Here is a 144,179-nt window from a genome sequence, read left to right on the forward strand (position 1 = left end):
ATTTTAATAATATTAACAATAGACTTAAATTTTTAAATAAATTTTTTAAAATAAATTTAAATTTAAATTTAAATTTAAAAATTATAAACAGCATAAAAAAACATATTTTAATTTTCAAAATTTTACTTTATAATAATCTAAAAATTAATTGATTCAGCACGAAGCTTAATAGAATTCATACTTGTAACCATATAAAAGAGTGTCCACGGGTGGCGGCATAATGACACCTGCACAAGGGGAAAATGGTGGGGGATTTGGGGAAATGGATAATGGGTTAATTTCAGATTCGGTCCCTCATATTTTGTTGCTTATGCAATTAGGTCACTATTTGAAGCATTAGAATGTTCAATTAAGCCCATCCCTTTAATTAATTAATTTATTTTGTTACTAAACTTAGACCAAAATAAGTTATATTTGCTCAGAATAATAAAAGATTATGTCTGAATAAAATTATTAATTATTTATAAGAATTATATTTGGTGTAGAATTTTAGACTTTACAAGAAAAAGAGATACATGACAATTTTTAAAGCCATTTGTGAAATAAAAGAACACACTATTAATATACCAAATATTAACCCTTATTTATAATGATAATAATTGAAAAATAATTTAAAATTATATTATAATAACTTGAAAATATTTTTAAATATTTTTAAGGAAACTCAATATTTCTATTTTTGTATAATTTTGAAATTATTATCATTTATAGAAGTAAAAAATAAATTTTGTAATAAATTTCGGGCAGGGCAAATTATAGTAGTTAAGTTCAGTATTAAATTAACATTGTCAACACTCTCACTAAAAAGACAAAATAAATATAAAAAACAAAAATAATTTAAAATATCAAAATTGTTATGGTCCCTTTTATTGGCTGGAAAAGAAGGCAACCGAAGGTTTCCTCTTTTTAAGCCATGGATTGCCTTTTCGAAGTAATGACCTTTGGAACCCTCTAAAAGTCCATGTCTGACCGCCCTTTCTCAATGGTCAGCTGTCTTTTATATCTCTCCCTTACATTATAAGACATCACATATATTCTTTTATTTTTCCCTTTTTAAAATCAACCACATAACATATATATGATATGATATATCCAATTGCTGTTGCTGTCTCATTCAGGAGACGGTAGTGGTGGGTTTTAAGACATTAAGGAATAATAATGGCTGCCCAACTCATGAGCACAAGTTTTAGTTACTATTATCATCATCAAACCAATCCCATCATAGCTGCAGCAAGAACGTTCAAACCATCACCTTCCTCGACATGTTTGAATTCACTGTTGTCTTTGCAGAGATTTGGTGTTTTTCAAAGGACAAGACAAGAGAAAAGAAGGGGATATGGTGTTGTGGTTGCATCAAGCAGTAGCAATGCGGCGGCACCTCTTTGGGATTCTTGGAAACCAGAGAAAAGCTCTGCTGCTTCTCCTTCTCTCAGTGACATCATTTGGCCTTCTGCAGGTTAGTAATATTATACAAAAATGTGCAGATGTTTTTTAAGTACATTTAATTTCCAGCTTCTTAATTTTGAAGTTTTGAGCAGGAGCATTTGCTGCAATGGCGATATTGGGAAAGATGGATCAAATATTAGCACCAAAAGGGGTTTCAATGACAATTGCACCTTTAGGAGCTGTTTGTGCGGTCCTGTTTGCAACTCCATCCTCTCCTGCTGCTCGGGTATTTCACTTGTGCTCCCCATTTTAGACCTTTTCTTAGCACCAGAGTTCATGACTAATTATTGTACCTACAATTGGGTTCAATTGGCTGTTAGACTGAGTTGGGATTTCTAAAGAAATTTCTCATTTATAGTTCTATAAGTTTCAATGGTTATTGTTGATACCAAATAAAAGAGGAAGAAACGGTGGAGGTAGGAGGTCAATTCATCCAATAAGGGCTGTGAGTCGTCGAGAGGAAGAGAAGAGGAATTTAGGGTTTTTATACAGAGAGTTTAAGAGGTCACGTGATGGACTTCCATAGGTGGACAGGTCTCCTTATTGTACTGCAATGAGGGTAGTAGGCTAGAAAAATTTGGAAGGGTTGGAAATAAGTTATAAATTTTATAAGAGTAATAATATAATTTTACAATTGTAATATTTAATATTTTTATAATTTTTAAAGGATTAAACTAAAATTAATTATTTTTGAGGAATTAAAGTATAAATTTATAAATTTATACATTTTAAAGGGTAAAAAAAGCAATTTTCTAATTTTTTTTAGGGGCAGTCAAGGCCGCTCCTAAGGGTGGTTATGTTATATTGTCAGGTGATGATGTGAAGTTATAGGGTTTACAGAAAATGAATGATTGTTGTCATGCCAATATGATAGTCGTTCTAATAGTGGCAGCTTGGATGTTCCCCAAGTTCAGAGCGAACAGTACTGATGATAGAGATATGTTGGCGAGTTTGATCATGACCAATGGAAGTAGTCGGCCGTTGAGAGTACTGTGTCGATAAAGGTATCTATGGAGGTACCCTGTAGGACAACTACTTGGTAGTTATGTTGCTTCAACTCTTTATTCTTCTTAAAATATCCATGCTGATCCCAAATTCGGATAGCATAGATTACTTGAGGAATTAAGGATCTTTCTTAGGTTAACTTTCACAGAGACAGAGCATATGCATATTTTCTATATATGTTGGCCTGTCAACTATAAGTTGTATATATAGAGATGAAAAGTATAGGCAAGTGATGAAAAGCTGAATGATGTTGCAGAAGTACAATATGTTCATGGCTCAGATTGGTTGTGCAGCAATCGGTGTTGCGGCATTCTCAGTATTTGGGCCTGGCTGGCTTGCTAGAAGCGCCGCCCTTGCCGCTTCCATAGCTTTCATGATCCTTACACGTTCCAATCATCCACCAGGTATACTTCTTCTACCCGTTGCTTTATATATATATCCATTCCCACATCTGATGGTCTAATTTTGAGAACAGCTGCCAGTTTGCCAATTCTATTCATTGATGGAGTTAAGTTACACCACTTAAATTTTTGGTTTGCTTTATTTCCTGGCGCTGCTGCATGTATCATCCTCTGTTTGATGGTAAGTTCCTCTTCCTTTCGCTACCTTGGACTCCATTACATCATAATACAAGCTCTTGAATTTTTTTTTTTTTTTCAAACATAGTAAAAGTATCATAAAGGCTATTGTACTAAGAATTAGATTACGTTTGCCCCTTTAGTTAAAAAATTAGTAGATTAATCTTTATACGTTAAATAAAAAAAAAACAAATTGGTTATTCTGTTAAACATTTCATTTTTAACTGGTCTCTATATGTCATCTATCAATTTTAATAGTAGAAAGAGATAAAAAATTTTAATAAAACGGACCAGTTTACTTTTTTATCTAACATGTAAGAACTAAGAGCAAAATGCAATCTGACTTTTAATAAATTAACCTCTATTCAAATATCTAATATGACCCGTAACAAGCGCAAATTTGTTATTTAGTAGCAAAGGTGATAGCATCTTATAAAAACTTCTAAACTACCCCATATTCCATATGAGTGTCAGATAAAAACAAGAGTGTTATTATAGATGTATTTAATTTCTGTTTTTTCATATGGATGATTCATACCCTATACTCGCATATAAATATTTAGTGAGCACAAATATTTTAAAAAATTAAAAGTTGAAATAACATAGAAATGTAAGAATCCTATGTGTTGAGAGAGCCTATAGTGATGTTGTGTTTGTTTGACCTGTTGCAGCAAGAAGTGGTTTGTTTCTTGAAGAACAATTTCAAATTTTGATGAGCTAATTGCACATAAAACCCTTCGTTACATAAAGGACCTTTGCGCTGCCATTGGAACCTACTGTCATATATAATATACATTTCCATATTTTTTATAATTTATATTTATTTAGTTTAACTTCTATATTTTGTATCCTGTTTACATGCATTGTTGACAAATTTAAAATGTCTAGTAATGTATTTGATGTAAAAATAATTATAAAATAGAATAAAAAGGCATATTCATGATTGATGTGATAACAATGTGAGATTCATTTTAAATTTTATATGCACAATGATACAATTGTATTGTTAAAATTAAGGCCTTGGTAGGGTAGAAAAAATTGAAGGATGGAAAATTACAAGGATAAAAATTATTTATTTTCGTGTGTTTGTTAAGAAAAATAAAAAAAATTAATTTTGTTTAAATCTATTGCTTGGTAGAGTTAAAAAATAAAATAGAAGAAAATAAAACATTTGAAAATGCATAATTTTGAATTATTTTATTTTTTCTCAAGATGAAAAATAATTATTCTTCTTTTTTTTTTCCTTTCATTTTTGTTCCCAATTAAGCATATTTAAAATTCATTTTCTTTCCACTTTTCTATTCCTCCTCATATCCCTTTGCTTTCCTATCCAACCAAACACACCTTAAGAGTCAATTTATTATATAATACCAGTTATATGTGTGACATGTGATTTTACGTGTTTATTTTTAATCCATTAAATAATATATTTTATAATTTAAAAAAATGTATGTATTAATTAAATGAGAATTGGTTTAATTGGTTAAGGGTGTTCACCGCTCCAAATGTAATCTGAGTTCTAGTTGTGTTTGTTGTTCAAGCTTTGTTGATCTTCTTCTTGATGAGATCCCGCATAAAGTGAAATTTTACATCTCCCATGCGATGCTAGATTCTTCAAAAGTTTAATTGCTGAATTATTATCACAGTAAATTGTAGTTGGTTTTTGCTAGCGAAAATGAATCTCTGGAAGTATGTTCTTCAACCAAATGGCTTGAGTAGAACAAATAGTTGCATCCACAGATTTTGCTTCTGTGGTAGACAACGTAACAATTTGTTGTGTCTTGGAACACCATGAAACAACTCATGAACCCAGCATAAACACATAAGCCAAAGTACTTTTTCTATCATCTTGATCACTGGTAAAATCACTATTTGCAAACCCAATCAGATCTTACTTTTCTCCTTTCTTGTACAAAATACCATATTCACTTGCAAATACCTAAGAACACTTTTAGTCGTCAGCAAATGAGTTTCTTTTAGATTCTCCATGTACCTGCTAATAAGACTTACAAAGTACATTATTTCAAGTCTAGTAATTGTTAAATACATTAGACTTCCTAGGATTTGTTTGTAAAGAGTACTGTCAATCTTTTTCTTTGAATAGTTTTCTCTAACTTCAGCCCTATATCTATAGATGAGGTGATAGAATTGCAATTTTGCATCCCAAACCTTTCTAAGGATTTTTACCCGTTTGACCTAAAAAAATAATATTTATAAAAAATGATTTTGGTTCAAAAACATTCACCCAAATGACTTGCATTGAACAGTAAATAATTTTTGAGGTTTTCGACACTAGATAGCTAGCACCTATGTATTTAAAAAAAAAAAATTTAGGTGCCAGCACACTAATGGCCGGGCACCCATTTATTTGATTAAAAAAATATTTTTTTTTGGAATGTGGTGTCGGCCAACAAATGGCCAAAATCATCCAACAAAACAGATTGAAAATATTGCAACACAATCCGTCCTTGTTTTCCCATCTTTTTATTTCTCAAATTTAATTACATATTTTATATTTTAAAACAATTTTGAATTACTATCATGCTTTTTAATTATTATTGCATTACTCACATTATTATTAAATTTAAAAATTAATTTAAAATATATTGAACTACATATTTTATATATTACTTGTTATTTTAAAAATAAAAAATAATTTAGCAATGTTTATTTGAATTATTATAAAAGAGGAAAATCATTAAAGCATATCCTAATTTTATAAAAAGAACATATAATTTAATTGTGCATATTAATTTTAAATTAACTACTTTTAATTTGAAAATTAACTAATTTAGTATCAATTACTGTCATTTTGGATCTGTATTTAGCATTTTAATATATTTTCACATTTATAAAATTTAATATTAAAATTAATAAATAGTTTTAAAATACTTTCGTTTGAAGTTCTTAAATAATATATTAAAATAAGATAACTTTAACAACTTTTTATCAAAACCACCACCAAAAATTATCATTACATTTAAAAATAAATATAATTTTTAGGCTTAATTTATTATTTATACTTGAGTTTAACAACAATCAAGTTACATTTAACGAAATAAAACAATTTTTTAAAAAATTATGAAAATTCAAATATGAAAATATTAACACGTCATTTCAAATTAATTTTTAAATTTAATAATAATGTGAGTGATGCAATAATAATTAAAAACATGATAAGTATTTCAATATTATTTTAAATTATAAAATATGTAATTAAACTTGGGAAATGAAAAGATAAGAAAACAACGAGGGGTTATGTTACAATATTCCCAATCTCTTTTGTTAGATGATTTTGGCTATTTATTGGCCGACATCACACCCCCCAAAAAATTATTTTTTTAATCAGATAAAAGGGTGCCAACCATTAGTGTACCAGCATCCCAAAAATTTTTTTTGAAAAAATATACATGGGTGCCGGCCGTCTAGTTTTCAAAACCCCAAAAATTATTTTTTAATAGAAAAAAATAGTGGTGCGAGCCATCTAGTTCCCATAACCTAATTTTACTGTTTATCTCAAGTTATTTGGGTGAATATTTTTGAACCAGAGTTATTTTTATAAATATTAATTTTTTATTAGACGAGTAAAATAACCCCTTTCTAAAATAGACCTAACATATTTCTTTTGTGAAATAAAAGTTCCACCAATAAATTACTTCACTTCAATTCCCCCCAAAAAACAATGCATCAAACTAAGATCAAACATATCAAACTCGGTCATCATTGAATGCTTAAAATTTTTAAGTCATGCAATATCATTCCCAGTATAAATCAAATCATCAACATATAAGCATATAATAACAAGCTTCCCATCGATGCTTATATTGGCATTTTTGAAAACCTTTCATATTGAAATAAGCATCCATAAAACTGTATCAAGCTCTTGGAGCTTGTTTTAACCCATATAACGCCTTTTTCAACCTATAAACGTTCACTTCCATGCTTTACATAACTAGGGGATTGATCAATAAATACCTGCTCTTACAACTCTCCATGTAAAAAGGTTGATTTCACATTTAACTGATAAATTGACCAATTGTTTTGAGCTGCGAGTGCCACCACTAATCTGATGGTATCAAGTCTAACTACTGGACCAAATACTTCTTTATAATAAACACCAAACCCTTGCTCACGGACACTGTAACACCCCAAAACCCGGCCTAGAAGTTTAGACCAAATCCTAGAGGTTACATTACCTACCAAAAGTGGCGGAAACAAAAACTTTACTTCAAACCAAGAAAACATTTTTGTTCATTATGTTTGAAAAAATATTAAACCAACGTCAAATATTCAGAAATAAAACCCATAGTTTCTAAAGTTCAGTCCAAATAACACCTTACGAAAGCCCACCATAAAAACTTGTACCACAATTTATATAATCATTTTACAAACCTACTTAAAGTTAACCGTATAAAACTTATGAGATTTTACTTAAACCAAATCAAACCATATCTTTCTAAGACCTCTGGTATGTCAAGTCTAGCTCCAAAACACGAAATGTACCTGAAAGGAAAAAACACTACAGAAATGAGCTACGCGAGCTCAGTGTGAGTCCGAAACATTAATAGATGGCAAAAGATGGAGTGACACAATAAATACTTTAGACAAGCATATGTATAAAAATATCATTTACGAAAGTCTCAATCGGTATGTCAAATACAATATCAAACCACAGAAATGATGATCCAATCATACACAATAATCAGAACACATTACATGACATTAACTATATTGTCAATAACCAAAAGTTCACACAAACAGACAAAATGTTCTGACAAACAGACTTGTATTCAGATGCGAACGGATGTACAAGTCAAAATCCCACCCCACCAACCAAACACCACTTCGTCCATCCAACACCACATAAAGGCTATGATAGGCCCGCCCACCATGCACACCATATAAAACCATAATAGGTTCATCCACCCTACACACCACAACATGGAACTATGCCACTTGAGTAACTATATACAGCTGAGCTGATATACTTATAAGATAGTACGGTGAATCGCTGTACAAAAGTATTCTAGTTAAAATTGCTAAGTCTGTCTTCATTCTCTTTATAACCAAATCCCAAAATTTTCATGCTATGCAACAATGCATACATTACGCCAACAATATACAGAAATAGACATTAACATTTCCAGTTTGAACAGATTCAGGTTTGATTACACTTGTATTCTAATATTCAATTACAACAATAATAATAAACTCATACTTATTCATCACATAAATGAACAATAAAATTAAAGCCCATAAACGCATATATACACACAAACCAAACTAAATAGAGTCCCAAACATACTTACTAAGGCTTGAACGAGGGTCGGATTACACAGAAATACAAAACAGACAGTTTATGACTCAAAACAAAAATTCTGCGAAATAGGGCCACATGGCCGTGTGCCTCGACCATGTGAAAGTGTCTACGCCGTGTGGAGGCCTACATGTTTGCTGAGAAAACTGATTGTAATCAGTTCTGGCAATGAAAGGGGGAAGGTGATTGTCTCCAACTCGGTTCTGGCAAATCGGATAGCCTCTTCGTTTGTTGCGGAAGTTTTTGCATGCTCCGAAGCAGTAAGGTTAGGGATAGGGATAGGTGTGGATGCAGTCGAAATCAAAGGGGATACATTGACAGTTATCAAAAAGTGTCAGTCAAATGTTGAAGATAAGTCAAAAATAGGAGCTTATATTAGAGATATTTACCAAAACAAGAATCATTTCCACAGATTTATTTTAGGTGCATATCAAGATGTGCAAACCAAACGACACATATAATCGCCACATAAAGCCTTATGCCATGCCTTTGTTGGGATCGGGATGGAAACAGGAACGAGAACTAGATTGAAGAGACGGTGTGATTTTTTCACAAACGGAGAAGATGCTCAATGTTTTTTTTTTTTCTCTGAACAGCGTCAAAAGTCACTAGATGATTGAAACCGACAACAAAAAGTATATTTTGGGAAGTGGGGGTGGCAGTCTATTAATTCGACTGGACAGGGGGACATTTTAGTTTCCCTTTTTTCTTTTATTTTCTTTTGTTTCATTTTTACCTAATGGGTCTCGCTGTTGGTTTCTTTTTAACTTGCTTTTGTTTTGGATGAGTTATCTTTTCTTTTATTTTTCCTTTTTTTTAAATATTATCTAGATCTTTTATTCATAAAGGTAAACCCAAAACAAGCCCAAAATTAGGCAGAAAATCACAGAACAAACATTAATAGTCGATCAACCTGACAGGCCCAAAACTAAATAGGAAAGCAAAATAAATAATAAAACAGCCCAAACACAAAGATTTAGCTTGCAGGACGGGGGAGATCTAGAGACTTCATTAGCCAGCTGTTATCCAATAACTAAACCCATTCCCTCAAAAGCAACAAAAACACATGGGAAACCGCTTATCTTCATAATTACTTTCCATTAATTTTCAACAGTACCTATCACTTCCCACAGAAAAAAATTCTTTGAAAACACCACACCTCCTAACTTTTCAAAACCCTTTTCCAATACTTTCCTTCAACAATCCAGACGTTTCATTCCCTTGTGGAATCCGTCCATCTTCGATCGGTGACCACCGCTTCCTCCGTACCAAAAGTAACCATATTCAACAGATAAGTTGCCTCTCTTTTTTGGAGTCCTTCTTTAGCTATGAGATGAGCAACCTTGTTAAATTCTCTATGAATAAACTGAAAAACGCAGAACTCAAAACCTAAACTCAGTTGCTTTGAATCTTTTATAAAAACTTCAATTTATGATCTATCTTCTTTCTCCTCTTGCAGTTTATGGATTACCAAACGGGAATCTATTTCGATCTCAACCTCCCTCAGCCCGAGAAATAACCCAAGATTAAGTTCCTGAAAACATGCCATCGCTTCTACTGCAAAAGCAAATGGTATATTCACGTGCATAACTGTTGTTGCACAAATCACCTCTGCTCTTTCATTCCGTACCACTAACCTGGAGCATGACTTATTTCTTTGCTTGTTGAATGCAGCATCAAAATTGATTTTTATCCTCAGACCATTCGGAGCGACCCATCTACTCGTATGAAACCATCTCGCTGGTAAGTTCGTATTCAACCCATCAAGTTCTTTAAGGTAGTTACTCACAAAATCTGCAATTTGAGAACCCTATTTTATTTCTCATTCATGAATGAATCTGTTTTTTGAAGTCCAAATCGCCCACAAAGCACATGCTATCATCCTGTACTTAGCCAAAGAGTTTGACTCAAAAATGTTTTTAAGCCATTATTTGAAATCTGAATTTTCCTCTGAAATATGCCAGATAACACCTAACCTCTCACATGTCTCCTTTGCTATAGGGCACTCCCTGAACAAATGCTCCCTCGTTTCCACTCCATTCTGACACCTTCGACAAGTTGCGGGTTCCAACAGTCTTCTATAATGTAGATTATAGAAAGTAGGCAAATGGTTACAAGAAAACCTTCAGTTTGTAATTTTAATTTTTGGAGGTAGATCTAAGCTCCACAATCTCTTGTGAAATTGCCTGTAGTTAGATTGTATTTTATTTTGTCTGTCATGTAAAAGAAATTTGTGCCCGCTGCGAACAGTATACTCCCTCGTCGGCTCACCTCTCTAGATTGTATGGTCGTCATGCTGATTCGAAGAGGAATACATAAGATCCGCTCCACATCCTTCTCCAAAAAGGTATTATAAATCAGCTCGGTTTTCCATTTTCTTATTTGAGCTAACTTTATTCTTAATAAAGTCTAGTCTTATTATCAAAAAATAAAATAAAATCTTTTGATTAAAAAATACTTCAATGTTGCTTCAAACAAGGTTCAAACCAATACCACTTATACATAAAAATAATGTTTTAAACATCAAATACTTCTCTTGCACTTTAATTATAATCTTTAAAATGAAAAATAACGTATAAAAATATTTTCAAAAATAAATATAATAATTAATAATAATATTAAAGTAATTATTTTAAGTATATTTAAATTTTTATTAGAAAAATATCTTCTTTAACATCTTTTCTTAAATCTTATTCTTTTGCATCCGTAAACACTATAAGACCTGTTAGAAATCATAAAATATTTATTTGATCCTTGAAGCTATTTGTTGTGTTATCCGTTGCAAACCTCCCCAGAGAATGCATCCTTTGACTATCATCGACAATAGGGAGTGTTTTGAGATATAAACTAATGTTTGAAAATGAATTGAGAAAGAAAGTGATGACTGAAACTATCTTTATATAAAATTGTAAACATTTTTTTATAATTTTATATTTTGTAGTTTTATATAATTTTTGTAATTTTATATAATTTTTGGATTATTTTGTAACAATATTTTTTCACTCTTTCATTTTTTCAACAATTTTTTGCAGTTTTCTATTTTTAATATTTTAAATAAATTTTCTATATTTTAAACATTTTTCATAATTTTTATATTTTTATAATATATATATTTTTCATAACATATATAATTTTTTTAAAAAGTTCGTGCAAATTTTTGAAAATTTATATATTTTTTCATTTAAAATAATTTATGATTTTCTATATTCTATAATTTTTTCGCACTTTAATAATTTTTATAATTTTTCAAATTTATATATTTTTATGATTTTATATATAAAATATCAAAAAATAAAGAGTAATTGATTATAATTTTAACATTCAATGTATTAATTGAGTGAGAAAAAAGTTGAATGACTTAATTATTTTTTATTTTTTTAAAAGATTCAGGGTTTTAAGATTCTTTAACTTTAGTTTAATTATTTTTTAGTTATGGTTTCGAAGATTCAGGGCTTTAGCTTTGACAAATTAAACTTTTAATTTACAAGAACCTTGATTTTAGTGTTACTTGAAAACTCGGTCATATGTTGCACCAAAGTATCATGTAGGTTTGGTCACCTCGCTCGTGACACTGAAACAGTTAATATCAATAGAGGTGTTAATTAAATTAATTTGTAATTTTTTTAATTGAATTGATATTACTTAATTTGTAATACCAAATTTAATAAAATATTTAATTTTAATAAATATATTTATAATTAGTGGAGATAATAATAAATGTACAATAAAATTAAAATATAAATAATATATTAAAATAAAGTTTTGATTTAATGGTAAATTAATATTTCATTTATGTAATTAACATGAGTTGAAACCCAAACTCAAGCAAAGTAAACTGTAAACGATCCTACAAAAGCCGTCCTGCATAAGTTAATAGTGGGACCCATTAATGTCTTGACCCTTCATCATTGGCAATAAAAATCAGGGATCAGGTGCCACGTATGAGGACCAATTTCCACATATGGATGGGCCCCAGGAACAGTGGAGGAGATTCTTCACTGTCTATGATGTGATCGGCGATGCTATTTGCTTTTTTCTGTTTGAAGGTAAACCTTTAATCGACCCTACACGTGGATGGCATACGTTGAAGCCCTACCCATGTGGGTTTTAGATAGTCAGTACGAAATCCTGGAACCACCGTACTTCCGCCAACAATGCCACTCGGAGCTCAATTATTGGTTCTTTATGTTATATCTAGCGAAAACTACTTCTATAATCATCCAAAATTTAGTGAATTCCTGTTTTGGATCTTGCATTTTTTTATTAATTTAATCACCCTCGTCAAAGTCAATCTCATATTTTAGTCATTTCATCGTTAAAATATGTTTGGTCACCAAATGAAATGTTAACATGATCTAATATAATAATAATTAATTTGACCTTAAATATTTACTCATTTTGTTATTTTAGTTTTAATTTTGAAATTTTTAATAATTTTAACTTTTAATATTTATATATTTTATCAATTTAATTTTAGTTTTAAAATTAAAAATTTAAGAAAAATTAAAAATATAAACAATAAATTTAGAATCAAGATCAAATTGATAGAATGTGTAAATATTAATAGTTAAATTTGTTAAATTTTTTAAAATTAGGACTAAATCAACAAAATAGATAAATATTAAGGGTTAAATTTATTATCATACTGAGCCAAGTCAGCATTCTAATAAGTGACCAAACACATTTAATAGTAGAGTGACTAAAATGCGAAATTGACTTAACGGAGTAACTAAATTAATAAAAACATTTTGATGACCAAAATAAAAATATGCTAAAACTTAGGTAACTACATGAGGAATTTACCCAAGACGTTATAATAATAATTATAGATCATGATAATTTAAAACAAGAGAAGAAGTGCATGATAAGTTATAAATAAAATGCTGACTCCATAGCTTTGAAGCCCTATCCACTTGTCATTATTATGAGCCACGTCATGAGTATATGTTTGCACACAAACTAATGCTTTAAGAACAAGTCATTAACACACACATAGATTTTTTAATAAATATAAATATATATAGCAATTTTATTAAATTATAATTATTTATTAGTTATTTATTGAAATTGTAGTATATATTTATTAAAGTAATTATGATTGAAATTATTTTTATAATTAAAAATATTATTTTAAAAGAGATAAATATCAAATTTATATATGAACTCGGTATAATATGTAATCGATACATGAACTTTGATTTGATACAATTATACTCATGAAACTTAAATTGTAGTTCATATGTATACATGAAACCTTGATTTTAATTTAATTCTACATATTTAAAGAAATGAATTCATACATTTATTTTTATATCAAATTAATATAATTGTTTGTGTTTGCAACATTTCAACATAAAATGGTGCTAATTCAATAATGTTATTAGTGATTTGTGAAAATTGAATCAAATTAAAATTTCATGTATAAAATTAGACACTAAATTAAAATTCATGTATAGTTTGAGATTTATCCTTCTAAAAACTCTTTTTTATTAAATCAAATGACAAATGATTGTCTTAGCTATATATATTTATGTTAAATTATGATTATAATCTCTCTACTATATTTAAATTTAGAATTTAATATTTATACTTTAGTTTAACATTGTCGAAACCATTTTTTTAAAAAACAGAAATCGACTTAGATTTTGAAAAATGAAAACGAATAGAGGGAGTCGCCACCAATCCTTTTTATTGAGGTGTGATCAGGTCACCTCGAAGAGTGATTGTTTTTAATAATCAGTTTGATTTATCAAAACAACGATTTTGGTCTACGAAAATCAGAAATACGGGTTCGGGAGTCGGTTACGCACAAGGAAAGATTAGCACCCTTGATACGCCCAAAGACTGGTACCTAGTTGATTAATTAATGTCTTAGTGTCAAAGATTTGAAAACTTAAAGGAATTTAAAATACGATCCCTCTTTGTATTAATGCTAATTTAAAAATGATCGAATAAATTGAAACAGATGTTAAAGACCTTCTTTTCCCGAAGTAATAAAATGTCACATCCAGTACGTTAGGACACAACAACTTAAACCCCGAAAATAAGCTTGCCTTTTGATTTAAAAACGTTCTTAAATTTTAAAAGGATATTAGGTTATTTAGATGAAACGAGAAAAATCGAAACCCAGTGAATTAGGGTACGTTTTCTCGAATTTTCAAAAAGAACGAAATATTGCCTTATTTTGAATAAGAACGAACGCAACATTTAGCAATGTGCGCTTATTTTGTTTGGAATAAAATGGTCTATATTAAAAACATGCATTTGAACTTTTAATACACGACGTGACTTAAATGGAACGAGAAAAATGATGATATCGAACATGGTATAATGATTTGCGAGTAAAGTGTTACAATGATAAATCACAAAGACATGAAAATACGAATAAATAAAATTTGGTAATAATCGCAGGATACACATTACTTTGATATCAATATTAACACTCAAGAAATGGAATAAAATAATATGTAAAACAATTTGAAGTAAATAGCATAAAACAATTTACAAATAAGTAGTATGTAAAATAATTTAGAACAAATAATATACAAAGCAATTCAAAGTAAATAATTTACGAGACAATTTAAAGTAACATATAAAATAACAAATAAAAAGGAATTTCAAATGCATGATATACAAAACAGTTTGAAAACAATATATATAGAACAATTTAAGCTTTAGTAATAAGACTAGTTTAGAATAAATAATACATAAAAACAGTTTTGGAATAAATAACTTATATGAGGGTATACCACAGCTTAATATAAATAATATATAAAAATAATTTAATCAAATAATATAGAAAACAATTTAAAATGAATAATTTCTAAAATAATTTGGAATAAACAATATAAAATAGGTTACTATAAATAATATAAATAAAATAAATAGAATAGTTTAAAATGAATAAGATGTAAAGCTATTAAAATGACAAATAAATGCAAGGACAAATAAATGAAATAAAATAATACGCATATAAAATAAAACCATGAAAATGGTTAAGCAAAGGATTAATTAATAATAAAATAATAAGTAAATAAATTCAAAAAGAAATAATAATAGCCATAATAATAATAATAGAAATAATAGCAATAATAAAATAATAATGGATGAGAATGTTTAATATATATATATATATATATATACATGCAGTGAAATAAAATCTTAAAAAGAAATACATTATATAAAAACAAATTTAAAAGTAAATATAAATATAAATGTATGTTCAAGAATAAATCATAATAATGATTCCAACAATATATATTGAAACGAATAATAAATTTATAAAAGATTAATTAAAATGAATAAAAAACAAACTTAAAAAGGACCCGATTAAAATGAAGGTAAAATGAAAAGGGGAATTTACAAGCAAATAAAAAATACAAAACATCATTAGGGACCTTAATACAATGCGCGCAAGCATACGGGGATTAAAACCGTAAATATTCCAAAATATAAAACACGGCGTTTAGGCGTGGATCAAGTTGAGTTTAGGCGCAAAATGCAGGGATAATTTAGAAAAAAAGAAAATGTATACAGGGCCCCAATTGAATGTCGGCGTAAAAGGGAAGGACCCACTTAACAAATAACCCATTTAAGGTGCAAAGGCACGGGTTCGGGTCTAGGAACGGTTTTACACGCGGATCCCTTCCCCTGGAACGGTGCCGTTTCATTAGCTGAACAAAATCAAGCCTAAAACCCTAAAATACATTCAGCCACTTAAGAACAAATCAAAGGAAAAAAAAACCTCAAGTCCTTCTCCTGCTTCATTCGGCTGAACCAAAAATAGAACCCTAACCTCCCCATTTCATTTCCCTCAGCCGAACCCTATGCTTCCCTCTTAAGTGCCGATCTGCCACCGTGAACGGCGACCAACATGCTTAAGCCTCGGGGTTCTTCTCTTTTAACCTTGAGATCCTCTTTATACTTCGATCTCGGCGAAGCAGAAGAGGTTTCACGGCATATTTACAAGGTAAAACTTCGTTCTCCTTGCCTTTTCTACTTTTAAATGCGAAAACGAAAGTCCAAAAGGAAAATAAAACTCAAGAAAACTCAAAACTACAGAAAATTTAAGTCGGAAATCACCTTTTTGAAACTGATTTTCTTTTTTTGATTTCTTTTTCGTGTTCAATACAATTTTTGTTAGAAAAATCCCCCCTAAAATACAATCGATTCTCCCCCCCCGATACAATCGGTTGTTCTCGGCTTTATAGCTGATTACACTGATTCATTTACTGTTTTTGCGTATTTGCTTCTTGTGTTTATCTCTGCTCTTCTTTGGTCTGTTTTGCAGGGACGGCAGAGAGTGGTTGAAGGCAGAAGGCATGGGGCGATGAGACTTAGCTAGGGTTTTTTTTATTATTTTTCTTTTGTTTTATTTTTTTCTGAAAATGTTGTGGCTGTTGGGCTTCGGGAAAATTTGGGCATTTACAAACATAATCTTTTTTTTTAGTTACTCCAAATAGTTGACACTCTTAATTATTTTGGGTAAAAATACTATTTCAAACTTATGTGTATCGAAATATTTTTGTGTGTGTTAGAAAAGTGTACTTATTTATTGAAATCGATTTGTTTTGTGTTAAAAATGTTTCTTTTTAAATCACGACATCATTTTAACCGTAATAATTAAGGATGTTGACTATTTGGACCAACTAATGTCATTGATAAAGTAGATAACTAAATTATGTTTAAAATATCAAGACTAAATGCTAAGCATTAACATAGCAGAGGGATCATTGATAAAAGATACATTAGTTGTGTTGGTAAGATTAATATCCTATCTTCTTAAGCATTCACAATGAATAATTACTATGTGTAGATTTAAATTCAAATCTATTTCAAATTTCAATCTGAATATATTTTATATTTATTTTATTCTAATTATAATTTATATTGGTTGAATCTAATGTGTGATTGTACTACACTTACACAAAAATATATTATTGTGCTAAACATGGTAATTGTTTTTAAATGTATTATGCTTATTACATGAACCACACTCTTTTCCCTTTTAAAGAAAGGTCCAACTATCCCTTTTAATTTTTAGTATATTATTAATATAATTTTAATCATCTTTGTTATTATATTTTTTTAATTTATCAATAGATTTTACATATATAATAACAATACATATTTATATATAATCAATAAAAAAATAGACAAATCACGATTATGAATTATCAACTTATAATGATGCTTGATTGAGTGGAAAAGGAAAAAAATGATAGAAAACACGACCTTACATGTCTTGTTTCATAACTTCCATCTCATATTCAAACACTCCCTTAGACTACTTTATGTTTTTGCCCGTGTTTGGGCAACCTATTTGGACAACCCTTTGAACAGTAGCCTAAACATGCCTTCAAGATAGCTCGAGATCAATTTAAAATTTGACTTTTTTTACTGAGGTCCTTTTGATGTATTACATTGTCAGCAAATGATCCTAAGGTTGTGGTTTGGTCCTTTCCAAATTATGTTGATCGTATTTTGGTGTGAAAGAGGAGGAAGGATCGACTTGCCTTATCTCTAGAGTTTATCTTTATCCTTTGAGCTTTTTCTTAGTGGTTAAGTTGATCAACTTACTTGGCCTAGAAGTGATAAAGATTGGAGGAATTATTCTTGGATATATTGTAACGCAAATGATGATTTTTATCCTCAAAAAGTTGATTGAAGGAACTGCCACATTTTGCCTTTAAATAGGCGACACGTATGCTTGGATCAATACACCTTTTAGGAGAATGTTTGTGCTACATTTCTTTAAGTATTTGTTGTTATCTCATGTTTGTATTTTGCACCCAATTTATAGGCATTATTCGAGAGTTAATATTTGTTGCAAGTGAGGTTTTTTAGGTGAGTGATTGTAACAAATTGAGTTTATCTATTGAGGCTACTATTACTTCTTATGTAAAGGTAGATTGGGCTTTAGCCAATAGGTTACTAGATTGATTGTTGAATAAATTATTCATTAAGTAAAGCTCCGCAAAGTAGGACTATTTTTCGAACTGCATTAACAAAACTTATGTGCCTATTTCTCTCATTCTCTCATTGCATTTGGTAAATTACCTTGTTCAAACATTTTCTCGGATAATGTGTTTGGCCATAAGGCAAACAAGTTTCTTTTTCATAATGCATAAAAACAAGTCACACCAAATTGAAATGATAAGAGTAGAGAAAATGAGAAAAATGTAAGTATTTTTTGGGCAATGTCATTCTTTCATTCAAAAGAAAAACAACATTACATGAATGCCTTATCATCTGCCACAAAAGGACAAAGACTATCCAAAATCTCCTTTATGCACACATTGTTTGTTTGAGTTTCTTTCCATGACCTTGCTAGCTCATGAGCTACCTGATTAGCACATTTATGCCTAAAATCACATTTACTAAAAGTTGCCAATAGCCTTTTATCGTCTTCCATTAAACATACAATGGGAGAATTATCAAAGGCCATTTGTTAAAGCTTCTTAATTGAATTTTATTCAAATATGGTTTTTTTGGATACCCAACTCTTTGGCTAGTTACACTACTCAAAATTCAATAGTAGTTTCTGTTGTGAATAAGTTTGCTACTGAATTAGCCTTTCCAATCAGTGATGTTAGTACTTCATTGCTTTCATCTTTGGTCACTATCCTAATTCTAGATTCATCGATTCTACTCTCGTAAGATATGTCAAAATTCTTTTTAACCTCTTTATTTTTCTTTCAATCCTTTCTATCTTTGCCTCTTCATATTTTTGTAGATTAGTTTCAATAAACTTTCATTATTCCTCCACTTGGTTATTTTTCACCTTTATACTTTTCTCTGTTTTTCTCATTTAAATGCTCTAGATGGTCATAATAATTTATTCCATTGCAATTATACAAATTAAAAGCAACAATTTGTAGCACATTTAATAATCATTCACCTGTTCCATGCTTTCCCAATCAAAACCCATTTCAACCCAAAGTTCTTTTGCAACTAAAACACAACCTCAAAGCATGTACTATGTTTTCTTCAACATCCCCACATCTTGGGCATACGCTCTCTTTTAGTAAATTTTATAACAACCTAGTTTCCAATAGTATCGAAAAATACGATTTTGGGATCACGTTTCCGTAAACCGAGTTTGTAAATATTAAATAAGGATATTTATGGAGTTAATATTTAGATGAATTGAAATTTGGATAGTTAATTTAACCGAAATTGTGTTTAATTAAGGCCTAGTGACTAAATTGTAAAATTCAATCGCTATGAATTTTTAATTGGTAAATGAATTGGGGACTTAAATTACAATTATCCAAATGACCAAAATGGTTAATTGACCATTACTAATCATGTGCTAGTGGATGGTAATGCTGATTGTGGATTAATGAAGTAAATTAAGATTAAAACATAATCAATTAAACTAATTAAAATTTAATCTATATATATGTAAATTAGTGATAGAAGAGATGAAGTATCATCTTCTCCAATCGTCCAAACTTGAAACAAAGGCGAGGAAGCCATTCTTTTTTTCTTTAAACTTTTTTTTCCTTAATTTCAAGTAAGTCCCTAGCCATTTTTCTTTTATTTTTATAGATTTTTTATCTTGGAAACTTGATTAAGCTAACCCAAGATAACAAAACATTTTGAAACCTCCAAAACTCTGTCATCGAGATGTAAGCTCGACCAGGAGCTTATGGTATTAACAACCGAACTACCAATAAGGAAAGGCGGAAAATGTATGAAAGCCTGCCAGTTCAAGCACAACGCGGAAGTTTGGGTACAACAGGGAGTTAAAGTATTTTATTTTCTTTTAAGTTAATACCCTAGCTAAGAAGGAACGAGCTATGCATGGTAGTAGTGAAGAAACTCACTAAGTTCATTTGAACGTAAAAATGTTTTGGCCTATGATTGCAAGGCTCATTAGATAAGGAACTTGAAGAGGGACAATGCAAATAGTGATAGAGTAAGAATCAATGTCAGTAAGGTGTCATGCACATAGGAAGGGGGTACCTTCAAAGGTTTTGACTTGGGGTCAAATATATTGTAGTAGTTTACTAAGAAGTTCGAAATTTTGAGATAATAATCTTTTATTTGAATTTAAGGATTTTGTTGTAATATATAAATATATTATTTAATAAAGTCTGTCTTAAAATTTTTTAAGTTTATAAATTGGTCCTTAGTTCAAATTGGGTCCATTTGTGACACTCCATACCCGGATTCGATGATCAAGTCAAGTGAGGGTCTTTCAGATACGATAAATAATCATTTCCAAGACTTATACGAGCTTACGAAATCTCTAATGCTAACCCAAGATCAATTTAGGACTAAATTATAAAAAATTAAAATTATAGGGTTGATGTCGCAATATAGGGGAGTTCTTCATCGCGTCGTGACATACGTTTGACTTCATAAAGTCACATACTGTTTCTACAATTCCTAATTGAACTTCAACTTGCAAATTTCCAAATTAACTTATGTGCATAAACATACCATACTTCCTGCCAAATAATACAATTTACCTAAATCATGACACCTTAATCAACTATGCACTAATGCCAAATTACATATAAGTTCATTGATTAGCCTAATTCATTTTTCAAAGATACTTTCTATCCAAGAGTATCATATGGAAATACATCTTTTATACAATACTAAACCACATAATAAACTTTATACAATTTTTACTTCCATGTAATTAAGTCTATTATACTGAACTTGCAAATTTAGTATGCCCAAAACATAGCAAAATATCTAAATCGACTCAACCTAAGTACATGTCATATAACTATAAAAAAGAATCTATACAAACATTGTTGAGTCTGGCATCTTGACTAGATGTTGAAGTCGATGCTTGGGATCTTGATTGGGACCTAACTTGCGCATGGACAAACAAACTGTATGTTGAGCGATAAAGCTCAACGGTATTTCTATAATTCAAGTCAATATAACATAAATGTTACTCAAATGCAAATAATCAATTCAAGTCTATTGTTTAACTAATTTGTATACCAAATTGTAATATAAACCTAATGATCAATTCATTTGGTTATTTCATATCTTACTTCCTAACCCCTATCTAACCATTTTCCACATATTGCACTTCACACATATTTGATCTTATACTCGTATAAATATACACATTCATCAATTTACATATTCAATTTCATCTCATCAATTCAATCATTTTCGAGTCTATTAGCTCGTAAATACTTAATTGACCTTCAGGGCTCATTTCTAGCCAATTTGCATAGCCTTTCATATGTTATCAAATATTACAATTCACATGTGAGCAATTATATCAAATCAATTCACATTTCATTTCAATCTACCATATAGCCTAGCCAAACCATGTTTATATAATCCTATTAATCTGACTCGGATTTCAAGATTAATATACGAATTAATCAATTTGCATCTCAATCTGGCACCATAGTGCATCATTGGATAATTGAAGGAAAGACACTAGCACACATAGTGCGTCATTGGTTAAACCGAAGCAATCATACTGGTACATAAGTGCATCATCAGATGTAACAAAGAAAATATTCTGACATGTAAGTGAATCATCAGATATACTGAAGCAATCATATTGGCATGTAAGTGTATCATCGAATGTACTGAAGAAAATATACTGGAACGTAAGTGCATCATCAGTTAAATCAAAGTATATCCCTGTATAGTTAATAGGATAACTAGTTTTCCATTTCATCACATAGTTCAATTCACATCCCATCAGTCTCAATTCAACATCAAATCATCATTTCAGATTATAATACAACATAATTCAACTCAATTTCATACAAATTTCCTATATCAATTAAGTTATACAACTTTCTCTCGATATTCAATTTAAACATAGCATTTCAATTCAATAACCATTAATAAATCACCTCAACATTATATAATGTAAAATGTTATAAATATACAATAATTAGATTAGTCTCAAGTTATAAAAATATAAACCAAAAGCTCGCGCCACTCGTTATTAGCTCTCGATTTTCCTCTTCCTTTCAATGATCCTGCGTCATTAACAATAATATAATATCAAATTCCATCAAAATCACATTCAATTTACAAATTCATACATATTTTACGATTTATTCAATTTAGTCCCTAAAATCGAGACTAACATAATTTTCAATTTAAAGATTTGGATTGAAATCCAATTTCACAATTACTCATTAGGAACCTACTATTTTTTATTTATACTGTCAATTTTATAGATTATTCAATTTAATCCCTAATATACAAAACTATAAATTTAGCTTTATAATCTAGTCATTTTCTTAAACTAAGCTTAATTTCTACCGATTTAACACCAAATTCATCCATTTTTCAACAATGACAACTTTCTAAAACTTTAAGAATTTTGAAAATTGGTATATGGGCTAGCTAAATCAAGCTTCCATGACTTCAAAAAAAAAAAAAAATACAAGAAAAAAACTTAATTGAACTTACTAGATTGATGTCCAAAGCTTACGGTTTTTGAGGCTTTCTTTTTGAGTTTTTCTTTCTAATATTTCGGTGGTTTTGGGGGAGGAAGATGAAAACCTCCACTAGTGTTTTCTTTATATAATAAGCTTAATTTTTAACTAAGCTTACTTAGCTATTATTCATTCATTAATTAAACGTAATTTAATTTATAATTTAATCTTAATAATCCATCAATACCCGTCCACTAAGTGATTGAAAATATTGGTTTAAATAACATTTAGTCCTTTGTATAATTTCCATTTAAGTCCTCAAGCTTTATTCTAAATAAAAACCTATAGCAATTAAACTTTGCAATTTAGTCCCTGGGCCATAATTAACCATAATTTTAACTAAATTGACTATCCAGAATTTAATTCACCTATATATAAACTTCGTAAATATTTTTACTTAATATTTACAGACTCGGTTTCCAGAAATAGGATTCCGAAACCATCTTTTTTCAACACTACTAGAAATCGGATCTTTACAACATAATGGTTTCTTAATTTGATACATGATAATTTAGAAATTAGTATGATTTTCCAAGATATCACATTTTAAGCTTAAATCATTTTGATTTTGCTTTGCTCCTCATATGGCTAAAAAATTATCTCACAAAAGATAAATGAAATTATCAGTATAAATACGAACCACCCAATTTAATGAGCTTTGCCTTCCGATTTTGATTTGGGGGTATAATCTATATCATTATTTTCATTTTCTTATTACCAAAATAGCAAAACTGCCCCCTTTGAATTTGTGTAATTCTTTTTGCATAAAAATTGTGCATTTAAATAGCTTCTTTAATAATTAATGAGTCTTTGGCTCAGTTGGTAAGGGCGAAAGCTTTAAGTTTTAAGTACTCGAGACCTATATGTATAATTAGATGCGTTACGCTTACTAATTTATGTTGTTTTTTTAAAAAAATCTGTAATGTACTGAATATAAATTATGATTTATTGAAAATATATAAAAAATTTAATTTATGGGTATCAAACTGAATTGAAGCATTTTAGAGGTGGTTAATTCAAAAATGTAAGATTATTTTTATAATAAGATTATAAGTATGTAAAATGACGAGATGGAATGTTGGTATGTTATATTAGGAGTTTGATTTATTTGGTTGGATTGAAAGATCTAGAAGCATATTTTACTAAATTATCTTTATTACATAAAAAAATTTCACCAAAAAGTTTAGTTCTTTTAATATTTTTAGGCTTAATTTTTATAAAATTATGATCTTATTTTTATTGCAAGTTATATAATAATAGATAAATATATAATGTTAAAATAAATTTATAAATCATTTATGGAAAGTGGTTGCATCACAAATTTTAATTTAGAAATCATAATTAATGTATTAATAAACAAATGTTTACAATAAATATAATAATTATAACTTTAAAGGGTGACATTTATTGTTTTTTTTTTTTAACAAAACAAAACAGACCTTAAAGGCCTAGCTTTCATATATAGCATCCAAAATTACAAGATCGTGAATCTCTTTTGGATAATTCACATCGAAATTGCAAATACAATTATTACTCAACACAAATTTGCTAATAAAATTAGCAAGCTTATTGCTGGATCTAGGCGTCCAAGTGATGACTGCATCCTTAAAGGACTTCAGCTTCTTATAAATGTCTTTAGCTCGCTGTCCTAAAAACGTTATATCCTGATCCCTACTATTAATTTTATTCACAATATTTGCATTGTCAGATTCGAATTTAACCCTTTTTAAATTTAAACTTTTTGCCAGGCTGACGCATTCCTCAATAGCCATCATTTATACCCAAACACTATTAAAAGTCATATCTTTTATGCAGCCATACCCTCCCAAAACAAAACCATCTTCATCCCTGACAATCACACCCAACCCTATTTTCCCCTCATCAATGGCAGCGTCTACATTTATTTTCACCACCCTACGCGACAACTTTATGCATTTACGACTAGTAGGATGACTAGGGAGCATCGGTCTTTTGCTAAAGTTAGGGATCCTGAAGTCATTGCTTAACGTCAATGCTCTATTCCAGATAGTATCCACATCCTCCTCTTTACCATGAAAAGTAAAATTATTTATATTATTCCAAGAGTTCCAAATAAGGGCAATGAAGTTTTCCATAGCCTTTTTATCAAGGATTCTCAAGGCTATCTCCAACCAGTCGATGCACTGATCAAATACATTGCTGACCAATCTGTCGTCAAAGCCCCCACACATCAGAGTCTCCCTTGCAATTGGACAATCATTTAAAGCGTGAATGAGCGTTTCTTTATCAGCTCCACAAAGCTGGCAAGTCGAATTCATTAAAGGTCGAATGGATGCAATTTTTGAATTTGTAGGCAAAATTTCATGACCCACTCTCCAAGCAAAAATTCGGATCTTTGGAATGATTTTGAGTTGCCAAATCATTTTCTAGAACAACCGGTGAGGTCTCATGCCCATCTTTTTGAGAATGAGCCAGGAGTACGCGACTTTAGTAGTATAAGTACCATGATGATTGTGAAACCAAACAAGCACATCATTCGGACAGTGAGAAAAGATGAAGATATTACAAATTTGATCCCCTAATGTTTCTCCATAAATATCATTCACCCTATTATTGTCCCAATGTTTACTATCCGGCACCCACAACTCATAAGTTTTCTTCTCGGTCACTTACTCCCTATTGCATATAAAAGGATCCCCATTAAGACCTTCAAAGCCTCAATTATCTTTATGAATATCCACACTTTTGCCGTTTCCTATTAGCCATCTAAAGCCTTATCTTAAACTTCGAATAGCTGTGGCAATACTACTCCAAGTAACAGACGGTCTATCAACATGTTTTGGGCTAAAGAGATTACCATCCGAGAAGTATTTTGAGCTAAGAACGCGATAGCAAAGTGTATCCTTATTAGTAAGAAGCCTCCAAGCTTGTCTTCCGAGAAGAGCTAGGTTGAAAAGATGCAAGTCTCTAAAACCAAGACCTTCATGCCCTTAGGAATACAAATATTGTCCCATGCCATCATAGCCCAACCTCAGGCTTTATTTTTACATGCCCACCACATTCTGCGTATCCTTGAGTTCATGTTTTCAATAATAACTTTAGGAGCAAGAAAAATAGACAGGGCATAAGTTGGTAAGGCTTGAAGAATAGATTTAATGAAAACATCTCTGCCTCCGTACGAAAGGAGACGTTTTAACCAACTGTTAATTCTATAGGAAAGATGATTAAGAATGTCCTTGAAAGGTAAAGATTTCCTCTTCCCAATATGCAAAGGTAAGCCGAGATAATTATCTAACTTCTCAGCCACCTTCATACGGAGCATATTGCTGATAAGCTCTCGTTGATTAGTAGGGGTGTTCAGGCTAAAATAAACCATAGATTTTTCTAAATTAATTTTTTGTCCGGATATTTTCTCAATATTATTTAAAATATTCATAAAAGCTTCAACTTCCCTTTTTTTGTTTCTAATAAAGAGGAGAGTGTCATCAGCAAAAAACAAATGATTAATATTCGTCCTTTTCAAGCTAGCTCTAACACCCCTAATAATTCCACGATCCTGAACACATATAAGCATTCGCGAAAATGCCTCCATGCAAAAAAGGAAGAGATAAGGGGAGAGAGGGTCCCGTTGTCGAAGGCTTCTTTCCGGAATAATCGGATCCGAAAGGTACCCATTACACTTTATCACATACTTAATCGTACGCACATATTTTATAATTAAATTAATGCATGCCATGTCGAAACCCATTTTTCTCATCACATTTTCAAGGAAGTTCCACTCTACCCGATCATACGCCTTGCTTATGTCGAGCTTTACCACAAGGCCCTTGTTTGGACCATTTTTTGAACTCTGTAAGTAATGCATTAATTTATGCGCAATAAGGATATTATCATGAATCATTCTGCCTGGAACAAAAGCGCTTTGATTTTGGCTAATACACATAGGTAAGATGCATTTTAAACGGTTTGCCAAAGTCTTAACGATGATCTTGTAGAAAACCTTGCACAAATTAATTGGGCGAAAATTAGTCATACCCGATGATGGTTCACTTATTTTAGGAATAATAACGATTATCGTTTCATTTATGCTGGACATATCAGCCACACCGTTTAAGAAGTCATGACAATAAGAAAGAATATCCTTACCCACGAGCTCCTAGTTTTTTTTGAAGAAAATTCCAGGGAGGCCATCAATATTGGGAGCTTTTCTCGGGTCCATCTGGTTGAAAGCTCTAAGGATTTCCTTATCAGTGAAGCTTTGCGTAAGATTCTTGTTCATCTCGTCGTTAACACACTTTGGAATGCAACATATATCCATATTATTGACTGTATTCGTGCTAGTCTGAAATAGATCAATGATATAATCCCTAGCCACACGACACTTTTCACGGTTATTGTACACCCAGCACCCATTGTTATCTTTCATTCTTTCAATATCATTCTTTTTCCTCCTACTTGTAACCCTCACATGGAAAAATTTAGTGTTCCTATCACCCTCTTTTAGCCATCTAATTCTAGATCTTTGCACCCAGTAAATCTCATCTTGCTCATAAAGCTTCTTCAATTTAAGACGGGTCTCCTTAATTCTGTTGAGGTTGACTTGTGTACTCGGCGCCTGAATAAAGTCATCAAGCTTCTTCGACAACTTATTAATTTGATGTTTTCTCTTATTAAAATTATTAAACTGCCAAGGCCCCAAAGAGTCACAGATACAATTCATCTTCTCCAAAATACTATCGCTGTAGTTGCACCAGCTGTCTTTTATGATTTTCTTGGCTTTCTCATCCCTCGCCCAACAAACTTCGAATCTAAAAAAGAGCCTCGAATTGTCCTTCTTTTCCTTCGGCTTTTTTCCCAAAGTATCGAGCATAATCACCTCATGGTCTGGACTAGTTTGGCTGATAACATTGGTATCAATATACAGAAAAGCGTTGCAAGCAGTAGAGGAAAAAACAAACCGGTCCGGTCTTTCTTTGACCATGGCGTCCCCTTCTCTATTGTTAATCCAAGTGAACCAGCCCCTTGAAGTTTTAATGTCCACCAAGGGCAGCTCCTCAAGAACACTTCTAAAATCCTCCGTAAGAACCCTCGGTTTTCTCCTACCCCCGTCCTTCTTATCATTATCCAATATTGCATTAAAGTCCCCTCCCATGATCCAGTTTTCCTTTACCGTTCTACCAATTCTTCTAAGCATATCCCATGACAGATTCCTATGGTTCGGATCAGCTTGACCATAGAAACCCGTAAATAAAACATAATTCTTATTTTCCATTTGCACCATCGAGTCAATATGCATATTAGAGTAACTTTGAATGATCACCTCAATCCCATCTCTCCACAGCATGGCCAAGCCTCCATTTCTCCCGTTTGAATTTACCGCCAAACATTCCGACATCCTACAAATATCACGAATACAATTGAAACTGTTAGTATTAAGCTTAGTTTCACATAGGAAAATCACATCTGGTTTGTTGTTGAATGTTAAGAAAAGAGATATGTTTATTTTAATTAGAGGTAAAATTTATTTTTAAAAAGAAAAGTTTGATTAAAATAATAAAATAAAAGGATAAATTTATTAAAATTTCAAATTATGCTAAAAAATTTATAAATTTAAATTATTTAAAAGATGATTAGAGTTATCTAACAAAAGCAGAGTGAATGAAAAACATTAAAGGAGAAAAAAACAAAATTAGGTGCAAAATGAAAACCCTAACACATTCAAATATAGATCAAATAATAGATTGCCCAAATTTCCTACTAATTAACCCCACAAGTATAAAATCATTACATTACCAGCTGGAAATCATAGCAACTGTAGACAATTTTTTTTTGTCGAAATTAGGATAATCATAGTTAATAATAGTAATTAATCCTTTTATTACAACAGGTGCTCCTTAAAGAAATAAATATACTCTCTTTTCATGGATGAAAATCGAATCTCCAGCTCTCATAATTACCATACAGGAATATTTTTATAATAAGAATAATACAATACATGCATATGAAAGCATATTAACTTTGAAATTCTAAACCAATTGTTCATTTTCATCTTTAGCTCATTGCTATTTATTAGACAAAAGATAGGACGAAAGAATCCCAATGCAATCTTTCTTATAAAAGGTAACATCCGAAGCTACTTTTAGATTCATATTTTAACACCAATAAATACTAAATTATTAGTAAAATTATCTTTTAAAAATTATAAAATAATTATTAAATTATTTAAATCATAAAGTTCAATTAATAAATTTTAAGTAACAATTTGATAATTATTATAGTAAATCAATATCTATTGATTAATAGAAAATTATATTTTAAATTCAAATTGATTTGATATTCAGTATCAAAGATTTATAATAGAAAAGAAAAAGAAAACTTTTAATTTATGTAAACAACACAAACAGAGAAAGTCATACAATAAAGAAAAAAAACTTTTAATTTATGTAAACAGCACAAATAAAGAAAGTCACATAATAAAAATTTTAAATTTTAAGTTCTTAAAATTTAACATCAACGATGTTAATCGCTTAAAGGATATTGAGTTGTGTAGTTGGTGAGTGATTTTAAAGCCAGTAATCTCTTTCTACATCATCTTTGGATTCTTCCATATGAATACAACAAGTTGCTACCAAAATAATAGATTCCAACAACTCTTATGAGAATGATGTTATTTACTTGTTAGAATTACACCACACTGGTACTACAATGCCAATGATTGGTTTTTTATTACTTAATTCATAATTATTAGTACAAAGTTACAAAGTGAGTGAAACAACAAGTAATAATACACAAAATAACATCATATATATATATTTATTTATGTATGTAACATATAGATGTGTAACTTAATAAGCCGAAGACCAGAAAGCATGATCTTCAACATGAAATCCATAACTACAAGAACTTGCAGGCGGGTCGGAGTAATCATTGCCTTCCAATTTTGGGAAGATGTGAGAAGATGGTTGAAACAAAGCCTTACTCAAGCTATCTTCCTCATCTTGTGATGTATCAGACTGATCTGTTTCGAATGGATAAGATGAATGAGGGCTGTCTGAATCAACAGGCTTTTGTGGTGGTTCTTGACACACTGTGTTCACATCAGATAACTCTGAGTTGTTCTTTTCTTTCATAACCAACTTATCAGTAAGCTGAAGAACCTGATAAACCAATATCAAAATCAAGCAAAACCCATATAAAGGTTTAAATTCAATCAAAGATTCCAAGCTAAGTACCTCTTGTTTAAGTTTATCTTTCTCTTTGAGGAGATTACCATAATCAGCTTTGAGAGTATTAAAGCTAGCTTGTAAAGTGTCATAGTCTTTTTCAAGCTGCTTAGTCTTCCATCGAGCACGGCGGTTTTGAAACCAAATGGCAACTTGACGGGGTTGTAACCCAAGTTCTTTAGCTAGTTGAGTTTTCCTTTCAGGTTCAAGTTTGTTTTCCACCTCGAAACTTTTCTCTAGAAACTGGACTTGGTCAACAGTGAGTCGTCTTTTCTTCTCAGGTTGATGAAAATACTCATCAAGATCTTCATCTCCATTCTCTTCTTCATCAAAACTTCTAAAGAATGATCTGTTTCCTCCATGGACGTCTTCAAAGCTTACCATCGATCTCGTACCTGAAACTAACGTAAATGAAAAACAAAAACAAAACTTTAGATTATTTATCACAAACCCAAATCCCAAAGTGAGGGAAAAAGGGGAATACCAAAGAAAGAATAAGGGGAAGAGCCTGGTCTTGGAATGAAAAGAGGATCCATAGGCTCAGAAGAAGAAGGAACCCTTTGATTTTGAAGTAAAACAGAGAGATTACTAGAACCACCAACACTATTAGTATTATTACAAGAGACGACCCTCCCACCCGCCATGAGAGTTTCAAGCTAAATGATCGATCTTGTTCAAGAAATCATCTTCACCATATCATCAAATGATATAAAAATTTAACATAAAAAACAAAAGAAAAAGAAGAGAAAGAAAGACTACTCTGGCTTTTGGATTTTAAAGAACACAAAGTTGTTCACTTGTTTTAAGACTTATGACGAAAGAAGCTGGTTATGATGATTTCAGTGATATGGGAGGTGTGGGAACAACGGCAGCTCACACCCATCACTCAGAATAACCTAATTTTTTTCTTCAGCCTTGATGGATGTAAAGTGAAGAAGAAGAAGAAGAAGAAGAAGAAGATTCTTTCTCTGAAGAGGTGAGCCTTGAACGGGCTATATTGAAGAGGTGAGCTTTGAAAGGGCTATATTGAAGAGGTGAGCTTTGAAAGGGCTATATGGGGCTTTCCTTGCCCAGGGAGGTGTCTTTGAATTTTCTTTTATGCCCTTTGCTCTCTATTTCTTCTTTCTTTGTTAATTTAAGTTATTTTTCCTCTCTCATTCCTTTTTATTTCCGGTTGCCTTTATTACTTTACTTCCCAAGAAAAGGAATTACACACAATATATACTACTAGTATAAACGAGGAAAAAGTCAACATTTAGAGTTTAAAGTTTAGGGTTTTTTCCACCCAAGCTCTTTGTTTATTAGGACCAATCAAGTCCATATGAAATAGTTTTAAAGGATTTGCTGTCTGAATTAGTTGCAACTACGAGTATGACTCTCGTTGCTATTTACCCTTTATATAGTCTTCACAAACTTTTAGAATGGATCCACTTAAATTTGGCAAGCGTATGTTGACATAAAAAATGACACAAAAGCATTGGAAACCCTTGTAATGAACATGACCCAACTTTTCATGCCAAACTTGTAACTCAAAAGAATTAGCTTTGTTGCACTTCATGGGTTCAATCAGCTCGTAGCAATTGTCAAATTTCTTGCTAATTGCATCATTGGTTCATCTAACCTATTTGTCACTATGCATTTGTCTTTAATGAAATTCACAAGCATCCACTTGTCACAAAGTTGATTGATTCTTATGCAATTTGCCTTCAACCCTTCCAGTAGAAAGACCTTGTCAAGTGTTGGCATACTATCAATATTGAGAACACATTTTCCTAAAATTCAACCCTTCTTTTCATCGCCAAAAGTCACCTCACCTTTATGATTTTCTTAGAAGTTTGTAAGATAAGGACTATCAAGGGCATTCACTATTGAAATACCACACATGATCTATGGTGCTTTTTCGAGATTGATGAGCAACAATCATACATCTTTGATCTTTTCTTCTCTAAATCAAGTTTTGCTTCAAACTTTTGGTAGCATTAGGACTAATTGCAACAAATGTTGTTGTTTTTTGTTTCATTATTTGATCTTAGAAATTTTTTAAAACATATTGGCTTGATATAGCCCGACACATTTTAACACCCCTCACTTGACCCGATCACTAGGTCTAAGCTACAAGATGCTACAGTCGTTGCTGAAGCAGCCATGGTCAAATCCACAGTATTTAATCATTCACACATGCAAATATATGACAATTACATTCAAGTATGATAAATAATCAATTCCGAGTTTTAATCAAGTTTACGAAAGCTCTTTTAATAACCTGAGCATGAAATATAACCAAATTCCAAAGTTTTAGAAATTCAGGGTCGATGTCGTGACTCTAATTCCTCCATATCGAGACGTCGCCAAAATAGTATGTCACATCATGACCTCAGGCCACTTGACGTCGTAACATGACTCACTGTCGATCGATGTTAGGATGAGGTAGGTTGTTCGTTGGGATATGGACTCTATTTTTGGTAAAAATAAACCATTTGGTACCTATTTCAAAGTTTCCATTTCAACCATTCAAAGATACATGAAAATACCATTCCCAATTGTCTCAAAACCTACCAAAACATGTTAAATAGTTCAAACAACTATGTTCAAGTTTCCATCAAAACATTCATTACATATACATCATTCAAGCTTTAACAAATCAATACCGATTACCACTGATAAACCGTAATTTATACAATTTTTATCCCATACTAAGCATATTTATGGATGATTTCTCCTTAGATTTGGTGAATTTGATGCTCCTAATCCTTTAATTTCATGTTTTATACTTAGGTGAGCATAGAAGAGTAAAAAGAGCGAGAAACGGGCCAAAAACGAAGAAAATGGGTCAACGTAGAAAATCAACATGACCTGGACTTCCTCACATGGGTAGTTCACACGCCCGTGTCTATTTAAAAAATCGCAACACGGCCTAAGCCCCCTCACACGGGCGTGTCCTTGTCGAGCCCAAATCTAGTCCTATTCGAAAAAGGCCACTATTGAGAGTTTTGAATCATTCTAAAGCCTATATAAACACCCCAGGAGGTACCTGGAAGTGGGACAGAGAGTACGAAGCAAGGAATTACTCGAATGAAACCGATTGATCCATCTCAGAAGTCGGATTCACCTTCAAGACTGAAGATCTCCCTTCAATTCCCTTCAAGAGTTCTTAGGTTTTCTTTATGTTTTGTTATCATTATTCTTTTGAGATGTTTTATTTCATAAATATGAACTAAACCCCCTAAATACCTAAGGGGAATGAAACCTAAGACGGATCTTGTTATTATTATCTAAATTATATGATAAATATTTGATTTGTTCTTAATTATGTGTTCTTAATTCTTACTTTGATATTCCAGGATATTAATTCAAGTTTTGATTTGTTTATTCAGAAGAGCAAAAGCCTCTGTCTAATAGTAGATCTAACATAATTAAGCGGAGTTGATTGCACACCTAGAGATAGGGTGACATAATTTTTCCGGATTAGGGTGAAACCTAATAAGGGAATCCATAAATCGAGTTAATGCAACACTAGGGGTTTTAATTAGAAAGATATTTCAATTAATCAACCTAGGGTTAGATGTCATTAGTCTCGAGAGAGATAATAATATAAATTAGAGATTTCTACGGATCAAGTCAAATGAATAAATAGTCTAATTCAGAGTCAATAACAAGTGAAGTCTAGGTGGATTTTTTCTTAGGTATTGTCCAAATCATTCAGTTTTCCCAAAAATTATTTCCCCAATTCACTTTCTGTGCATTCTTAGTTTAGTAATTAGTTTAGATAAAGCAAATCCCTTTTTATTTTTAGACTAGATAATAAAAAGAAAGTTAATACTAGTACTTTTAGTTCTTTTGGGTTCGACATTCTGGTCTTGCCATAAGCTATACTACTATTAGATAGGTGCGCTTGCCTTTGTCGTGATAATAGTTAGTTTTCAAGAACGGTCATTCATAAATTATAAAACTTATCACGATTTACATCAATCAACAACATATTCACCAACTCATTCCATACCAAATTTGCATATGTCAATTCACTTTAAATCATACAATTTCATATGTCATACATCTCAAATATAATCTACTATACTTCAACAAGTACAAACTAGGATTGTAAGTCCTACACACTTACCATGTAGCAAACTCACACCTATACTCTAATCTGGACGAATCCCCACTAAGACTCTCCTCTTGAAAACTTAGTTATAAACTAAGTGACTCACTTAAGTTTACTTGCAATTTTGCACTCGAAGCTAATATAACACCCTTTACCAGATCTGATCTTTGGGTCCAAGCAACAGAGTATCACATTTGTAGTTGGAGAAACTACTGACAAATTCACAGTAAAAAAATCATTTCACTTCATCAATCATGAAATCAATCAATAATACAACATTGAATAACATGAACATTCTTTTTCAGGTCTTGTATGAGCACACAAATGCTTTAGAGTCAACCCGAGATCAAATAAGGACTTTTTGTAACATTTTTAAAATTTTTGACCAATTAAACCATAAAAATCATTCAAATACTCAATAATATCATAAATACCTAGATATACACAATTAAATTTGAGCCTTAATAGAGCTTAAAAAAGCTTTTTTGTAAACCCGAACATTAACAAAGACTAAATTGTAAAGTGTTTAAAATTTCAGGATCAACATCACGACATCACCTCCTCCACATTGTGACATTTCCAACCAATTTTTCGCTTCATGACGTCAAGCCACCCGACATCACGACGTCATATACTGTTTGGTTGGTGTTGCGACGAGGAAATGTGAGTCATTTGGTACCTATTTCAAACCAACAATCCTAATTCACTTTTGATGCATATTTACACAACATTTCCCTGTATAAAGGCATGCCAAAATGCATCTCATAACATCAGTTACATAATATTAAATTCAATCAATTCAGCATACCTTAATTTGGCACTAAAACACATCAAACCACTTTCTAAAATACAAGCCAATCTCCCATGTTTTCCATACATTTAAATCATCATTCATTGTGTCATTTCCATATACAAAACATACCATATGCACAATCAAATAAACCATTCATAATGATTCACATATAAAACTTATTATATAGCAAAATCATACAATTGTGCATATGTGGACATTATCATCCCAAATCGACATTAACCAAAGTTCAAACCAAAATCATCCATTCACAAGATATCACATAATATAACACCTATTTACATGCCACAAAATTTAGCTTTAAATGATAGAAAGACTACCAAATTAATAACAAGATAGTGTGAGTAGTTTACAATCTAATGCAATAAGCTACTACCTTGTTAGGTTTGCCTAAACATGACCACCACATATAAAAAATGTGACTTTAACATATATCGAATCATATAGTAATTCAAACATATAATATTCGAATTAACTTATAACCAACATTTCAATGCCAATTATATACACAATCAACATTAAATCAATTCAATATTACATCCATAACATTTTACATACATATATGCTCAAATCTAGATTCTCATTTCAATAATTTTTGAGTATATAAACATCATTTGTATTTAGTTAGCCCCCAGGGCTCATTTTTAACTCAATTCAAATATCATTTATTCAATTTACATTTTATATCCCTATTAACCTAACTCGGACTTGGACGAATAAACAGATCCAACCAATCACACTAGTTTGATACCCAGTGCCTGCTGAAGTAAATAGTTTGTGCCCAGCGCTCATCAATGTGTTTGGCACCCAATGCTTCATTGGTATAGCCAAGGTATAAATGTGTCCAGCACTCATCGACTCGTAGTTGAAGTAACCAGTACTCGACCTATCCTATGACATGTCAACTATATCCGACTCTACCCGAACAGTTAATATGATAACCAATATTCAAATTTCTTTATAGTTCGATCCTCGTTTTATCGATATCAATATCATCAATTCATCAATCAAGACATCATTTTAATACATAACATAGCATTATTTATTACATACTAAGCCAATTTCACAATTTCATCAATTTATATTATTTTTAATTCTATTCAATTTAGTCTTTTATCTTGGAAATTAAACATAATCATATCAATTTGATTCAATTCAACTAATAAATCTCAAATTGAAATTCATTATATTCAATTTATTATTCAATTTGTCATTTCTTTATAATTTAGTCCATATCTCACCTTTTTGTACCAAATTGTAAATAATCCAAATTTCAATTAAACATATGTAAATTTACAATTTTAAATACATAAAATTTAACACAAATATACCATATGAACTTATCTAGTCAAAACAACAAACAACCAAATCTTCAAGGACTAATAGTAATTTTTATTTTTTCTCGATTATCCTCGGTTTGGTTCAATTTTCAATCTATACAATAATTTAGTTCAATCTATCAATTCCAACCTTCTTATTCCAACCTAAAATTTTACATTTTATTCAATTTAGTCTGTAAAACTGAAATTGCCATATCTTTCAAATTTAAGTCTCAATTTCAAAATGGATCTCAATTTCATCCTTCTATAGCCCTCTATAATTATAGAAATTTCATGCCAATTTGAAAATATTTACACTTTATCCCCTATGTTGAAATTAATCATTTTTAATTTACAAATTAATTATTTTTCATATCTAAACTTAAAACCTAACTATTAAACTCCAAAACTTCAAGCATTCATCAATGACATTATTTATAAATTTTAAAAATTAACACATAAATTAACTAAATCAAATTATAGCTATATCAAAAATATAAAATTTAGGGTCCGTTTGTTCACCAGGAAAACATTTTCTGGAAAATGTTTTCCTGGTTTTCCAGTGTTTGTTTGCTTGAAAGTAAATTACATTGGTAAAACGTTTTCAGAAACACGGGAAAATGAGAAGGGATTTTGGCTGCGTTTGTGGAAAATGTCTTACCAATTTCATTTCTGTAAGACATTTTCCAACTCTCACTTGGTTCTTTCCTCCTTCTTCCTGCCGTTCTTATCTTCCCCCTCCTTCATCCAGGTAACTTTCCTCCTTCTACTTCTTCCTTTCTTCATCTTTTATAATCTCTTCCATTTTTCCTTAGCTGTGTCTGTCGCATATCTTCTCTTCTCAGGCAAATTACAAGCTGCTGTTTCATTTTGCTCAAATCTTCCTCTTCGCAGGGTCTTGGCTTTAGGTATGTCATCTTCATTATCTTCTTTATCATTTTTATTTCTTCTTGTTCTTGAAAATTGCTTAAAGTATGCTATCATTTTGGTTTTGTATTTTTATACTGTTGAATACCCATTTGTTTTTTATGCTGAATTAGTGGTGGGTTTTATCTGACAATGAAGCAGCGTTGGTTTGTGTTTTATGCCTTTCTTTGTTTCTTTATTTTTAATTTTTTTCTGGGTTTGAGATTAAAATATGAACATGATAATCCAAATGATGAAAATGATAATTATTTTTAACTCAAGATGAGGGTAAAGTTAGATTCATGAAAAGGCATATCATTTCAAAATGATGCATTATTTGGAAGTGGAAAGGAATGTGTTTAAAAATTATCCTTAGAGCATAACTTTCTCACTATAGGTTGATTTGACAATGCCCAATTTGCACCACATATAAAAACATTTATTTTTTTTTCTGCTAATCTGCAGTCCAACCTTGTTTTAGAAGCATTACTAAGACTGTTAGGAAGAATAACTCAAGGTAAGTGTATTTTGTTTTAACAAGTTTTACACCCTGCATGTAGTAGATTCTATGTTATAATATTTTTTTTTTTACCTTTACATGCATGTTTTGAATGATGTAGTCGTTTTGGTAAGTTTGTGGAGATTCAATTTGCCCGGAGGGGAAGGATTTCAAGAGCTACCATTAGGACTTACTTATTAGAAAGTTCAAATGTTTGTCAAGTGTCTGATCCTAAGAGAAATTATCACTGTTTCTACATGCTTTGTGCAACACCACCAGAAGTAAGTAGTTTTTTATTGCTTTAATCAAGTTGCTTATAAATTATTTGATACAATGTGTTCTTATATAATCTTTCCCCCATTAAGCATTTTCCATGTTTACTTTTAATGGTTCCTAGATGATCTTAGTACCAAAATGTTCTGTCTAGAAAAGGATTTGGGTTGGGAAGTTCCATTGTGAGAATGAGCTTTCCCATATTTTTAGCTTGTGATTTCAATATATCTAGATATGCTTAATGCTTGAAGGTTGTAATTTGGGTTGAACTATGATAATTTTTTATTATCTCTCATTCTTATCTATCCCTCTTTTCTATTTGATTCTCTATCTCCCTCTTATCTTTGATTTATTTATTAGTGTCATTCTCTTAACCAACAGAAGAACAACTTACAAGTTAAAGAGTTTCACTTTTACATTCTCTTTGCCAAATTTATTATTCTTGAGCTGGGGTCTTTTAGGATGTACATTGGAGGCCCTGAGATAGCATTATTATGTGATTGTGTGATGGCTTCCATGTGATGTGATTATAGACATGAGTCATTTATGGCTGCTACCTAGTTCACCTTCTTTTAATTCCAATCATTAATTTGGGTTCTAAAGCTGCATTGGTGTATACAATCTGTTATCCTCCAAGCTTAGTGTCTAGTGATTTTGTATCAGATTTCTTAGCATGCTAGTGTTCCCAAGAGACATTCACAGCTTGTAATAGTTGTGGTATAGAACATCAAATATGAGGCAGTTTATTGTTTCTAGAAAACCAGTTTTTAGTGTTTTGTTTAACTTAGATGTCATATTACTGTCTTGATCTGAATAAGAAAGGCCTTCAATTTTCTAAATCATTCCTCTTCCAATTTTATTAATCTTCTATTTCAGGCTTTGATTTTAATTTCTGTCTACCTTTATTCAATGTAATATTAGCTTATTGGAAAGGAAGAATCAACCAAAAAAAGTTAGGTCAGCTTCCACAACTAAGCATTCTACAAGTATGAAAATTCGAAGGTGGTCTGTCACTGGGTTAGGCCTCTACACAAATATGAAAACTGGAGAGCAAACATTCTATGTAAGTTTTAGTTTAGCAATATTTCAATTTCTGCTAATTTATAACTACTTACCTCGCTATAATTTTATAATTTTTAGTCTAGATTGAGATCAAATACAACACAGTCAGGTCAGACATCAACTGCAAGCTCTTCAGTGAAGTTGAAATCATCAAATAGGAAACGCCAAACTGGTGGAGATCCTATAAGCACACAAGAATCAGTTGCCAATTAGAAGCAAGTGAAGAGCTTTGATATTTTGTTAGTTTCATATTGGATGTTGGATTTGGTTGGTATTAGTACAGAGTTTGTGCTGGTATAGCCACTGTTTAGTTTTTGGTAAAGGCAATATTTTGGTGTTGGTTGATATTGCTATAGGCACTTTGTTATTGTTGGGTTCTTTTTGCTTGTGTAAATGCTAGATGGGTTGATAAAGGCATACAATATTTCCACTTAATAAAGGACATACAAGGATTAATCCATACTGCTGATCATTGTACTTGTATAATTGACTTATTAGCTCAATGTGGAAATATATGAATTAACCCATACTATTGATCATTACTATTGTATAATTGACATATTAGCTTGATTTTATTGCTTTGGTTGTTTTCAGTTTATGAAAGTTAATATTTTAGCTTAATAACCGAGTATTATTATTTATTTAATTTCATTGAATGTATGTAAAAATAATTTAAAATATAAATTTATTAATATTTATATAATAAACTCAATTGAACAATGAAAAGATAATAAATTCTTAAATATATATTTGTTTAATTTAAAATGCTTTTATGAAATATTTTTAGAAAATCTGCCAAACAACAAAAAATATTTTACACAGATTCATCCAAACACCAAAAAAGTAAATCATTTCCAGAAAAATAAACCATTTTTCTGAAAAATATTTTACTGGCAAACAAACGAAACCTTAAAAGAAAATGATCTAATTTGACTTACCATGCAACACCGAAAATATTGAAGCTCAAAACCTATTCTTTTTCCTTTTTTGCTTCGTGAAAGAGACGAGTGAAGTGAAGAAAATGGTTTTTGCTTTATTTAATTTATGTTTTCATGTTTTATTTATTTTATTATAATTATAATATATATATATATATTTACAATCTTACCAAACGTCCACTATATACCCAAATGAATTATTTTCCATTTTGGATATTGGTTTAATTGCTACATAAATTCTTTAATAATTAAAAAATTATAGCGATTTTTTTACCACTTTTACAATTTAGTCTTATTCTTTAATTAGTCACCAATTTGACGAAATTATCTATCCAAAATTTAATTCACCTATCTAATAACTATTAAATATTTATACGCTCGATTTACAAAAACAAGGTCCCGATACTTCTTTTTTCTAACACCATTAACTTTAGGGTAAATACACATGTACCGTAACTAACTATACAATTAATAAATTCGTCAGTCCAAAATTTAATATAATATTATAATTGACTCATAAATATTAATTAATAATATTTATGGACTCAATCATAGAAAAACGAGGTTTTAAAACTACAGTTTTTAATACCACTGATTTTCGGATCGTTACAATTAATTCTTATTTGAAGAGAGATAATTGATATATCTATATGTTTTACCTAATTCAACTCAACCATTTATAAGTGATTATTAGGTTTGATATGATACAATCAATTGCAATCACATTCCTCATAAGTAACTATATAAAAGGTCTTCAATTATCTTCATAAAGACTAAGATAAAGATAAAGATATTTAAGATATTCAAAAATCCAAATGATCCAATCTTTTCAAACTAACTAACTTAGATTACATATAAGGACTTTAATTTGATTCTTGTTGATTTGATTCTATGTAATTAAGTACTGATTAGATAAATTTTTTATTTAAAATGATGACTTAACGTGTCACATTAGCTTACCGCTACACTGTTAACCATAATTAACAACTTAGTGACTAAAATTTTACAACACAATAATGTAAGTGACTAAAATGTAATATTTTAAATGTAAGTGACTAAAACGTAACATAAAGCAAATAAAAATGATTATTTTCGTAATTTACCCTATTTGATTATTATGTGAATATTTTTATTTTAAAATGTTATATAAACAAATTTAATAAAAAAATTAATCCTATAAACAAAAAATTTTGAAATTTGAAATTTGGAAAGACGAAAATAAATTTATAAAATAAAAATAAAATTTAAATTTATGAAGAGGAGCATATTTTAACTTTGATTATTTTATAAATTTGATAATGATTTAATTGATTAAATTTAGGGTATTTCGGTAAATAGACGGTTATAAAATAAGTTAAAAATAGGAGCGGATATGAGGAGGCAAAGAGGGGAGAGAATGGGGTCCAATCAATCGCTATCAAAAAGGAAGCGGGTGAGCTCAAAATTACAAGGGGTCACCACCGCCCACGCTTCCCCTCCTCCTTTGCCCCACCGCCCGCGCTGCCTGCTTTCCCACACGTCTAGCTCTCCTTGCCCCACGTCTCCTTTTGTCTTCTCTCAACATTTATTTACTAAAGTTCCAAGTTAATAAACCTTCCTCAATCATTGATTACTCAATTTCTCCTGGGTGATCTATTTGGCATGTGATTATTATTAGGATAAATTATATTACTGATTTAACTAATTTTTATCACTCTATAGAATTATCATTTAATTACTAATAAATTTTCTTTTATCACATAATTATGAAAAGTCACAAAATGATCATCTAATTATTTAATTGTCTTTTTTAGTCAATAGGCCCCAAAATTCAAAATAATTGGGTGACAAAAAAGACAAAATTATATAGTTAAGTGGTCATTTTGTAACTTTTCATAGTTAGGTGACAAAAAAAATACTAATAATTGAGTGATCATTTTGTAACTTTCATAGTTGGATGATGAAAAATGAAAAGAAACATAGTTGAGTGACTACTAATGTAGTTTACCCTTATTATTTTGGTAACCATTTAGTCCCTCTATTTTTCAGAATTTAAAATTCATATGCATTTTTTAACACTATTAAAATTTTTTGTTTAAGTAGTTGGTGCGACATTTTGAAATAAAAATAAATACTCATTTGATAACCATGTAACTAAAGAATAATGTTGTAATGAACTTAAATGTAACAAAATAATCTTAATAACCATGTTAGGATTTTGTCCTCGGCCTTTATAGAGAGTTGTGTACGATTCATGGAAGAGGACACCTCAATCAATGGTGATAGGTACCTACAAGACTCGAGTTAGGTATTAGTATTAGGCGTGTGAATAACAATGGATGTACCTGGGCGCTATATAGCTTGAACCATCAACCAAGGCCTTATAAGTGACATGTTTGTAAACATAATATCACTTGAGCTACGAGGTGCCCCCATGAAATTGCATAACTCTACAAAGATCAGAGACAATACCTTTAATTGTTAACAGTCGAAATCTACTGCCGAAAATACAACATTTCAAAAATTTCTTATTAAAGAAACACATACCACCAAAATATTTAAAACCAAAATGGATGATATCATTAACTTCCTGTTAAACAATATACAATAAATATAGGTTAGCTTATGGAAGAATAAGATAGAAAGAATGAGATTGAAAATTCATAAGTTAATTTTTGAGGCATTTTCACTTAAATAATATAAAAATAAAATTAATAACTGAAATGGTATGTCCATAAATTATTCACCAAAATGGTATCGGCCTGAAATGTAATGATCTAAAGTATTTAGGGACCTATTATGAAATTTTTCCATTTAAAAAAGGAAAAAGTGCTTAAAGGCGCCAAACTTTAAATATGGCTATTTGCCTTATAAGCCCTTATTTTTTATTATTTTATTTTTATTCCCCTTCAACTCACTATATTATTTTTAAATAAGCCCTTAACCTATTTTTGTAGTTAAATAAGCCCTTAACTTATGGTTTTTACTCATAAAAGCTATTTATTTTAATATTAAAGTAAATATATTTTGAATTTCAAGCTCTTATCTTAATTTTTGTTGATGCAATAAAATTATATACACTTTAACATCAACATAAAATCTAAAAAGTAATCAAAATTTTCAAAAGAGTAGTTAAGAATATCATGTATATAAGTACTCTCAAGAAATTTTAAAATTTTTTATTTAATAAACTATTCACATCAACATAAAATCTGAATTAGTTTATATTTTTAAAATAACTTTACTTTGGGTAAAATATATTTACTTTAATATTAAAATAAAAGGCTTTTATAAGTAAAAACCATAAGTAAATGGCTTATTTAGGTTAAGGGCTTCTTTAAAAATAATATAATGAGATGAAGGAGAATAAAAAGAAAATAATAAATAAGGAGGGCTTACAAGTAAATTAGCTATATTTAAAGTTTAGTGCCGCCATAGCGTCAAGTGGCACCCTTTCCTTTTTTTTCAGCAGTCATTCTAAATGGAAAAATTGCATATCAGATTCCTGAATACTTTAGATCATTATATTTTAGTCCGATGCTGCCAATTTGACAGGCGATACAAGTAAAACTATATCATTTTGATAAATAATCTTATAAGCATACCATTTCAATTATTAATTTTATTTTTTGTATTATTTAAATAAAAAAGCCTAATTTTTTAACTTTTCAAGATGCTCTATCTTGTTGGAATAGGGGAACGAAATAAATAGTATTTGGTATATAGTCTTTTTCCCATATCTCTCTCTTTTCAAAAATTAAAGTCTCATATCTCCATTTCTCTCCATTTCTCGCCATTCTACACGTCTCTGTCTGTTTCTCTATCACACTTTCCTCCTCCTTTCATATCTTTCTCTTTCCACTCTCATCTTAATTACATAAAATCTCCTTCCACTTCAGTCGAGAGAGAAGTAGTAGCAAGCAGAACAAGGTAGAGGCAGCTTTGCCTTTGGCAAAGAAAGTCTGAAAGTGCTACTAGGGCACCCCACCCATGCTTTATTTTTACCTTCTTTTTTCATTTGTTTTTATTATTTTGGATTCAACTATAACGGATTGGGTTTATAAAATATAAAGGTTTGGGCCGGTTTTAAGTGATTTCAGCTAAAAAAAAGTTTTTTAGCGGTTCATCCGATTGACAATTCACTCGCGATTTATATTTGTTTATTGGGTTAATCAATTTTTCCTTTACTTTAATCTAATCTCATCCGGTTTCAACAACTATACATGTCACTAAAGTATATAAAATATTTTCTTTACTGCTTCAACTAAAGTTTTATTCTAATATTTTTATACATTTCAATATTATTATACAAAATGTTATACATACATTGTTTGTATTCTTATTTTATAATTGAAACGTGTGATTGAATTGGTGTCGAGTTACCAACTCAATTACTAAAATAACATTACTTATTTTAAATAAATTATATGGATATGCGTAATTTTTTTTAATTTAGAAAACCAATAAAAATTTTCAAATATTGACTTTTAAATCCATGCCATTAGCATTTTATAAAATCTTTTAAATAAATATTTTTTTACCACTTCAACAAAAAATATTTTGATATTTTTATACATTTCAATATCATTATACAAACTGTTTCACTCATATTGTCTATATATCTATACTTACTATTATTTAAGGTAGCATTCAATGTTTTTTCATGCTATGATTTCAATGGAATGTGAGTGCGGTGATATTATTGTTGAAAAGTTACTTTACAACGTTTGGTATAAAATGAAATTTATTGATTAAAATATCAAGAAAGTTGAATTATCATGTTTGATTCATTAAGTACTTTCCAATGAATGTAATAATAATTTCATTTAATTTACTCTTATTAAATAAACGAAAATATTCATGTATTTAATTTTTATAATAAACTTTATTCTTAACAAATATTTAGATTAGATATTTAATAATAAAATTTAATTGAAAATTTTAAAATTATTTTAATTTATAATTTAAATTGAAAGTAAAATTGTTTCAAATTTATCTTGCATATATTTTCTAAATATACTAACCCATATATAAACATTATTTTGGAATAAATTAAAAAAATACTTAAAATCTATATTGTTTTAGTTAAAAGCTTACCTATGAGGATATAAAAAATAGTTGATTCTAAATATTGTTACGACCAAAATTACAAATAATTAAATCATAGGAATATAAAATCACACACGACCAAACCTATAATTTATGCACAACTTAAATGAATTAATTCTTCTACCCGTATTCTACAAAAATAATAAGTATTTCATACAAATGTAAGTGTTTACCTTTTTGGTTCTTTATTGTTCTTCCTTCTAAGATTGAGGGTGATTAAATCTAAAAAAGAATGAAAATGTTCTAAATTAAGTCCCAATTTTATAATGAATTAAATCTATGATTCAATTCTCATAAAAGAAATGTTGTTATAACTCAAGTAGATATAAAAAGTGATTTAAAAAAAGTCAAAGAATATAATAAATTTATAATGTTATAAATAAAAATTTATTTATGCTGAATTTTTAATAGACTAATATCTTAAGCTAATATGAAATAGGGCCAGTTTTGTTTTAATATATTTTTTAAGTTTCTAATGGGATTGGAAAATAATATTCTCGCATTCAAGTCACATTACCATATTAATGGAAAGTAACTCTATGATAAAGTTAAATCTCAAGAAAATTAAATAAATTTAACATATCAAACATTGGTGTAACTATTTTCATCGTACTAAACACTACTTAAATGTATGATCTAATGGTGTCTTGAATTAACTTGACATCAATTCAGTTAAAGAAATTACTAAAACAATCTTATTTATTTTAAATAATATTATTATAAGGATACTTTTATCTTTTCTTATTTAAAAAGTAATAAAAAAGGTAATGTTGATAATTTGATCCATGCAATTGATATATAATTTTTTAAAATATTTTATACATTTTAATTTTATTACACATTGATTCATCATCATTGTTTGAATATTTATACTATTATTTAAGTGCGTGATTAACTTGGTGATGAAATTAACGTGATACTAACTCAAGAAAATGGTAAGATAATGATAAACAATTGAAGTGCCTTTAATATTTTTAATATGATGTATTTGTCTAATTAAAATTCTTTTATTCACAATTTAAACTAATTTTTATTTTAATTTCATACATATTACATATGTGTTGTTATTGTTATTATTATTGTCAAACATTATATTTCATTATTTATTGCATGATATTTTTAGATTCGCACCTATATTCTAAATACATAGTTTCCATATATAGACGCTTATGATAAATTTTTAGTTTCATTTTAAGTTAAGATGTATCATAGGTCCTTGTACTTTTCAGAATTTAAAATTTTACCCTTAAAATTTTATTTTTAAGAATTTAGTCTCTACTTTTCAAATTTCAAAATTTAGATTTAACTATTAATACTATTTAGTTACTTTGCTACTGAATAAGTATATTTTTATTTGAAAATGTCACTCTAATAAATTTAACAAAGTTAATTATTGACCTAAAAAGCAGGGGACTAAATCCCTAAAATTAAAAATACATGAAGTTAATTAATGTTTAATGGAAAAGGTCACTTACGGAGTTACGTGGGGGTAAAGATTCTATTTTATCTTGTTCTAATTGGGAATAAACAATCCACGGCCCGCAATTTCAGTTGATTCTATGTGCTTCTTCTTCTTCTTCTTCTTCTTCTTCTTTAACAACTCCAATTTTCCTTTTGAAAAGGAATAATTAATAACACAAAGACAAATCCAATCAATCAGGTAAACATAATCTTCTCCCTCCATCTATATGATCTCAATTTTACGTTTGAAAAACCTTCTTTCTTTCTTTGCACTTCAAAACCCAATCCACTTTTTCCTTTTTAATTATCGCCTTTCTTATTTTATTAATGAAATTACATTCCATTAGTTTTTGAATCGATTTCGTCGATGATACCAAATGCAATTGGCCAAAAACAAGAAATCCATATGGTTGATTTAGCTATTTAAGCCGGCAAACAAGAGATTAGCTGTCACAATCCCCCACCCCCATTTCTTTTTTTTTTTGTTTAATATGATTATGGAGTATACCCGTTTGCCTTGTTCATTTTTCCTATGAATTTGTCCTGATAGTTACAACCCATGACGAAAATTTTATGGTTTATTATAGTTTCCATTCAAACAATAGGTATAATATCATATTACTTTTCGTGGGTTTTAAAGAAATAAGATGCTTTTCATAAGGTGATTAGAATTCTTAATGTTCATTTTTTTTATTTTTATTTATATGTAATTTGTTATCATTTATACATGTAGGACTAATATATTAACAGCGAAAAGTAATTGACAACTTGATATTTATTTATTTATTTTATCAGAATGCTAGGTGAGAATGTAGCTGAATAAAAGTCTCAGTTTGACTTGCAATTTATGGTCAATGAAATTGCTTCAGCAGTGCGTTTTTGGGAAATTATGACAATTATTGAAAAATATCCTAGCCAACTTGCAGCAGTATTTATATACTACATTTTCATTCGAGTTTTATGGCCTTATCTTCCTAGCTTTTCTTTGGTTTCTTATGCTTTGCCTTCCTTTTTAAGTTGTAAGTCTTTTAAATCATTTTATATGCTCTTATCTTTTATCTCTAGAATCTATGTACCCTGAGATAATTTTGAGAATTGGGTTGGTTTTTATGAATTGAGGTGGTGATCTGCCAAGCTTATTTTTTCTTGTAAATTGCCACTTGAAGCTGATTGGGTTTGAATTGGGAAGGTTATTTTGTTCTCATGACTTTGTTGGATGTATTTTCTGTTTTTAGGTTACCCTTTTTTTATGATCTTAATATTCATGTTATGAAGTTTATATTTATGTCCTACAAATGCAGAAAACCATTGATTGTCGATTATGTTGCATGCTGGAATATGCTAGTTCATAGATTGTACTGGTATTTGTTTTGAGTTCTTTTAGACTGATATATAAACTGTTCAACTCTCAGAGCAAAATCCAAATGGGTAATCTTTTCTGTTGTGTACAAGTTGACCAGTCTACAGTAGCCATTAAGGAGAGATTTGGCAGGTTTGAGGATGTTCTTGAACCTGGATGCCATTGCCTACCTTGGTTTCTTGGAAGTCAACTTGCTGGCCACCTGTCGCTAAGATTGCAGCAGTTGGATGTTCGTTGTGAAACCAAGACTAAGGTCTGTATATGTTGTAAATTTTCAGTTATTGACTTATTTGCTTTATAACTTTTAGACGTTTTAGGATGATGAATATAAATGGACTTTCAGTTTTTGTGCACTTCTATTAGTTTCTCCAACTTTAGCATAAATAGTCATGCTTTTGTCAGTTACTCTGTTTCTGGTCGAATTTAAGTGGAGGAGGATGTGTTGTTTGAGGTGAAGGGAAAATTCGTGATTATGAAAAAATAAAATGGTTGAATACTTCCATAAATATTCTTGTTATCTAACTTTCAAATGCCTTAAATTTGTCAAATAATGTTTTCCCTACAGTAATATGCCTCTGTTGTACAGTGTGAAACTGATTGTTATGGACATCTTATCAGGACAATGTATTTGTTAATGTTGTTGCATCTATTCAATACCGGGCACTGGCAGACAAGGCAAGTGATGCCTTTTACAAGCTGACAAACACAAGGACACAAATTCAAGCCTATGTGTTTGATGGTAAGAACAATACTTTGTCGAGTAGGTATTGACATTGCAGTGCACTCATAAGTTTATATACATGTGAATGAACTCATTCAGCACTTTTTTCTTCAAATTTATACAGAAAATGTTATAACGTTTCCCTTCTGATCTTCAATACATTTAGTTATTAGAGCAAGTGTTCCGAAGCTAAATCTGGATGATGTTTTTGAACAAAAGACTGAAATTGCTAAAGCTGTTGAAGAAGAACTTGAGAAGGTAATCAATTTGATTAAGTACATCACGTTCTGTGAAAGCCAACCCCACATGTTGGTCTAAGGCCTTGTTATGTTAAATTGTTGCGATTTTGAAGCTGACATTTAGATATGTTTCGAATTCTGTTACCCTCTTGTTCTTCTTCCAGGCTATGTCTGCCTATGGGTATGAGATTGTTCAAACACTTATTGTGGACATAGAACCTGACGAGCATGTGAAGCGTGCAATGAATGAAATTAATGCCGGTAAAATACTTGTTGCCTCTTAATTGGTTCTTGCTCTTTCAAACTTGCTGTTCTTTAGGTTAGGCTAAATGTGCATTGGATTCATAGCTGTATTCTTTCTGATGTACGCAGCAAATAAGATCATGCTAGTACAGAAATATAAAAGCAACACTTGGCCTAATGAATTTTTCAGCCAAAAAATATAAACTGGTTCCTGGGAATTAACCTTTTGACTTTGATCCTTCAAATTTCTTGTCATCTGTTATTGCTTGAATTATTTTAGCTTTAGAGTGCATACCCTGAGATGTCTGTCAATTGGGTGTTTCAATAATGCCTCCCCATCATCATATCACGCATTTCTTTTCCCCCATTGGTAAATAAAATATATAAGTTTTGTACCAAAATAACCTGATGGGTCTTCACCCACGGGTGAAGCTTTTCATGACTCCAGAAGCAGATAAATTTGTTTTCATTACAAATTTACAGTGCTGTCTGTGCTGATATCAACAGAATACCACTATATTTTGTAGTAAATTATTACCTAGAATTTAGTGTTCTGATGTGATTTTAATGTGAATATGGCGTTTTTCTTCCATTCTATTATTTTTCTCGATAAGTAGTGTCCTTAATATGATTTTTCTTATCGTATTGTAATTGAAGCTGCAAGGCTGAGAGTGGCAGCTAATGAGAAGGCAGAGGCTGAGAAAATTTTGCAAATCAAACGAGCTGAAGGTGAGGCTGAGTCCAAATATTTGTCGGGGCTGGGTATCGCTCGCCAACGACAAGCAATTGTTGATGGTTTGCGAGATAGCGTGCTTGGATTCTCTGTTAATGTCCCGGGGACTACTGCAAAGGATGTTATGGATATGGTCCTGGTTACCCAGTACTTTGACACCATGAAAGAAATTGGTGCTGCTTCTAAGTCCTCAGCTGTGTTTATCCCTCATGGTCCTGGAGCTGTTCGTGATGTCGCTACTCAGATTCGTGATGGACTCCTCCAGGCCACACACCAGTAACTATACGATTTTTTTTTAAGACAAGACAAGACAAGACAAGCATTAGTAGTTTTTTAAGGATAATACCTGGTTTTAACGTTACCTGTTTAGTTCTTGATGTCTTTTTTACATTATGAGCACTGGATGTACATATGGTGTGGGCATAAACGGTTTGTGAAATGCGTAAGATATTTTATACTCTTATAGAGGTTGAGTGGTCTTTATTATGGATTTTTCTTGGTTATATTGTCGCCATGGATGAAGGTTGAACAATTCTTCTATCAAAAATTGGTCACAAATGAGTTCATTTCAAGAAGGAATTGATGTCCAAGCAAATGGGTTTTATCAGCCAGCTTTAGTCATTTAGAATGGCAGATGTTCATTAGTTTGTGTTACTGCAGCACTTCTTTTCTATGCTGCTTGGATTAGGGTTCAAATTCAAGAATAATATGCAATCGATTCCAATTATTCGGCAGCTGCAATTTTTTAAATTTCTGAGTTAATATCAATATTACCGACAATTTAGCATTTAATAAACTCAGTTTGACATTTCAGGAATCATTCAATTCTCGGATCAAAGAGTACACAAAAGTATTAGCATTTTCTCTCTCTCTTTTGAAAACCCCGCTGCCTTTCTTACTATGAGAAACCAACTTTTTCTTTAACTAAAATTTTCAAGTGGTAATTTTAGAAAGGCACAGTTGTGAAATTCACCTCTGATTCTTTGTGGGTTTTTCACTTTGGTCCTTAAACCTTTTTTTTTTCTCATTCTCACCTATAACATTACAACAAATTTCAAATAAATCCAAAATTAATTGAAACCGTCAATCAACTAGCGGTCAAATTTTTTTATCCAATGTGGCATGATACTTTTACTGATGATTTTACTGACATGACATGACATGACACATCATCATTAACGTGACATTTAGATTAAATTCATAACACAATAAATATTTAAAAATATTAAATCCAAAATATTTAAAAATAAAAATGTGAAAATTATATATATATAAATTTCTACATCTTCCACTTGCATATAATGAACATAAATATATCGCTATCTCCTATCTCTTCAAAATTTATACAAGAAAATAAGGCGTGCAACTAACATACTTTACCTATTTTGAGAGTTGATTGCCGTACAACTATTCAATATATAATAGGTCGGTAAATATAAATAGAGTTAATATGCAATACTTGATTCATTTAGTCACATTTCAATTATTAATGATAAAATAAACTTTTTTTTTTTTATACACAATTATATTCACAATAAAATGCAGAATTAGATAATTGGTGAATACAAGTGAATGCGACACTATAATAATATTTCTTTTTCTTGTATTTTGTTAAATCCAATCATGCATCACCATTGATAAAAGTATTAAAATAGCTAACATTCAATTGAAACTTCAACAATTATATGTAATACCCAGATCCATTTAGTCACATTTCAAATATCAATAATAAAATCAATTTTTTTATTCACTATTATATTCACAATAAAAAGCATAATTGGACCATTGGTAAATACAAATGAATGAAACTCTATAATGATATTTTATTTTTCTTTCATCACTCTATTTCAATTCAACTATTCTCTAGATGTCTTATTAAATCGAATTATGTGTGACTATTGATAAGGTACCGAGATAGTTAACATTTAACTGAAACTTCAACAAATAATCAAAGGTTGTAAGGGTATTTAATAGATATCTTCAGTTTATCCCATGGGTTTTACACAACTTAAAAGCAAAGATCAAATCTTTTATTACTCATATTTTTAATGCACATGTGGTATGAAATATATGCTTTTCTTTATCAAAATTTCAATATTGTATAGGTGATTGTTTAGATATAAACAATATATAACTTGAGTCTACAATTCTATTTTCTTAATAAATTCATCAACAGGACTTCCATCTGGCATAAAAGATAGATAAAAATAAATTTAAATCGTTTACTCATATTGATGTATTTCGCATCAATGTGAGTCATAGATTCTAAGGTGAGCATATCGGAGTGTAGGTTGAATATATATCAATATCCGACTATATGGTTTGGGCTGCAAAGTGATTAGTTTACATGCAATGTATTAATTGATTAATGTAGAGTGATAAGGTAGCAATGGTAAATGAATGATATTATATACTACTAAAAGCATATCTTGATAAATTTAAAAGTTAAATTTATCAAAAACAAGAATTAAGTGACTTAAATTTTAGTATAAACACCTCTAATATTCAATCGACAATGAATAAGGAAAGATTGAATAAGTGAAGAAGAAATGTAAGAACCTTAATCATGATTGAGTGTAAAAGATATAATATTTTATCTAAATTGTGATTTGTAAATGTAAGAAAGAAATTATGGTGATTAATGATGAGGAGTAAATATAAATGAACAAATGACTTGTGATGCAAGGTAAGATTACTTAATAAAACAGATAATAAAAATATGAGTTTACAATGGATTACTATATAAGTAGCAAATTGTTATAAATGAAAGAGTAAAACATAGTAATTGATGAAACATTTTGATACAACCAAAGAGCAATTGGTAAAATAACCAATCTATGTTTAGATGAGGAATTTGTAAGAGGGTATTTATTTGTATCAAAATTTTCAAAATTTTAATAAATTTAAATATATTGGAAAATTTTATAATTTATAAGTAATTTCAAGAGAGGATTTTAATAGCTGAATGAAAATTAATTTCTAGCCATTCTTTAAAATCAAATTAAATTCATAGTAATGTTAAAATATTAATTAAAAGTATATTTATATTAAAATTTTAAAAATTATTTTTGTTTTTTAATATTTATTAGAATTATTTAATACTAAATTATAATTAAAATAATACTTATATAAGAAATAATATAATAAAAATAATTGGATGGGGTCAATTGAAGATTATCCCCTCCAATGAGACCTAGGGTGAGTTATTGGGACGGTGGTGCAGTGCGTTTAGCTTACTTTTTGTCTCACGCTATAGTATCGCTACAATATCTAATCTCACCGCTACCACTGTTTTTACACTAACCGCAGGTAAACGTACCGCCCATCCAAACTCACCCTTAGTGAAATAGTCTAGTGTATTCACTTGATCTCTTCAGCTCCCAATTAAAAATTAGGGTTTGGTGAGACATTTTTGTCAATTTCGCGTTTGTTTATTATTCTTTTAAACTAAATTTGGCTCATAATTTTTTAAAAAGAATTAGATTTTTAAAAAGTATTGAATTGATTTTTTTAAAGAAAATATCAACTAAATGTTAAAATTTTTAACATTGCAATCAGATAATTTTTAAATTTTGAATTTTTATTTTGAATATTTTATAATTCTTAAATTATTTTTGACATAACATTTAAGACAAATAATATTATGTTAATATAAAATGCATATACACTATCATGTGAGTAGTTACGCTGACATCATTAAAAGAGTTAATGTCTTAGTCTAACATTTTATTAAAGAAAAGTGATTTAATTCTTTTAAAAGATTAACGGTCAAATTTAACTTTAAAAAAATCAAACAGACAAAAAAGTAAAGCGGTTTGATTTTTTTAAAAAAACTAATAAACAAATTTAATTAAATAATAATAAAATTCACAAAAAAAAATTAAATAAAAGTTTGGAAGATAGTGAAAGATAATACATTTGGGACTACTCATCAAAAGTCCAGAGTAGAGAGAAATTAGCATTACATAGACTTGTGGCATAGCCGTTGAATCATCTCCTTCTAAGGAGACAATTAGCAGATAAATTCGTATATGCAAACATGTTTTTTACTTATTTTCTCCTTTTGACTAAATTTGATTTACTTGTTAATTATCATACTGCACAATATAATACAATGGGTTGATTTCTTTTATTTACACCCATCTCCATATTTATCTATAAATTCTTCTTATCTTGAAACTTCTCCTCCTCCTCCTCCTCCTTTCCACCACCTTCTTTATCCTCCTTATCTTCACATTCCTCGTCTTTCTTCTTCTCCTCCTCCTCCTCCTTATCTCCTTTCTCCTCCTTGCGATATTCTTGTCCCTCCAACTTCTCTTCTTTCTTGTCTTCTTATTCTTTTTCTTTACGATCGTCATGCTTTTTCAGAATTCGCTCTCTCCCATACTTTCCAACTCTATAAATATTAGAATTTGTGGTGACCAGCACCTAATCTGTATGACTTTGGATTGAAACTGTCAACCTAATTTGTTTACAAATGTATTATAGGTTTATGGAACATAAAAGGATTGAGAAACCTTGAAATCTCAATAAATGATAGTTGCATGGGGGTTTCATAATTTCCACCCTTGCATCCTTCCTATACAGTTTCAAGGCAGGTTTATAAGTTTTAATACAATGATGCCATGTTGCAAACCTTTTATAATCTACCTTTATCCCTTATTTTAGGGTTTCTTTTTCAATGTTAATCTGTCTGATTAATGGTTCGACTGCATTTTGTCTCGGCGAGAATTATGAATATCCACATATCAATATGCACCTAGTCCTTGTACAGTAAACATTTTTGGCCTTATTTCTTTACTATTTTTAGTTTCGAGGTTTTGGTCCACATTTGAGTACATCGGTTCTTGTAATTTGTTTCAGTCCATTAAGATTAGTGTAGGGTTGTCGAGACCATAAAAATAATCATGCTAATGACTAGGGTGAAATTCATAGACATCGATCATAATTCTTATTAAATTTAAAATTTAGCAGGAATAAAAATAATTAAAATTTGAGGAAAATTTAATAAGATGAAACTCTAGTCAATGTAAAATCTTAGTTTGATTGATGAGTTTGACCATACATGTAAAGATAGTTTTCACTGTTTCCTCATATCTAGCAATCAATCTTTCCTTACCATTTTTACTAGCAATCAATCTTTTCTTATCATTTCTTACTCATTATTTCGCCTATGTACGTGTAAAATGGTAAAGATTTCATACTCTTTTCTAAATTTTGAGATGTGAAGAGATTAATCCTCGACAAATCCTCACTTCACATCTCTACCCACGCATTAAAAATAATGCGGTAAGCTTGTGAAAGCTTAGTAAATATAATGAGAATTAAACTTCCCTTTTCATTAATTAAATGTAAATAAAATACAAAAATTTTATAATAAATAAGCTTAGAGCTTAATAGCAATAGAATTTCTATACTACATTTATTATGCTTGAATTCATTTATCATTCCAGTCACTTACATTTAATCTTAACACAATAATCTTAACCTTATTTTGTCTTTTAGAATTTATCAGAAGCCCAATGTATATTTACCAGAACATGTAGGATATGCAAAAGTAATACAAAGATGCACTGAAGTGCAATAATAGAACATAGTAGCATCAGAGTGCTATGTCAAAACATAATAGAACTGAAGTGCTTAATCAAAACAAAGTGGCATCAAAGTGCATTAACAGAAGAAAGAGCGCACTAAATGCTTTCTAATGGCATGTCATCTATACTTTACTAGTTCATATCTTGTCTATATGGACAAATATAATAGAGTCAATTTCTCATTTACAGTTCAAAACAAAATTTATATACTTTTGAATTATTTTCGATTTAGTCTCCATCAATTCAAAACTCCACAATCATTCTCATAATAGTTCAAAATCATGACATAAATCATTCAATAGCATATATCACTTCATATATAAAATATATATATATATTCATTCATAATTTTACCTTTCATATCAACTTTTCCCTGTTTACAAATTAGTCCATTTTCTCACACTTTCAATACAAAACATAATATTATTACCTTGTAATTGATATCCAATAAATTTCAACACATTCATTAATTAATATCAATAAAGTATTAACATATTTATGTACAATATTAATCACATAAATATTAATATAATTGATCTAACAAAGTTCTATACTTAGATATTTATTAAGTAAAAGTTATTGTTGTACTTACTATCAAAGGCTTGGAATCAAGCTTTCTTTGTCTTCTTGTATTCTTTGGTTATCTCTTTATCTTTGTCACCAACTTGTTGTTCGTTTCTCCTCATTTTCTTCATTTTCACATAAAAACATACAAGGTTTACTTATCAAAAGTATAATCAAAAAATATATCTACGTTCTTTAAACAAAACTAACATGAAATTCATGAAAAACTGATCATACTTACCTTAATCTCTTATGATCAAACCTTAATTCTTATTTTCTTTCTCCTACAAGATAACTATGGTTGCACTTCTCATGAAACTAAGATAGCTACTAAGCTTTTCTATTGATTTCACTAAATATTCATAAAGAAAATTGGACGAGTTAAGCTTGGAAGACTTGGAAATGGTGGAAAAAGGACTATAATGAATAAAAACTAAAACTTAATTTTGTTCATGAAGGAAGTAATGTGTGGGAGAGATAAGATGAATAAATGTCATCATCCTTTATTCATGGTTATAAAATAATATCTATTAATTCAATAACTTTAAAAAATAAACATTAAAATATTTCCACCAATTATCATTTTACATTAATTTAGTCCTTAATCATTAACATGTTATAATTATCTAAATTATAGGTTGACCATTTAGTCCATCAACTTTCTCTACAATACCATTCATAGTCATACTCTCTTTTGGTAAAATTTCACCTCTAATCCCTCCTCTTTTTTCCTTCAATTCAGTCTAATCACTCCAACTCTTAATTCTCTCACTTTTGCCCCAATACTTTTCACTCTCTTACAATTTAGTCAATACCCCAAATTTATTTCTCACAATATACGAGCCTTTTTGAATTACCTTCAGTATCTATCTTCACCCTCTACTAACTTTGATAATTTCTATTTGATAACATTCTCATATTCTAATATATTTACTCTCGGTTTAACATTGTTTCCGACTCGGTGAGTTTAGGGATGTTACAATATTATTTCAATAAAAATGTTTAAATTTTATATAAAAACAATATTTAATAAATAGAATTACATTTGTAAATTTTATTAAAGATAAGATCTAAATTTCACTAATTGATAACATTATTAATATATTATAATATTATAATTTGAAATTTTAAAATTCAAATATAATACAAATCTCAAATGTTGTTGTAAGGTATGACTGCTGTATTATGTCAAAACATTGAAGTAAAAATATTATGCATTTAAAATATGAGTCAAATTCATATTTGAACGTTCAAGGCTTGAGCTCAGTCTATTTTTTAAGTTTGTAATATATTATACTATGTTACTTTTATTACATGAAAATTAAATAAAGTTAAGATGTCTATATATAAAATTTTAATAAAATGAAAAATATTTAAAATTATTAAATATTAAATTAAAATAATATAAATATTATTCAGAAAATAAACAAATAATATGAACCAGTCTAAAATGAAATTGAATTAGTGATTTACAATTGTGGATGAGTTTAAGTAAAATTTTTATTTATATTTTAGGTTTGGTAAAATTTAAATAAGAATAAATTTATTAATATTATGAGACTCAGAACATAACACCTTTACGTTTACTACATAATTCTGCAGTAAAGGAAAGAAAAGAAAATTATTCAATAAAAATGCATTGACAAAAGGTGTATTGTTTCTTCATATTCCCAACTTTTCTTTCTTAAATCTAGTAGTTGAATGCAATTAGACTCTGTAAATTCAACTAAAACCAACGAAACATAACCCCAAAATAAGGTCTTAAATTAGAGTTACACCAACAAGTGTGGACCACGAAAATTTTACATCTCCCTTTTTCTAAATTCATGTGTCATGTGATTAAACATAAATAGTAAAGTTAGCTCTCTTTTTTTCCCTTCTTTAGCTAGATTTACTACTCTCGATTTTAATTTGGTGACTCAAAATGAAATTTTTGTAATTCCGTCTTTTTAATTTCTAGAGTATTTTTATTTTAGTCACCTAAACATTAAATTTTTAACGGTAGTCAACTTGTACAAACCACATCATGTTCACACTTTCATTGTGGTCATGCAACTTCTAGATTACTTTCATTTTGGTCACTCAAAAATTATCTTCTTTTTTTTTAAATATTGATCAAGGTAAGAAAAAATAAAGATTAAAGTGAAAAATCGGTAAAAACTAAAATAATGCTTTAAAAATTGTCAAAATGTACTTGTTTACCTCCTTGTTGAAAGTTCTATTTTTTTTAATATTGAAACTTTAAATTTCAAAACATCAAAATCAATTAAATAAGTTATCTAAATTTTTTATCCCTGAATAGTGTCAACTGATTTGTTACTATATTATTAAAATTAAATTTAATTAATTAATTTAGTCTCCTTTTAAATCTTGTTAAAATCAACTCAAATAAATAATCTTTAATAATTGTATATTAAAGTCAAATTTCTTTTGATTATATGATCTCGAGTCTTTCAATTGTAAGTTAATTAATTTTATATTTCATGCCAAACAAAACATGAAATTTTCATTTCTTCTCTACCCAAACCTAGAACAAGCAATTAATTTAATTAATTGCAATGATTTTCTTTGCTTTTTAACTTACCATGAAAGATTCAAATCATATAATCAAAAGAATTTTAACTAAACAATTATTAGGTTGATTTCATTAATAATAATATGGAGATATAAGATAAATATTTTAAATTTAAGAGATTAATCTAATTAATTTCAATATTACATTAACAAATTTGTTAACATCATCAATGAATAACATTTTTTTAACAAATTATTTATTTAATTTTATGTTTTAAAATTTAAGTTTTCAATATAAAAAAGAAGAAGAAATTTAGAACTTTTACAATGTGATAAATAAGTACAATTTAATAATTTTTAACACATTTTTAGTTTCTACCTTTTTTCTACTTTAATCCTTCAATCAATAACTTTTTTAAAACTAAAATAAAAACAATCTAAAAATTGAATGATTAAAATAAAAATATAAATATAATTAACAGCTATTAAAAACTTAATAATTAAACAATTAGAATAAAAATGTCCGAAATTGCAAGAAGTGAGAAACTAAAGAATTTACCCCCTGAAAAAGAAGGAATGATGCAAATAGTGTTAATCGATAACATACTAATAAGTCAAATTATATGGAAAATTTAAGCTTGTAAAAGCTGCCAAATGCCAACCAATACATCTTGACTTTTGGTACTACAGTCTCTGTCTCACGCTGACAACATAATTACCCATTATAGCTTTTTATGTTCCAAATGGATTCTGCAATCCCACTTCATTTCAAAATCCATGAAAAAGGAACCAAAAAAAAAATAGACAAGCAATGTGAAGGTTTTATATGTTTTAAAAGAAGAAAAAAACAATTTCAATGTAGGCTAGGCTTTACAGTAATAAATCTCTCTCAGCCATTTTCAAATTCCTCCTCCCTCCCCCACTTTCTCTTATTCCAAGTTTCCAATAGTCAGTCAATCAATTGCAATACCCCAAAAAAAAAAAAAAAAGTAACAGAAAAGATGTGATGACAATACTTGCCACTTTCTTCCCCTTTTTTCACTCCTTACAATGTTATTTAGGTTTTGAGGGGGACAAGATTTTCAACATAAACAGCTGTTTTATGTTATCAGTTTCCCCCTCTTTTCCCCACCACATCCCCCATAATCAGGTATCTTAAAATCCACTGCTAATTTATTATATCTACTCTTCTTCGGCTCTCTACATTAACCGATCTGATAAACTTGGAAGCCTTCGGAAAAAGTTCAAGCTAGCCGGTGGCATTGGGTCCCTAAACATAGGGTGCCTTAGATAATAAAATCCTAATGCCACTGCCACCATTTTTGGTGGCACCACATAAAGTATAAACGTGATGGCTAAACAGACCCCAATGAACAATTTGGTAGCTCTTGGGTCCCTCCAACTCACTAAAGCTTGAACCCTTTCACCTTGGGTTGCAAAATCTCCCAAAACAGTTTGAACCCTTCCTGCCAATATTCTCAACCTATCATATCTGGCCCTTATTATCTCAGGGGGCTTTGAACTTGGTATTGTATCGAACTCCTCATCTATTTCATCTGGATCCACTGTTTCTGCTTGTGACAGCCTTATATCCATGCCTGCTGGTATCTTGGGTCTAAACCTATAATACCAAACTCCAATCAAAACAACATATAAAGACCCTGTTGGCATTACCAAATCTGGGTACCAAACAAGCACCAAGTATAAAACATGGACCAATACTGTAGTAACCGGGTTTTTCCACCTCCTAATATCATCCAACCATTTGGCTAACCCCACTGCCCATGCTAGAACGGCAACGATCCGAAACCAATTCGCTTTGCTCTTTCTCATGCTCCATGTATGAGAATCCGCATCCAGCATGTACTTCACTACTTCTTGCCCAAGCGGCGGTTCTGACCTCGCTAGCCATTGTGCTACCATCTTTGTCGCAGCTCCGCGTAATGCCTCCTGTTGAGCCACCCCAAGTGGGCGGAGATAATGCATTCTTGGAAGCAATGGTTGACCGTAAGCCGAACATGTGTCCGGTAACAATGACGGACATGCGAACCGAACTGCTAACTCGATTTCACCCATTTTTTTCAACCCCATTCTTGTTAAAATCAACAATGGATACGAATTGGTGTACACTCTGTTGCTCTCCAGCATTGATATACGTATCCGTATTTTTCCGATACGGGAATCGGGTTTGGCTTCGGACACATCAGCAAACATACGCCAATTGTCGAAAACCCCGACGGTTAGGACAGTGCAGGGGTCGTAGACTTGCCACGTGTACTGCTCATTCCAACGTGGATCAAAGCTGTCCGTTACGGTCCTGGTACGGACCCACTTTTTCCCGTATTTAGCCACACAGTAAGCATCGGTGGAGCCTTTGCCTCCCCCTTTGGTTTTCATGGGGAGCAAGCCACGAGCACCGAGAATCCCCAGCTCCAAAATTCCAATTGGCGGCTTCCAAAGCTGCTTAGCCGTGGGTCTAAAGTCGCTGCACACGTGCGCCGCTTCGTCCAGCACGTGATAACCACCCTCTAAACATAGTCGCAGGTGAATTCTCCCGCAGTAGGGCCCACCACCACCACCGCCTGCTCCTCCCTCCAATCCAAGCCATTTGGAAGCCACGCGCCGCTCATCTATCCGTTGCTCAATTGAGATCAAGGGGATCATGACGTGGCCGAGGAGACTCACTTCCTTGTTCGTACGATCTTCCACTAACAGAATTAACGAATCTTCGAGAGGCTCGCCGGCGACGAAGATCAAATCCTCGTTCCAGTGCACTGACATACTATGGTTGTTCATGTTCCCTCTCCTTGATCGCACAGATTGAAACCCTAGCTGAGCTTTGACTCGAATTTCAGGCACTGTTAAAGGAGGTAGATTGGGCGCAATTTGAAGATCTTGAGCTTCGATAATAGTCAATCTTAAATACCAGAGCTTGGGCGATTGATAGACTTTTGATCGAGTGTGCGCCACGTATGGTGCGTCTGAACTCATCGCTTCAGGAAAAGCGTCGTCGTTTTGAGTGCCGATCCAAACAGCAAGTTGGATATCACCGGAAACACTGCCGGAATTCTGATCGACGGCACCGCTTTCGAGACGGTACCATTGCGGTGCTAACGGACTATCTGGTGACTCTCGTACGGGGACATCAGAAAGATCGAAACAAACGCCGCCGAGAAAATTTTCCGTCGGGGAGTCCCAAACAGAGATTTCAAGCGTTGCATTGGCTGATTCTTGTTTATTGTAACCAAAATAAAACACCTTGCCCCACTCCGGCGAGTCGGTTGGCTCACCTGGACGGTATATCGTCGGTTTCGTTTTGACGCCATCGTTGGACGTGACGTAATCGTTGGACGTACGGATTTTAACATAGGGGGCTTCATTTGGAGCCAATCTACGCGCCTTAACAATTTTAACAAACAAATAATGCATCGGCTCAACTAGACCATATGGATGGATCCTCTCGGGACCACCGACGCCGGCAGCGGTGGCGTTGTCACCTTGAGTTTTGTTACACCCTATTTCTCTAGGTGAATAGTCTCCGTTTGGTCTCTTCAAAACCCTAACTCTCTCGCCTCTGCTGCTCTGCATCTTTCTCACTTCCGGCACAGGAAAATGTTCCTCGGGAACCGGAATTCCCCGCGCCATATGTGGTTGCATAGGCATGGCCGTTGGTTCCGCTGGAGGCGGTTGCTCTTCGTGAACATGAACAACGTCCGGTGGAGATTCCTCGACAACCACAACGGGCGGCGAATTATAACAAGGAACAGCACCATGAGCATAACCATTAACTCCATGAGGATACTCCATGTGTGCAGGAGGAGCCTCAAAAATCCTCCCTTCCTCTACAACAACAAGCCCTGGAGTAGGCTTGGTATCCTCCGTTTGCGGTGGCTGTTGCTGCTGTTGCGGCGGTGAGTCTTCAGGTGGAGGCTGATCTTCAACAATCTCATCATAGTAATAAATTCTAAGCCCAATCTCACCTCTAATCCAACTAAACACACTCTTCTTCTCCAAAGGAAAATAAACAAGGCCTTCCTCCCCTCGTTTAGCGAACTGACTCCCATACAACTTAACCCTCCCCAAAAAATGATTCTTACGGCCACTACCATTCCCAAATTTCTTATCATTAAAAACCTCAATCTCTAACTCTTCAACTTCCATATTATCTGGGTCAGACACCGTGAACTCCAAGGCCTCGTTCCATACAGGGTTAAGGTCCCTGTATTTGGTAGACGTTCTCTTCTTTTGACCATCGAAATCAGCAATGACATAAGGACTGGAGCTTCCTTGACCATCTTTAGGAAGAAGATCACGAGCGTCGACCACTTCCACGATCACTTTCCGCACCGTGTTGGGCGGTTGCGGTGGAAGTTGCTGAGCCGACGTCGTCATGGTCTCATTTTTAACTGTGACAAAGTAAGTATAAAAAAGGAACAAAAGAGAAAAAAGGGGGTGAGTGAGTTTCTTCGGGCAAGTAAAGAACAAAGAAGAAAGAAGGGAAAAAAATGGGGATTTGGATTTGGATTTTTAGGGGGTGGCGCAGAGAGAAAAAGAAAGAGAAAGCGTTGATAGCGGAGATTGGTTGGTTTAGGCTGAAGGAGGGAATTGCTTTTGAGGTTTGCTTTTCTGAAATTTTTTGTTTTTTTAATATGCGGTGCGGTTGTTTTGGAGGTATAATTTAGATTTGAGAGAGAAAGAATATAGCGACACAGCGAGGGATGTTGCTGGGGCAGTGGGGAAAACGAGATTCCATTCTCTTTGGAGAAGCTTCTGGGCTTCGCCTCCCTTCCCTCCTTTACGGGTTCGTCAGCTATCTATCCCTCCACCACCCCCATTCTCTTTCTTTATTTTAATGCTAAGCAGTATCTATACTTGGTTTTTTAAAAAATTTTATTATGATCTTCGGAATCAAATTTAACCTTCAGATAGAGAACTGGATAGAGTATCATTTCAAAACAAGAGATTAGACGAATTGATTTGTGAATTGATGTGGATCGATTGAATCTATTTAAAATTAATTAAATTAATAGTTGAATTAATTTTTCATTTTTAATAATTTTAATTGAATTGATTGGATCAGTGAATTGATGGTTTGACCGGTACAATCATTGATTCAGTTTTAAAATTTTTGATATTGATTGTGTGGTTTCACCATCAAATAGGTTTTAATTCAATTATAGAATCATCAAAATTTTATTTCTTTATAAGATAATGTATTGGTTAAAATATCTTTAAGTCTTTATACTCTTTACAAATTCGAAATTTAATTCTTGTATTTTTATTTATTGAAATTTAGTTCTTTTACTTTCAAATTTCAAAATTCATGTCTAATTGTAATATTGTTAAATTATTTTGTTAAATTTATGACCATTACAACGTCATTTTTAGTTGCATGACTATCAAATAAGTATTTTAATTTTAATTTTAATTTCAAAATGTCACGCCAACAAATTTAACAAAATATTAACAATTTGACTTAGAATCTTGAAATGTGAAAAGTAAATAGATTAAATTTTAAAAATAAAAATATAAAGACTAAATTTTAATTTTCTAAAAATATAAGAATTTATGATATATTTTAACATTTTATATTTATAAAAATATATATATAACAAAAGAAGTTTTGATTAAAATAATAAAATTAAAATATTAAAGATAATAATAATTTGTTGACTTCTTACCAAGCAGCTTATACTTGTATTTAAATTAATCCCAATTAAGTTTGAAGTGAAAATAGAAATACACAAGCTCCAAATTGGGTAATAAAACTATGGTAGTAAATAACGTACGGATATTTATACATTCACAGTAGGAAGATATCCGCACAATATGCGTATACATTATATTTAAAGTGAGTAGATGATCAATCCTTAATCACTAGATTAATTAAGGGAGATTTACTACCCTACTGATTAACTTGACATTTACGACAATGTTGTTGCTAGTTAATGAAATTTGATGATTGTTAGAAATTTTATCATACGTATAGAAATTACGTATTTAGAATACATATATGTATTTAAAAATAACATATAAGAAATATTGAAATATTTGGTTTAAAATTAAGTTATAATAATAACACATGAAATATGTACAATATTAAAAAAAACCAAACTTAGATTAACTTGTGTCATCAACTTAATCAATAACATTATTAATATATACATTTGGTGAAGGTAATAAAATGCATAATAAAATTAAAATATATAAAAATGTAAAAATAAAGTTTTAGTTTAATGGTAAATCTAAGATCTTACTGTTATAATTGGCATGTGTTTAATCTCATTATATGCAAATTTTATTGTTTTTTTTTAAAATAAAAGATTAAAGAACCCTTGAATAATATAACTTATTTTAAATATGAAAAGATATCAAAATAATTTCCCTAACTAAGTTTATGCTCGATTAGCTCGTGATACTAACTTAATCATGTGCTTAAATAATAGTATAGAAAATTAATGCAATTTCAAACATTTTAATTTATAATACTAAAATCAAATAATAACAAAATTAAAATCTAATAAACATAAATTTTATTTTGGGAGTCATTTCAATTGAATATTTTAGAGGAATATGTATTATTTTGAGTAGGGCTGAACCAAAAAATTTAATCGAACCGAACCGATATCACTCCTAATTTTGAGTGATGTTAATGTTAAAAAAAAAAACAGAGGGAGAGAGGGTAGACTCTGTAGACTCCCTCTAGCTTTAATAGCCATATGCAATTTGTCATTTAATATGTTTTTGGGTATATACATATATTAAAATCAGGAAATTTATTGTCAATAATTTTTTAATATAAGTATTTTTTAAAAAAAATAACTAATCATGAAATATGTTTCATCTCCATGAATGAAGATCAAACTTTCAATCATATGATTAAGAAATGTGTTTACAAATAATTATGAGTGAGTATGCACCTATACTAATCAACATAGCAAAGGAGTAGAGAATAGTAAGTGAAGAAATAGGGTGTTGTGTTGGTAGGAGTATAATACGTAAGAATTGATGCCCTCATTTGAATTGGGCATATAGATGCCTAAGGCACATGATTCCACTTCCTCTCCTTTTTGTGAAAAGCAGCTACATTTTGAATAAAGTTTTATACCCCCACAAAAGCATCAACTTTATTTATTTTCTCTTATATTCTTTTTTCTGTTTCCCTTGTCAACTCGCCTCTTAGACCAAATGCTTCACCACCTTTAACTCTTTTCTTCTTCTTACCAAATCCATCTAAGGATGCCCCTTGTGTTGTTGAAGCTGCGGCTCAATAACATAAACTCACCCATTTCTTTATTGTGAATTTCCTTATGTCTATTAAACGGTAACAATATCACGGAGGTATTTGTATTAAAAGTTAAATTACATTTTACCCCTTCTATTTAAAAAAAGGGAAGAAACTAATTTCTATATGTTAGATCAATAAGTAAGTTGGTCATTTTGTTAAAATGTTTATTTATTTTTATTATTAAAAAATAGTCTTTATATGTCAGCATGAGATACACGTGACACGTGACATGTCACATGTTATTGTTTGATTATTTTGTGATGTCAATTGTTAATAATAGAAATAATGAATTTGTTAACAAAAAAGATCAGATTGTTCTTTTATCTAATGTAAATGGATTAATTTACTTATTTTTTTAATAAAGAAAACAAAATACAATCTAACACTTAGTACAATGACCTCCATTGGCATTTTTTCTATACTAAAACGAGGAAGGTAAATTTGTTTTATTTACTTTTATGATCATGATCAACATTTATGATGGAATCCAATCTAAGTATGTTTTATTTACCTTTTCATTTCTTTTTTATATAAATTTTAGTTAAAGGAAAATTTGTTGTTCTCTTACAAATAACAACATCAAATTTTTCGTGATTTTTATTGTAACAAATATAAAAAAACAACCCAGCAACCAATGTTAAAAGATTGGAAGGTGGGGGAATAGGTCACAGCTTTTGGCAGGGATGTCAAAGAAGCATCTTGCTCCCTGGTTAAATTGTAGAAGGGGGTATTCTACACTTTTTTGAATTGGTGGACTGCTTAAGGAATCTGATCCTTTAGGATAAAAGTAATTTGTTTTTCAATAGATGCTGTTAGGATTTTGTGAGGTTCATGGATTAGATCAACCAAAAAAGTGAATGCTAACATTTGGTGAGAAGAGGAATAGCCATATCTCTCTATATCTGTAACATCTTTTACACTACAACCTTATCTGGGTTTTTAAATCATAATAATAACTCAAAGCTCATTTTGTTATCTACTTTTTAATAATATTATCTTTGAGGTTCAAATATGTATTATTTTTGAGACATCTTTGTTCTCTTTCAATTTTGATATTGAGTAAATTGGTTCTTCTTTAAAAAAAAACCTAGAGTAATTGAATCCTTGTCATTTTCAAAATTTAGCAATTAATGACAACTAATCATAACATTAAATTTTTTTACCAAATTTCATAATTTAATTGGTATAATAATAAATTTATTTTATATTTTCTTTTGAAAATTTGGAATTTTTTTGAAAACTTTTATACTTTTTCTAGGTAATATTTTTAGGATTAAGATCATATTGATAGAATATAAATATATTGAGGGCTTCATTTGTTATTATACCAATAAAAATCATAAAATTAAGGGGATTGGAGAGGTGTTTTTACCTTATTGGTGTTGTAAGAAATTAATTGTAATTGACTTAAGTCGGATTGGATTGTGCTAGAAGAGAGGTTCATGATTCCTTTCGTCATAACACCTTCATTTACCAATAAACTTACATCTTATTTTAGTATACAAATGTGGAAGTTTATACAATCTTATTGTACTACTAAATAATTTCATCAAAGTGATAAAACTATTAAAATATGTTTAAAGTTAAATTTGACTAAAATGATTACAAAATGGTAAATTAATATAAAAGTAACATTTCAAACAACTAAACTTATATCAATAAATAAATATAGTTAAAATATTATTTGAGAGAATGGTTTAAGTAGATTACCAAGAAAATATAAATAATTATTAAAAATATAAAAATAATTATATAAATATGAAAAACAAATCTAGGTACTAAAGTGAGAAAATGTGTATGTTTTAAGGGTTAAAAAGTGAATTAAGCATTAAAAAAAAACATCCGAGTGCCATAATTTACTCCCAAAAGGATTATTAACATTAGATAATGTATTAAGGTAAAGAAGCTTTGAAAGCTTTTATGAAAATCACAGCAGTGTATGCACACATTTACATGAGAATACACATGGCAAAAAACCCTTTCCTTCATTGAGGTTACCCTAGTTTTAACCAAAATCATTTCATATGCAAGTTCCCAATTCAAAGCTAAGAATTTTTTTTCTGTTTCTTGTCCTTCCATTCCTTGATTTCAGCTTCGATCTTAGCTTTCACGCGTGCATGGAAACCCGGATATGGTTCATATCCAAAGAGCGATTGAAGAACCTACGCCCAAATCAAACACAAATCACTAAATTTTCACAACTTTGGGATCATTTTCGTATTAAAGAAAGAAACTACTTCCCCGTACCTCGAGCAAAACAAAGAATGGAGCCATTAGAAAAGCTTGAACAAGATTGTCCAACAGAGCCGGTGCACGTTTCTAAAGAGAATAATTCAACAAGTGGTGTTTAAAGAACAAGTAGAAATGCAATGGAAGCTGGGAAATTCTAAAGATTATACCATTACTTACCTCAAAGACTCCGTGGCCTATGAACTGTCCAGTCCAACAGAACAACTGAGCAGCCAACACAACCTGAATAGAGAATACATAATTACGAATCAAAGGAAACGAACAATCATGTTCAGCAAAAGCACATGACGGAATGTTTATGGCCCCCAAAAAGAAAAAGGAAAGAAAAAGAATTATCTTCACAACCTGATAGATGATATGGAACAATTCATTAACATAGGAAACTTCACAACCAGAGAATTCCATGAACGTTCATTCCAATTTCAATGTTCAACGGTATCAAGCTCACATTAAACGGATTTTAATATAGATATCTTTATTTCAAAGGCATGCTACACAATATGCTTGATGCAACATTTTCAAGTAAAAAAGCTTTGGTATCCTTTCATTCTGGCGCAAACTATCCGTTCAACCAAGCTGGCTCCCTAACAGAACGAAATACTGACCCCGCAATTAATATGAACCTAGTGGATCCTTTACTGTCAAGCCAACAGCATTTAAACAGTATGCTTGATGCAGCATTTTCCAGTAAAAGTGCTTTGGTATCCTTTCATTCTGGTGCAAAATATCTGTTGACAATACTCAACCAAGCTGACTCCCTAACCAAACAATATATCGACCCTGCAACTAAAATGAACCTAGTGGACTCTTAATTTCCAGTATTTACTGTCAAGCCAACAATATTTAAGCAGTATAAGTCAGTAAAACATGTACAAGAAACACAAACGAAGAATTAAACTTTAACTTCTCTATCCATTCATCCTTAGCTTTTGATTCACGCACATGATCTACACAAGTTAAAATAACATATCCAAAAAGATTGCCGATGGGATTATTTGAGAACTTAATTTCAACATCAAAACATGATTCCCTAATCTTATAAACATAATGTCAAACTATATAATCTTAAAGATAAGTTTATAATCTATAAAGAGAAGGGCCATACTAGAACTAGGGCTCTTCATATTAGCCATGGATTTGTCAAAGAAAAGGTCAAGAGGCGCATATAAAGGCAATATAGAAAAGTCCATACTTGGAACAAAATGGTTGACAATCTAGTAATACATGGATATTGACTATTGAAAAGTAAAAGAGTTGAACTTTGTTGCCAAACAAAACATGAATCCTAGTTTGTTTCAAACAGCATGTTCTTTGAACAATAAAATTAACAAGCTAAAAAACTAAGAATTTCACAAACCAATAGAACCAAACAAACAAGACAAAGTTCAAGTAAAAACATGAATTTATCAATAAAAAGGGGTTATTTTTTACATGGTTCCAATCCTCCCCCCAATTTTTTTTTTTTTAATATTACTTACCTTCCAAGCGAGAGAATATCCAAGGTGTGCAGCAAGAAAAGTAGCACCAACCCAACAAGCTAAACAAATCAAAGCAGCCAACGAACCAGCTTTCTTATCCAAAATCACATAAAACAATCCATAAATTAGAGCAAAAAGAAACCCATAATTAAAAACCAAAACATGATTAAACCCAGAGGGCAAGATCCCAGATTGAGAAAAATCACAAATGGTGGGTGTAAAGTAGAAAAGAACAAGAGAAGTGAAAAATATTGGCCAAACAAACACAGTATGTATGAAAATGTTGATTGGGTTACTGTGATATGCCCCATAGAATGCAAAATGATTCTCAAGATCGAACAATCCTACTGGCTTTCCCATTTGAAAAAAAAGGAGAAAGTATTTTCCTTTTGGTTTTGTTTGTAAGAGGAAGAAACTATAAATGAGACAAAGGAAATATATTTATATTTTACGTTACGTTCACGGAAATATCGATGTCTGAATAGATATTTGAAACCAACGCGCTAGCTTTTTCGTGAGATGCTATTTGACGTATCAACATTCAACGCCAATATGGTAAAAATCAAATGGACGTGTGAACCCGGCCCTTGGTTTTAGAAAGCAATGGGTACTGTCCGCACAATTCTACTACATGTGGGCTACCTTAAGCCTAACATCCCATGTGTATATTAATACCCAACCTGTCGTGGACTACTTTGAATTACATTTAAAAAATAAATAAATTAGTTCTTAAATATTAGATTAAAAAGTAAATTTTTTTTCTATTTTTCATCTAATTCTATTATTAAAGAAATGTTTCTTATATGTTAATATAAGGTATTTGTGGCAACGATTCTAACATAATCCTTCAATTTATAATGATGACAATGATAGTAAAATTTGGGAAATGAATAGTATAGATTTAGGTAAAAAACACTTTTTTTTTTATTTCCATTCAATTTTGATATTCAGCTAATTGGTCCCACTTAAAAAAACTAAAGTAGTATAATTTTTGTCATTTAAAAAATAGTAACTAGGGACATTTAATCATAATGTAAAAATTGAAATTGGATAGAGAGGTATTTTGATAAGGTAAAACAGACCAATATCGAATTTAATTAAGTTGTTGGACACAAAAGAAAAACCAAATCAAATTGGTTGAACCCTAACTTGGTGATTAAGCAACTTGAAACACAAGAATAAGCCAAGTGAGAATAGGGAAATTCGGCAGTAGCTAAAACAACTAAAACAAGAATTCTAAGAACAAATAATAAAGACTCGAATGATTTAGAGATTGAAAGAATTGGATCTTGAGGGGGAGACACGTTCTTAGGCTGGACTGGAAGAGTATAAGCTGCCAATATTGAAATAAAGAATCAACATACAAATTCAGTTTAAACAAATTATAAAACAAGGAAAAAGAAAGGAAAAGAAGTGAAGGGAGATTTGGACAGCAAAGAGAACTCAAGAACCGATTTGTAGATTGCTTTCTTGAAACCCAAGGATGCGTTCTTGAGGGTAAACAAAGTTGTTCAAACGGACTTGAACCTAAGAAATCGAAACAGATTAGATACAATGAAACAAAAGAGAAAATCAAAGGAAATTAAAATATTAGGGTTCAGTTGAAGAGAAGAGATCAAGACCAACTTGGAATAGGGTTTCTTAAAGCAAAGGAAACCAATCTTGAGCAGTAAGAATGCATTGAACCAAATCTAGAAAAATAAACACCAAAGAGATCAGAAAATCGAAGCAAAAATTGAGGAAAAATAAAGAACATAACAAGAATAGCAATCGACTTAAAGGAGAAAGAAAGATCCCATCCAAAACGGTGTGATCTTGAAATCGAACAAGGAAAACGAAAGCTTCTTGAAGGGTTTCTTGATCTGAAAGAAAAAACAACAAAAAAGGACTAGAGAGATCTCAATAAACTGAATAATATAGAAAAGAAAAGAAAAACTCAAACAGATTGCAAAATTTAAGGTTTCGTGAATTTTAAAACACGTTTCTTGAAAATGAAAGAGCATAAGAAAAAGATTTATATGAACACAACAATCAAGATAGATAAAGATTAGAATGAGATGGAAAAAGATCTGCTGGAAGATTAAAAGGCAATGCCCTATGAAACAGAAGAAAACCAAGATGAAATCAATTCTACAAATCACAAGAGAGATATCTTGTGAAGAAAGAAACTCAAAGTGTCGTATTATCCATAGAATGAGAGATGTGTACAATGATTATTCATAGAATGAGAGATGTGTAAAATGATGGGAAGCGTAACCTATTTATAGTGAAAAACTAGGGCAAAATAAGAATCCTAATGCAACTAGAGTTACCATTTTCTCCGATATGAAAAAAAAAAAAATTGATTTTTGTGTCAAATTTTGTATACCGAGTTGATCCAAAAAATTGAGCTAAAGGGTTCACAAAGACGAGAGCCACAATAATTATATCGTCTTTGTTTATTAAATATGACACTGAGAAAACCATTAAAATCGAATAATAATTTAAATTAATAAATATGGTCTAGGGACTAGATTATAGAAGGTAATAAAGTGACTTGTCAAATTTAAGATTAATGAAGTGAGAAACATAGAGCTTTTAGGTCCTTAAGTGGATATTTTCCATGGCCTTAGTGGGAAATAATAACATGTTACATGATAAATGTAGTCTCCTAAATCCAGCCTAGATGTTACGACCGAGTCACGAAGATTACACAACCCATTAGGATGGCATAGAAAATGTTTCTATTTAATCACTTTTTAAAACCAGTGCTCTCGATTTATTTGCTTTGATTCAAGAAACTATCATATTAATTTTAAAATTATCAAGTGACTTTATTGTTTCGTTTGTAAAGATTAATTATTTCGAAAAACTAGGTTATATTTTGATAAAAACAACTTCGTAATATTGTGGTGGAAAATTGTATTAAAATCATATTTTTGTTAAAAATAAGTTTTTTATGCATATTCGACAAAACATCAGAAGATGGTCTAAAACATCAAATCATGCGATAACAAAATGAAAATCCCCCAATAAAAAGTTTCATGCCACGGTCCATAAGAAAATTATTACTGTCTAAAATAATAAAATAACCATATAATAAGGTTTAAAGTATTTAAAACCAAAATCATCAGAGAACCCTTCCGAAAGTTGCATCTAAATCCTAACCTCAAGGATTATCTAAAATCAAATCAGAACAAAGGGGTGAGCTAATGAGCTCAGGGAGAGTCTTAACTTATAGAGCAAACAATAATTCAGAACATACATTACAGAAGATAGCAGAAAATATAAATAAGCAGTCCAGTTTCACAGATGTCAATATGCAAGATAATATCGATGCAGAGTTTTTCAGAAAAGTTCTTACTCAACACCGCTACACACATAAAGAGTTCCCCAGAACTTGTCTATCTAATAATACACCAAAATTGTGGACAAGCCATTAGATATTGTAGATATACTGCCAGAGCGTGTGGATATACCACCAGAATGTACAGATCATTAAACTGCCAAAAACTTCCTACTTTTAGTATAATCACAATCCCATGCAATGTGATATGGCATACAGAAATAGATATACCTCAATAGGCATTCTTAACATGCGATTATATTTTGTTAACAAAAACAGTAGGCATGGTTTTGCTTTTCATGCTTATCAGGACAAAAATAACAATATCCATGATTTATCATGATGTACGATTTACTTAATAAAAAATGTGTCATTTGATCACATAACATGAGTGTCAGAACTAACATATAAATTCATCTATCATAATACAACATACAAACATATTTGTGACATCACAGATTTAACATATCAGAGTTACTTACTTGGGAACCATTCTATTAAAGGATTTATCAACCACCATGAATACTTAGTGTATTCGAAAAGCCACGTTTCAAAGCAATTAATTAATATTAACCATAGCTAAATAATGTTTAATAAATAATCATACAAATTTTATTTGATTAAACTCACACCTGAAAATTAAGCCTTGTCACTAGATTTACGCTCCACACTCCATCGATAACAAATCTAGACAAATCTTGCTTGATTTGATTAAATAACAACGATATGAAACCAATGGAAAATTCATTAGTTTCGACCATGAACCAAAATATTTTCTCTTAAGGAATCAAATGAGGAACTCACTCTAAATACCTTTTTAAAAGATAATTCAAATGATTCTCTATTGCTAGAGGAAATCCAAATGATCCAAGTTAGATCCTTTAAAAAATGAATCATACAAACATTAGTCTAGATTTTCGACTACCATAAGAAAAGAGAGGATTGATATTAGATTTATCAATCGATACTTGCGCTAAATTGGATGGGTTGAAAAGATTGATGATTCATTGAAGGTTTTGGTTCAATGGAGGAATAGTGGTTAAGGAAAAATCAACATCAAAATAACTTGAATGAGTACATAACCAATTTAAGAAAAGTAAGAGAAGAGAGGTAAAATACGATTATGACCAAAAAATTGTAGAGAATGAAAAACAAAGAAAAATGGTGAGCGATGGTGGCGGTGGCGGTGTGGTGACGTGACAACGACGATGATGCAACAATGGCAAAAAGAGAATGAGAGAGGAAGGACAATGGTGAAGTGGTGGTGTTTTAGGGTGCGATGGTTGTTAATGGTGGTGAAAACAAATAAAGATGGTGGCTCAAAGAGGTGCAAGAGAGAAAAGGAAAATGACAAACAAAATGAGAGGATAAACTCTCTAAGGTAGGTCGGACGGTAATAACAATTCAAATGGGGGACATTAGAAAGGGAGTGAAAAAAGGGAAAGAAAAAGAAAAGAAAAGGGACATATGGAGTGAAATGAGGGCTAAGGAAGAAAGGGAAAGCAAAATAAGAGAGAAAAGAATTTCTTCTATATGGCAACAAGGTGGGATGGCAAGAAGGGGTTTGACCAACCATTTAAATGCAAAAATTTAAAAAAATAATAAAAATAAAAAGGAGTTGGGGAATTAAACTTGGGTCACATAGGAAGTTTAACTTGTTCATAACCACTAGGCTATAATTCATATTCATTCAAGAATTGACGATAATTAAATTTAAATGGTGTGTGACATTAAATGTGTTTATGTAATGAAATCAAATTATGACTAGCACCACCGAGCTTCTTTGCTCAGCATGTAGAATTATTTGTTTCTATGCGCAGGTAATGGTTAAGTTCGATAGAGTTGCAGTTGATCGACAACATCCAGCACCCTCTTCTCAGTTCAATAATGTTTGTATTGCCCTTATTATCTTACGTCTTGTGTTGGCATGTACCTAGAATTATAAGTTGTTGTTGGAGTTCTTTATGATAATTTTAATAAATGGCACTAGTAAAACTATAATCTAAACTAAGAGTGTGTAAGTAATGATCATAGGTCAATCTTGGTTAGTTGGAATGTTATGTTTATGTGAGTATATAATGGAATGCATTGGTTGTCATGTCCTTATATTATTTAAGGTTGTTTTTGTATGTTAAGATGATCGTTTTTTGAATTGACAAATAACTTGGTTCAAGTATATTCTTAGGTAGGAATTTTGCTTACAATTGGTAGTCTTGAACATGTCTTAGGTTCACTAAGTTTGAAAGTGTTGTGGTATGTATTTCTTATGTCTTAAACTTGATTTTAAAGTCGTATATTTGAAATTATTGATAATTTCAAGTTATTTATTTGAGTAATGATTTGAGTTAGTCTAAATTGCTTCAGCAACATATCATGACTTGTGCTTTTAAGTCAGCAAACAGTCTTGGACCCTTCTAATTCATCATCAATCTTTAATGAACTCTAAAGTTCATATATCTTGAAGCTTCAACTCCTCATCTTGAAATCTTTTTGTCACAAAGTCTTGTATAAATAGATTGAATTTTCAATTTCAATTATTTGAACTTGGTGATTGGGCCTTGACGGAAATTGAATCATTTTCATCATGGGCTTGAAATTGGATCAAGTCGTTCATATCATCTTTTTACTTATATTTATTATATTTAAAATATACCTACTCACTATATTTCACAAAATCATATTAAATTTTTAAATATAATACATAATGATTTAATTCCTAAATAAATAAATCTAAAATTAAAATATTGAGTTATGCAAACTATGAAAATTTGAAATGAATACAAAACAATTCAAATAATTATTAATGTGACAGAAAAAAATAAAACAAATAAATAAACATACCAAAATTATGTAAAATGAATTATTTACGTTTAAAGAATTATATAAATTTATAATACCTTATACGTAAAAAATAATGAGAAAACACACAAAATTCTAAAAAGTAAATCATTATATAAATTATACAAAAATATATTTTTCAAAAAAAAAAAAAGGTTAAGACATAACATCAACAAACAAATTATGATGTAAATAAAATCATAATAATAAACTATACAAAACATGGTATTAAAAAAAACATGAATATGATTCATATACACAAAAGTACATATAGGGATGTTCAAATTTCGATTAAAATTAAATTAACCGGTCAAACCAATCTAATTGAATTAACCAGTCAGTTAATTGATTTAATTCATTCAGAAGTCAGTTAAAGATTTTTTAAAATTTTGATTAACGGTTAATTTAATTCGAAATCAGGTAATTAATCGAATTAACCGAACTTGATAATCAATATTATATATTATATGTATTAAGCTATTACTAGTTCGGTTAATTCGGTCAAATAAATATTATAAATTTATTTTTTATATGTTTTATACTTGTTTTAACAAAAAAAACTTATAAATTTCGGTTAATTCAATTAACCGACAGAATTAACCGAAATATTTCGGTTCGGTTAATTTATTTTAAAAAAATTTTGGTTCGGCTAACGTTTAAAGGATTAAAAAGTTCGGTTAATTTAATTAATACTAGTTCGGTTCAGTTAACTGTTTGAACACCCATATATATATCACGACTTATATAAAGCGTAATATAAATGTATATATAAATTTATAATCCTCTATATATATTTTTAGTGTATAAAAATATTTATAATATATTTTAAATACACAAAAAGCTCAAACGTTATTAAAAAAACATATCTACATGACGTGCTTTTTAATATAATAATTTATTTTAATATAACATATTACCGTATTTATACCTCAAAATTAATCCTTCACAAACATTAAATTTAGATGTGAGATTATTAAATTTATAATTTTTTATATTATTAAACTTGTTGGAAACCTCATATTAAATACAATATAAAACTAGGAGATTAAATTTCTTTTAATTTTAAAGGTAAATTAAATTCTCTAAAACAAACAATTATAAATTATATAAATAAACTATCTCAATCATTGTTTAATTGAATTCATATGATCAAATCAAGGTGTAACAAAAATTATTTTTTTAGTTAACAAATTTTGTTAAACATTTTTATTTTTAATTTAAATTAATTTTATATTCGACAACCAAACACATTAGTCTTATATTCTAACCAAATAAATAAAATAGTATAATCTTATTACGAAACGTAATTTAAGATTCGGAGAGTCAAAAGCTTGCAATTGAGAGAGCTTCAATGCTTGCTTAGATATGTGGTTTTATGCAAAGTTTTCATGACTGGACCAGTGGTCGAACAGGCCGGGTCATCGGTTTATCAGTCCGAACGACTTGATTAAATAAATTATTAAAATTTCATAAAAAAATAAAAACTATTAAAAACAACTTTAATTGTTAGTTTAATTGGTTTGTACTGATTCACAATTCAATCGATCTAAAACTTTACTCTGGATTGATACCCCAACTTATTATCAATCTAACCAATCCAATTAAAATAATTATAGTTTTATGTTGGGGTATATGGAATTTGCACAAGACTTTACTTCACAATGGAGTGGTGCCTGACTTTGCTATGGTTAGTTCTTAGCGTGATGATTATCTGTATTAATATAATACTACATTTTAGTTAAGGGAGGTAATATTTGAAGCTATACAAGATGGTGTTGTCTAGCTCATATTCTCTATCATATATATAATTTAAAAGAAAAAAAAATTGTCAATTGACACAACTATTCGGTTGTGTCCTTGCAAAGAGACATCACTTTAAACCCTCAAGATAATTTTCTAAAAAGGCATTACCTTTATAAAATGTTAATTTTGAATCCAACCAAAATTTTTATACAACAGAAATAATAGTGGTGTTTTGATGGGTAATGGGGTTGTGTTAAGAGGAACCTTTGTTGTAGTGCATAGCTTTAGACAATTTGTATATAAAGTCTAAAGTGGTTGTTTATGGCCTGAGATGAGTAGTTGAGAGTTGGATTCATTTGAAAAGTGATGTTCTTACTTTAGTAAATTGGTTTCAATTTAAAATTAGGGACCAATTTAAAATTTAGCTTATAGTTTGGGGGTGTCTAGAAAATTAAGCCAATAAAGTTAGCCTGGTTTGGACCCAATCGAAGTTGAATTAGAATTAGAGCCCAAAAGAACTAGAAAATGGCTAAAAGATTCTTTCTGACGTAAAACAAAATCCAGCCCTTTAGATTTTGACCGCGAATTATCATCAGCCCTAACTTAGCTATTAAATATCACTATCTTTCAACCTTTTTTCCCACTCTCTTTGCCTTTTGGTTCCCTTCCTCTTCCTCTTCTTCACCCGAAAACCCCCGCCCGAAGCTAGGGTTACTCTTCTTCTTCGTTCTCTCTCTGGGTTTTTTATATTCCTCTTTCTTGGGGCGTTTTAGGGTTCTTGAAATTTTTTTCACTCATTTGATTTTTTTTTGTTATTGTTTTCTTTGGATCTGGATCTGTGGAAGAAGTTCTCTAATGGATACTCGTAAAAGAGGAAGACGTGAAGCTGGGTTCAATGCTAATGGCGGCATCAAGAAATCTAAACCAGGTTTGTCCCTTTTTTTTTTCTCTCTAAAATTGAAATATATGGTCTTTGTTCCTCTTAATATTTACAAGCTTGTTTAAGTGTTAATATAGAAGTGATTAATTACATAATTTTTAGAAATAAAATGAAGAATTAAACATGTTGAATTTTTGGGGGATAATTTCGATATAAAAAGAAGTTGTAACTGAGAAAAAGTAATTAATTAATGGTTGTGCAACAGAATTGGAATCTTTATCAACTGGTGTAGGAAGCAAATCGAAGCCTTGCACCAAGTTTTTCAGGTTAAAATTCTTATACCCACACCTAAATAAATATTGCACTTAACTTCTGTTTCTATAATTTATTTCTAAAAATTTGAACTTTATAATTAGCTAAAAACTTGTGATTTTTCTAATCAAATGTGGGTATTATTGAGTTATTACAGGTACAATTACTGTTGTTTGATCATTAATCAAGCTAATGGTTAACAGAGATTGGCTTCATTAATAACAATTTTGCTGGAGTTAGTTGGTGAAAAAAAGGCAAATTAGATCAAATATGTATCATTTGTTATATAAACTGTACCTAAGATTGAATTAACTGGTCAAATTTTCAAAAATTGGTACGGTTATTGAGTCCCTTGGTAAGTTTAGCTGTGTTATATAAATCAAAGTATGATGGAAAATTCAGGTATGATGTGTTATTTTTTGTGAAAATTGTCATTAGACTCCTTTAAATTATGATTGAATTATGCGTTGATATAAATAATTTTCGTGTTTGATATTGTTTTACTTAAGTATGACTTGGACTATAAGTATCGCTGTTATGCTTTTATGCTAGATATTTGTTGTGTGCTAGCAGTAGCTAGGCTTCTGTTCTATTGGAATGTCTAGGTTTTCTGATGTTTTCAGTTCAGAATAGGCATCTTATACGAATGAAACATTTGTATTTAGCTGATGTTATGGACTCGTCTAAGTTTGATCTGATCCCGAGATGTTTTAATCGCAGTACTGCTGGTTGTCAATTTGGTGAGAGCTGCCATTTTCTGCACTATGTTCCTGGAGGTTACAATGCAGTGGCCCAGATGATGAACCTTGCACCAGCTGTTCAACCAGCTTCTAGAAACGTGGCAGCGACAGCTGCAATACCTCATGGATCTGCCTCTGCGGTCAAAACTCGGTTATGCAACAAATTTAGTAGTCCCGAAGGTTGTAAGTTTGGTGATAAATGTCATTTTGCACATGGAGAGTGGGAACTTGGCACGCCTATTGCTCCATCTCTTGATGATCCCCGTTCCATGGCACCTCTTCCTGGCCGCATGGGCAGTCGGATGGAACCACCATCAGGTCCTGCTGCAACGTTTGGTGCTTCAGCAACTGCGAAAATTAGTGTGGATGCTTCCCTTGCAGGAGCCATTATTGGGAAAGGTGGTGTGCACTCCAAGCAGATATGTCGTCAAACAGGTGCAAAGCTATCTATTCGGGAACATGAGTCAGATCCATCACTTAGGAACATCGAGCTCGAAGGATCATTTGAGCAAATTAAAGAAGCCAGTGCAATGGTTAGAGAACTAATCAGCAGCCTGGGTCCAGTACCAGGTCCAGCCAAAACAGCTGGTGCACATGGTGGTCAAGGGCATCCGGGAAGCAACTACAAAACAAAGTTGTGCGACAATTTTGCAAAGGGAAGTTGCACTTTTGGAGAAAGATGTCACTTTGCACACGGTGCAGCCGAGTTGCGGAAGTCGGTGGTGTGAGGGCTAAACAAGTGCATTCTAAGTAGTTAATAGGATTGAGATATTATGCAGTCTTGTATGAGTTAGAGCCTCGTTTAACATTCTAGCTGTGTTATACTATCTAGTTGAAGTGACACGTATTGAGTTTTTTATTTTTACCATTTTAGCCCCTTACTTCATAATTTTCCTTTTTGATTGGTAGGGCTAATAATCAAATTAACTCCTTAGACGCATTACTGATAATTCCATTTGATTTAGGGATGCTTGATTTGGGTGTTACTTTTTCTTAGACAGAGTTTACTTTTTGCTTGTAATTCTTTCGAACTCTTACATCGGAAGAGGTTTAAGCGAATTAAGTCTTAAACAGCGAGTATTACTACATTTACCTTGCCTAATATTACATTTAGTTTAGTAACTTTCTTTGAGATAGAATTCGGTAGTATGGGAAAAATCTGAATATCATACAATTTTTAGGGTAAATTGCATAGATAGTCACTTAATTATTAATTTTTTATTTTATTTTAGGCACTCAAAATAAAAAGTTTGCAATTTAAGCACCACATGTGCCGGTTTAAAAAGTCAGTATAATAACAAATTTAGACCTTAACTTTTATTTAGTCATAATTTTAAAAAATTAATCTCCAATTTACAAATAGTCTCAATTTTATCTTAATTCTGAAAAACTCAAAATGGCATTTCTGTTAAGTCAATAACGGAAAACGATAGATCCGTTACCGACGTAACGGAAAATGATTATTGGTGACTGTTTTGCTATTTTTTTAAAATTCTTAAATGACTGTTTTGTCAGCTACCTTAAAGTTGAGTGACTGTTGGTGTATTTTACTCTAAATTTTTTTAGTATCATAATTATAATTGAAATTATAAATATGACACAACAATATAGTATACACGAATAGAGAATATTTATATGGCACTACATAAAAAGTTATTATTTTTAGTGTTTTACCAAATTAGTGCGACTCTTAATTGAGTTGTCAATTCAATTAGAGAAATTATGAAAATGTCATTCCATAATTAAAATAAATTATCTTATTTAATTTATTCAAAAAGATTATATTATTTGAGGGTATTTTAATCTTTTCGTATTCACAAAAATAATAAAAATATGCATATGGTGAGATTTGAACCACACAAATTACATTAGTAAAACTTTTAATTTACTACTCAATTAAAATTTTATTTTAATATTTTAATATATTTTAATTTTATTTTGCACACTTTATTATTTCCATCAGTTGTATATATTAATAATGTATTTAATTGGGTTGGTGTCACAAGTTAACTCGACAACGACTCAAGATTGATGACAACATAATAATAAATAATTTAATTTAATTTTTATCATTTTAATAAACTGTGTTATTATTAATTACTTCTAAACCATATATTTTATTATTTATCGCATGTTATTTTTAACACACATTTATATTCTAAATTTTTATTTTCACATGTATACGTTTGTGATAAGATTTCTAATAATTTAAAACATATCTAAAAATTAAAATAAATTAGAAAAATATGTATATGAACAACCTCAAAAATAAAATACATATTAGATTAATAATCCTTTAATAAAATTAAACATACAAAAATCATAAAATCATAAAAAATTATGACAATGGAATTGAATGTTAAAAAAAAAAATACTCATATTTCTTTTGACGACGGAATTGAAAGAAATACCTTGTATTTTAAAATGACATGAGCAATTTAATTATCTTGTTTTAAAAAAGAAAATTGAATTTTGATCTGTTTTCCACGTGGGATTCAAGTTTGACATCATTTGTTTTAGGGAGTTAGTACTGACACATATTAGGTATGAACATAGTTTGCTTCGACAGGGTTGAGGCCCTCAACAAATACAAAAAGACTTGGTGTAACATTCAAAGTTTGCTTAGGCAAGATTTTGATGACCAAAAACAAACATGAATGCTTTGCTTTATTTAACTCGAACATGTAATTCAATACAAAGTGCTTGAGATGTATATATGAATTATCAAATACAACAAAAAAGACAAGTTACACCAAATATTTCCAAACTAACAATCTTGTCACACCCTGCATCCACGATTCAGCAGCAGATAGTATCCATGATTTGCTTCTTATACGACCATGACATGCGTATTATCTGCAAACAACAAAAAGTATGCTCGTAGGTTATGTTATTTTGACTCTTCATTTTTACGAGTCCAATGCATATCCAGAAATAGGTATGAAGACTCCGAAGACCCACCAAATACATTGAAAAAAAAAAAAGAACTAAACATACTGGTGCCAGGCACATGCTCATATCCAACAGTCACACCCGAGTCAACTGACGCATGTTCTAACCATGCTTTAACACTTCTTAATATATAATCAAAGCAAAATTCTATGAAGTTAAGAGGGTATCATACATGGAAATGTAAATACAGATATCCCACATTAGAGCCAAGCAGATGTTTTGGCAGTCATAAATCAAACAGCTACTGCTTCTGGCCTTTTACTGGTTTTGATTCCTCTAATAGCTGTTGAATTGTCCAAGCCACAAAACAATGGGTAAAATCCATTTCATTAAATGCAAAAAAAATAATAAACAATTCCATGTCCATACCTTCCGCGTAGTCTTTGGCTCCAAACACAGCTGAACCAGCAACTAATGCATTAGCTCCAGCCTCAATTACCTGCCAGCAACAAATAACATTTCAATTTTATCACCGGAGCATGTCTTGGAGATCAAACTCCAGCCACCAAGAACTCCACCTCGATACAGGTCAACAAATATATTGAACTTTGGTGCTGACTTAAGCATCAGAACCTGCCCCAAAAACCAAACTTGGGTACCCTCTTAACCCGTTTCACTTCTTCAGGACCTCAGGCCACCAAGACCTCTACCTCGACAGCAAAAGGCATCAATTATTATCATGACTGATATGATTAACGTATCTCGTATTTAATAGATATCATAGGAAAATAGCAGGACGTCCAGTTTATATTTTTCCACTTCTTTCCACTCAACCTACATTTTGAACCATCCTGGCAGGAATTCTTAGGTTTAAATGCAAAATATCTTTGACCACTGCAAAAGCTTCATTCAGACACCACTTGCTGTTGAGCCGTCAATGGTAAAGCAACATTAGGCCTATCTCTCAACAAATGATAACTCATAGAATCTACGTCACATGTTACATATAAAGCTATGTTACTCCCAACTATTTAATTTTTAGAAACAAATTTACCCATGTTTGATGTATATTCAATCTTCAAATACACTGAAAACCAAGAAAAAATAGAAAATATCTGTGTTGCACACATGGTTGTTTCGACACCCACACCCAAATCTGAGTAACATAGGCATAGAGTGTATAGACATGTCTAAAAGGAAAAACCACAGGACTCTAATGGGGTACCTTATATGCATTTTTAGGACCAACTCCACCATCCACTTCAATCCATGGGTTTACTCCCTGCACGGGAAATATAAAACAAAAATGTCACCTGATTTTAAAGCATAAATAGGAAAATGATACAGAGAGAAGTAATATAAACCTTCTCTGCACACATTCTTCTCAAGTCCGAGATTTTCTTCACTTGACTCTCAATAAAGCTCTGCCCACCAAAGCCAGGGTTGACCGACATAATCAAGACTAGATCAACCACTGTCCAAATGCAAATCAGATGTTATCATGTAAACTTCCTTCTATTTAGTCATATGAATTCTAACATCTGTATTCTACAAGTTATGACAATGTAGTGAAGGATCTCTTATCCTTCTTAAAAAAATTGAGTGCACCGTGTCGGACACTTATCCATGTCTGGCACTAATGCTTATGTCCATGTAACATAGCTCTCAAGAGTTTTCCTTTTGGATATATCCCTTATTCCAAGTTATGAATAAGCAATGCCCAGTTTAGATCCACCACTTGGCATGTAGGAATCTTCCTTTGACAAGAAGAAAAGAAAATGGAAAAGGAAATAGAATATTTAAATAAATAAATAAAACCCTCACCATCTAGTACATATTCTATTGTAGTAAGTGGGGTTGCCGGATTTAGGACTACTCCAGCTTTAGCACCCAGACCTTTTATCTATACAACAAGAAAAGTTTTGAGAAAAATTAAAAGAAAACTAAAGGCAATTGAATAGTAAAGGAATCATTGCATGAAAATAAGCCAATGCAGGCAAACAGCAAAAGCAAGCTAAGACAACAATATTAAGCATATGATTTCCAGACAATTGGAAATAAAAAATAAAAAATAAAAACTAGAACCCGTAACAGACAACTTTCAGGCATCCTGACATGGAGTTTTTACAAAGCAATGATGCACGGTTTGAGGTAGGAGTGAGGCTAGAAAACTTAACACTTAAAAAGCTGCAACAGCAGAAATAGGGTGCAAAAACTAGAATAGAAGTTACGCAAATGTCCCAATCAAGCATCAATGCGTAGTTATTTTGTCATGCGATAGAAAATAGTTAAGACTAATAAGTTCAAAATAAAAACTAGCTTGAAAGGATGAATTCTACGGAATTGTACATGCTCCTAAGAATTTTGAACATTCCATCTCCGTCAGCATATCATGTGGTTCAACCTAAAGTAGGCAACCTGTAGTGATAACCTGAAATAAATTCCAATGACAACTTCAAAGTGGAACCATGCATGAGAAAACAAGGCTTGCGTCTCTGGTTTATATGGCCTTGTTGTTAAAAAATGCAGTTAACTGTGGGCATCTCTTGATATGAAAATACAGGTTAATCAACAGTAGGCTTTAATAAGCTGTTGTAATGAGACCAAGAAACTGCTAGTGGCAACCCAATTTTTATCATGGAAAATAAACAAGGCAGGCTCAGAAAAAGAAAAATCTTACTTGATTAAGCGTCCGATGCAAATGGATGGTTGAAGATTGTTCACAGTGAACACTGACTATATCTGCTCCAGCCTTGATGAAATCTGGAACTCGTTGCTCAGGTTCCACAATCATCTGCAGACATCCATGTGACATTAGCAAATATTTAATACAGGCTAATTAATGATAAGGCATGAAAGAAAAGAAGCAGACCAAATGCACATCCAGCGGAAGATCCGTCACAGGTCGTAAAGCATCAACCACAAGAGGCCCAATTGTAATGTTTGGAACAAATCGGCCATCCATTACATCAACATGGATCCAATCACAGCCTGCAACTTCTACTGCTTTCACCTAGAAAATTGTGGAAGTCAAACTTTGGAAAGAAGCTCCAACTTGAGCTAAAAATATCATCGAGGTAAACAATACAAGAGCAGCTAAAAAAGCTGACATGTTGCTACTGATATTGGTTTAAAGTCAAATACCAGAAGAATAATGCAGATTATAGTCCATTGTCTGTGTTATGGAAATTATTGAACATTTGACAGCAATAATTTACAAGAAAATCGGAAAGAAATTTCATAGTACAAGAAATAAAAAGAGAAATAAATGACAAGGTTGACTTTGAGATCTCAAATTCAAGTTTTTCCTGTGTTAACCATGTAGAGGCTAGTTGGTTTGAGTTCAGTTAGTTCAATGCTCGTAATGATTCATTCTGATGGTAACTAATGATATAATTGTAAGTTGTAACTTCAAAAAAAAGAATAACAAACCTGCTCCCCCAACTTTGCGAAATTAGCAGAGAGAATAGATGGAGAAACAATGATATCGCTTTTTGAGAATTTATCAACTCGAGATGTTGCCTTCACTACCGTAGAAATTCTCCTTCTAAAGGTTTCAGAGAAAAGGTAATATTAAAATATTGTATGAGACTTGGAAGAACAAACTCAAATCCAATAGTTGGAAATGTGAGGGAGAATAGGAAAACATAAAGTTCCTCAAAATCATGCGAAAGTGAATTGGAATTAATGAAAACTGAACTTTGTCAGTTAATTGACATTTTTCATAAGCATTAGTGTCCCTGTGAACCAATAGTTGCATTCTAAATCCTAAAACAAGATCAATAAAAAGGCGTTACAATGTTACCGGTGCACTTCCTACCATAGAAGACAAATTTTTAGGGATGAGAAAACGATTTGCAATCTTTAAATCTTATGAAAAGTAAAGAATTTCAGCACGGCAAGGAAAAAACTAATGACATAATTGAAGTTTTAACCATTTGGTACAAACTTTAATGGTCTTTGCTACAAATATCATGTGAATGCAAGACCTTCACCTGTGTTTCAATCCGGAAAGAATAGAGGGAAACATATTAAAACATTGTAATTTGAGAATGCAATGTCAAAATGCATAACTTGTACTGATGGTCACTATCCAAAATCACAAGCCTAACTTTGAAATTAGCATAAATATGCAAACATAAGGCGAAAATCCGAAAATAAATCCACAATTATGCTCCTAAGCAAGCACCAGACATACAAAATAAGTTTCACCAAGTTGCATATTCAGATTTCTTATATCGAACATTAAGAAACTAATAATTTAACTATAAATAAAACCCCGAAAGCTTTTTTAATTCAATTGAGTTTAGCTACCTTATATTCTTGAGGTGTTCTTCACTTTCCACTGGAATTTCTAAACTGGGTTTTATTGCCAACATCCATAAATTTGCTTCTTCACCATTTTTTTTTTTACAAAGTCTAATAAGAATGAACCAAAAAGAAAGGCAACCCAGAACAAGAACTCAAGAAAGAAAAAAGAATACCTTGTGAAAGAAAGTGTCTTGGGTTGAGAAACATGGGTTCTTAGAACCCCAAGTCCCCCTCCAAAGCCATTAATCTGAGTTGATGAACACAATGAAGAAGCAGCTGACATCTTTCACTTATCTTTTTTTTTTTTTCCTAGTTGCCTATCTTTTGATCTCTAGTTTTCTAATCTACAAAGGAGGTGGGGGGGGGGGGGGATTTGAAGGTTAGGTAGTGAGAGCTTTTATTTGCTTGTTCAAAAATCTCACCACCAACAAGGCAGGCAGCAAAGACTTGGAGCCCCATAGAATAAATAGTCGAGAAAAAAAAGAAAGAAAAAATCTGGGGAAAATTTAGGAATGGATTCATGTAATGAGGACACGTGTGAAGCTGATTGTGTGCTTATCCTCAACGGTTGGTTGGCGTTCTATATTGCTGATGTAAGGGAAAGAGTTAAGTTATGGGGAATTGGGTCAGCCTCTCAATTTCGTTTGCAATTCCAACTAGTGGGATGGGGCACTTAAGTTGGTAAAATATTTAGCAGGAGTTTATTGTATTTTGTTGTATTTATTCAACATATAAATAAATTTATCGGTCTGTCACATCATGACATTTTTTTTATCATGATATGATCAGGTTGTCATGTCACAATGCGATCCTGAGTATTAAACGTTGCGACGAAGTCTACTTAGTATGTTGTGTCACGACATTAACATGATGTTTTGGAATTTTTACAATTTGGTCTTGTTTTGGATCTGAGCTTAAAAAAAAGCTTTTATAAGCTCGTATAAGACTTGAAATTAATATCATACTATATTATATGCATGATTTACCTATATTTAAATGTATAGTTACGTTGGATTGAATATGATTGCTCTGGTAACGAATGTGATACCTTATGACTCGGACCTGGCAACCGAGTCGAGAATTGGGATGTTATATTTAGCGGTATCAGAGTTATAAGTTTACCCTATTCTCGGACTAAATCGATATTAGAATTGAGTCTAGAGGTACATGTTAAAGTCGAGTCATGAGGTTGGTTAACCTTCTAATTAGGGATCAAAATCACTATTACTCCTAAATTAGTTCAATTTTACCTCTCGACCTCAACTTTACCAAATTCGGCAAATTAGTTCGATTTATCTCTCGATCTCACCAAACAAACTCAAGATTATCAAATTGATGCCCGATAAGATCTCCTCTTGGCCTCACTTATCTTAATTTTCTCTTAAGGTTATCAATCATAATTTTTAAGTTTATTCAATTTAGTCCATTTTTTGCAATTTAGTCCTTGAACCCAAAAATCAATTACTCATCACTTCCATCAACCAACCACTTGGAATTTAGCTACTCATGCTTTTATTTGAACTCATTAACAATAAGAAATCAAATAAAAACTCCATTAACTTAACTTAAAAGAAAAGTGATAAAGACTCAAGCTCTTTTGCAAAAGCTCGAGGAACATAACAATAACAGCAAAGAAGGTAAATAAAAACACTCAAGATAAGATTTTTAACATAAGAAATATAAAAAAATTGATTGATATTATACTAATGATTAAAGTGCAACTACAAGGAAGTTTGAAGGGCTTTAACAAGTAAATAAATCCTAACTATAGTAATAACCAACTTAACTACTAGCTAAGGAACTAAGAAAAAAAAAACCAGAAAATGAACAATGAAAATAAACCCTAAGCTATGGATTGGAGAAGAAGAACTACATCCTAAAAGATGAAGAGAAAATGTAAAACTAGCTAATGTGAAGTCTTTTTTTCTTAGCCAATTTTGACCTTTTTAGCAGTTTTTCTAACCCAACATTTATGCCCAAAATGCCCCTTAACGTCTGTTTTTTTATTGGTGTTGGAGTTGGATAAGGTTTGCCTCTGTGGTCATTTTTTGTCTTTTTACATTAGGGACATCGCGATATCCACGTTAGTCTTGACTTGGGGGAATCCTTGGGAGTTGAGTATCGCGATACCACTATAGTTAGCCTCGATCCTCTTCAATTCAACACTGTCAGGAGTATCACGACTTTCAAGTTTCAATATCGCGATACCCTCTTCTAGATGATATTTTCGTTCACATTTGGGCATCTGATGACTCCTTACAACACTCAATTAACCATTATATTCCCTATAGCACATTTGCCCATTTCAGGTCTCAAACGTGGCATAAAACACATTATTTTACTTAATAAGACAGAGAATGAAAACTAAGTAAAAACACGAAAAAAAACATATAATTTGCTTGAAAACACGCTCGTTAAAACTAATGAAAAGCCTAATTTAAGATAAAAAATTATGACAGATAAAATGAATGATAAAATAATGAAAGAAACTTGAGGAGAGATAAACTCACATGCCAAAACCACAAAATGAGTATGATAAGAGAATGAAGGAAACTTGAGGTGAGTTGGCCATTATTTGACCATAATGTAACAAGTCACTAATACTAGTAATCATATAGCAATTTTCTAGTTTTCCTTCTAGGGTCCTTTAGATTTCACCACCCCATGATGAGATGAGATCTTAAAGGGCATTTTTTTAAATTGAGATTTTGTATTGTTTAGATACAATGAGTTTGAAAAATTAAAAAGCACTAATGATCAAATTTTTGGATGAATATTCAAGCTCAGAAATATAACCCAATAATAAAGGTAAAATCAAAAAATTATTTTTGGGAGTTCGGAATTAAATTATATATAATTTTAAAGTTAAAAGGTAATTTGATCATTATATTTACTTATATCTTTATAATTTTTAAGGTTAAATTATATCATTTGAGAGGAGGTACAATTTGACCACTTAATCATTTTATCAAAAAATAAGGAGCGATATTTTTCCATTTTAAGCCAACCCCCTTGTTGTTGCCCCTACTCTCAACTGAAAGCTATTTTGACACTTTTACTCTTTATTTATATTTTAATTTCTAGTAAAAACTTAAACATAATAAAGACATTTTTAAAATATATTTTAAAAACACATTTTATATTAATTTTATTTGGTAAATAAAATATTATAAAATATTTATTACATAATAAATCTATAAAAATTATTTTTACATAATAAATATATATTTATTACAAAATTGATATAAATTAATAAGATAAATAGGTGGCAACTATAGTAAAAACTTTTAAAATGAGAACCGTGAGAATCGAATGATATTAATCACTAGATCAAAATAAATGGTTCTAAACATTAGATTTTGTATTTATTTTACCTTATTAAAATAAAACCAATAATACCCAATATTTTCTCACCATGTAATTGAAGTTTTAGGGTGAAAAATTTGGGCAATCTTTATTTTCAAATTTAAATTCAATTTTTTAAGAAAAAAATTGGAAGGAAAGCAAGAGATTGGGTTTTTATAAGATTAATCAATTTGGGTATTAGGTATTTGTTTTTCTTGATTAAAAAATTTAGGATTTTTTTCTTGGCTAATTAAAGTACTCAAAGAATTTCAAGCATAAAATTTAAAACTTACCTCACTTTTCTTGTGATGTGCTTGAAATCAATCAAGGTAAAAATTCTCAAAATTTTTAAAATAGAATGGTCGACCAAAAATTTCAATTAAGAAAAACAAATATCTAATACTCAAATTGATTAATCCCTAATCCCTAGCTTTCCATTCCAATTTGTTTGCTCCAAAAAATGAATTTAGATCTAAAACCGTATTACTTTAATTACACTAGGAAAATAAGAATAAAAAAGAGAGGAAAGATTGAATATTGTATGTTTTATTTTAATAAGTACAAAATTTAAAACTTAGAATAATTTATTTTGATCTCATTTTAAAAGGTTCTCACTATAATTGTGGCCAAATAAATATTACAAAAAGAGATTAAATAAGACCAGACCTATAGGCTGATTTTAAAATATTTAAGGAAATAGGTCGATTTGGAAGGAAAACGCGTTCAGCTGTGTGAACTTTTCATGCACGTGTTAGGAAAACTCGCCTAGCTAGACGTGCTTTCCCTTTAAGTTGCAATTTTTGACTTTTTTAATACAATTAATTTCTTTGATTAGATGGTTAAATGTTGATGATTTTATTTTTGAGTCATAGGTTTGATTCTTCTCCCACTCATGTTTATATTTTTTATTTCATGTTGTTTTAAGCTTCTTCTTCTTTTTTTAATGAATGTTTTTTAACTTATTAGCTTCATTAATTAAATGGTTAAATAATAATAATTTCATCCTTGAGACCTAAGTTCAATTCTCATTTTCTAAACACATTTGTAATTTTTATTTCATTTTGTTTCAAGTTTGTCTCAATTATGAAATTATTATTATTTAATCATTTAACTAAGAAAGCTAAAAAGAAGTTTAAAATAACATGAAATAAAAAATATAAATGTGAAAAATAAAACCACTAACATTTAACCATCCAATTAAAATTAATTAAATTAAAAAAGTAAAAAATTGTACCTTAAAAGGGAAAGCTCATTCAACTAGGCGAGCTTTCCTGACACGTGTATGGAAAGCTCGCCCAGCTGGACGCACTTTCCAAAAAACTCACCCAGCTAGACGAACTTTCCCTCAAAATCGACTTATTTCCCTAAATAATATTAAAACCGACCTAAAGACCTAAATAAATTTCAAAATCGGCCTATAGACCTTATTTAGCCACAAAAAAGTAAAATAATTTAATTAATAAAATTATTATATTTAAATAAATATATTTTAATTATTTATTAATTTCATTTCAAAAAAACTAAAATTTTCATTGTCTAAACATTAAAAATTTCATAATTAGACTGATGGTCGAACCAATAAGCCATCAGTTTGCTGGTCTAATTGATCTAACCATTTTGACCGATCCATCCGTTTTGATTAAACAAATCATTAAAAATTCATAAAAAATAAATAAATGTATATATATTAAAATTTTGGTTCAAACGATTTTTTCCGAGATCAACTAATCTATATCAATTCTTAAGTTAATTAATTTAATAACCCTTCCGGACCAATTTTCGATTCGATGGACGAATTCAATCCAATTCAAGTAATGTTAATACATCATTATTGCTGATTTGAATTTAAGAAACATACATCAGTGTTCGTTTTAATCCTATAACTGCTTACCAAATCTCATTATTTCAATAATTAATCTCACAACTTACCTTCAAAAAAATTAATTAATCTTACTGTTTTCAATTTTACGAAGTCAGTCTCAGGCTTCCTTTGGATGAGCAGTTAGCTCCATTTCAATGTATTTGAACCACTTTTTTAGTTCAATTTCACTGATGAGGTGTTTGGATAATACCTCTGGTTGCCCAGTGGACTGATTCTCACTATGCTGCACCTTCTGTCACTGATGGTTTTTGCTGCAGTGCGCTCAATGCAGCCCTTTTTTTTTCTAATTTTACCCATGGCTCTTTTTTTTTTAACATTTTCTTTCCCTTTTAATGTCTAAAGTTTAAAAGCCTAAGCAATTTATCTCTAGATTTGGTTGGATAAATACTTATATTATATAATAAATTAATAAATATTATAATTTATAGAATAATAAGTAAATAATAATTGAGGTGTTTTAATGTTATAACTATCATTTAAATAAATACAAATATGATAATTTATAAGATAATAAATAAAATATCAAAAATACATTTTAATATTTTATTAAATGAAATTATAAATTCACATATTTTAATAATTTTATAAAAATAAAATAATTTAAAATATTTTTAATATATATCCATTCTAATACGATATCATCAAAATTATTTTTATTATCACTTTCCTATTATCGCTACTTTTGAATCCAAATACATAACCTATACTATTCATCTAAACTGCTGCTTTTGAATCCAAACAGGTAGTAACCACCCATCTAAACTAAGACTCAGTCATCCAAAGAGAGTATCTAAATAGGATGATCACGATGAGGATGATGATGATGGATGACAGAGGATAGATCCATTGCCGCAAATTAATTAAAAAATTAACGTGCCAGTCAGTCACCGACAGATTTAGGTGAAAAAAAGAAGACCACCTTGACAATTGCATGTGACACCACTGCACGTTTATTGCCATTCTTGTCTCAAAGTCTCAATTCCTATACCCTTCTATCGCACCCGATCCTAAACCCTGCCCAACTCCCCTCTTCAACTTTGCTGCTTCCCACTCTTCTTCTGCTTTCTATTACTTTGGGCTGATAATATGAAGCGGTTAAGGAGAAACCCAGATGAGAGTGACCCGGAAACCAACCCGGATCCTGATGGAGAAGGCTCTTTTTCGAAAGATCAACACGAAAGGAAATGTGGGTTGAGTTCAATGAAGATGATGGGTTTCTTTGTGGTGGCTTTAATGGTTGTTTCAGTTGTTTTCTCGATATCTATAGTGCTTCAAGACCCACCAAGTGATGGGGTTTTGGAATCTGGTAAAAATGTTAGATTTCTTGATGTTATGGAATCTAGTAAGGAAGAGCAAGTTCTTGAAGTCCAACCCCAGAAAGGTAACTCCAATTCTGTTTTCTATTTCTTTGATTTAAGAAACTATCAACTTCTTTTCTTTTCTTTTTTTTTGGGGGGGGTTATTTCTTCTGAATGAAACCCCAGAAATTAAGTTCATCTGTTATGTTTGTTTTAACATTTAGGACCCTGGAAAGTTTGAATTTTAGTGTTTCTGAATCATTTTTACTGAGTCAATGTGGGAATGTTGCTATGGATTAGTTGTTAACTTTCTCGTCTAAGTGACTAGAATGGTAAGCTAATTGAACTGATTGACGGTAAAAGTAACATCGCAAACCATTTTTACTATCAGAAACTAGTCTATGTACACGACATTTTAAGAGTATAAATGGATGAAATGAACCATTTGCTCTTTGATCTAACATAAAGGGACTAATTTGCCTATTTCTTGAATAAAGGGGCAAAATGCAATCTGACCCCTCGTACAGCGTCTCCATGGTACTTTTTACCAACTTGCTTGAAGGTGCTGAATCTCATTATTTGATGATATTGGACCTGTGCAACTATTGTTGAGGAGGCTGAAATTATAGATCCAATGTAAACTGATGCTTTAAACATGGATCATGTCTTTTGTATGCCTTGTAGGTCTACTTTACTGTTATTACCACATTGTGTTTTCCATCGCAAAGCAATGTTACCAATCACAAGTTCCTCTCTATATCAGTTTCTCTCACACAAAGTTGCTGATTGTTGTGTGTTTAATTTGAGTTTTAGCGAAATTAGTTAAGTTTGCTTGAACATCTGTTATTTCCATGCTTTTTAGCTATTGATTCTTTATATTTATGCTTGAATCTGTTGTTAGATCCCATTGTTGTTGTTCAGAATGTTCCATGTTTCAGTGCACATTTCAAGGTTCGAGTCAAAACTTGATAATAAAATGGTACTATGCTCTTTTGCCTCTTTATCCACGAAAGTAGTAGTAGGGTTCAAACCTTGGTTCTCTCAACTTACTTACTTTCTTGACCCAACCAGTTTCTCTCCCCCACAGGTCTTTTGATTGTCTTAGACAGCACGGTATCGATTGTCTAGATTATAGTTCTCGATCCATATACGTAAAATCTACTACTTTGTTTTGTAGTTTGTGCTCGCATCAAAAGTTATCCCAAAGTTGCTGGTTTTTTAGTTAATTTTTGGCATGAGAATAGATGCATTGGCATTGCTTCCACATGAACCATGGTCCTTGGTTCTCACCTATTTCTTTAGTTTGATTATGGTCAATTCCTGTTTTCTTAATTGAATTCAGATTGATCTTTGTTTTCCTCCTTTTAAGTTGTAGGTCCAGTTGATGATGATGCCCCGTCTATTGAGGTGCGAAAAGATAAACTGCTCGGTGGACTTCTTGCAGCTGGATTTGATGAAGCATCTTGTGTCAGTAGGTACCAGTCGGTCTTATACCGCAAAGAATCGCAGCATAAACCTTCACCTTATCTAATCTTGAGGTTACGGAGTTATGAAGCTCTCCATAAACGATGTGGGCCATATACAGAATCATATAACAAAACCTTGGAAAAGCTCAAGACCGGGCATCACCTTGAATCTACAGATTGTAATTATTTAGTATGGATTTCCTTTAGCGGATTAGGAAATAGGATACTGACCCTAGCCTCAGCATTTCTCTATGCTCTCCTTACAAATCGTGTTCTACTTGTTGACCCTGGAACTGATATGGTTGATCTTTTTTGCGAACCATTTCCGGAGGTCTCCTGGTTTCTCCCTCTGGATTTCCCCCTTAAAAATCAATTTGGCAGCTTTGATCAGAAATCTCCTCATTGTTATGGAAGAATGCTGAAGAACAGCTCTTTTGCTAATTCAAGCAAATCGATATTGGCACCTTTTGTATATCTCCATCTGGTTCATGATTACGATGATCAGGATAAGCTTTTTTTCTGCGATGAAGACCAAACTTCTCTCCGGGAAGTACCGTGGTTGATCATGAAAACAGATAACTACTTTGTCCCATCGCTCTTCTTGATCCCGACTTTTGAGCAGGAACTGAGTAATCTCTTCCCGAGAAAAGAAGCAGTTTTGCACTTATTGGGTCGGTATATCTTCCACCCCACGAATCCGGTTTGGGGACTCATAACCCGATACTATCAAGCTTATTTAGCTAAAGCAGATGAAAGGATAGGCATCCAGATCAGGGTCTTTGACACTGGGACCGGTCCATTCCAACATGTTTTGGATCAGATCATTGCTTGTACCTTGAAGGAGAATCTACTGCCGGATATCAGCATGGAAAAGCCAATAATCAATCAATCTCAGAAGTCTAAAGCTGTGCTGGTTACATCTTTGAGTGGAGGTTACTTTGAGAGATTAAGGGACATGTACTGGGAACATCCAACTGTGACAGGGGAGGTCATCGGTTTTTACCAACCGAGCCACGAAGAGTATCAGCAAACAGAGAAGCAGTTTCACAATAGGAAAGCATGGGCCGAAATGTATTTATTGAGCTTGACAGATGTGCTGATCACAAGCTCATGGTCAACTTTCGGTTATGTTGCTCAAAGCCTTGGAGGATTGAAGCCGTGGATTCTATACAAGCCGGAGAATCGGACGGCCCCAGATCCACCTTGTGGTAGAGTAATGTCAATGGAGCCATGTTTCCATGCCCCACCCTTTTATGACTGTAAAGCCAAAAGAGGCATTGACACAGGTGCAGTTGTTCCTCATGTAAGACACTGTGAGGACATGAGTTGGGGTCTTAAGCTTGTTGACAATGAGAGTGAGTTATAAGCATAGTTTCCTTATTGTAGAAAGTAAAATATTAAATCAAATATCCCTTAACTTTTCACTCTGTATTTTTTTTTATTTTTTATTTTTGCTTTTAGATTCGTTAATCATATTCATTCACTGGTTCGAGGGATGACTGCTAATTTTTTTTTTAAATAATAAATCGGGTTTACTGCCTCAGCTTGGGTAAAGGAGAAAAAAAATTCGGAAATTGTCGGATTGGATTGTTTAACATTGGGTAAATATATGTTTTGCCTCAATTTTCAAATTTCAATTTGATACTTAAATTCTTTTTTAGTCTTATTAACTACTTATATTTGCCTAACATTTATTTAGTACTAATTTGATTAAAATAATCAAGTTCAAGTAGTTAATTAAGCATCAAATTATCACCAAAAAATATTTTTAGCTTTCAAAATTTCACCCCATGAGACACCTATAGAATTATTCTTTTTGCTTCACTTTTTGGGACTTCCTGGGGAAAAAAGTTTGAATCATAAAAATATAAAATTAGATTCAAAATATAAAATTAAATACTTGAATTTACATTGTATCATTTTGATCAATATTAAAAATCAAATTAGTTAGATATATGATCTTCGATTTAATCAGTTGATTGGATATATTTTTATAGGCTACCAACTTTTGCCAAAAATCATGCAAATAATTGCCAACTAAAAGACACGAGCTATGTTCAACGCATTTTAATACCCATATATAAACATTGTTTCTGCCTTTATTTCTCGAATCATCTTCCACCAAAAACACCATAACTAAGACTTTGAAATGTGAAAACATGTAAAATATCTTGGCATCAAACATCCAAGATCAACTTACAGGCCATTTTTCAACAAGAAGAAGCATTATCCCAGTTGCAAATCCGAAGAATAATCATTGGATAATATTTCAAACTGAACATACTTCATGTCTGCATTAATATAGAACATAAAACTCATCTTCACTGCCTGACTGTATCTTGGCTCGCTTCAATTCTTCCTCCCTTCACAGAGGATGATATGGTATCCATGTCTGCAACATTAAGTGCGAAAAAACCGAATAACAGTCAAGAGTTTGAAAATTTTTAAGTATGAAGCTGAATAGATGATGAAAATACATACGTAGATTTGAAAGGTGCACTGGTAGCTCCAATGACTGTGTTAAAGGCAACTTCCTGAAACGGACCAGCCATCTTACCCCGCGGAAACCATCCTAAATCTCCACCTTTCTTCCCTGAAGGGCATTCAGAATATTCTTGAGCTACCTGGAAAAAGATATGGCACATTTTTGATGATCACCAGAAATGAGTATTTAGATCAAATGAACCTCAATGATTTGTAGCAAGGATGACAAAGTTCCAAGTAAAAGTACATAACAGCATGAACACATTTAATTGATACTACAAATCCTTGACAATATGCAATCATATAAGCACATACATATGGACTTTTGTAGGCTCACTTGGTAAATATCCCAAAGTTCTATCAGAAAATCAACTTCAAAGACTTTATCATGCGTGTGTGCCATGTATGCCTGCATGCTCAGGCTAGAGAATGATATTAAAAAAAAAAATAGCACAACCTACAAACCCTTTTTCACTGATTTTCAATCAGTGATTTTCATGTGATTAGTTGATAAGATACTATGCTACTAATAACCACTTCCGATATTTAACTGTATTCCTGATAAGATGATCAGTTTTCTACCTAAGTATCTTCGAAAATTCCGAAATCCAAATATGTTCACCTTTGCAAATTCAGCTGGTGGGACCTTATCACCGTTGCTAAGCCAACCATCTTGCAGTTTCTTGTATGCTTCATTGATCTTCCCTTGCTTCTCACACAAGATGTGCCTTGCTGCACAATCAAAAGAAAATAAAGAACAAGAATTGTGTAAAAGATATGAAATGGAATAAAGTAACAATGCTTCTACAAAAAGGGTAACAGCAAAAGAGACCTTTAACGTAAGTGCAGGTGCCAAGGCCATCTCCCTTCCCAGCTTTCCCTTTACCCTTTGAAGCACTTTCATCGCTTCCACCTCCAGCTTGTTTGCCCTTTCCCTTTGCTTCCTTTGATTTTGAGTCCTTCCCCATCACTGAAACCTAATTATAAAAGTAAAAATTAGTGTAATTATTTGAGGGATCATGAACCACAAATAAAAAATCATAAGACTGAAAAAGCATTCAGCGCCAAGGAAGAAGTGACTTTCTTCAGTTCTCACTATGTTACTCCAACTTTTCATTTTCCAGAAGTAATTGTGTTAAACACACACATTCAACACTTACTAGGAAATGAGTAGTACCAATGTCCAACACTTAGACCTGAGTCCAAGCAAAATAAATTTCTTGTGTTTGCTTCTTGATTATTTTTCTACTCACCATTTTTGGACAAAAGGATTTTCTGTACTAAATTTGGCTTGTTTCTCTAGCAATTTTTAATATTACAAACAACCCCAATACAAAAGCTTTTAAAAGTTACAAGGGACTATAATTCTATCTTCCTCTTTTGTAAAGCTGTTGGTAATAAATTACATAAATTATATAATCAATGCCATTGAATAAGAAGATCAATTTTTTGGCGAAGACGTGGAAATATTAATTCCATGAAATCAAATTGGCTAGGGTCTTCATAGATCTAACCATGTACAGTTATGTTATTTTTAATACTTAATGGCATTGATATATAATAAATATATGGAAGTATGAGCTTGGAAAAACTTTTGAATTGAAAAAAATAACTTTAGGGTGAGTGATAGTAACCCATATGAGTACGGTTCGACACACAAATGATCATTTATTCTAAAAGTTTTTAGATATATTGATCCTACCCTGATATCTATGTTCGAATATAAGTCAAATACACATATCGAACCAAAAGAAAATGAGTTCAAAAAACATGGTCCCGAAGAGGGAGATTGGGAGAAAAGGATAATTGTCTCCTATAATTTATCCCAAACAATAAGTTCCTATATCTTCACCCACTGTTTTCAGAACCAGCCTGGACTGGCTGATCGGACCGGGAATTGGTCCAGGTACCAGTATGGAATAAAGGGTTGGACGTGTTGATCACAAACCAGTAAAAGCCAGTTGAACCAGTTTTCTCTTTTTCTTAAATTTTATGTTTTTTCTGTTAATTTATTCAATTGAACCGGACAAACCAGTTGGACGGGAACCGGTGATCTGACCAGTTCGACCACCAGTCCAGTTCTTAAAACCTTGTCTACACCTATAATATTACTTCTTTTCTCCATCGGGAAAAAACCATATGATTTTATACACTTCATTTCCAGCAAAACTCATCCAATATAAGCAATCCTAGTTATTGCAGTTAACTTCCTAATTCACTCTTACGAAACCAAAACTTTAGGGTACCCAATAATTCCAATTTCATCAACAATTTATTTACTTTTACCCTAACTCACTAACCTAATTCAATTCATCACAAGAGCAATTATATCAATATCAAAATTAAACAGTATGCAAACACTTTTGTCAAAGTAAATACTAACAACACAAAAAACCCGCAAATTACCCAAAAAACATCTGAAGATAGAGGAAAAGGAGAGAAATTAACAAAGGCGAAAGTTTTTATTGAAGAAGAATGAATTAAAAATAAGAAGAAACTGAAAAGAGATAAAAGAGAGGGATGTGGGTGTTGGATATATTTTACCTTGCGTGGACTTTGAACACTATCAAAGAATCTAAGAGCACAAAAACACAAGATGATGCTTCAGATTAGTGTCTGCGCACTCAGGCTTTCATAAAGCCAGAAGGTATATGAGTTCTTTTAAGGAATTTGAGGTTGAGCCATTGGTTTTCTACGTAAATGACGTTATTACCCTATTCAAATTTGGGCCTATGCCCAATAGGGAATTGGAAGTTCGGTTCAATTCCTTACCATTCCCACCATTTTCTTATCTCCGTGGTATTCGGAGTACAGAGCCTGTTTTATATGCGTGCACATGTTATAACTAGTAAATCAAAATTCGTGATTATTATTAGCAAATTTTTTTCATAGAGGTTAACTTATTAAATAAGATTCATTTAATCTATTTGAATTAGTACGATTCATGAAAAATATGAAAAAGTTTATCTATTTAGAACTAGTTTGGCAATGTTTTTGAAAAGTGCTGTGAAAAAGTACTTTTGAGAATTACTTTTGAAAAAGCTTTTAAAAAGTTTGGTTTAAAATTTGAGTGTTTAGTATTACTGTTAAAAAGTACTTTTGAGAAATAAAATGTCCATTTTAGACATGTTATTATAAAGTAACAAATATGTATTTAAATAATATTTAAATAGTTAATATTATTATATTTTAGTAAGAATATAAAAAATTATTATAACTTCTTGTTAATATTTTAATATATAAAATATAAATTTTAAATATTTTAAGCAATAAATATCAATTATTTATAAAATTTAATTAGAATATATAAACTATATTTTAAATATTTAAATATAACTATTAAATATTTGTAATTAGTATTTTAAAAATTATTTTTTATTTTTAATTAATGATTTTAACACATTTGTAATTAAGTGCCAAGAAAAAAAAGAGAAAGTACTATGTTATTGGAGGGGTGAAAAAGTAATTAAACATTAAAAGTGCTTTTGGGAGAGGAAAAGCTAAAAATTTTAGCTTCTCCTTTTCAGAAGTGCTTTTCAAAAGTACTTCTGAAAAGCTAAAAATTTCAACCAAAGCGGCTTGTTTTGCACAGCTTTTCTTCCAGAAATGCTTTTGGAGCCAGAAGTGCTTTTGAAAAACAATGCAGAACTGGCCCTTAAAGTTTTGGTGGCTAAGTAAAACATTTCAGTAATTAATATAGATATTAAGAGATAAAAATGTATAGAGTTTCAATTCTTTAAATCTCTTTGTAGATAGACACAAATCCCAACTGTTAATGTAACTCAATCTGTATGTTGGATTTGGAGGAGCTAAACTATAATTAGAAGCATTCCCCCTCATTTGTAATTACTCATAAAAATTGAATATGATTAAGAACATTTACTCAAACACTTTATGTGCGTTGCTTTCTTGTGGTATATTTATGTTCATTCGTCGCTTTTTTTGTCTTTGAGTTGCTTTTACTTTATTTTTGGTGCCTTCGGATAATTTTGTTGAGAATTTTTACTTTTTGAGGGTTAGGCTGATTTAGGTGAATTTAAACCTAAAAAATTGTTTAAGGTCACACATATTGCAAGGCTAAAGTTTTAGCCTTGTGACAGTGGCATGGCTCATGAACAAGTCTACAAGTCACAATGTGGAAAAGTAAGCACAGCGGACTCTTGCGAACGAGATGTACCAATGAGCAAAACAATTTAAATTAGGCAACGTTTGAACCCAAGAAAAATATTCCGAGGGGCGAAACTACCCGATAGAGAGACTAGTTAGGATAAAGATGTATAGAGTTTAAGTCTATTAGGACTCTCATTTTGTAGATAGATGCAAATCTTAATTGTCGATGTAACTTAATCTATACCATTGAATTTGAGGGAGCTCAACTATAAATAAATGTCTTTCTTCTCATTTGTAATCATTTAGCTATAATTCATCGTAGTAATTGAATAACTATTGAGAGCATTTACTTAAACACATTGTGTGCATTGCTTTCTTGTGACATTTTTCTGTTCTTTAGTTGCTATTTTGTCTTTGAGTTGCTTTTGCTTTATTTTTTGTACCTTGAGAGAATTTTTATCTAGAATTCACACTTTGTGAAAGTTAGGTTGACTTAGGCAGATTTAAACGTAAGAATTGTCTAACGCTATACGAATTGTGAGATTTAAGTCCAATGACACATGCTTCTATGGATAAATTAGTTAATGTTTGAATATGTATGTATTTTTAAAAAAATAAAATTTAGTCATTATATTTTAATTTTGAGATATTGAGTTTTTATATTTTTTATTATTTTAAATTTTGATTCTTTGTCTAATTTTGTAATTATAAAAATATAAAATATCATTTTAGTCCTCAATGTTTACAATTTTTGTCACTTTGATCATTATTTTTAAAATTACATAAATAATTTTAAAAATAAAATTATTATATTTTCAGTGAAATATCTGAAAATTTAAAAACTATATATTTTAAAAATCATTTAAAATTTCAAAACATTATAAAATAAAAATTCAAAAATTATGTTCTTTACTTCTTGAATAGAAATTTTTTTCTAAAGTTTGAGCTATTCGTTCATTTAGTATTAAATCAATTTTAATATAATTTTCAAATTAAATTTGAGACTATAAAGTGAACTATACAAGACATAATTCTATAACAAGAGCAATGTAGTAAAATTTACTTTTAAGTAATATTACATTTAAATCAACTAAACATTTAAATATTATATTTCAATCAAATGAATCAAATAAGGTAATATTATATTTCACCCATAATATTACATTTTCCTAATCTTATCCTACATTCAACTTTTTGATTTAAAAGTTAAAAATTAATTGTTTAATGTTAGTTTTACTATCAAAAAGCAGTTTAGACAACCAATGCCAATCGGGCCAACATTGTGTAGATTTAAGGGCGAGAATAAGCTCGATATTTGTAATTTGTAAAATTGAGTTCGAAAATCTTCTTTAAAATTCAAATTAGTTTATTAATTACATCAATTTAGGTACTATTATCTGAATTTAAATGAATTATTTGTTGAATATTTAAATTATAATATACTCAAGTCAAAAATAAATATTTAAAAATAAAATAAATAATAAATTCAAATATCAAATATCAAAATCAAAATCTCAATCCAAACCCAAATCCATTATCTTGAAATAAAGCAATTTCATATTCATTATCCAAGTTTGTATGTTGTATCTAAAAATAAAAGAGAAATCAATAACAAAGATATTAAAATTAATATATTTGCATATATTGGGTTAATATTTTTTTGAGTTTGAGCTTAGTAATTAGTCTTATATTGAGACTTGAAATTTTTAATCAAGTTAATCTTTAATATTTTTTAAAAATTTTAAAGTTCAAGTTCTAATATTAGAATAATTGCCAGTTAAAAAATTAATTTGAGCAAAAAATTTAAATCCTAAAGTAGAATTAATTATAAAATTTAATAATTAAGTTGATTAAAAAATTTAGATCCGAATATAAAAATAATTGTAAAATTCAAGCGTAATTTAACCGGCAAATATTTTAATTTTCTTGCAAGTTTCTGGTAGAAGGGTAGAAGCGTAATTTGAGTATGGGTCAGAAATGAATAAAGAAGGCTGGACACTTGTTCCCGACGTAACAGCACTTTGGGACACCCCCAAACAAACACTACCTCCCACAATCATTCCCTATTCCAACGTCCACATCTCATCTCAATCCCAGCCGTCAAATTTCCACTGTCGGTTGCAATCTCAAAATTAGAATCCTTTACCAGTTAAGATCATCCTACTAAAAACCCATTACACTAAATTCGATTACACCGGATTAGATACCGTTGCTTTGATTCATAATTTCCAAATTCATTCAGAATTTATTACAAGTACAAAACAAAGATCACAGAGCAACAAAAGCAAAGAAAAAGGAAAAATCTCAGTTAGTACATTTTTAAATTCAATAAATAAATATTCTTCTTGATTTGCTTACAAGCCTACTCTCTCAGTCTTTCTCTTGTAGCTGCTTTCTTGTGGTACGTTTTGCTTTCTATTTTTTCTCCATTTTCAATATAAGTTAGTGTTTCTTTCTCTAAACTTTTTTTAAAAAATTCATGCTTCGGTCTTCCTTTTTGGTGGTTTTGGAAACAGGATTGCTAGATTTGAGCTCCGAAAGTATTGCATTTACAGGGTAACTATCAGATCTAGTTTAAATTTGTTAAATGTGAAATGCTTTCTTTTGTTTATTTTCCTTTTTGGCGCCATGCCTGTTACCTGTTGATTTCAATTTTCAGCAGATCAAGAAGTTTAGAGTTAATTACTTTAATTTCTTTAAGTTTTTGAAAATTGGTTTTGAATTCGTTGGGATTCTTCTTAGCTGATTCGGGTAATTCGCTTTGCTGAGTTTTTTTTCCTTCTTTTTTTGGGTGGGTGGGGTTGTAATTGTTTCTAAAATTTCTGTTTTACTTTTATGTTTCGCTTTTGTAATGAAATCATTTAATTTAGTATGAGATAAATCTCAAAAACTACACATGAATTTTGATCCAATCTGTAATTTGATACATCAACTTTGATTTGGTGCAATTATAACTTTGATTGTGGTCCAAATGTATAAAACTTTAATTTAGGTTCTACTCAGTGGGGATCTTGGCATTAAGTTTTGGGGGCCTAAGTAAAATTTTAAAAACTTCGAGGGTTTTAGTGAGGATTTTCATAAATTTTGGTAGTTCTAATTAGAACTTTCAATATTTTTAGAGGTTTTATGAAAATTTTAATATTTTTGAAGAGTCTAATTGAAATTGTAAAAAATTTCAAAGGTTTAATAACAATTTTAAAAAATTTTTTGGGGGAGCCAAGGCCCCCTAGGCCCTAATAAGGATCCGCCTCTGGTTCAATTGTTTAAAGGAATAAATGCCTCAATTTATTTTTATATTAGATAATATAATTATTTGTATCTCAATATGTATACTTAAAATGGTGCTAGATTGATGATTGTGTTAGTAATTTGCAAAAATTGAATGAAACTAATATTTTAGATATAAAATTGCATAAAATCAAAGCTCATGTATAGCATTTTACATTGAATGAAAGTTCATGTGTAGTTTTGAGATTTATCTCATTTAGTATTAATGTATGCTCAAGCTATTACGACATAGAATGATGCTGAAGTCGATTACAGGTATTTGCAGTTTCACGGGATCTTCATGTAATGGGAAAATCTCCCGGAAAATGGATTAAGACTGTGCTTTTTGGAAAGAAACCTTCCAAATCTAGTTATCCTAAAGGAAGGGAGGTAATATTTTACTGCTAATTACTACTAAACAGAAAATATCATGTTATTTATATTTGAAAGCAGTGGTAAATTCTTGTTTGCAATGCTGTTAATTAGAGTTTCCTATAAGCTAGATAGGGGACAGATCCATAATCGGGGCTGTTGCCACCATTGAGATCCTAAAGGCCCTAGGAGAGTTGGAGTATATTTAATAAATAGCTAGATTTTACGTATACCCCACTGAAATTGAAAAGAAAAATGATATGCATATTACATGTTTATAAATGTTTATTGATTTGCTTTGCAAAATAATAAGGTCTAATTAGAAATCCTATCACACGTATATATATGTGGAAACCACGAAATTAGAACACAAATTACAATAAATAGTGAAAGGTATAATTTGGAACTAACTAAAGTGATACAATTGTTTATCATGGATACAATTGTTAATAAATAACAAATATATAACAACTTTATATAACAAATATACTTATTAAAGTTTCATATAAAATATAAAATTGCTTTAATTTTGGTAAAAGAAAAAGTTTTATATGCATAGTGTTCTTGGTTCAAATTTCATTATGAACAAATTTTTATTTTTTATAAAAATCAAAACACCAATAAAATCACTTAGCTTACTTTGCATATAAAAGAGTTTTTTGATAAATCCCTAACGAGTTGGTGGCCAGTTGATGGGTGACACCAATTCAATAAAGGTCTTTATAAATAGTATAGATAAATAATTGATGGAGGTAATAAAATATGCGATACAATTAAAATGTAAATATTATATTAAAACAAAGTTTTTGTTTAATGATAAAGTTAATATTTTATTAACCTAAATAACATAGGTTCAAATAAAACTTCATGCAAAATTTTATTAGGGTTTTTTTAAAGAAATGAAAAGATTAAAATACTCTCAAATACTATAACTTTTTTTTAATTATGGAAGTGAATTTCCGTAATTTCATTGACTGAGTTGGTGTTTGGTTGACTCTTGGCACCAATTCAGTGAGGGACTTAAAGAATAGAATAGATATACAATTGATGGAGATAATAAATTGTGCATATTAAAATAGAAGTGTATAAAATATATTAAAATGAAGCTTTGGTTGAGTGATAAATTTAGTATTTTGTTAATTCAATTGGATTTGGTTCAAATCTCACTATATACATATTTTATTGGTTTTTGTTAAAATGAAAAGACTAAAATACCCTCAAATAATGTAATTTATTTTAATTATATAGGGTATTTCCATAATATCCCTAACTGAGTTAAGAGTGACACCAACTCAATAAAACACAAATAGTATAGATTTGTAAATAATTAGTCTTATAATAATTTTATTTTGAGAGACCATAAAGAATTTAGAAAATAACCAAGTAAAAAATCTGAGATTTAGTTTTAAACGGTGGGGTGGGGCAAACTAATACAAATTAGAAGATACATTATAAATTAATTCCTTAAAAAATATATAAATTAATTCACTGCAAAAAAAAAAAGTTTTGTTTCTACGTAAAATAACAAATTAAAAACTTGTTAACAGAAAAGGAGATAAAAAGATACTAATGGTTTGGTCTCTTATTCCCATCCATCAATCAGAATATAATAACTATGCTCTATGTTTCTTCGTTGGACTGTTGTTTGCAGAAGGTTGACAATGACAGCCAGGTATTGGTTGCAGCCAGGGCATCAGAAAGTGATTTGGCTGTGGCTCCTCCCTTCTCTTCACAGCTCAATCCTCATACTACTGAGAGAGATGAAAGGAGATTAGAATTGGAGAACAAGGAAACTGCAAATATCTCACATGATGATGAGACATCACTGCCAATGAGTCAAGACATAGATTCTCTGAAGTTCACTCTTCAGGATTCACCTTCTAATCCTGAAAGGATAAAGCACGAACAATCGGCGACCCTGGTGCAGGCTGCTTTTAGGGGTTACCTGGTATTGTTATCCTATTCTTTGTGGATTTTTAGTATCAATTTTAAGAGTTTACATAACCAAGGAATAACCTTTAGCAGATATCATAGCCAAACTGACATCAGCTTTTTATGTGAAGGCTCGCCGAGCATTCTGGGCACTCAAAGGGATTATAAGGCTGCAAGCACTTATTCGTGGCCACTTGGTTAGGAGACAAGCTATTTCTACTTTGTGCTGTATGATGGGAATTGTCAAGTTGCAAGCTTGCGTTCGTGGACAAATGGTCAGACATTCTGATTGTGTCCACGAATTGCAGAAAAAATGCAATCAAATAAACCTTCTGGTAAATATGTTCGAGCACTCTTATCATCTGGGAACTTCTTTTAACAAATGCAGTCATCTTGGTTGCTAATCTTTTAAATTTGATTTACGATTGCTATTCTTGTCTTTCACATTTATTAGTTATACCTTATACCATTTCCGTTTACTTGGAATATTCTTCTTCCAATAATCACTATATGCGTGATATGGTATATGTGAATTTTCAAGTGTAGATTGTTATTTCCACTTTTTTCACTCACTCTTTGTGCATTGAATTTGTATATACATTCAAAAAATAAGTAGGCTAGCTTCTTTTAATAGTTTAATCTTTTTATGGTTCTCTGGCAGGAGAGCAAGCTTGTAGTTTCTCTTGGATTTAATATGCCCTCACACATTGGAAAGTTGTCAGGACATGCTTTTGTTCGTAAGGTATCTAAGTATTTCTAATAAATGAACCGGAAATAAATAGAATTATTAATACATGCATTCATATTGTCATGTTTTCTAATATTAATTTTGGGGTCAATGTGGTTTTGCTACTTGAATCAAATTGATTGATGGAAATACATAAAACTACTATTTTGTTCCTGTTCAGCAAGCTTCAACATGCTAAATTGCCTTCTAGCTCAGACAGTTTTCCATTGCATTAATTTTAGGTAGGCACAAGAGTACTGCCTACCTTCCATAGTACCTTTTTGGAAATTGGAATCTGTGCACCCAGAAATATTGTTCATCAGAGACATTTGGCAGTAAGCATGCATTACTTTATTCAAACGTAAATCTATCATCTTTTTCTTTTCCTTTGTTTCTCCATGGCACCTACAAATGTGGGTTTTAAGAAGGGTTTGGTAAGTTGACCAATAGTTAGCTACCACCTATCGCTAGACATGATTTCTTAAATTGGAATATCATTTGAGTTGTCCCTGTCCTTTCACCTTCTTTTTCCCTATTAATTTGGGCATGTGACTTCTGTTTGTTTCTTTAGCTCATTGCTTCATCACCAACCGTAATGCCTTTGCGCCTCCGTTATGATGTTGGGGAACCAAATTCTGTCTGGATCTGGTTAGAGCGTTGGTCAGCATCCTGCTTCTGGAAACCAGTTCCTCAACCAAAGAAAATCTCCAACACTAAATTCCAGAAGAAGAAGGTTAATGGTCAAACTGTTGGAATGGATACAGGTCGAGCAAAACGTAGTGTCCGCAGGATTCCTTCCTCAAATATGGATAGTACGTCTGTTCAAGCAACCTCTGAATTTGATAAGCCCAAGTGTAACCCGAGGAAAATTTTCGGCCACCCAGCTGGGCCCGTGCAGGAAAACCCACAAAATGAGCTTGAAAAGGTTAAACGCAATTTGAGAAAGGTTCATAATCCTGTAGTAGAACATTCATTGCAGTCAGAGTTTGAATTTGAAAAGCTAAAGAGTTTGGAGAAGGTCTCAAGTACTCCGGACCTTGATATTGTAGAAGAGAGCCTGAAAAGGTCAGCTGAGAAGACTAGCAAAGAGGCGGCCATGACAGCTAATAATTCAGCTGATAAAATGAAGAAAGAGATGGCGCTGACAATAAATAGCTCAGTTGAGAAGAGGAAGAAAGAAATGGCAATGGCAGTAACTAGCTCAACTGAGAAGATGAGTCGAGAGATGACAACTGTAAATATCTCAGCTGAGGGGCTGAACAAGGAGATGGCTGTGACAGTGAATGGGTCATCCGAGATTATAAAGAAACAGGTTACCACAGCAACTTCAGAATCACCCGAGATTGAAACTATGCCATGGCCATTATGGATGAATGAGACAACGGATTCATTGCATGCTGATTGTGCTGCCGTTGACTCAAAGCCTTCGATAGATATAACTATTAAAGATGAGAATTCTCCCATAACAAATGTGGAGTTAAAGAGGAAGGACGGATCCGTGAATAATGAGCCGCAGCTCCAGAAGTCCGGCAAGAAAGCTTCTAATCCTGCAAAACAGGTTGGCACAGAAAATGGACATCAGAACAGTCCTGTACTGCCAAGCTACATGGGAGCTACTGAATCTGTCAAGGCTAAGCTGAGACTACAAGGCTCTCCTCGCTCTGGCCAGGATGGAGATGAAAAAAGTAACCTCAGTCGTCGCCAGTCTTTGCCATCCCCAGCCAATAGTAAACTCAGCTCACATTCACCAAGGACACAGAGACTGGTTCATTCAGGGAAAGTGGAGAACAAAAGAGACAGATCCGCTTTATCATCCCGAGATGGAAATGGTATAAACTGCTAATTATTGGTTAGAACTTATCAGTTCTACACATAAGTTGTCTGAAATTTCACAGGTCTCAATCACTCAGTTCATAGTAAAAGTACTATGGAGGCCCTTCTACCAGGAGCCAATCGCATTGTCACCTCCACTCAAAAATGGGTAAATTAGTCTTAATATATTAAACCAAAGAGCAAACTGGTGTTTTTGATAAAAATTCTATCCATTTTGACTGTTAAAAATTGGTCTCTAGTTATTTCGTTAGCTAGTTCAGTTTTTAACAGTAAAAATGGATGAAATTTTTAACGAAAAAAAAAATTTGCTCTTTATTTTAACATATTAAGGTTAATTTATCCAATTTTTAAATATATAATTTCTAGTACAAGAATCTCCTTTATACTTTAGCAAGGTCAGATATTACAATTTTTATTTTCCCAATGACATCTTTTTTTATGTTGGATTTTGCAGCGAAAGCAACACAAGTGGAGTGGAGGAGGTGATTTTGTGTTGCGTTAAGGGGTTGAAGATTCATATGCTTTGCGGATATTTATATTTATTCTTTGATGTAGGATAAAAGAAGTATGCTATGAAACTGAAACAGGGTATTATACCCGAAGGTGTGTGCTGCTGGCCGATTGCCTCTAAAGTTTTCTTTTTCTGGGTGTTTGTGTATAGAAATAGAATACGGTTTGAACTTTCAGCTATTAAAATTTGGGTAAAGTACCTAAGTTGTCTGTATCTGTTTTTGTGGGTTTGTTTTTACAAAACTCTAATATTCAATCAAGATTTTGTTTTTATTGAAATCTTCTAATGCGATTTGTTGGTATTTACGAGAATATATTATTAACTTTGTTGATATGCTTTACAATAATTTATTTGTCTATCTATATTAGCTCAATTGTTAGCCACTTGGTACGATCAAATTTGCATCACTTCTTAATTCTGAAAGAAATCTTTTTTATCAAATATATTACGAAATTAAAATTTACAGATAACAGCCCAATGTTCTTAAACTTGTTGAGAATTGAGAATCCAAGAAAATTTAGATGCTTATATTATAAATTTTAGTCTTCTCTTTTCATATAAAGTAAATCAAATTTAGTAAAATAAATCGTTGAGAAATCATTAAACTTGATCATGGATTGGGTACATACAAAATTTTAGGCCCAAATTCCGCTTGGAAAATAAGTTTAAAGTTTTGTCTTAGCTCGACTCAAATTAAAAATGTTAAACCCAAGTTCATATATGTAGACATCTACATATCTACCCATCTATAAAGCAGGGGCGAAGCCAGAATAAATATTTAGGGAGGGCCGAATAAAATTTTAATTTTTTATAATTTATATTTGTAATAGGCCCATTTCACCCGGGCCTTTAGACTTATAAACTAAATGCCAAAAAACCAAAAAATAATAAAAATCAATAAAACAGTCTATAACCCCTTAGCCCATTACAAAATCCAATACCCAATAATAAAATTAAGCCCACAATTTTACAAGCAGACCCAAAAGAATAATAAACCCTAAGCCCAAACCATGCTTGCAGCAAACCCTAGCCCCGTCTCCCCTCGGGCCGCAAGCAGCCACCAGTGACTTCACGCTTCACCCCCATAATTGCCTCCACACGCGCCACCCTCTAGCTGTACCTACAACAAACTAACAAACGAAAACAACCACAAGCAATGGACAGCAAATAGCAACAAATGACAGCAATGAAATTTGGATTTCTTTTTATTTATTTCTTTTATTTATTTTGGCTATAAAACTGAATGAAACGATGTAAAATAGAGAGAACAGACACATATATGAAAAAAGAAATCAATTCAAAAAGAGTTTACCAAAGGTGATTCGTAGATTATTTCTCTGCTCTTATTCTTGTTTTTTATTTTATTTTATTTTGAATCTATTCGACGAATCTAAAAAAATAGAGGGTTTACCATTGAGAGTTCGCCTTCGGAGTCCTCATCTTCTTCATCTAAATCGAAGTCTAAGTGAGGATTTCGGGGTTGAAATTGGCATATGTGGCTTTAATCGGTTTAGAACGGGCTTCGCTCACCGCCAATCACCGGTCACGGTAACGTGTGGTGGCTGGGCAGAAGGTTCATGGTTCAGCCGAATGAATAAGGAGAGGTTTAGTTTAGTTTTTTTTTTTTTTTGATTTTGTTAAAGTGGCTGAATGATTGATTTTAGGTTTTTTTTTAGGCTTGACTTTGTATAGAGTTTGAAACGGTGCCGTGTAAAGGGGGGGAAGATCCGCGCGCAAGCCCGATCCATAGGCTGGATCAGTGCTTTGGCGCTTCGAATGGTCAATTTGCACGGCTAATCCTTCGCCTTCGCGCAAACTTTTAATTGATCCTTAGTTACATTTTATTTTATTTCAAATTTGTCCTAGAATTTGCATGTCTTTGCAATTTAGTCCGCATCTAAACGCCATGTTTTGGGATCTGAAATATTTTCAGCTTTGATCCCTGAACATTTGCGCGTATTGCACTTTAGTCATTATTTCAATTTCAATAGCTTTTTTTTATTAATTATCCTCTAGTTTGATGTTATTTCAATTAAGTTTTTTCATTTCAATTTGTATAATTCACTATTTTTATATTTATTTGGCATTCATCTCTTAATTTTTTTATACATTTTAAATTACTTTGATAAATTACTTTATTTTTATTATAAAATTATTATTTTAAAATCACCTTTTATATATCATATTGTTTTAAAATTTTGTATAATCTTTAATTTAAATTACGTATATATTAGTATATATATAATTTATATTAAAATTAGTTTTATTTTATAAGCAATATTAATTCTAAATTAGTTTTATTTTATAAGCAATATTAATTCTATGTTATTCTATATATATAATTTCTTTTAAATCTATTTATATATATTTCCTCTCAAATTTATTATGTATATAGTTTATTCTTTAAAACATACTTTATCATATTTTTGTTATTTAAAATTCTTTCATGGACTATTACCCCATTATATATTATTTATGTTTTTATTATTATATGTATATAATCAATTTTAAATAGATATGTTTTGTTTTTTAAGATATTTTGTATATTATTTGCTCCAAACTTTTTTTTTCATAATGTTTACTTTAATCATCTATATATTATTAATTTATTGTTCTTCTATCATGTGTTGTTCATTTGTAAATTTTCATATATTTAATAGTTTTCAAATTGTTGCCATATTGTTTTATATTTTATGTGTTGTTTTAGTTTTCATATTATTTCACATATTATTGTTTTATATCGTTTATTAGTCTTTTGTATTATTATTTTAAATTTTATTCATCTATGTTCGAAACTTGTTATATTTTATTCTAATTTGTTTCTTGGATGTAAGATCGTGGTTATTGTGTGTATGTTAATTTGTTTTTATACTATTTTCATTCATTAATAGAGTTCTCTATCCATGTATATTGTTCCATGTTTATAATTTTGCCTTGTGTTCGCAAGTGTTGCTTGGTAATTTTCAACTTTTTGTTTTAAAATTAATTGTTCCATTTTATTTCAAGGCAAATTAATGCGTTTTGAGCTGATTTACAATTGTTTATTTGAAAATTCTCTATAATAAAGGTAATGATTGATGTTTGGGAATTCGAGGAATCGTACCCTACCGTGCTGGGTTTCGATTTTCCGTTTGTCCAAAACAATCAAATATTCCTTTGAAATTTCATCCGTATTTTCTAAATTCTAAAACAAGGCAATGTTCAATGTTTGGAAATTCGAGAATCGTGCCCTACCGTGCTGGGTTTCGGTTTTTCGTTGGACTAAATAATTGGGCATCCTTTTGTAATTTTCAACGTATGAGCTTTTGGAAGTAAAAAATTAATCGTGGTTTCGAAGGTATAAAGGATCATGTCCTATCGTGCTGGATGTGATGCTGTATTCCTTTGAAACAAGAGAATTTTGACGAGCAACTTGAGCCATTCAAATGTTTTAAAAGGAGCCATATTTCAAAGTATTTTAAAATTTTAGACATAAGGACAGTACTTAATAATTTGGTACCAATTTTGGGCGTAGTGAGGGTGCTAATCCTTCCTCATACGTAATCGGCTCCCGAACCCGTTTTCTCAAATTTACGTAGGCCAAAATTGATTTAAATGTAATAAAATGTTTTATTAGGTGATCCAATCACACCTAAACAAAAGGATTGGGGGCGACTCTACACTTTGTTTTAAAAGTCGATTCCCATTTTTTTTCTAAAATAAAAAAATGGTTTCGACAATATCTTTATAATTTGTAAAAGATTAAATCGAATTTTTATAATTTTAGGGGGGCCAAAGTACAATTTTACCTTTACTAATTTAAAATTTTTAAAAAATTTTAAGGAGCAAAGAACAAATTTACATTTTAAGGGGGCCGGGGCCCATGCCAGCCCCTTTGGCTTCGCCCCTGCTATAAATGTTAAGCTTGCGGAGCACAGAGCATCTATGTGGATGGTAAGGATGTAGTTGGCATATTTTTTTCCTTGAAAATTTTAAAATTTTATAACCCTTTTATATGGAGGAATATCAGATAAAAATGCATCGAAGGGCATGTGGATCCAATTTGCTCCTATTGTGAGAATGAACATGAACAAGCACAACACACCCAAAGACTCAGGGAATAAGATTGTTTGAAGCAAAGAAGTGTGGGAAAATTTTGTGAGAATATCAATTGGACTTTTGAACCCAAGGACACGTGTCGGAAGCCTATCAATACGATGGATAGTGGTTAATACAGCTTCACCACAGTATTGTTTGAGAACATTCTTGTGAAACATTAATAGGAGATGACCATTATTTCGCTCAGCCATTCCATTTTGTTGTGGGGTGGTAACACTTGAGGATTCATGAATAATCCCTGTTTTTTGAAAGAATGGAGAAATGATTTGATTGAGATAATTCTTTGCATTGTTCGATTGAGATCTCTTAATTAGGGAAAACAATGCTAACATCAGATTTATTTTTCAAGAGGTGAAGTCATTTCACTCGAGTACAATCATCAATAAATAAAACAAACCACCTAACACTAGGAATATTTGAAATGGTAGAAGGCCCCCAAATATCACTATGAATGAGAGAAAAAGGAACAAAAGTTTTTTTATTGCTTATTGGAAAGGAAACATGTTTGTACTTGGCAAGTTCACAATCATTACAATGAAAGGCTTCAGAAGTAAGACCTTTATATGAAGAAGAAAACATCAACATGAATACTCTAAAAGATGGATGACCTAAACGACGATAATGAAGCAAAATTTTATTTTGGTTTGACATGATAGACTCGGAAAAAAATAATGTAGATATGAGATTTTCAACACGTGTTATACTGCTTTGTTTTCCCAGGAAGTAGAGACTGTCTCTCTAACTAGCACGTCCAATCATCTTCTTCGTGTCCAGTGCCTAAAAGACGCAATGTGAAGGGAAAAATGTTACACTGCAATTTGAATCTGTGGTTAATTTTTGAATGAAAATAAGGCTTGCAAATAGCTTTAGAACATGAAGGACATTTCTTACTGTAAGATTCTTGTTTATGTAAATATCCCCTTGGCCAGCTATGTTGGTGACGGATTCGTCGACTATTATGATATTTTTATGGCTACAATTCGGAGTGTAAGAGATAAAATGTTTGGAGGAATAAGTCATATAGTCAGTGGATTTGGAATCAATCACCCACATGGGAGGAGAACTGCTTTTTGAGACATTAGTACAAGAGGAAGAAGAAATACTTGAAAACATCAATGAACAAGTACCTGTCAAGGTTGCCTTCTCAAACGATCCCAAAAAGGTTTTTAATTTTTCAATTTCTTTGATGTTAAATTCAGGAGCAGATTTCTTAAAATCTTCTTCACTAGTTGACAAAGTACTCACCATATGTGCCCCGACTTCAATCATTCACACTTCGATTGGGTTTTTCACTGGGCTTGCCATGAAATTTCTAGCATCTCTTTTTGGTGTGACGATGCTTCTTACAATATGTGCAGAATAGTGAATTTTGATTGAATGGTTTGGTTGAGTCCCCTCGAGTAACTAATGAAGGAGTGTCCGTCTCTTTCAATTTTATGGCTTTGGTAACAAGTGTAGAACCATCTCCCCCTTGAAGTTTAATTATAACATTTCGACGTCCCTTTTCAGCACGTATAATAGAGATTGTCTCATTCAGAGATGGTAGGTCCAAATTTTCCAAAATCTGCACTCTTATAGCATCAAATTCAACATTTAATCCTGCAAGAAAATCATAAATATGATTTTTCTCCACAAATCGCTTCAGAATTGCTGTATCTTCATTGTAGTGCATTTGGATGCATTGATGATGGTCCATCTTTTGCCACAAGCCTTGTAAGAGACTCGAATATTCAGTGACAGTCCGTGTCCCTTATTAAGTTGTTGAAATTTTCGTCTTAATTTTGTAGATTTTTGTAGCATCATTAACCTTGGAATATGTTTGTCGAAAAGCTTCCCAAATCTCCTTGGCAGTTTTGAGAAACATGCATGTATCACTAATTTTTGGCAGCAGCGAGTTCCATAACCATGACATCACCATGTAGTCTTGTTCATCCCATGCACTAATTTGGGATCGTCCTGCAAAGGACTTGTGCCCATTAAATGGCTTAAGATTTCTCTGCCCTTTAGAAAAGTGCAGACCAATTGTGACCACTTCAAGTAATTCTTCCCATTCAATTGATATACGGCTTGAATGTTCTACAAATCTTCGGTTGTAACAGTGACAATATTCTCAAATGTAGGGGCACTCATGACAGGACTAGTGATTCCAACAGAGCTTTTGGGTGATTTCGACATGATTGATTAAATGGAGAAATAGATACAAACAATGCAATTATGAGAGAGAATGGAACAACGATTGAGAGGAACAGATAAGATAGAACTTGGTTGGGTATGACCAGAGAAAAGAATAGAAAAAATTCAGAGTTTATCAAGAAAGAGCCAATAGCTCTGATATCAGGACAAAAATCATAAGAGAAGAATGAAATTTATCATCACTAAATCCGGTTACAGCCTTAGTTTATATACACAATTGTCTAGCTTAAAAATAGTAATTAACTCCCTAAAAATAGGAAACTCCTAAAAATATGCAACTTCATAAGAAAATCTGTATCTAACCCTAATTCCTAAATATCAAGAAATTGTACACGATTTTTTATAACTACACAATCTTTCCAAATAAAGCTACATAATTCGACATAATTTAACGTACTATTACTCCTTTTGTTTTTACTTAATTTCTTATAAATTCCTTAACGTTTTGAGTAACCTTTTACAAATTAAGTAACATTCCTATATTTTACAAATTACCTAGTTCTTTTGTTTTAATTAGCACTATAAGATTTTTGAACTTTGTTTTGGAAGCATAAAATTTATTTTATATAGAATTTAAATATTTTTATATTATTTTATAAAAATTGATTTATCATTTATTTTTGTAAATAAAATATTGATTTTGCTCGAAAATGTCATGTTAGCATCTCATGTTTGTACCAGCTATCAAGACGAGCGAAAGGCGTTACACATTTCTAGTCAATTTTGTAGTTTATTTTAATAATTTGGTTGAATATAATAAAAATGTTAATCAACTTTAAGGAACTTTCTATTTTGGGAAAGTACTAGCTGCATTAAGGATTTTGGAGCTTTTTTATAGTAGAAATGATAAGGTTTTAGGAAATCATTATCATTTGGGCGGTCAGAAATGATAGGAAATGTGGGGTTTCTAAAAATATTGGAAGAGCCCATGTTATACTAAATAGTTCACAAAATTTTTGCATCCAAAGCATAAGTTAAAAAAATTTGAGGTAAACAAATATTTATAAAATTTGAGTTACAACTGATACAATGTCTTGAATTTAAAGGAGTTCCTTTTATTCTCTTCTTCCATGAAGCTTCAATCAAAGGATTATCAAAGCCGTGATATTGGATGGATGTAGTCCGCTTTAAAGGTCATGAAGACTTATCTTAAAGAACAAGTTTGATTTCTTTTGTGTTGACCTAATCAGATTGGGGAGAACTTTGACATGAAGGTCTTCAATGGATGGTTCTGGTTCAAGGACATTCTAGACTTGATATTAAAGAGGGCTTAACATCATATTTTGTTGATTGAACAAGACCAAAGAGTAACTTTTGAGAATTCTTAGGAACTATAGTAGAGTTTTTCATAATTTTTTTTCTAGTGCTTGTTCCTTTCCAAATTTCTTTCTATTTTGGATAGAGTTCAGTTTACAAAATCTTCTCCTCATATGAAATTTTGTACTTTTGAACCTTTGAACTTGTGCTAAATGATTTATAAGTGATCATTTTTCATAGTACTAATGAGAGAGTTCTTGTAGAATATGCTCTCTTTAGATAAATGGTCTACAAAGATCACCTCTTCTATTTAATCTCATGATTAATTTAAATGAATTAGGGATTGGATAATCATTGTTATTTACTCTTGGTTCATTTAATTTGATTATAGATAATATAAACCTCAAAGAACATGATCTCTTAATAAAAGGGTTCTAAAAGGCTTATTTTTCTTTTTATCTTAATTAAGTTAAATTAATTATATATAAATAATGATGACACATTACAAAATTTGATTGGTTCGAAATTTTCTATCTTTTATTAATATCAATATTTTATCTTTAAATTAAGAATAATATATTTTTCTTATCAAATAATAAAATTAAAATAACTAAAATTAAAAAGAAAAAAAACTTATCCAATGCCTCAAGATTTTGAAATGTCTAGATGTACGGAAATGTTGCTACTTATAGTTGTTGTTTGCTTAAATATGAAAATGGTTAATGGAAGTGTTTGACTATAATGACTACCATGGCTTGGTACTGCTAAAACCTATGCAAATAAAAACACAAAAAACCAAAGATTTGTTTATGCAATTCAATTTCCCTATGTTTGCGGAGCCTAGCTTAGTGAGTAATTCCATTATCTTTAATCCATAATACAATAAGTGAATCATGTTGGAAAAATTGTAATTTATGGGAGCTTTGAGGCATATTCTCAATAGGTAAAGGTGAAGAGTTGAATCATAAAATTATGGTTTCATATTCTACTCTATGAGACCTTTACAACGGTATATTATATGCTCAAAATAGTTGAGTGATGAATGAGAAATTGATGCTCAAAGTAAGCTACTTGGAAATATTTGTTTAGAAAAAGTAAAAGCTTAGATCCCACATTGGTTAAATACCAAGTGTGAGATCTGTATATATATGGGAGCCCTCTTAAAAAGTAATTGAATGGCTAAACTTGGATCTTTGCCTCGTGTGCAAGGGGAGATGTAGGTCCAAACCCACATGGGTTGGGGCGCCATCTTACAACGTGGGCGATGCAAAATGTCTAACCCAAAATGAGCGTGTTGATATTTTAGCCCAACACAAAATTAATTTTTCCTCAGCAGACATACAAAATCTGTTTATAAAAGGATATTTATCTTATTTTATTTGATTCCAATCAATTTGATTTAATTTTAATCAAATTGATTTATTGGCTTCTTTAATGACAGATTTTGTGGAAATTTCCTAAATTCCACTATACTGAATGCTTATAAAAGACTATGAATTCTGTAGAATTTTTTCCTATACTCATATTCTGTAGAATTTTTTCCTACACTCATACTCTCTCACACCGAATTTATTTTACTATCAAAATTCTTCTTTTCCTCTCCATATTTTCCAACGTTTTGGTAATAGAAAAAGGAAACGTTTGTTCATTGATCGCTGCAGAGGTACTACTGCTTTGATCATTGTGTTGTTGTATCCTACAAGACATTCGACCAACGTTTCTCCAAGTACTGTAGAAGCGGTCGAATCTGTATTAAGAAACTGTGTTAAACAAGCTTCAACGTTTAGTAAATCTTTATTCTTCTTTTCGATTTCAACTTTTTGTTACGATTTTTATTGGTTCACGTATTTGACAATTTAAATATAAATTATTCTATTTATATTTTATTATATATAAATAATTGTTTATTTATATTTATATATTTTGTTCGCTAATGTGTTTTGTCCAACAAATCACACTTTATCACTCCTCAAGTATAAAGATCCCACATTTGTACCTAAAAACTAGAACACTCACCTTCAATCCTCTCCCTGAGAACTTGAGTAGTAAACACTCAATGTTTACAAATAAATTTGCACTTACTTAACAATTTCTCAATGAACAGACTCCAGTGCTCTTAATATGCTCTCATACATAACCTATACAAGCCTCAAAACATATATCAATTGTGGCTTGCTAACATTGAATCTAAGTGAATACAAAATAACTTCTTGAAAATAGCAATTACAACATAAACATTCAAAACATAATTAATAGAAGATATGATCTTCAAGAATCAACAACACAGTCTCGATCAACCTCCACATTTCAATGGTTGAATTAATTCACTTGAACCAAATCCAATCTTCAATAGTCACAAATCAGTTTCCATAGGTGTAACATCATTTTCATATATTCAATTCAAAATATCATATAAAATACGATACAATACTTAAATTTTCATATTTACATGCTCATTCAGGGTATCCGAACCTACCTGACTAAATTGCAGAAATACCAAGATTTAGGGGCATATTGGTAATTTACCATTTTCCCAAATTTCACCCAATCTTAAATTGATAATTTCATTCAATTTATTAATTTAGATAATAAAACAATTTATTCCCTTCAATTTAGTCATTTTTGATATTTTTACAAAATTGCCCCCTAAAGTTTTACTTTTATTCAATTTAGTCCATGAGCTTAAAACATGCAAATTAGCCATGCTAACTGAATATTCATATATATTTTTCCTCCTCTCCTCTCCATTCCACATCCTTAATGTATACAACATTCTTGTAAGTACGATTTCACAATTTACTTATTAATGCTCACATCAATCTGTTCACACGAGTCATAGTCACTCAATTATTTATAATTCGAGCTAAAGAGCTCAAAATTAAGATCCGTAAATTTTCCCTAAAACTAGACTGACATATCATTACACCATAAAATTTTAAGAATTTTTAGTTTAGCCAATTAGTACAGTTTATTCATTTAAATTTCCCCTGTTTCACTATCCAACAGTTCTGACCTCTCTTCGCTAAAAATTAATTATATCACAGTACAAAACTCGGATAATGTTCCCATTGATTTCTATTGAAAATAGACTCATTAAGGATTCTAAGCATATAAATTTGAGACTATAATTAATTTTCTCCAATTTTTGGTGATTTTCCAAAGTCAAAATAGGGGAAACCGAATTCATTCTAACATTGTCTCACAAAATTTATTATATCTCATAATTTACAAATCCATTGCTTACACCGTTTCTTCTATGAAAAACTAGACTAAATAAGATTTAATTTCATATTTTATTCATCTTCTAATTCAATTTATACAATTTATGGTGATTTTTCAAAGGTAGTCTACTTCTGCTGTCCAATATTGTTTTAGTTCAAGATGTTTATTACCATTTTTCCTCTAAATTTCAAAGGTCATACAATTCAGTCCTTGCTCAATTAGCCCATCTATTAAGCTAATTTTTCTCAATTAAAATTTTATTCCATCATTATAAAATATTACACAATCTTTGAAAATCAAAATTTTAACACTAAACCTTAATTCACAACTTTTTTCACAATTAGGTCCTAAAATCAATTTCTATTGAAATTACTTGATAAAATCATCAAACAACAAAATCAAAGCTTAAAATTCATTTTATTTCATCATAAACAGCTAACACTTATCAATGATAGCTTTTAATTTTGTTCATAAAATCAAAACTAATGAATTAAACACTTGGACCTAATTGTAAAAGTCACAAAAATATAAAAATCTCAAAGAAAAGGGTAAGAATTGAACTCACATATGTCAAAGTATGAAAAACCAGCAGCTTTCAGACCTCCCATGGCGTTTTGCTGAAGAAAATGATGATATCTCTAGATTTTTCAAATTTGTCTTGTTTTATATGTTTAATTTGCAAAATTTCCCATTTTGCCCTTGTTTCTCCTTGTCTTTTTGCTGATTTTCTTGCCCAACCGTCCAGCCCATACAATTTGGGTCCAATTTCTTTTAAATCCTCCTTTTAATCACTTAAACTATTTAATCACAATTTAATAAATTTCACACTATTTTCAATTTAGTCCTTTTAATTAATTGACTAACCAAACGTTAAAATTTTCTAACGAAACTTTAATACTAACTTAATAACACTCCATAAATATTTATAAAAATATTTATGGCTCGGTTTATAAATTCGATGTCTCGATACCTCGTTTCCAACCAAATTTACCTGATTAATTCTTTTAAAATCGCAAAATTCACTAATTAAAAATAATTCTTTTAAGTTCGCGCTTGGCCTATAATTATTATTTGTTAAAATTTCTAAACTTACTCATCGGATTTAGTGATCTCGAATCACTGTTTCCGACACCACTGAAAAATTTGGCTGTTACAATAGGTAGACCATAGTATCTTCAAAATATCAACATATTTACTACTCCAAAGGTTTTGCTTCATTAAATTGCTAACACAAATATGACAAGAAATCTGATTGCCTCACTGGCAATCTGCAGAGGACACTACCAAGTGCCACTTAATACATTTAGCTCATTTTGCCTCAATTAAATAGAATATGAACGACGTTAATGAGAATACCAAATTATACCATCTACTACATGTTGGAAAATTTAGACATCACATATATAATAAGGTTAATTACATGTTATTATTTACTATCATGAGAGGTTAGCCCAAATTAAAAGTGATCTAATTTGGTTAGAATTTTATTGGGCTTTTAATTGTTAAATAAAGTATAGGCCAAATATGTGTAGATATTTGTTATAGGCCAATTTTGGGCCGTTTATAAGACTCAGGCCCAAATACATTACAATTAGACTTAGCTAACCCAAACAACAATATCAGACCCACTTAAGCCCATTAAACCCAATCCCTAAACCCATCAAAACCCGGAGCCCAACAACTAGACCCAAAACCCACTAACCCAATAACCCCAACTAACCAAGACCCACTAAACCCACTAACCCCTAAACCCGAAGCCCAACTACCCCAGGCCCAAACCTAAAACTAAAAGACCCAAATAATACAAAAACCCTAAGTCCCCCTATTTGGTTCTCAGCATAACCACTACAACCAAATTCCATACCTCCACTACAACAAGCCCCATACCCCACTACAACAACCCCATACCGTCATAGCCTCAGACGCCACACTCAAATGCGCATGCTCTACCGCCTGCTTCTGTACTGCAAGAAGAGAATAAAACAACAACAGCAATAGAACAGTAGCCAATAGAATAAACAATAGTTTTGAACATTCGGCTATAAAAGGCCATTCAAACTGATGTAAAAGGGGTCGACCATTTTTTCATGAATACAAAGATAGATTTTTACAAAAAATACAAGTAGTGAGTTAAGGGAAGTCAAAAGAAGCAAGAATAATATCAAATAGGGCAGCCAAAACACGAAAATCAGAACCGAAAACCTAAGGTGATTGTGAATCTATTCGTGTTTTGATTTTTGTTCTATTTTCCCATATATATACGTACTAAAATATATAAAAATAATAAAATAAAAATAAAAAAATCAGATTTTACCTTTCCTACCACCACACGTGCGGTGGCGCACGCCACGACAGACGGTGGTCCGGCGGCCGTCCGGATCCCTGGCCGGAGTCCCACCGGAGCTCTCTCTCCCTCTCCCATTTCTTTTCTCTCCCTCTCCTCTCTTCTTTTTTTTTCTTCCCCTTCTCAAATGATTTTTTTTTACAAAATTTTTAACTTATATAGGGGACCAAAACGGTGCGTTTTGGTCCGCCCCTAATGAATAAAACGACACCGTTTTGAGCCTACCCGACCCGACCCGATCCAAACCCACCAAGGATCCGCGTGTTTTTTTATCAATGGTTTATTTATGCGCGCGGTCCTTCCGCTTTTTCACCCTTTTGCAATTAAGTCATTTTTTATTTATAAATTGGCCCTGAGCTTTGTCGCGATATTCAATTTAGTCCCTGGCCAAGCGCAGTGTTTTAAAGGCTTGGGAAAATTACTCTTCGGTCCCCACTATTTTACGCGTGTTCAAATTAGCTTTTTATTTCTTTTATTCTAAAACAGCCCCAAAACTTTGTTTCTTGTTCAATTTTAGTCCTTTTCGTTTATTTTCATTTTTTACATATTATTAATATTATTACTATTATTTTTATTAATATATTAATTATTTTCAAAGTATTATTACTACTAATGATTACTATTTCTAGTTTTAGCATTATTATTAATATTAATATATGTATATTATATATGTATATATTCATACATTTATATATAGTACTATTTTAATTACTTTATTTTAATATTACTATTATATTATATTAGTTTTCATAACTCATTATATTTCTAATATTATTATTATTAGTTGTTATTTATTTCTAATATGTATATATCATGTAAATGTTGTAATATTATATGTATTTTTTTACATACGTGATGTATATAAGTTCTTAATATTATATTTTATATATATTATTATATATATTTTAATATTATTAGTTATATTTTCTTTCATACTATTATATATATATATATATATATATATCTAATATTATATGGTATATTTCTAATACTATTATTTATATATATTTATATGTGTACATGTATTTGTGTAATGTACAAAATAGTTTTATTATCATTTCTAAGGTATGTACGTATTGTATACGTTCTATATATGTTATGTATATATCTTTAATATTACTAGTTATATATATATTTCTTATACATTTCCACGTACATATTCTCTTTTATATACCATGTATATATTATATTTTATTATATATTAGTACACATATTTTATTACACGTATGTATATATACTTTTATATTAATATTATTTTCAGATATCATATTATTCATTAGTGTACTTATTATTTTCACTATTGCCACTTATTATATTATTTCAATATTATGTACTATTTGGTGTACATACATCTTTATTTATGATTATTAGTGTATAAATACATGTTTTTATATTCCTAATATATATCGATATGTTCATCTCAGATTATGTATATACATATACATATTTAATATTACTACACATATGTATCTTTTAGGCATTATATTTTCATACGTCATGTATATATGTCGTACATTATATTTTTGCATGTCATTTTATGTACATGTTATCTGCTATTATTATTGCTAAGTATATTTTGTATTTATTCATGATTTGTCTTTATTTCTTTTGCAAATGTCATTGTTATTGTTATTCAATGTTCTAGTATCCCATGTTGATATTTTTATTCATAATATCATTATTAGCATCATTTATTTATTTTAAATTCTTACTTTTGGAATCTTTTCAAATTAATTTTAATACATAAGGCAACATGTCGGTTTAACACAATGTCGCTGATTTCATCGCTATGTTGGATGAACATCGATCGACTCGTGTTAAACGGTATGTCCTTCTCGAAAATCCAAAGAATTGAAGATTTTTCATCTTTTTCGGATCTCGACTAAACGTTACATTGAACTCGTATTTTTGAAAATCTAGACAACACATGTTTATGAGATACCAATTTTTGGGCGTTGCGAGGGTGCTAATACCTTCCTCGCGCGTAATCGACTCCCGAACCCTAATTTTTCTCTGGATTTTAACGTAGACCCAAACTCACCCTTTTATCTTGTTTAATAAGAAACCTAATAGGTGTCCGATCACACCTAGGAAAAAGGATCGGTGGCGACTCCCTATTTATTCCAAAATCAAATTTCAACTTCCCAATTTTTAATCGCCACATTTAGCGACTCGGGCTTAGACACCAAAATTTTTACGTCGCTACTGCTGGCGACTCCACTGGGGACTTAACTTGCGAGTCGAGTCGAATTAAACACGTTTTGTCAAAATTTTCAAATTTCAAAGTAAATATTTAGTCGTGATCCGAAAATCTCGTTTTCAAAATTCATGCATTTGTATCGTGTTGTAAATATTTCTTCTAACTTACTTATTTGGTTGTTTTTTAGTTTTCAATTTTTATGGTTTTAATTTTGGTTTAGTTTTTTAGTAAAACGTAAAGGTTTATGAAGTTTTTCCCCACATACCGTGCACTTGCATTTTCGCATAACATGAGCTCTCTACCCGGCTCCGTCTGCTTAAGTGAAAGTAAACGCTACGCCTTCGTGAGTTAACTCGTCCCTCCGACAAAGCTAGTGAATACTTTCGGGTTACATATGACTTATGCTTTCGTGAGTTAACTTGTCCCTCCGCATAGGCATAAGTAAATGTAATCCTCAATTGAACTCGTGAGCTGTGATGGGTTATGACCGAGGCTTCGTGCTAATCTTAGCGAGAGGATAGTACGAGCAATTCGAGTACCTGTCTAGAACCGAGACTACATATAATGAACCATATGAGCTATCCAATTAGAGCCATGCTGAACCTCTGTCCGCTTATAGTCACCAAAATAAGTACACGGGGAAAATGCCTTTTTTACACTGTTTATGCAAAGTAATTGGATTGGGTAGTTTAGTTTGTTTTTCAAATTATATTTGTTGCGTCTACTAACCAAGTTTGCTTGTTTTTATTTTTATCATGCATCATAGGCATCATATTAGGAAGGTGTTGATTAAAGGTTGGTTTCCAAAAAATGGGTTTCTGATGGAGGAGTCAATTACACAAATCACCGAAAAGAATGTCGTGGTGCGGGACTGGTCTCTAAAAACTCAGAGGGACAAGGGGGATAATCTTGTAGAAAGGTGTGCTGCCAATTTGCCCGAACAAATAACTGTGAATGTTCGCCAAAATAACATCGAAGATTTGGTTCAAATTTGGAATTAGTGGGACTCAGACACTGGAGACATTTTCACTGAGAGGTATGGAGATATAGCTCACCTGATCACCATCCGTGTAGATGAACAGTTGATTCAAGCCATGTTTCGGTTCTGGGACCCAGCTTATCAGTGTTTCACCTTCAATCAAGAAGACATGACTCCAACCATAGAAGAGTATCTTTGCTTTACTCCGCATCGACAATGTACAATTCGGCAAAATATATGTGAAGGAGCCTAAGCCGATGACCTTCAAGAAAAAGTTAGTGAGGCCGACGATGACATGACCGATGCATGGTCTGAAAAATGATAAAGAAGAAGAACGAAACCATTTGCATTCCATGGTCCTCCCTACGAAATTTGACTCGAACCATCCCGACATGTCAAAAGGGTAAATCTATTCGCTTTGGCCATTTATGGTTTGGTTATTTTCCCAAAGGTTCTCGGACATCTCGGTTGCGATAGTTGATTTCTTGAAAGGTTAAAACAAGGAATCAACCCCGTCCCAACCATCCTAGCCGAGACCTTCGTGTCCCCGAGTAGTTGTCGAAGAAAAGGGAGGGACGATTTATCGGATGCTGTGTGATTGCTCAATGTTTGGATTTTGAGTCACTTAGAAGGTAGAGCGCACTCCATTCCACATGTTTTCTAAAACATTCTCCCGCTAAAGCTTTCCTCAAGAAAGAAAGGTCAAGGAAGTCACCAACAACATTGGGTATCGCCTTCGTAACCTTCAAGCAGAGGATATAACATGGAGAGCACCCTAGATTCGTCCTTCAGTTATGCTATACAAATGTGGGAGCCAAGATTGGGTACCTTTACTCGGGTTATGGAGAGGAGTTGGATATGCTCCGCTATTGGTCCAAAGGCAATTTTCTGCACGACAATTCATACCCGCAACTGGAGGATTAGCACAGTTCGAGTTCGCTTTCGCGGGTGAAGGATATATGAAGAGAGTCCGAGACACTGCAAAGTCTTAGAAGGAAATTCATTTCATGGAATTAGCCTTGTATGCTGATACCCTTACCCAAGATTACGACGCATGGAGGAAGCAACGGGTAAATAGTCGACAAATCTCGTCAACAAACCACCCCATCCGAATCCTTTCTCAAGGAAACGCCTCGAGCTAGAAATGGCAAGACAAGAATTGAACGCGAAAAGGCCAAGATGTCTCGGGACCTTAGTGCCCTTCAAGAAGAAAACTATCAATCAAGATCAAGTTCAGGTTGAAAGATCCGAATCGAAAAAATACAAAGAGAAGCCGAGATTGTGAGAAACGACTTAAGGGACCTTCATTTGGAAAACAAGAAATTAAGAAACACTATAAAGAATAGCGGGTTAGGCAAGTCGACAGCAGAATGGAAGGAAGAAATTAGCAATATCAAGGGAGGAATGGAGTTTTGGAAGGGAAAAGCAAAGAAAGAGGAGGAAAAGGCTGCGCGCGCTGTGATAGAGTTAAGAAGGAAGAACGCCGAGTATGAAATAGTGACTGCAGAATTAGCGAATAGTCAGTCTGAACATCAAGAACTAAAAAGGAAAACATGAGATCTAGAAAATATGCTGCAATCTCGTCAACAACAATTAGATAACCTCCTGAAGACTCTAGAAGAAAAGAGTGAGCAGTACGATAGGGACATTCACGCGTATGAAGGAACTCTCAAAGAAAAAGAAATGCAACTCGACTTCTTGATCAATGAAATTCGCAAAGCGGCTATGCAAGTTGTTCAATTATCAGATGAAGCCGAAGTTCTCAGTTGCCAATTCCCTCCGAGCCGAAAATCGAGCATATCGAGTTTTAGAGCAAGTGAAGAAACAAGGCAATGTGGCTAGGAAATTTGTGTAACCGTTGGAAAAATGGAAACTTTGTGTAATAGACTATGTTGATAAATGAAATGCCTAAATATGGGGCTACCTTGAAATTAACACCAATTTTTTGCATTCCTTGCATAATTAACATATTAACATTTTGACATTCGTGCATTCATTCATGCATTCATCCATACATTGCATATCCCATACTTTCGGTCATTTGAAGACAAAATATATAATGCGCAGCTTGTAATACCACAAAGATCGAACCGTCATCAAGATAAAACGCAGCGACAAGCTAGAGTGATGGAAGCTGAATTCAATGAGAGAATTGAAAGGATGGAAAAGGCTCAAAGAGAATTGCAAGAGCAATCGCCAAATCGCAACAAGAGACGAAAGACCTAATGGTGAGATCTCGAGAGGAATCACTCGAGCAAAGAGATCAAATGGCCAAGATGATGGAGATGATGTCAGCCTTAGTTAAAGGAAAAGGACCCATGCGGAGCCCTGACGTTGAGGAATCTCGATCAAGAATGCACCACGATCAGGATCCACTCTATCCCCCAGGATTCACTCCACCGCTCGCATATACAACACAGAGAGGGTATGCTCAAGGGGAACCCACTGGCTTGGAACATCGACCTATGCCACCTGCTCTACCCACTAATTTGGGGCAAAGAATATTTGCGTCAAACCCAAGGGCTAGTCCTGCTGATCCATTAGTTCCAGATCTGGATGACCCAGCAGAGGTAGCCAAGTTGAAATCGGATAACCATGACGCAAAATATAGGAGTCTAGAGGAAAGACTCAAAGCGATAGAAGGCACTGAAGTCTTCTCTGCACTAGGTGCCAAAGAACTCAGTTTGGTACCTGATCTGATTTTGCCCCCAAAGTTTAAAGTGCCTCATTTTGAGAAGTATGATGGGACGAGATGTCCAAAGGCGCATCTGGTCATGTTTTGTCGAAAAATGACTGGTTATGTGAACGAGGATAAACTACTCATACATTGCTTCCAAGATAGTCTAACAGGGTCAGCTCTCCGGTGGTACAATCAACTTAGCAGGAAAAGATCCGATCTGGAAGGACTTGGCGTCGAGATTTTGCGATCAAGACAAGCACGTGATCGGAGATGGTGCGAACAAGATGACCTTGCAAATGATGGAGAAGAAACCAATGTAATCCTTTAGACAATATGCGCAAAGATGGAGAGATATCTCGCCCAAATGGAGCCTCCATGACTAAGACCGAGATAATGACCCTTTTCATCAATACTCAGAAAGCACCATTTTATGACAAGCTGGTGGGAAGTGCTACGAAGGATTTTTTGGATATCGTAATATCTGGTGAACTCATAGAAATTGCCGTCAAAAGTGGTAGAATGGAAGGATCAGAAGGCTCAAAGAAAGCAGCAACCGTAAGGAAGAAAGAACCAAAAGCTCACATGGTGGGAACTGAGAGTCGTTACATTCCCAATTCGTATCCTAACCAACCCCGACCTCGAAATTATCCACCCCTAAATTTCTATTATCCCCCTCAAACCCCTTACTACCAAGCACCACATCCGTCCTACCCCGTATACGCCACCAACAACTAAAGACCCGTCACCACATTCCCACAAAACACTCTACCCACTCAAAGCCAACCCGAAATGAACCAAGACCAACAAGGCCCAATCCAGAGACGAAGAATTCACCCCTATTCCTGTATCATATGGGGAATTGTACTCAAAACTTCTGGAGAAGAAATTAATATCACCCCATTATATGGCACCCCTTAAACCTCCATACCCGAAATGGTACGATCCAAACGCTAGTCACAAGATACCATGCAGGAACCAGGGCACTCTATCGCGAATCGCTTGCTTTCAAAAGAAGAGTTCAAGGACTCATTGACGCGGGTATCCTACGATTCGATAGTGCCAGTAACGCCACGGGGAACCCGTTTCCTAACCATACCGAAGGGAATGTGAGCACAGTGGGGAAAGAAGATGAATGGACGGACAGAAGATGTGTTTCAGAAATAAGGACGCCTCTGCAGAAAATCTAGGAGGTATTGGTTAAGAAAGGAGTGCTCACCACTCGATAGAATTTTGGAGAAGAAGGTCAAAGTTTTGCAATTTTCATGGATTGTTGGACATGACATTCATCATGTGAGGACTTTAAAAGGTTACTTCAAGACCGGATGGATAATAAGGAGATCAAGGTCCTTAATAAGAGGGAAGATGCCAACGAAAGAGAAGTATGCGTCTCTGATAGCCAATCATCAGGGCCTCCTTATAGTGCTGATCGACCGTTGATAATTTATTACGACGCGATGAGAGAGCCGTTGAAACCACAGGTGGTAATTGAAGTACCGTATCCTTTCCCGTATAAAGACAACAAAGCAGTACCATGGAGATATGATGTTAATATCGTTACATCGGAAGTTGAAAAGTCCAAAGCCATAACTGAAGATGTTGGGGAGGTAAGTCATTTTACTCGAAGTGGACGATACTATTCTAAAGAAGTTGAGCCGGTAAAGAAAAGTAGCGACTCGAAACAAAAAGGAAAGCGATGATGCACGAAGTCAAGGTCGAGCAAGAAATTCCACCCGCAAGAAACTAAAAGCACGTGAATGAGGAAGAAGCTCAAGAATTCTTGAAATTTATTAAGCACAATGAGTATAGTGTGGTGGAATAATTGAGCAAGCGGCCAAGGCGAATCTCGCCTATCTCTCTTCGTTAAATTGTAACCACATCGAATGCTTTATTGAAGGTGTTAAATCAAGCTTATGTGGCCAACAACATATCTGTCGAAAAGCTTGATAGATGGGTAAACAATCTGAATGCGGACAATTTCATCTCTTTTAGTGATGATGAGATACCGCCAAATGGTAGAGGCTCGGTGAAAGCGCTGCATATCACGACTCGCTGCAATGGCTACATAATACCGAACGTACTCATCGATAATGGGTCGGCATTAAACGTTATGCTATTGGCCACGCTTTCCAGAATACCGATGGATTTGTCCTACTTAAGGCCCTGTCATTCCATGGTAAGGGCATTCGACGGGACGAGGCGCGAAGTCATGGGAAAGATCGAAATCCCTTTGGAAGTGGGCCTTACATCTATGAGGTCGAGTTCCAAGTCATGGACATTACACCTCTTATAACTACCTTTTGGGAAGACCTTGGATCCATTCATTGAGCAGTCCCATCATCCTCCATCAAAAGGTGAAATTTATCATGGATGGTCGTTTGGTCACAATCGAGGCGAAGAAGACATCGTCGCATCCATCTCTGCTGATCGCCATACCGGAAGTAAGCAAGGACGCAGTGGAATGTTCCTTTCGATCCTCGAATTCGTCAATGCCACTTTCATCGCCAAAGAAACAGAATTCGATGCCAAACGTCGAAAAATACCGAATGGGTGTTACGCTGACCGTAGGAAGAGGAGCTCGTGCGAGAAGAGGTTTAGGAGACATCTACAAGGAATAGTTAGGGCTTTAAAGCCGATTGCACCACAAGGCCCGATAAGGTTTGGGGTTCCACTGACATGCGTCAAAGAAGAAGACAGTGGAAGAAGGATCAAGAGAGAAGAATTGTAAGAACTTTAGGCCGAGAACCAGAATGAGAACCGATAGAGTACCTCATTTGTCAAAAACATTTACATCTGCGGAAATGTTGTACCTCGGACAAGATGATCCACGAAACATGTCAAGTTAATTGAAAGGGTTTTCGAATATCAAGATAAGTGTCATCGACAAAGAAGCTCGGTGCAAGTAAAGATGTCTCGAGGATACGCCTTTGCCCTCCTGGTTTTATGTTGAACAATTGACTCTTGAGGAGCTTCTTGTAGTTTATAAGTCTTCAGAGTAATGCTAAACATTAACCTTCTATTGTGTCCTTAGATATAATAGAATTCTTTTGTAAGAGCTTGCATTCGCTCTTTATCATTTAAATGAATATCGATGAAGATGCATTTTGTCACGATTTTTCACGATTTTCATGATCATTTTCTCATTTCATAGCCTATCTTTACATTTGCCTCATTACCATGACATAACATTTTGTTTGTTGTTTCCAATACTTGGATGTCCCCTTATAGCTTCCTTTTCCATTTCAACTTTCAAGTGCTCAGATATTGACGACATGAATAAGCCCATTACGAATCTTGAAATCGATTTTGAGAAGGCTGTTTGCTTAGGAGAATTTGAAGCCGAAGAAAATACTGAAGATTATGTCTCGTCTCCTGAATTGTTAAGAATGGTGGAGCAAGAGGATAAACAGATTCTGCCTCATGAAGAATCTGTGGAAACAGTAAATTTGGACACTGAAGAGAGGAAACAAGAAGTGAAGATTGGGACTTCTATTTCGAGAGAGTACCGGGCATAGTTTGATCACTTTACTCATGAATACAAAGATGTTTTCGCATGGTCATACCAGACATGCCGTGGCTAGATGAAGATTTAGTGGTCCATAAGCTCCCATTAAAGCCGAATGCAAGCCCATCCAAAGAAAAATTAAGACGGATGAGACCCGTAATGTTTGTTGAAGATAAAGAGGAAGTCAAAAGGTTTGATGGCTTCCTACAAGCCTCCAAATATCCGAATGGGTGGCTAACATAGTCCCGGTACCAAAGAAAGATGGAAAAGTACGAATGTGCATGAATTATCATGACCGAATCGAGCAAGCCCAAAAGATAATTTTCCTTGCCACATATTGACACGTTGGTGGACAACACAAAAAAACATTCATTGTTTTCTTTCATGGACGGATTCTCGGGTATAATCGATCAAGATGGCCCCGAGGATATGGAGAAAACTACCTTCATAACAATGTGGGGAACGCTCGCTACAAGGTGATGCCATTCGGTTTAAGAATCTTTGGGCAACATATCGAGAGCTATGGTAACGTTATTCCATGACATGATGCACAAAGAAATAGATGTCTACGTCAACGACATGATTGCTAAATCCCGAGGGAAGAAGAGCATGTGGTAAACCTCAAGAAGTTGTTCGAGAGGTGAGAAAGTTTCATTAAAGCTTAATCCACCAAATGTACATTCGAGGCTACCTCGGAAAGTTGCTAGGCTTCATTGTCGATAAAAGCGGTATTGAGGTTGATCCGGATAAAATAAAAGCCATCCAAGAATTACCACCTCCGCACGCAAAAAGGAAGTTAGAGGATTTTAGGAGATTAAACTACATCGCCCGATTTATCGCTCAACTTACCAACCAATGCGACCCAATCTTTCGGCTTCTTCGAAAACATAACCCGGGAGAATAGAACGAGGAATGCCAGGTGGCCTTTGATAAGATAAAACAATATTTGTCTAGTCCTCCAGTGCTAGTACCGCCAACTCCTGGAAGACCTTTGATATTGTATGTGACTGTGTTCGAAAGTTCAATGGGTTGCATACTGGGGCAACACGACGAGTCAGGAAAGAAAGAAAAAGCGATCTACTACCTCAGGAAAAAGTTCACTGATTATGAGGCAAAGTATTCGTCCATTGAGAAATATTGTTGCGCCCTGGTTTGGGTAGCTCGGAGACTTAGACAATACATGTTGTACCATACGATATGGTTGATTTCAAAGTTGGACCCGATAAAATACATGATGGAATCGCCGGCACTATCAGGAAGAATGGCGCGATGGCAGTATCTCCTCTCAGAATATGACATTGCTTATGTAAGTCAGAAGTCGATAAAAGGAAGCGCAATAGCTGATTTTCTAACAACTCGAACAACAGAAGAATATGAGCCTTTAAGATTTGATTTCCCAGACGAAGACTTAATGTGCATCTCAGAAATAGAATCGAGTCATCAAAAGAGAGGTCATGGAAGATGTGCTTTGATGGTGCGTCGAATGCGTTAGGGCATGGAATTGGAGTAATCCTGGTATCACCAGACGGGAATCATTATCCGCTCACCGCAAGATGAACTTCTTCGTACTAATAATATCGCAGAATATGAGGCTCAGATCATGGGGCTTCGTGCACTATCGAGCGAAACATCGAGATCTTGGAGGTATACGGAGACTCAAATTTCTAGTGATTTACCAAATCCGTGGAGAATGGGAAGTGAGGACTCAAAATTGATTAAGTACAACAATTTAATGGTCGGATTAATCAAGGAATTCAAAAAATAACTTTTCATTACTTCCCACGAAGAGAACCAATGGCGGATGCCTTGGCCACTTTGGCTTCAATGTTCAAAGCAAGTAAAGAAGCGAAATAATGCCCTCAAAATGAGCATATACGAGGTCCCCGCACACTTGTTGTAGCATTGAGAAAGAGGCGACGGAGAACCATGGTTCTATGATATCTTAAAATATATCAAGAATCAAAGCTATCCGAACAAGCACATGAGAACGACAAAAGAACAATCGGAAGAATGGCGCAGGATTCGCTTCTTGATGGGGATATCCTATATAAAGGGAAAGGATCAAGTACTTTTGAGATGCGTGGATGATGTCGAAGCCGGAAAGATACTTGAAGATGTCCATGAAGGAATCATGGGACACATGCCAATGGTTTCGTATGGCGGAAAGATTATGAGACTTCGGTTACTCTTGGTTGACGATGGAAAGTGATCGTATTAGTTTTGCGGAAAAATGCCACAAATGTCAAATCTATGGCGATAAAATTCATGTAGCCCTTCGCCCTTCACGTCATGACTTCTCCGTGGCCTTTTTCTATGTGGGGCATGGATGTTATAGGGCCAATTTCTCCAAAAGCATCAAATGGACATCGATTCATTTTGTGGTTATCGATTACTTCACAAAATGGATAGAAGTCGCTTGCTTGCCAACGTGATTAAGACCGCAGTTTGCAAGTTTTTGAAAAAGAAAATCATTTGCTTAGTATGGTTTGCTGAAAGAATCATTTCAGATAATGCCACGAATCTGAACAATAAGATGATGAAAGAAATGTGCGAGCGCCCAAATAAAGCATCATAATTCCTTGCCCTATCGCCCAAAGATGAACGGGGCTGTTGAGGCAGCTAACAAGAACATCAAGAGGATCATTGGGAAAATGACTGAGACATATAAAGATTGGCACGAGAAACTTCCATTTGCTTTGTTTGCATATCGCATATCTGTCGTGCGAACATCTACAGAGTAACTCCTTTCTCTCCGGTATATGGAATGGAAGTCGTATACCTATCGAGGTTGAGATCCCTCTCTGCGAGTATTGATGGAATCGAGTTAGAAGAAGCAGAATGGATTTGAGCTCGATATGATCAGTTGAACCTCATTGAAGAAAAACGTCTAAGGGCGATTTGTCACGGGCAAATGTACCAAAAGAGAATGATCGCACCCATGACAAGAAGGTACGACCAAGAGAATTCCATGAAGGAGAACTCGTCTTGAGAAAGATTCTCCCAATACAAAAGGACTGCGAGGAAAATGGGCACCAAATTGGGAAGGACCATACGTTGTAAAAAGGCATTCTCGGTAGAGCTTTGATCCTTACCGAGATGGATGGGAAGAGCTATCAATCCAAAGAACTCGGATGCAAGTGAAGAAATATTATGCTTAAGATGAAAACTCGAAAAGGGCATCTAAAAAAAAAAAAGGGATCAGAGCGAAAACCCGAAAAGGGCGCTTTGGTTAAACATAAAAGATTAGGATGAAAACCCAAGAGGGCGTTCTAATGAAGCAAATATTCGGCTTACAAGGCAAGGCGTTTTAAACTGTACGACAAACAGTGAGACTACAGTATTTGAAGCATCTCTGAAAGCTCGAAATCTTCTACGCAAGGAGCCAGACTCTAAAAGATTCTTGATTGAGGAACGTGAAGAGTTCATGTGTCGAATATCTAGAGCATTTGTATCCGTTGAATACGATCCTTCCTTTCTTTTTGACATTTTTTGTACTTTCATCAGTTAACTTTCTTTGTTTGCCACATTTGAAATAAAGGAATATGAGATATCCTTTTTCTCCCTACCTGACCATTTTCATTACGTGTTTATTTACATGATAAATGGTGAAATGACATGCTCTAAACAAAGGAGATGTTAAGCATTACCTGGATGAAAATTTGATAAATACAAGAACTTCAAAGCAAAGATAAAGTTTAACCAGAGGCGAAAGAGTGATACCTGAGAAACGTTGATTACTTGTGAAATTTGAAGACGGGTACGAGGCTTGAGGAAAAGTCGAGAATTAAAGCAATGGACGCAGATCATGAAAATTCGTGACAAAAAAGGGGGGACAAACGACAAACATACTTAAGAAGCACTGCATAATCATGTAGGCACAAAGGCATTTAAGACAAACATGTGCATATCATGATAACATCATGTATGGCATATACAGGTACTCCAGCAGAGCAAGAAATCTGGAATGAGGGTCGCATTGAATCAAATAGAAAGACACTTGAATTCTACCAAATGACAGGTATTTTCAATTTCTGCTTTCCAAGGAAATCAGCTCATATTGCGAGAGGTGAGTTGAGCCTCAAGACACGTTGAGGTAATTTCAATTTATATTCCAAAAATCAACTCATATTGCGAGAGGTGAGTTGAGCCTCAAGACACGTTGAGGTAATTTCAATTTATGTTTCAAAAATCAACTCATATTGCGAGAAGTGAGTTGAACCTCGGGGCACGCTGAGGTAATTTCAATTCTTATTAAATCCTAAAATCAACTCATATTGCGAGAGGTGAGTTGAGCCTCAAGACACGTTGAGGTAATTTCAATTTATGTTTCAAAAATCAACTCATATTGCGAGAAGTGAGTTGAACCTCGGGGCACGCTGAGGTAATTTCAATTCCTATTAAATCTAAAATCGACTCATATTGCGAGAGGTATTTTCAAATTCTATTTTCAAAAGTCAATTCATATTGCAAGAGATGAGTTGAGTCTTTTTAATTTCTATTTTCAATTCCTTTTTTTCATCAACTCATATTGCGAGAGGTGAGTTGAGCCTTGCGGCACGCTAAGGTATTTTCAAAAGTCAGTTCATATTGCGAGAGGTGAGTTGAGTCTTTTTAATTTCTATTTTCAATTCCTGTTTTTTTATCAACTCATATTGCGAGAGGTGAGTTGAGCCTTACGGCACGCTAAGGTATTTTCAAAAATCAGTTCATATTGCGAGAGGTGAGTTGAGTCTTTTTAATTTCTATTTTCAATTTCTGTTTCTTTGATTTTTCAAAGATCACTCATATTATGAGAGGTGAGTTAAGCCTTTAATTTTCGTTTTCCGAAATCTACTTTTCAAATTATTAACTCACGTTGCGAGAGGTGAGTTGAGCCTTTTAATTTCTGCTTTTAATTTCTATGTTTCAAAAATCAACCCATATTGCGAGAAATGAGTTGAGCCCCTGTTCACCGGCTGAGATTTGGATACCCTGAAGTGCGGAGAAGTAGGTCAAAGTTGCAGGTCCGGTCTCCTTGAAGTTGCAGTAAAGCTGATCGAGGATATCAGATCTTGCCTCGCTAGAGTTACAGAAGAGAAGATCACGAATCTTGTCTCACTGAAGTGATAAAAGAGTAGATTGAAGCCGCAAATTTCATGTCCTTAAAGTTACATTAGAGAAGATTGAAGTTACAAGACATATATCAGAAAATGCGGTGGATTGAACCAAAGCTACAAGATGAGATGGACTAGAAGGAAACTATTTGAACAAGAAGAGCACCGATGAAGTCAAGACTCAGCAAGACGGAGCAAAATTGGCCTTTCTTTATGTCTTTGCTCTATCTCCGTTACACGACAATGAGCAAAGAGGGGCAGCTGTTATAGGCCAATTTTTGGCCGTTTATAAGACTCAGGCCCAAATACATTACAATTAGACTTAGCTAACCCAAACAACAATATCAGACCCACTTAAGCCCATTAAACCCAATCCCGAAACCCATCAAAACCCGGAGCCCAACAACTAGACCCAAAACCCACTAACCCAATAACCCCAACTAACCAAGACCCACTAAACCCACTAACCCCTAAACTCAAGCCCAACTACCCCAGCCCAAACCTCAAACTAAAAGACCCAAATAATACAAAAACCCTAAGTCCCCTATTTGGTTCTCAGGTCAAACCACTACAACCAGCCCCATACCCCCACTACAACAAGCCCCATACCCCCACTGCAACAACCCCATACCGCCACAGGTCCTCAGACGCCACACTCAAGCATGCTCGGCATGCTCAGACTGCAAGAAGAGAATAAAACAACAACAAACAATAGAGCAAGAGCCAATAGAAGAAACAATAGTTTTGAACATTCGACTATAAAAGGCCATTCAAACTGATGTAAAAGGGTCGCCATTTTTCATGAATACAAAGATAGATTTTTACAAAAAATACAAGTAGTGAGTTAAGGGAAGTCAAAAGAAGCAAGAATAATATCAAATAGGGCAGCCAAAACACGAAAATCGAACCTAAACCTAAGGTGATTGTGAATCTATTCGTGTTTTGATTTACTCTATTTTCCCATATATATACGCATTAAAATATATAAAAATAATAAAATAAAAATAAAAAAAATCAGATTTTTACCTTTCCGGCCACCGCCCGGCGACGGACGGTGGTCCGTCGGCCGTCCGGCGACCGGACCCCTGCCGAGTCCCACCGAGCTCCTCTCCTCTCCCTTTCTTTTCTCTCCTCTCCTCTCTTTTTTTTCTTCCCTTCTCAAATGATTTTTTTACAAAATTTTAACTTATATAGGGGACCAAAACGGTGCGTTTTGGTCCCCCCCTTAATGAATAAAACGACACCGTTTTGAGCCTACCCGACCCGACCCGATCCAAACCCACCAAGGATCCGCGTGTTTTTTTTATCAATGGTTTATTTATGCGCGCGGTCCTTCCGCTTTTCACCCTTTTACAATTAAGTCATTTTTATTTATAAATTGGCCTGAGCTTTGTCGCGATATTCAATTTAGTCCTTGGCCAAGCGCAGTGTTTTAAAGGCTTGGGAAAATTACTCTTTCGGTCCCCCACTATTTTACGCGTGTTCAAATTAGCTTTTTTATTTCTTTTTATTCTAAAACAGCCCCAAAACTTTGTTTCTTGTTCAATTTTAGTCCTTTTTCGTTTATTTTCATTTTTTTACATATTATTAATATTATTACTATTATTTTTATTAATATATTAATTATTTTCAAAGTATTATTACTACTAATGATTACTATTTCTAGTTTTAGCATTATTATTAATATTAATATATGTATATTATATATGTATATATTCATACATTTATATATAGTACTATTTTAATTACTTTATTTTAATATTACTATTATATTATATTCGTTTTCATAACTCATTATATTTCTAATATTATTATTATTAGTTGTTATTTATTTCTAATATGTATATATCATGTAAATGTTGTAATATTATATGTATTTTTTTACATACGTGATGTATATAAGTTCTTAATATTATATTTTATATATATTATTATATATATTTTAATATTATTAGTTATATTTTTCTTTCATACTATTATATATATATATATATATATATCTAATATTATATGGTATATTTCTAATACTATTATTTATATATATTTATATGTGTACATGTATTTGTGTAATGTACAAAATAGTTTTATTATCATTTCTAAGGTATGTACGTATTGTATAATGTTCTATATATGTTATGTATATATCTTTAATATTACTAGTTATATATATATTTCTTATACATTTCCACGTACATATTCTCTTTTATATACCATGTATATATTATATTTTATTATATATTAGTACACATATTTTATTACACGTATGTATATATACTTTTATATTAATATTATTTTCAGATATCATATTATTCATTAGTGTACTTATTATTTTCACTATTGCCACTTATTATATTATTTCAATATTATGTACTATTTGGTGTACATACATCTTTATTTATGATTATTAGTGTATAAATACATGTTTTTATATTCCTAATATATATCGTATAATGTTCATCTCATACTATGTATATACATATACATATTTAATATTACTACACATATGTATCTTTTAGGCATTATATTTTCATACGTCATGTATATATGTCGTACATTATATTTTTGCATGTCATTTTATGTACATGTTATCTGCTATTATTATTGCTAAGTATATTTTGTATTTATTCATGATTTGTCTTTATTTCTTTTGCAAATGTCATTGTTATTGTTATTCGAATGTTCTAGTATCCCATGTTGATATTTTTTATTCATAATATCATTATTCGCATCATTTATTTATTTTTAAATTCTTACTTTTGGAATCTTTTTCAAATTAATTTTAATACATAAGGCAACATGTCGGTTTAACACAATGTCGCTGATTTCATCGCTATGTTGGATGAACATCAGTCGACTCGTGTTAAAACGGTATGTCCTTCTCGAAAATCCAAAGAATTGAAGATTTTTCATCTTTTTCGGATCTCGACTAAACGTTACATTGAACTCGTATTTTTGAAAATCTAGACAACACATGTTTATGAGATACCAATTTTTGGGCGTTGCGAGGGTGCTAATACCTTCCTCGCGCGTAATCGACTCCCGAACCCTAATTTTTCTCTGGATTTTAACGTAGACCCAAACTCACCCTTTTATCTTGTTTAATAAGAAACCTAATAGGTGTCCGATCACACCTAGGAAAAAGGATCGGTGGCGACTCCCTATTTATTCCAAAATCAAATTTCAACTTCCCAATTTTTAATCGCCACATTTAGCGACCCGGGCTTAGACACCAAAATTTTTACGTCGCTACTATACTCTTCTAATCAAATTTTAATTAATGATGGGCTAATTAGAATTTGATTAGAACTAATATGCTAAGGTTATAAATATTAGGGTTATGGTCCCCAAATTATACACAAGATATCTTTTCTAATATCCCATCATTAGGAAAGAGAGAGCAGATATTCTCTGAATTTCTTGTGTGCTAATTTGGAAGATTAAATCTCCAAGTTCCAGAAAGTTTCAAGGAATCCATGGATTCAGGTACTGTTCTGCATCTAGTTTTATTCTTGATTTATTCTTAATGATTTGACATGACAAATCCTGGTTTATTAAGTTATATTGTAGATTTATTTTATAAATTATAACAAGTGGCATTCGAGCCTCGCCATATCGAATCATTGGGAATTGATTCAGGTTCTTCATTTGAATAATTAATTCATGAAATTTCATGGGTTTTATATTTCAGATATATATGTTGTTTTTGAAGATTTATATTAAAGTTTTTATTATCTTGAATTCATATAAATTTTTTTGGGTGATTTTCAAATTAATAGATTCAATTATAAAGTTTAAAATATTTGTGTAATATTATTTGATAACGACGCTTTTAAGCTTTATTTAAAAATATTGTGATTCAGTTCTGTGTATTTGCAAGGCATGTGATTATTATTATTTTAATCTATATGAAATTTAAAATATATATATATATATATATATATATATATATATATATATATATATATATATATATATAAATATATATATAGAAATTGATTCATATATATGTTTTGTTTGTTTATATAAATATATAATATATGCATGCTTTGATTGATTTAATGTTTTGGAAAATTATATATATATGTGTTTTATCTTTTAATTTGATTGAAAGATGAAATTAAGGTAAATATTTTGGAACAAATAAATTGATTTTGGCTTTTAATTAAGGATATCTAATATTTTAAATAAATTAGTTGAAACAAAATGCCGCCAAAGTGACCTCTTTTGTGTAGATTAGTTTATTTGAAGTATTAAGATGGTTATATGTTTTTGTAATTCATGTGTTTATTGATTGACCCAAAGGTAAGTTAATATTTGACAGAATTACAACGACATCTGTGGTGATAAATGTGTGACAATTATAAGGTATTTTATGTGAGTAATAAGTTAGTCCAAAGATTAATTCATTGCTTGACATAGTTTATTATCAATGTTTGATGCTACAACAAGAGTACCGCTTACTGTTAATATTACTGTTCAAAGACTTGATATTAATGTAGTGTTTGGTATCTTGAGATGGGATTAGCCATTATCTTGAATTTATTGTTTACTTATGAAGCTTGTTTTTGTTCTCTATTCAGCTAAATCATCTTCTGCTGCCACAATATCTGCTAATATAAATTATATACCCATGCTTAATGGAACTAATTTTAAAGAATGGAAAAGGCACTTACTTATAGTGCTTGGCTGTATGGACATAGACCTTTCACTAAGGGAAGAACAACCTGCACCTCTCACTGCGGAAAGCACCCCTGATATTAAGAGGGACTTTGAGAGGTGGGATCGTTCAAATCACACGAGTTTAATGATCATGAAACACAGCATTCCAGAAGCCTTTAGGGGCACAAAATCTGAAGAGATTACTCAAGCCAAAGGTTTCCTTGATGAAATTGAGAAACGTTTTGCTAAAAATGATAAGGTTGAGATAACATCACTTTTGACTTCTTTGATGTCTATGAAGTATAAGGGTCAAGGAAACGTAAGGGAGTACGTTATGGAGATGTTCCATACTGCTTCAAGACTTAAGGCACTTAAGATCGAGCTTTCTGAGGAATTGCTTGTTCTTATGGTTTTGGTATCGCTTCCTGCACAGTTTAACCAATTTAAAATTAGTTATAACTGTCAAAAGGAGAAATGGACCCTAAATGAGCTCATTTCTCATTGTGTGCACGAGGAAGAAAGGTTGAAGCATGATAAGTCTGCAAATGCTAATTTGGCCAATGCCCCTAAGGACAAGGGCAAGAAAAGAAAATATCAGAATGAAGCTGCTAAGGGTCCAGCTCAAAAGAAACAACAACAAGCTACAGAGAGTTGTTTCTTTTGTAATAAGTCTGGACACGTAAAGAAAGATTGTACCAAATATCATGCTTGGCGTGTAAAGAAAGGTATAATTCTTAATTTGGTCTGTTCTGAGATTAATTTAGCTTCAGTACCTAGAAACACTAGGTGGATAGATTTTGGTGCTACTAGTTACATAAGTGTTTCTATGCAGGGTTGCCTGAGTTACTGAAAGCCAAGTGATGGTGAAAAACACATCTTTGTGAGCGATGGAAAATCAGTAGAAGTGGAAGCAATTGGACATTTTAGGTTGTTATTAGGAACTGGTTTTTATTTGGATTTAAAACACATTTTTGTTGTACCGTCATTTAGACAGAATTTAGTTTCTGTTTCTTCGTTGGACAAATTTGGATATTATTGTTCATTCTGAAACAATCAATTTAATTTGTCTTTAAATTCAAATGTTATTGGAACTGGTTATTTAAATACTTATGACAACCTTTATTTGCTAGAAACAGTTGCATTCTATAATGAAACCTTGCATGTGGAATCACGTGGTATTAAACGTAAATTAAATAAGGAAAATTCAGCATCATTATGGCATAGGCACTTAGGTCATATCTCAAAAGTTAGAATTGAACGCCTTGTGTCTGATTGTATTTTAAAGTCCCTTGACTTCATAGACTTTGATGTTTGTATAGATTGCATCAAGGGAAAACAGACCAAAACCAAGAGATTGGGTGCCAACAGATCTTCAGACGTCTTAGAATTAATTCATACAGATATTTGTGGGCCATTTCCTATGGCATCATGGAATGGTCAACAATATTTCATAACATTCATAGACGACTACTCTCGTTATGGGTACCTATATCTCATTCATGAGAAATATCAGTCTTTGGACGTGTTCAAAACTTATAAAGCTGAAGTTGAGAATCAACTCAACAAAAGGACTAAAAACGTCAGATCTGATCGTGATGATGAGTACTACGGTAGATATGTTGGCTCAGGTGAACAATGTCCAGGACCATTTGCGAAATTCCTAGAGGAATGTGGTATTGTCCCATAGTACACCATGCCAGGATCACCAAGTATGAATGGTGTAGCTGAAAGACGAAACAAAACTCTTAAGGATATGGTAAGGAGCATGATTGCTCATTCTACCTTACCTGAGTCCCTCTGGAGAGAAGCATTAAAGACAGCAGCTTACATTCTGAATAGAGTACCCAATAAAGCAGTTGCAAAAACACCTTACGAGCTTTGGACAGGTCAAAAGCCTAGTCTAAAGTACTTTCACATTTGCGGATGTCCAGCTGAGGCAAGGCCTTATAGGCTACATGATAAGAAATTGGACTCCAAAACAGTAAGCAGCTACTTTATTGGCTATTCTGAGTGATCTAGGGGCTATAAATTTTATGATCCCATAATAAGGAATATTTTTGAGACAGGAACTGCAACATTTTTTGAGGATGTTGAGTTTGGAGGGAGAAATAAGGTTAGAGACATTGCTTTTGAGGAGCAATTGGTTTCTAACTCGATTTCTACTATCACTTTTGACGATGTTTAGGTTCTTATACCTATCATTGATCAAGAAGTGAATCCAGAACCTCTACAAGACAATGTTGAACAAC

General features: G+C 31.8%; 10 protein-coding genes and 3 long non-coding RNA genes across 17 annotated transcripts; 7 read left to right on the plus strand and 6 right to left on the minus strand.

Annotated features, from left to right (window-relative positions):
• The first annotated feature begins 990 nt into the window (after positions 1-990).
• On the plus strand, positions 991-3,987 carry LOC108484738 (uncharacterized). The gene is made up of 5 exons (XM_017788640.2): positions 991-1,456; positions 1,539-1,672; positions 2,708-2,855; positions 2,927-3,033; positions 3,701-3,987. The coding sequence occupies exons 1-5, from the start codon at positions 1,159-1,161 to the stop codon at positions 3,740-3,742; spliced, it is 729 nt and encodes a 242-aa protein (XP_017644129.1). The 5' UTR covers positions 991-1,158; the 3' UTR covers positions 3,743-3,987.
• A 5,410-nt stretch (positions 3,988-9,397) lies between these two features.
• On the plus strand, positions 9,398-10,801 carry LOC108486754 (uncharacterized). Its single transcript, XR_001871545.2, has 3 exons — positions 9,398-9,918; positions 10,021-10,089; positions 10,348-10,801. It is a non-coding gene; the product is annotated as an uncharacterized LOC108486754 (long non-coding RNA).
• A 5,053-nt stretch (positions 10,802-15,854) lies between these two features.
• LOC108485525 (uncharacterized) lies at positions 15,855-16,928 on the plus strand. The gene is made up of 2 exons (XR_001871313.2): positions 15,855-16,315; positions 16,637-16,928. It is a non-coding gene; the product is annotated as an uncharacterized LOC108485525 (long non-coding RNA).
• A 12,508-nt stretch (positions 16,929-29,436) lies between these two features.
• LOC108484116 (homeobox-leucine zipper protein HOX20-like) lies at positions 29,437-31,110 on the minus strand. The gene is made up of 3 exons (XM_017787783.2): positions 30,477-31,110; positions 30,002-30,393; positions 29,437-29,926 (listed from the first exon to the last, which is right to left on the minus strand). Exons 1-3 carry the CDS (start codon positions 30,634-30,636, stop codon positions 29,615-29,617), a joined length of 864 nt encoding a protein of 287 aa, XP_017643272.1. The 5' UTR covers positions 30,637-31,110; the 3' UTR covers positions 29,437-29,614.
• A 15,351-nt stretch (positions 31,111-46,461) lies between these two features.
• Positions 46,462-50,322, plus strand: LOC108486750 (hypersensitive-induced reaction 1 protein). Of its 2 annotated transcripts, XM_053030911.1 has the most exons (7): positions 46,473-46,650; positions 47,247-47,470; positions 47,864-48,064; positions 48,430-48,550; positions 48,699-48,790; positions 48,936-49,032; positions 49,672-50,322. In XM_053030911.1, the coding sequence occupies exons 3-7, from the start codon at positions 47,876-47,878 to the stop codon at positions 50,025-50,027; spliced, it is 855 nt and encodes a 284-aa protein (XP_052886871.1). In that variant the 5' UTR covers positions 46,473-46,650; positions 47,247-47,470; positions 47,864-47,875; the 3' UTR covers positions 50,028-50,322. The 2 variants fall into 2 exon arrangements, with proteins under 2 accessions (XP_017646448.1, XP_052886871.1); XM_017790959.2 differs by lacking the exon at positions 47,247-47,470 and having other exon boundaries at positions 46,462-46,650.
• Positions 50,323-58,904: 8,582 nt separating this feature from the next.
• LOC108484336 (protein QUIRKY) lies at positions 58,905-63,409 on the minus strand. The gene has a single exon (XM_017788086.2). It carries the CDS (start codon positions 62,809-62,811, stop codon positions 59,620-59,622), a length of 3,192 nt encoding a protein of 1,063 aa, XP_017643575.1. The 5' UTR covers positions 62,812-63,409; the 3' UTR covers positions 58,905-59,619.
• Positions 63,410-67,562: 4,153 nt separating this feature from the next.
• LOC108484299 (2-hydroxy-palmitic acid dioxygenase mpo1-like) lies at positions 67,563-69,914 on the minus strand. Its single transcript, XM_017788034.2, has 4 exons — positions 69,436-69,914; positions 68,117-68,179; positions 67,955-68,026; positions 67,563-67,869 (listed from the first exon to the last, which is right to left on the minus strand). Exons 1-4 carry the CDS (start codon positions 69,793-69,795, stop codon positions 67,753-67,755), a joined length of 612 nt encoding a protein of 203 aa, XP_017643523.1. The 5' UTR covers positions 69,796-69,914; the 3' UTR covers positions 67,563-67,752.
• Positions 69,915-77,959: 8,045 nt separating this feature from the next.
• On the plus strand, positions 77,960-80,344 carry LOC108484039 (zinc finger CCCH domain-containing protein 14-like). Its single transcript, XM_017787657.2, has 3 exons — positions 77,960-78,269; positions 78,487-78,547; positions 79,254-80,344. Exons 1-3 carry the CDS (start codon positions 78,197-78,199, stop codon positions 79,999-80,001), a joined length of 882 nt encoding a protein of 293 aa, XP_017643146.1. The 5' UTR covers positions 77,960-78,196; the 3' UTR covers positions 80,002-80,344.
• A 1,561-nt stretch (positions 80,345-81,905) lies between these two features.
• LOC108486705 (ribulose-phosphate 3-epimerase, chloroplastic) lies at positions 81,906-86,944 on the minus strand. Of its 2 annotated transcripts, XM_017790896.2 has the most exons (10): positions 86,650-86,943; positions 85,598-85,712; positions 85,038-85,178; positions 84,846-84,959; positions 83,990-84,068; positions 83,530-83,639; positions 83,391-83,447; positions 82,595-82,664; positions 82,398-82,508; positions 81,906-82,129 (listed from the first exon to the last, which is right to left on the minus strand). In XM_017790896.2, exons 1-9 carry the CDS (start codon positions 86,757-86,759, stop codon positions 82,459-82,461), a joined length of 846 nt encoding a protein of 281 aa, XP_017646385.1. In that variant the 5' UTR covers positions 86,760-86,943; the 3' UTR covers positions 81,906-82,129; positions 82,398-82,458. The 2 variants fall into 2 exon arrangements, with proteins under 2 accessions (XP_017646385.1, XP_017646386.1); XM_017790897.2 differs by lacking the exon at positions 82,398-82,508 and having other exon boundaries at positions 86,650-86,944.
• Positions 86,945-92,404: 5,460 nt separating this feature from the next.
• Positions 92,405-95,898, plus strand: LOC108486437 (galactoside 2-alpha-L-fucosyltransferase-like). 2 transcript variants are annotated; one of them, XM_017790491.2, is made up of 2 exons: positions 92,405-93,084; positions 94,377-95,898. In XM_017790491.2, the coding sequence occupies exons 1-2, from the start codon at positions 92,790-92,792 to the stop codon at positions 95,831-95,833; spliced, it is 1,752 nt and encodes a 583-aa protein (XP_017645980.1). In that variant the 5' UTR covers positions 92,405-92,789; the 3' UTR covers positions 95,834-95,898. The 2 variants fall into 2 exon arrangements, with proteins under 2 accessions (XP_017645980.1, XP_017645979.1); XM_017790490.2 differs by having other exon boundaries at positions 92,406-93,084; positions 94,371-95,898.
• A 634-nt stretch (positions 95,899-96,532) lies between these two features.
• LOC108484317 (uncharacterized) lies at positions 96,533-99,656 on the minus strand. The gene is made up of 5 exons (XM_017788056.2): positions 99,496-99,656; positions 97,784-97,928; positions 97,574-97,683; positions 96,949-97,091; positions 96,533-96,859 (listed from the first exon to the last, which is right to left on the minus strand). Exons 2-5 carry the CDS (start codon positions 97,917-97,919, stop codon positions 96,817-96,819), a joined length of 432 nt encoding a protein of 143 aa, XP_017643545.1. The 5' UTR covers positions 97,920-97,928; positions 99,496-99,656; the 3' UTR covers positions 96,533-96,816.
• Positions 99,657-103,069: 3,413 nt separating this feature from the next.
• Positions 103,070-109,981, plus strand: LOC108486278 (protein IQ-DOMAIN 31). Of its 2 annotated transcripts, none has more exons than XM_017790244.2 (8): positions 103,070-103,462; positions 103,578-103,617; positions 104,605-104,718; positions 106,352-106,648; positions 106,764-106,967; positions 107,294-107,374; positions 107,931-109,188; positions 109,647-109,981. In XM_017790244.2, exons 3-8 carry the CDS (start codon positions 104,635-104,637, stop codon positions 109,676-109,678), a joined length of 1,956 nt encoding a protein of 651 aa, XP_017645733.1. In that variant the 5' UTR covers positions 103,070-103,462; positions 103,578-103,617; positions 104,605-104,634; the 3' UTR covers positions 109,679-109,981. The 2 variants fall into 2 exon arrangements, with proteins under 2 accessions (XP_017645733.1, XP_017645734.1); XM_017790245.2 differs by having other exon boundaries at positions 106,355-106,648.
• A 499-nt stretch (positions 109,982-110,480) lies between these two features.
• On the minus strand, positions 110,481-111,415 carry LOC108486279 (uncharacterized). Its single transcript, XR_001871460.2, has 2 exons — positions 111,115-111,415; positions 110,481-110,833 (listed from the first exon to the last, which is right to left on the minus strand). It is a non-coding gene; the product is annotated as an uncharacterized LOC108486279 (long non-coding RNA).
• Between the last annotated feature and the right edge of the window lie 32,764 nt (positions 111,416-144,179).

Source organism: Gossypium arboreum, chromosome 7 (assembly GCF_025698485.1).
Source record: "Gossypium arboreum isolate Shixiya-1 chromosome 7, ASM2569848v2, whole genome shotgun sequence".
In the NCBI taxonomy this organism is placed as follows: domain Eukaryota; kingdom Viridiplantae; phylum Streptophyta; class Magnoliopsida; order Malvales; family Malvaceae; genus Gossypium; species Gossypium arboreum.

Excerpts from the sequence above, each read along its gene's own strand:
- LOC108486437 (XM_017790490.2), top strand. The coding sequence starts at position 92,790 with ATGAAGCGGTTAAGGAGAAACCCAGATGAGAGTGACCCGGAAACCAAC. Across the intron at positions 93,085-94,370 it reads TGAAGTCCAACCCCAGAAAG|TTGTAGGTCCAGTTGATGAT; the intron begins GTAACTCCAATT and ends CCTCCTTTTAAG.
- LOC108484317 (XM_017788056.2), bottom strand. The coding sequence starts at position 97,919 with ATGGGGAAGGACTCAAAATCAAAGGAAGCAAAGGGAAAGGGCAAACAA. Across the intron at positions 97,684-97,783 it reads CACCTGCACTTACGTTAAAG|CAAGGCACATCTTGTGTGAG; the intron begins GTCTCTTTTGCT and ends TTGATTGTGCAG. Across the intron at positions 96,860-96,948 it reads AGTGCACCTTTCAAATCTAC|ACATGGATACCATATCATCC; the intron begins GTATGTATTTTC and ends TTAATGTTGCAG.
- LOC108486750 (XM_017790959.2), top strand. The coding sequence starts at position 47,876 with ATGGGTAATCTTTTCTGTTGTGTACAAGTTGACCAGTCTACAGTAGCC. Across the intron at positions 48,791-48,935 it reads TTGAAGAAGAACTTGAGAAG|GCTATGTCTGCCTATGGGTA; the intron begins GTAATCAATTTG and ends TTCTTCTTCCAG. Across the intron at positions 49,033-49,671 it reads AATGAATGAAATTAATGCCG|CTGCAAGGCTGAGAGTGGCA; the intron begins GTAAAATACTTG and ends TTGTAATTGAAG.
- LOC108486278 (XM_017790244.2), top strand. The coding sequence starts at position 104,635 with ATGGGAAAATCTCCCGGAAAATGGATTAAGACTGTGCTTTTTGGAAAG. Across the intron at positions 106,649-106,763 it reads CTGCTTTTAGGGGTTACCTG|GCTCGCCGAGCATTCTGGGC; the intron begins GTATTGTTATCC and ends TTTTATGTGAAG. Across the intron at positions 109,189-109,646 it reads ATCATCCCGAGATGGAAATG|CGAAAGCAACACAAGTGGAG; the intron begins GTATAAACTGCT and ends TGGATTTTGCAG.
- LOC108484116 (XM_017787783.2), bottom strand. The coding sequence starts at position 30,636 with ATGGCGGGTGGGAGGGTCGTCTCTTGTAATAATACTAATAGTGTTGGT. Across the intron at positions 30,394-30,476 it reads TTCCCCTTATTCTTTCTTTG|TTTCAGGTACGAGATCGATG; the intron begins GTATTCCCCTTT and ends CATTTACGTTAG. Across the intron at positions 29,927-30,001 it reads AAGATAAACTTAAACAAGAG|GTTCTTCAGCTTACTGATAA; the intron begins GTACTTAGCTTG and ends TTGGTTTATCAG.
- LOC108484738 (XM_017788640.2), top strand. The coding sequence starts at position 1,159 with ATGGCTGCCCAACTCATGAGCACAAGTTTTAGTTACTATTATCATCAT. Across the intron at positions 1,673-2,707 it reads CATCCTCTCCTGCTGCTCGG|AAGTACAATATGTTCATGGC; the intron begins GTATTTCACTTG and ends ATGATGTTGCAG. Across the intron at positions 3,034-3,700 it reads GTATCATCCTCTGTTTGATG|CAAGAAGTGGTTTGTTTCTT; the intron begins GTAAGTTCCTCT and ends GACCTGTTGCAG.
- LOC108486705 (XM_017790896.2), bottom strand. The coding sequence starts at position 86,759 with ATGTCAGCTGCTTCTTCATTGTGTTCATCAACTCAGATTAATGGCTTT. Across the intron at positions 82,665-83,390 it reads GTCCTAAAAATGCATATAAG|GTAATTGAGGCTGGAGCTAA; the intron begins GTACCCCATTAG and ends TGTTGCTGGCAG. Across the intron at positions 82,509-82,594 it reads AGCCAAAGACTACGCGGAAG|CTATTAGAGGAATCAAAACC; the intron begins GTATGGACATGG and ends ACAATTCAACAG.
- LOC108484299 (XM_017788034.2), bottom strand. The coding sequence starts at position 69,795 with ATGGGAAAGCCAGTAGGATTGTTCGATCTTGAGAATCATTTTGCATTC. Across the intron at positions 68,180-69,435 it reads GATATTCTCTCGCTTGGAAG|GTTGTGTTGGCTGCTCAGTT; the intron begins GTAAGTAATATT and ends TTCTCTATTCAG. Across the intron at positions 68,027-68,116 it reads TAGGCCACGGAGTCTTTGAG|AAACGTGCACCGGCTCTGTT; the intron begins GTAAGTAATGGT and ends TATTCTCTTTAG.
- LOC108484336 (XM_017788086.2), bottom strand. The coding sequence starts at position 62,811 with ATGACGACGTCGGCTCAGCAACTTCCACCGCAACCGCCCAACACGGTG.
- LOC108484039 (XM_017787657.2), top strand. The coding sequence starts at position 78,197 with ATGGATACTCGTAAAAGAGGAAGACGTGAAGCTGGGTTCAATGCTAAT. Across the intron at positions 78,270-78,486 it reads CATCAAGAAATCTAAACCAG|AATTGGAATCTTTATCAACT; the intron begins GTTTGTCCCTTT and ends GTTGTGCAACAG. Across the intron at positions 78,548-79,253 it reads CCTTGCACCAAGTTTTTCAG|TACTGCTGGTTGTCAATTTG; the intron begins GTTAAAATTCTT and ends TTTTAATCGCAG.